Here is a 141,073-nt window from a genome sequence, read left to right as displayed (position 1 = left end):
ATTTCTTATATGTAAAATGATTATTAGTTAATCAGTAAAGTGCTTACTAGATACAGGGAATGGAGCAATGGCCTGGAGTCAAGAAGACCTAAATTCAGATCTGACCTCAAACACTGATTAGCTGTGTGACCCTGGGCAAGTCACTTTAGCTTCTGTCTCCCTCAGTTTCAACTGTTAATAATAGCACCCATCTTGCAGGACTGTTGTGAGAATCAAATGAGGTTATATTTGTAAAGTGCTTAGTATGGTGCCTGGCCCACAGCTGACTCTAAATAAACCCTTGTTTCCTTTCTTCCTACTCTGTGACAAAAACTGAAGATAGAAATACAAATGTAAGACATTCTCTGGTCTTAAATTCTCCTGGAGATACGAATACTTTTTTTAGCTACTTCACAAAATGATTGTGAGGCTCACTTGGGATAATAGAGTATTTAGTTAATAATTAGTCAAGCATTTGTGAAGTGCCTACTGTGTTAAGCACTGGGGATACAAAGAAACAGAGCAAAAGACAGTCCCTGTCTCACAGTCTAATAACCAGCAAACAAATACATACAAACGATGTATAGGATAAGTAGGAAATAATTAATAGAAGGCATTAGAATTAATAGGAATCAGGAAAGACCTCTGTCAATGGTGGGATTTTAGTTGGGACACAGAGGAAGGGAGGAGGCAGAGCTAAGGGGAAACTTGTCAATCATGGGAGCCAGCCAGAGAAAACGCTAATAGGTACTTTTTTAAAGAAATTATTAGCTGATTGTATATATAGGGCAGATTCTAGCTGGGTTTTCCTATCTATCCATATCAAACATCCCAAGTCCTGTGTCAGCTTTTTAGAAGATATTTTAAACTACCTTTTGTAGCTTCTGTATGTCATTGAGATCTGTAACAACAAGCACTCTGGCATACCCAGGATGGCCTGCTAGCACAGATTCTTGGACCTGCTTTTCTTAAAGGAAAGCAACTTTTAAGGAGTCAGCAGTCTTCTTTAATTACATTTACTAGTTCAGGGGAAAAGTCAGAGAATGTCGGAGAAAATACAAGCAGAGAAATTAGCATAAAGACCAACAGATAGGATTCTGACTGCCTGAATCAAAGCAATATTACTATGCACTTTACATATATCACTGGGTCGAGAGAGCCTTTACATCTGAGAGTTGGGGGGTCCTGAATATATGGCTACTCAGAGTCTCAACCAGGAATTCTAACGGTCCTTCTCATAAGCGAACCTCTAAAGCAAAATACCAGCTCAGAGCATATATACACTTCTCAGAGCCAAAAGGCATCACAACCCTTGTGACTCAGTGCCCAATCAGCTTTGTACCAGAAGGTGTGGAAACCTTCCTACAAGTAAACCTCCCCCAAGCAAGCTCCTCCTTAGACAAGTCCCTCCCCTATTGGGCTCCACTTAAGGCCTATTAATGGGCGGGGAAGATCTTATTATCCCATTAACATTACAAGATCATAACTGTGTATTCAACTCTTGAGAATTGGTATTGGCTTGTCAGGTACTCCTGTCATCACTGTGATTGCTTCTGGTATATAGAGGAAGAAGTGAATGTGGTCCATGCCCTCAAAGAATATGTAGTAGTAGTGCACATGTCTGTTGTTCAGTCCTTTACACTTGTGTCCACCTCTCTCTGACTCCATTTGGGGATTTTCTTGGCATAGATATTAGAGTGGTTTGCCATTTCCTTCACCTTTGGACATGAGGAAGCTGAGACAAGGTTAAGTGACTTGACTAGGGTCACACAGCTAGTAAGTGTCTGAGAACAGGTTTGAACTCACAAAGATGAGTCTTCCTGACTTCAAACCCACTACCCTATGCACTATACCACTTAGATACTCCTGTACATGCATAATCTGTTTAAAAGTGCTTGTCTTCTCAAAGAGGGGGGAGGGAAGGGAGTCAGGGAGGAAATTTAGAAAATTATGAAAAACTAATAGAAATTGAATGTTAAAAATTATTTTATGTGTAATTGAGAAAATAAAGTAAAAGAAAGACATGCTTTAAAAAACAATGCATAGTCTCATTGAGGAGACAGGGCACACACTTGAAAGATGTGATTGCTTCTTTGGAAACTAACTTGATAGAAGTTAGACAGAAGACATAGAGTAACAGTGATCATTTGGGTGAAATAATTGGGAAAAGTGTATTGATCATAGATGAGTCTATCTGCATTCTGTAGTCACGAATTTTTTTCTTGTGATCATTTTGGGAGAATGATTTATCCCTTTACAGGGAGGGGTTTGAGACATTTTTCAACACACTCTACCGAAGCAATATTCCCCTTCTCATCTTTTCTGCTGGTATTGGAGACATTTTGGAAGAGATGATCAGGCAGATGAATGTTTTCCACCCCAACATCCGTGTTGTGTCTAATTACATGGACTTTGATGAAAGTGTGAGTTGTGTTTGTTATGCTATGGGAGTGGGGGGACATCTATACTTTACTTACTACATTTTTGTACGGTGGGGAAATGGATAGAGTTCTTTGGGGAGGGAGGAGAGGAAAGTGTGCTGTTTCCCCTTGACCTCCCTACAGGAGTCAAAAATTCCCTCAAAGACAGGTTGATTTAGAGGCTTCCTATTTGTAGTCCTTGATCAACCCCAACTTAGTCTCAGCTAACCAGTCTTTGGATTATCCAGGCTCCTGAATTCTTTTTGGCAGTGTCACCTCCACCAGAAGATTTCCAGGGTCTCAGAAGAGGAAGATAAGTTTTAGTCTATTTTGTTATTTGTTCATATTCTAGATTAGGTGATATTCTTTTAAATGGAGATGATGCTACCCATAGCATGTGCATTTTGAGTTATTTTTCTTTTCCTTTTTTGTCCAAATAGGAAATTTTTATTTAAAAAATTAGTTGGTTGAAACTTCTTTGCTTAAAAAACCCCCCAAAACTCTATCTTCTTTAGCTTAGTGAGAATTGGTATGCTCTTTAGAATATTAGAAAAAATGCTATAACAGAACCAAACATTTCTAAAGGAAGGGGTTACATGATGGAGCCAGATATATAATCTTCACTTTTCATGCTGTTAATTTTTTTCCTTTTCAGGAATTTGATTATTTTGACAAATTAATGTTACTCTTTGAAAAATGCTATCAGTGATAGGGAAGTCAAAACTCAGTCATATATATATCCAAGTATTGCTGAAGGGGACATATTTTTAAATTGCTAATTTAAATTGCTAATGATTTTACCCATTTTCCAAAACCTAAGAGTTTTGGGTTTGATTTTTTTTTTAATTGTGGATCTTCTTCCCTTTATGTTGCTCAACTTTCTAGCCAGTATTATCATAGATTCTCATCCATTTTCTTTGAATTATTTGTGGGAGTTGGTTGCATTGAACATTTGAGATTACCATAATTCATATAATGAGATTTCCTTGCTTGCCTCCTTCCAGTAAAGAGAGGTGGCATACTTCTTCAAGATGGCCAGCTAGCATTAAGTGCATAACCTGTAGCTAATGGAATAGAATGAGTCTAACCGTTAACTTTGGCTCCATTAACCCTTGATTTTATCAAGGTTGGTATTAAGGGTATTAAAATCAGCAACAATTTTTAAGTCTTTTGAATGTATTTTTTAAAACTTCCTTCCATAATCATAGAAAATTGAGAAATGTCTGTATTTGGATTCATAATGAGTCTGTCTGTCTCTTCCTTTGGTTGCTCAGGGCTACCTTCAGGGTTTCAAGGGTAATCTCATCCATACATATAACAAGAATAGTTCAGTCCTGGAGGACTCAAAGTACTTTGAACAGCTCCAGGCTAAGACCAACATTCTCCTGTTGGGTGACTCCATGGGGGACCTGACTATGGCTGATGGGGTGTCCAATGTGGGAAACATCCTTAAGATTGGCTTCTTGAATGACAAGGTAAGTGAGGAGAGGACTGTGTGAGTCTCTTATTCTGTTTCTATTACACATATTTGTAAAATTACCTCTCTCACAGGACTGTTGTGAAAAAAGCAGAATGTAAGCTGCAAAGTGTTACACAGATGTTACATATTAGAAAGTAGTTGGTATAGAGAACTCTGGAACCAGGATGTAGGTTTGTAACCTACAGTATCAAGGGACAAGAAAATACTGAAGATAAGTGTGTCTGAAAACAATGTAGGGGACCTAAACCATAAACTAGACACATAGCGGTCACTGTGTCCTACAATTGAAAAGGGTGCTAAGTCTCTGTCAACAGATTGAGAGCCCATGAAAACATTTGAGTCATAGATTTTTCTTCAGAACTTTCTGTATTGAAATCTGTTAAAAAAAAAAAAAGAAAAAGAAAGAAAGAAATATTAGAGCAGCCCTGTGCAGCATTTGGCCACTCATCTACTGCTTCAACCTCCGCCAGGACTCAAGTGTTATTGAATGATTCAAGGTTTGAGAGGATGCTCTCGAGATGTGTGTCAAAAAGCACCTTCCCAGATATTGGCTGTCTTCAGATATTTCAGACAGAAGAACTAAGGACTGCTGGGTGGAAGTTGCAAGGAAGAATATTTTGGTTCAGTTTGAGGGAGAGCTTTCCAGCTTTCTACCAATAAGAGCTGTCCAGCAGTGGAATGGGCCTCCTCAGAAAGTAGTGACCCCATCACTGGCCATATTTAAGTAAAGGATGGTTGACCGTATGTTAAGTCTGTTGTAGAAGGGATTTCTGAAACTGGTCCTTCCAGCCTTTTAAGATTCTATGAAAACCCCATTCAGTTAAAATGAACTTGGCTAAAGGTAGATATGATTAAGATTTCAGCTGCTGCTGCCTTTTCCCCAAAGGACTGAGTTCCTGTGACTTGAAACTCCCAACTTTATTCTTTGAGCTTTTGGGTGGGAAGTGGATGTACCAGGCAGGATGTTGGTGCTTGAACCAACACTCTGGCCCTTTGAAAGGAAGGAAGTGGGAAAAAAGATGGGCAGGAGGCCTATGGAAACCTTAATTTATCTATTCTCTGTCCTTCTTTCAGGTAGAGGAGCGGAGAGAGCGATATCTGGATTCCTACGACATTGTGTTGGAGAAGGATGAGACACTGGATGTGGTCAATGGGATCCTATCCCACGTCTTGTGTGAGCAGGACCAGGTGGAAATGCAAGAGTTCTGAGTGCAGTTGAACACTCTCAAATACTCTGAACTGCCTCTTCAGAATCTTCTTATACCTCTGTGTACAAAAAGAAGTCTTGTTGTCAAAGCCACTCAGCCCCAGGTACTTTCCTTCTCCTGTTTTGTGGCCTGTTGCTGTTTTTACCAAAAACTTTTGGTAATTGGCCCTGTCTAGTGCTGCCCAGACTTGTTAAAAAGAAAACTGTGGCCATCATGTCCACCTGGCCGAGAAAGCAGTACAGCAGCTCAGATAATCTAGGGGAGAAATGGAGACAAGCTGAATTGGATACCACTCTCTCCTCATCTACCTCCCCTCGCCACTTCCCCCCAAAACACCCACACAATGTAAAGATCTTCACTGAACAAATGGCTGAGGGCTTGTGTCTTCACTGTCAATTCTACGACATTGGGAGGTGTGGGTAGTAGAATGTATCGACTGGATGTCTGGAGACCTGAGTTTTGAGTCCCTGTCTTGCCACTAGTTAGCTCTGTAACCACAGACAAGTCACTTAGCCTTCTTAGGTCTCATTATCCTTTTTAAAATGAAAGATTTGGAATAGACGATACTTCATTGTTCTAAAATTCTGTGATTCCATGACATTCTAAAACTGAATGTTGGATTTGAAATTGTCTGAAATCTGAGATGGTTATACAGCTGTATCTGTAGCCTACTTGGTTTTTCACAGAATAGGAATTTTCTGCTTCACAGATTTCCCTAAGTTACCTTGGGGCCTATTCTCCCTGCCTTTCCTGTTTAGATAATTTTAGCCACTAACAGGACCAAGCATTGTGGGGAGAAGAGGGAGAGAGAGATCAGTTAGGTGAGGAACTAGGAAGCAGTGACTGTGTCTGTATTTTAATGTCAAATAAATGATTTTTGGATTCTGGTTTGTGTTATCTTTTCCTCCTTTTCTAATCTGTTCCCTAACCTGTTCTTCCTTTTGCTCATCTCCCCACCCCCGTATGTATCTTGGATACTCATGAGTTGGCTGTTTTCTATCATAGCAGCCTAACAAAGAAAGATATATGGACTCACCTTCTCCTAAAGAAATCCATGCCTCCTTGATTCTCTGGTGGCCCCAGGTACTGATTATTTATTTGTTTGTAAGGTTGTCTACAGCTGCATCTTTCTATCTAGACCAGGACCAAGCTGTTCTGGTGGGAGATTGAAGATTCCCCTGAATTACCATATTGAGCTGGCCCCTGGCTATGTTTCACATCCCATTCATCCATCTGTCTGCCCACCCCTGGCTTCTACTTGTCTGTCTACTATGTGACCTTCCTCCTTCTCCCAGCTTGCTTTCTTTTGCTTCAGGAACAGCAATCAAATCAGCATCACCACTGCCTTTAGAAATAGTGTGACAAATGTCACATAGCTTCACTTACCATCCCTGTGATTTCCAGATCGAAACTCTCTTCCCTAGCCACCATTACCCAATATGTGTTCTCTTCTACGTTGGAATGTAAACTCCCTGAAGGAAAAGATTATTCTGTATTTATGTCCCCAATGTCTGGAATATAGGTGCTAATAAATTATTTATTCATCTGTTTTATAAATCTCAAGATGGCCCAGTATCCTGTCAGATGAAAAACATTATATGACCAACTCGCTGGGTCTACAACCCCAAAGATGTGGCTCTCAGATAGTAAGAAATATTCACTTCATATTGTCAGGAAGACTTTTCCCTGATGCAGACTTTTTGTGAATGGGGTTAGTTAATTGTAGGGGGGAAGCTTAATGAAAAGTGATGGAGGTACTTAATGAAAGCAAATACTTGCTAGTACCTCACCCTTCCCTTCTTTTTTTTTTTTTTTTGATGCAATTGGGATTAAGTGATTTGCCCACACAGTAAGCATCTGAGACTACATTCAAACTAAGGTCCTCCTGACTCCTGAACCAGTGGTCTATTCACTGAGCCACCTAGCCATTCCTTTCCTCCCAATTCTCAAAGACCTGTTAGGATATTCCCAGAGCTAGGGAACCCTTCTGGGTCACTGAAAGGAAATATTACTGCTCTGAGATCAGCTGATTCTACTTCAGAATGATGGCTTAGTTCCAAATTTACCTCTTCAGGCAGGGGAATGAAGGTATGTCCCAGTGTAAGATAGGATTTGGTGACCTGGAGTTGACTTAACTGGGTCTTCTTCGTCAGTTAATTTGGGAGCTTCCAAAAGGCAGAAACCATCTCTTGTTGCTGAATGGATAGCTCTATAGATAATCCATTGATCTATGTAGATATCTACTGATAGATAAAATGGCTGTTTCCCCTGGACCTTCTTAACTCCCTTTACTTGTGAAATCTGAGTTCTGGACTCTGGCTCAGAACTTCAAGAACTCTTGGGTATGAGAAATCTTCTAGCCAGTCCTGGGGGAAGCAGGAAGTCCCACAGAATGGGAAGAGGGAGAATGAAACACACTGTCTTGGATAGAATGGGAATAGAGGGAGAGGTTTCATTTCATTGTATCCTCCACCCCTGGCCCATATTTACCCTGAATCACCACGTCCATAGGTCCTGGGTTTAAATTTTTATTTGGTGTAAAGAAAAAATACAACTGGCTTTTGATTTCACCCTCTACATCCCCCACCCCATATGACCCCATATTTCAGATTTCTCAAGAACAATTTTTTTTTTTACAGTTATAACAATCATCCAAATAGTTTTTCTTGCTCTTATCTCTTTTTAAATTCTTTTTATTCTCCCTCCTTTCCTCATTTAAAAAAAATGCATTCTAGGGCCTTGGGAATAAGACACACAAAGGTAGCTGGACCAAATCCACATGGAACCCAACCCTGTCCTGCAACATGGGCAGATCTGGGGTCATCTTAGCTCCTCTGAGCCCCAGGCTGAGGGGATAGTACAGAAGTAGGTGAGGTAGGGTAGCCTTCCTGGAATTGCCCCCTCCCCTTGAAGCACCTCTCTTTTCAGTGGAAGGGCAGACCAAGTCAGTTTCCTCGAGGACCAGAAGGAGTCTCCCCATTGCTTTCTGTTTTTGTTTCTGGGTAGCCCTAAATGTAGGCAAGGAGTTTGGGGAGACAGTTGAAGAATGGAAGCAAGTCAAGAAGAGGTTTGGAGAATCTAAAAGAGGTGACTCCCACACCCTAAAATTCCTGTTTATCTGAGGTTAGTGAGTTACATATGAGGGGATAGGGGAGTATCTGCTGCCCCTACTCCACCCTTGCTAAAGGACAGAAACTCAATTACCCTCCCACCCTCTCAAAACTGCTTCCTAGTAGTTCTCATTCTTAAAAAGATTAACTAAAGGGAGGGTAAAGGAAGGAAAAAAATGGAGGTCTGCACCTTGGGTTTAAGTCTGGTGTTGACTGGAAGGCCAGGCAGTAGCTAGCACCTTAAGATAGCTTGGCAGATGAACCCAAAGCTTCCCAGCAGAGAGGAAGAGGGGCTGGTATCAGAGGTCTGTCCCACTGCCAGCTGTAGGTTTTACATTCTAGGCTGGGCCCCTTAATCCTCTAGTGCCTTAGAGTTCTTCGTGAACTCTCTCCTGGTCTTCATCTGCCTTCAGTTTGAGCTCCTCCATAGTGATCTTGCCATCTTGATTTCGGTCCTGGTTCTGGAACATATCACCAATGGTTTTCTCGGGGTCCTGCCCAGGTATAAGTTTCCCTTTTCCTTCTGCTACCTGGGTCTTGATGAAGGTGGAGAACTAGGAGGGAAGGAGAATCAACAGGATAGAGGTAAAGCAAAAGTCAAAGCCCAAAGGGTCAAGCAGGGCCACAGAGGGAGGGTTGGGAAGGATATACATAGGTAGAGATCATCCTTGTTTTGGAGGGGTTAGATCAGGCCAACCTAACTCAGTCATAACTGGGAAAGGAAACTAGACCTGTTAGAGTAACAGTGAACTCAGAAAAGAGCAGGAGTAATGGTGACCCCCAAAGAGGGGACCCCCAAAGAAGGAGAAAAGTAGAGGAAGAGGAAGGGTCAAGGACAAGGGAAGCAGTAGCACTGATGATGGCATGGGGAGGAGCATGAATGGACTTCAGGCAGGGCAAGAACTGGTTAATATTTGAGTTCATTTTGACCACCAGGGATACTTGATATCCTATCTCCTGACCTCATGCCTTTGTATAGGTCACTGTCTCCCATACTTGAAATACCTTCCCTTCTCCCAGAATGCCTCTTAGAATCTTTAGCTTCCTTGAAGGGTTGCTTTAAGTACTGTCTCCCACAGTGGTCTCTTCCAACTCCTCTCCACCCCCTAGTTGTTAGTGTCCTTTCCTCCAAATTATAGTTATCCTTTCCACATCTTGGGGGCTTTGGGTTGTGGCACCCCCATGATCTGGAGAATCTGCTAAAATTTTTTGGCCCTCCGTTTGTACCAGAGAAGACACTGAATTATGATGGTATTAAAAGATAAAATATGTTGATATCATATAATGCTATATATATATATATATGTACATATATATATATGTTTTATGCATTTCTGAGTTTCTAAACTTTTTCTGTGTCTGCTAGTCTTCACGTGGCATCTGTGGCTTCTGCAAAACTCCCCCCAAATTCCTATTTAATTTCTTATGCCAACCCGCGATATATCGACATAATATATCCCAATATAATGTAGGCTCCTTAGGGTCAAGGACTGTATAATTTTTGGCTCTGAATCCCTAGCACAGTGCCTGGCACACATAGGTGCCCAATAAATATTCCTTGAATGCATGGATCACATGGGCCTAAAATGGCGCCCCTGAATTGAGTAATGATTTTCTAGGAACTAGAGCTCTTCCTACCTCCTCAGGCAGAATTTCTCCATCTTTGTTGAGGTCCATGTCTTCATACAGATTAGGCGGGGGATCCCCATGCCACACGAACAAGTAACCCTCAGGCAGCCCCTCCTCTCGAGACACCAGCTCTACCTCAAATAGTAGCACAGCACTGCCTGGGACACCTCGGGCTTGGAAAAACAAAAATGAGGCTTTATTGGAGGTTAAGGTTCCCTGGCCTACCAACATGCCCTCACTATCCCCCATTTCCTGTATTTGAAAAAGTGATAGATGAAGGATTAGGCTGTAGCACCCAAGCTGGAAGGGTCAAGATGGTCTTATTGGAACTTAGAGGGGGAGATGTGTAGAAGAATTAGAAGAACCAGCCAATGCTTCATTACCAAGACTTCCTAAATCCTTGACTGGAAATAGAAGCTTTCTGTGCTTCCTTGCCCCATTTAACTCTTTCACCCAGCATCCACCTTCTCCATTTGGGACAAGGGCAGAGGAATTAGAGAGCACATGACTTCATCTCCCATTTGTCCCCTCACCTCCATTCTCTCCATGTCCCAGGTGGGGAGGAATGATCAGTTGTCTTCTTTCTCCCACACACATGCCCTGAAGACCAGTGTTCAGCCCTTCAATCACCTTGTTGGCCCCCAAAGTGGCTTCCTGGGGCTCTCCATAGTCATGCCTGGAAGAAGAGAATGAGTATTTGGATCTGGGGGAGTATTCCTGGGCTTATGTTTCCTCCTCCATTTACAGTGATCTGTAGGCTGTTGGAAATAGCTAAGAAGCATAGTGCTCTACATATATTATCTCATCTGATCCTCACAACTACCCAGTGAGGTAGACACTAATATTATCCCTACGTTAAAGATGAAGAATCTGGGGGCACTGAAAGTTTAAGGGACTTGGTGGTACAGTGGATAGGGCACCACTGGCCCTGGGTCAGGAAGACCAGAGTTCAAATCTGGCTTCAGACACTTACCAGCTCTGTGACCCTGGCCAAGTCACTTAACCCCGATTACCTCCAAAACCAGAAAAAAAGAGAGTTTCAGGGACTTGTCTAAGGTCACAGAAGTAGTATCTGAAGCAGGACCTGTACTGAGTTCTTTCTAAGTTGAAGCCCAGCACTCTAGCCACCTAATTACCTCTAAATACCCCCTCTCCTTAGTCTCCATTAATTTCCCTAACATCAACTGTTGTCCCCTAGATAAATGTGGAAGACACCTCCCAGCCCACCATCCCCTCCTTGGCATGGTGTAGTGTAAAGAACTCTGGTTTAAGAGTCAGGGGACCTGGGCCCTAGTTCTACCTCTGGTAAATGGGGAACAGAAGGGAAGGAGAAAAGCATTAATTAAACCCTTACTGTGTGCCAGGCACTGTGCTAAGTAATCACTTAATGAATAGTATCTTCTTACATTCTCAAAACCACCTGTAAGGTTGGTGCTATTATGATCCCCATTTTACAGTTGAGTAAATTGAGGTAGAGATGAAGAGACTTGCCCAGGGTCCCAGTCTTCCTGACGCAGTATGATCTCCACTTTCTGCTTTCTCTGCATCTAATTTGTTTAGCCATAAAATGGGAATAATACTTTTACTCTGAGTATCCCAATGTTGTGAGGACACAAAGCAGCACTGAGCCTACGTCCTACTATGGCTGTAAAGAGGCTTTGCTAGGGCCAAGGGCAAATAGATGACAAAAATGTGTCATTTCCTGACCATTATTACTACCCTACTAGCACGATTAAAAAAAAAAGGGAGAGACTTCCAGTGACAAAAATTTCCTTTTCTCTTTTTTTCTCAAATTAAATGACAACTTCTGTTGTCTGCCTTTTCTTTGAGATGGATAAATAGATGGTGTGAGATAGATGGAGTATTGAGTAGAGAGCTGGGCCTGGAGTCAGGAAGACCTGAGTTCAAAACTAGCCTCAGACATTTATTAGCTGTGTGACCTTGAGCATGTCACTTAATCTTTTTCTGCTTCCTCAACTGTAAAACAGAGATCTTAATAACCCCTACCTCCTAAAGCTGTTGTGGGGAGCAAGTGAGACAATAATTGTAAAGCACTTAGCACACAGTACCTGACACATTTTTGTGGTGGTGAAGTCATTTTTCAGTTGTGTCTAACTCTTTAGGACCTTATTTGAAGTTTTCCTGCAAAGATACTGGAGTGGTTTGCCATTTCCTTCTCCAGCTCATTTTGCAGATGAGGAAACTGAGGCAGACAGTGACTTGCTCAGGGTCACACAGCTAGTAAGTGTCTGAGGCCAGATTTGAACTCAGGGAGATGAGTCTAGTCTTCCTGACCCCTGGCTCAGTACTCTATTTACTGCACCACCTACTTGCCTGCCTAGCACATAGTAGACATTCAGTAAATGCTTGTTACCTCCCTCCCTCTCCCCTTTGGATGGAAAATACTTAGGAATGAGAAAATAGCTATAATAGACATGTGGGAATCAGGCAGAAGAAATAAAAGACCCTAAATGAGAGCTCTTGACCTTTTTATGTGTCCTAAACCCCTTTGCTAGGTTATTGGAGCCCCTGGCATCCTCCTCAAAACAGTTGTTAAATACATAAAATAGAATTACCAAGGAAACCAATTATGCTGAAATATAGTGATCAAAATAAAACAAAAATCATAGAACCCCTGAAATCTATCCACAGGTCCCAGATTAAGAACTTCTGCCTTAGATTGCCTGGAAACCAAATAACCAGCCCCCAGATCATCAGAGATGTTTTGGTTTCTATTTTTTCTCCTCTTTGACCACTATAAGGAACAACTGCAGCCTGGTGTGGGGGACTGGTAGGGGGGGAGTTCTCCTATATTCTCTTTCTCTGCCAGTAGAAAGTGGATTTTTGTCTTTGTGTCCCCAGTGCCTCTGCATGGCCCTTGGTCTGTGGCAGGTGCTTAATGGGTGCTCCTTGAATGAATGAATGACTCTCCCCTGCCTAGTACTCACGAAGAGAACAGCTTGGTGCCATCCAGCAAGGAGCAGTTATAGTGATAACGTACAAAATCCCCCAGCCTGGAGGTCTCGTTGCAGCCCTCACTGGGCCTGGAGATGGTCTGAGTTTCCACTGTGTCAGATGGGTTGTGGAAGTCGATGACGTGGACATCAAAGATCAGTACGGCGGAGCCTGGGATCTTGTCTCCTGGAGCCCAGGATGGGCAATACACCATTGCGTAAGTATAGACTTAAACAGAAACTTCAAGGCCAATCTAATCCATCCCCTTGCCTTCATTTTACAGATAAGGAAACAGAGGCCCAGGGAAGTTAAGGAATTTCCTAACCTGTTTTATGTTAGAGGCAATTAGCTATGCAGCACAGTAGCTAGAGCACTGAGCCTAGAGTAAGGAAGACCTGAATTCAAATCTTGATTCAGATGCTTTTGGCTCTGTGACCCTGGGCAAGTCACTTAATCTTTGCCTGCCTCAGTTCCCTCAACTATAAAATGGAGATCACAATAGCACCTACCTCCCAGGGTTGTTGTAAAGGATCAAATGAGATCTTTGTAAAGTGCTCAGCACAGTGCCTGGCATGTGGTAGCAGGCCTTTAATAAATGCTTGTTCCCTTTCCCTTGCCCAAGGTCACCTAGGTAGTAAAGGACAGAGCCAGGATGAATCTTCAGACTTCCATGGCTCGGAGGTGTGGGAGACCCCCTGACTCTAAATACCATTCCTTCTTTCTCTCTCCTGTCTCCACACTCCCTCTCTGTCAGCCTGGACTAGTGATAAGATGGGAAACCAACATCCCATAGTTTTTGAGATCACTTTGCCCTCCCTATGGGGAAAAAAAATGGAAGTAGTCATTGGACTTTCCCAGTAGACAATGATCACATTTAAAAAAAATGATATTTTTCAATCACGTTCCTGAGAACCTATTGGACAATTCAAATAATTTGTATTTGTTGAAGAGGAGAAAGGCCACGCTGGACCTCAAGTTCCTGGCCATTGCCTAGTATCATGGGGGTATATCTAATGGTTTGAAAAAAGCTGTCCTCATTGTAATTGGGAGATAAAGTAAGGGAAGGATCGAGACTAGGGTTTGTAATAGGGTCGGGGGTAGATAAAGGAGAAAATCCTACCAGCTCCATTTTCTCCATAGGCAAGGTGTGGAGGGATGGTGATTCGTCGGAGCTCACCGATGCACACTCCCTGCAGACCCTGGTCCATGCCTGGGATGATGTAACCCTGCCCTATATATGTATTGTATGTGTGGTTTCTGGAGTAGCTGCAATATAAAATAGGGAAGAAATGGGATTGTGTTGTCAGGTAGGGGCAAAAAAAAGACTCCTCCATGCCCTCTCAACGCTGTGACCAATAAGCCTCATGGACGAGATGGGCCCTCTCCTTCTCCTTGATGACTGGACTGTAGCCCAGTCAGTTCTACATCTGATCATGTCTCTCTCTCTAGTCACCTGACCATTTCCCCCATACAGGTCCTCAGCTGGACCGCAGCAGTAGCCTTCTGACTGGTCCCCCTGTCTTTAGTCTCTCACCCTCCACCCAGGTGTCAAAGTGATATTCCTAAAGCATAGTTCTGACTATTTCACTTTCCTATTCAAGAGTCTCCAGGGATTCTGTCTTGTTTCTGGAATAAAATACAGACTGCCTTGTTTGGCTTTTAAAACCTCTCACTATCTGGCTCCACCCTCCTGTTCTTTCTTCTTAAGAAAAGTGTATCCTTTATTTGGCTTTTTAAAAAATCAACAAATGCTTACTGTCTCTCCCTTTTCTGTCCCAAAAAGTTGGGGGGAAAAGGAAGAGAAGAAAAGAAGGAAGGAGGTAAAGAAAGGAGGAAGGAAAAATGAAAGGAAAGAAAGAAAGAAGGGTGGGAAGAAAGGAAGGAGGAAAGGAGAGGAGGGAAGAAAGGAGAGAAGGAAAGAAGGGAGAAAGGAAGAAAGAAAAGGAAGGAAAGAGGGAAGGAAGGGAGAAAAGAGGAAAGAAAAAAAGGAGGGAAAGAAGGAAGGAAAGGAGGAGAGAAGAAAGGGAGGAGGGAAGGAGAGAAGAAAGGAGAGAGGGAAGGAAGACCAAATCCTTGTAACAGTTATGCATAGTCAAGATAAACAAATGTCCTCACTGGCTTTGTCTAAAAATGTATATCTCAAAAGACTTTTTAGTGGAGGGAAAAAGAGGGGAGGTGAGAGAAAAAACATGAAGTTTACTCTCATCATATTCGACTAAAGGAAGGAATAAAATGCACACTCATTTTGGCATGAAAACCTATCTTACAATACAGGAAAATGGGGGAGAAGGGGATAAGCAGGGTGGGGGGGATGATGGAAGGGAGGGCAATGGGAGGAGGGAGCAATTAGAAGTCAACACTCTTGGGGAGGGACAGGGTCAAAGGAGAGAATAGAAGCAATGGGGAGCAGGATAGGATGGAGGGAAATATAGTTCGTCTTACACAACACGACTATCATGGAAGTCATTTGCAAAATTACACAGATATGGCCTATATTGAATTGCTTGCCTTCCCAAAGGGAATGGGTGGGGAGGGAAGGATGAAGGGAAGTTGGAACTCAAAGTTTTAGGAACAACTGTTCTTGCCACTAGGAAATAAGGAATACAGGTAATGGGGTACAGAAAGTTATCTGGCCCTACAGGACAAAAGAGAAGATGGGGACAAGGGAAGGGAGGGATGATAGAAGAGAGGGCAGATTGGCGATAGGGGCAATCAGAATGCTCGGTGTTTTGAGGTGGGGGGAGGGGACAAATGGGGAGAAAATTTGGAACCCAAAATTTTGTGAAAATGAATGTTAAAAGTTAAATAAATAAATTTAAATAAATAAATAAAAATGTATATCTCATTTGACATTTTGAGTCTGTCACCTCACAGTAACCAGACTACCTGTCTAAGATGTAAGGTTTATTATTATCCTTTACACACACAGCAATATAGATAAATTGGCCTGTTTGCCCTTCCTTATACATGATATTCCATCTCCTACCACCATGCTCTTGCATTAGTGGAAACCTGTAACTGGGATGCACTGTCTCTCACTGCAGCCTCATAGAAAAGCTAGCTTCCTTCACAGTTTATGGTCATCTCCTAGAGGAGTCCTTCCTGACCTTCCTAGCTACCAGTACTTTCTCCCTCCATCAAAGATCTTGTATTTTTGGTGTATAGTTTGTATTTAAATTTATATGTATTTGTTGTTTCTCTGAATAGACTACAAACTGAAAAGGAGAGATTATTCAATTTTTGGCTTTTAATCCCAACATACGGTTCTGAAAGGGTAGGTCAAGACACACCAGTGTGACCTAAATTTTGTTAGGTATGCTATGAAATTTTGAATGCTATGATATTGCAGATAAAAGAAAATGTATAAATAATTTTGTTTAGCATAATTGTTACTTTCCCAGAATATATACTATATATTAATATGTTATGTTACATATTAATATAATTAATACGTACTAATACAAGGATAGAGACTTGATCTGTGATTTTTTTTTTTGGTGCAAGATACTCCTGGCAAGGATTTCTTTCTACCACTGCAAGTCTGCAGCTTAGTTTCTTAGGGAGCCACCTAGTGTATTGAGAGATGAGGTGACTTGCCCAGTCACAGAGACAGGATGGGTCTGTGATTCTTCCCCCCAATGTTTCCCCCAGTCTCTTCCCTGTTTCCATTGACTTGTTTCAGCAACTTCTTCAGGTGGCCTACCCCACCTCTTACCTGGAGTCAAAAATGGTGCCATCCATCAGGGAGCCATTATAATGGTATCTCATGAAATCCCCTGCCACAGCTTTCCGCCCACAGCCTGGAGGCAGCAGCAGAGTCTCTAGCTGGACACTGTCCTTGGGATTGTGGACGTCAATTAGAAGGACATGGAAAACGAGGGAAGCCTGAGGAGGGATCACAGTTCCTAGAGGGTAAAGAGAGGAATGCCCAAATTGTCAAGCTCCTAAGGTTGTTCCTCCTCTCCTCTAAGTTTTCTCTGGAATACCAAGCTTGGGGGTGAATAGTTTGCATATCATTACAAAAATTAAACATTTTAATTAACCAATATACTATATCTCTTTCCCTTTCCTCCCACACTGGAGGAAGGAAAAGCAAATGTGGGTCAACCAAAGCATAATTCTGCATTGACCTTGTTTAAACAATCTCAGTCTGCCTCCTGAGTTTATCACTGCTCTGTCAAGGGGTGCATTTGCACATCATTTGTATTTCCTCAAATACTAGTTGTAGGGGCATCTAGGTGACACAGTGGATAGAGCACCAGTACAGGAATCAGGAGGATCTGAGTTCAAATCCAGCCTCAGACACTTGACACTTACTAGTCGTATGACCCTGGGCAAATCATTTAACCCCAATTGCATCAAAAAAAAAAAAAAAAGAGAGGTCCTCTCTTACTCCCTTTCCAAGTACCTTTACTTTCCTCCTAACAGTCATCCACCTCTCCCAACTTGAGCCCACGGTTCTCACCATAGCCTTTCTCTCCATATGCCAGGAAGGGGGGTATGATGATCTTCCTTTTCTCTCCAGGACACATCCCCAGTAGTCCCTGGTCCATGCCCTTGATAAGCCATCCTGAGCCCACATAGGTGTCATAAGTGCTACTCCTGCTGTAGCTATGGAGAATGAGATTGAGGAGGGATTGAGTGGGGAGAAGACTCCCGGCTCCCTCATCTCCCAGGCTTCACATTCCTCAAGTGCCTTCCAGGGTCCCCCAGGATCCCATTACCTGGAGTCAAAAGCTGTTCCATCCAGTAATGTGCCATTGTAGTGGTAGCGGACAAAGTCACTGTCCTGGACCATGCGGGGACAATTTGGTGGTCGAAGGAGAGTGTTCACCTGCACTGAGTCTTCCTTGTTCCATACATCCAAGAGGACGACGTCAAAGTACAGTGTGGAGTCAGGAGGGATCAACCCAGCTGAGGAGAAGAGGTTGATCTGTTAGCCCCAGTGGCAATCAAGGGAAAGTCCTACCCTTCCCTTCAAAGAGATGTCTTTCCTCTCAGGAGCATCCTGGCTTCCACTTCCCCATATAGCCTTCACTCTATGAGGGAGGCTGTGTGATAGGATCGAAAAAATTCTGGACTCATAATTCAATTTGGGTCCATTCAAGGTTCCAACATTTCCTAGGTGTGTGACTGTGGGTGAGTCACTTAAACCTCTCTGAGACTCAGTTTTCCCTTATGTAAAATGGCAATAATAATTATATTTGGACTACCCATTTTGTAAACTTTTAGTATCATATAACATAACATAACATGTAACACAATGTAGTATAACCTAATAATATAGATCATAGTATAAGTATTATATGGGTCCCCAACAATTTTTCATGCATCTGTGTCCCAACCACCCCCTTTCCCCTGCTCACCAACCCCGATGCTGCCGTAGCCAAGGTGGGGAGGCACGATGAGGTGTCGTCGTTCATTGACACACATTCCCATGAGCCCTCGGTCCATGCCAGTGATGAGCCGTCCCACACCCACCACACCTGCTACTGTCACACCACGATCATAGCTGCAGGAAAGGGGATGAAGGCAGGACTAAGTGGCCCAGAATCATTTCAACCATGTGGTAGAGTGGAAGGAACAACGAATTTGGAGTCAACAAACTTGGGCTCAAATCTGGACTAAACTTTGTTAGCTGCATCAACTTTAACAAGTCATTTAAACTTCTTGAGCCTCAGTTTTTTCCTCTGTAAAATGGGAATAATCATGCCTGTACTACCTATCCCCTAAGGAGAAGGTAAAGCACCCTAGAAATGGAGCTATCAAAACATAGATACACCCTGGCAAACCTACACACATGCATACACAAAGTGTATTTCTAGAGGTATATGTGTGCCAGTCTCCTACACAACATACCTCTGAAAAAATGCATATAAAGATAGGCATCTCATACCCATAAATATGATCACCAGTATGCTGTGTGGCACAGCAGACAGAATTGTGAGCCTGGAGTCAAGGAAGACCTGAGTCTAAATCCCATATCAGATGCTTCTGTCTGCCAGTTTCTTCATCTGTTACATGGGGATAACAGGAGCACCTATCTCAGGGTGGTTGTGAGAATCAAGTAAGATAATACTTCTAAAATGCTTTGAAAACCTTAAATCAACATATGAATGCCTGTTCTTGTTTGGTGACTCCTTATGACCCCATTTGAGGTTTTCTTGGCAAAGATATTGGAGTGATTTGCCATTTCCTCCTCCAGCTCACTTGACATATGAAGAGACTGAGCCAAATAGGGTTCAGTGACTTGCCCAAGGTCATACAACTAGTACGTGCCTGAGATCAGATTTGAACTAAGGTCTTCCTGACCTTAGGCCTGGTGCTCTGACCATTCAGCCACCTAGCTGCTTCATAAATGCTAGCTATCGTTATTTATTATAATTATTTTTTTCATTCATGACCTCCTATGCTTGTGTGTATACACACAGGTCTATGCCAGGACCTGTACATCTATGCACATACATACACATAAACAGTGTTCCCTATGCAGGCTTGTACACCTCTGCAAACATGCCTTCTAAGTTTTCCCCTTCTCCAGCTGAATCACCATGTCCTCGAGGATGCCCGTCCCATCAGGATTGGGCCTCTGTTTCAGAAATGGGGACTCCCTTTCATTTGAGGATTGAATATCAAGCTGGGACTTTCCATCTTCCTGGGTCTGGGCCTTGGGGTTGAGGTCCATTCCTGGTTTTGCCCACTTGGGCTAGAAAGTGGCAGTAAGATTTTCTGCCAGGGGCTCTTGGGTCATCTGGAGCAATGGCTGACGCCAAAGGCTGCCCAGCAGAGCTATGTCTCATGCCAACAGGGCTTTGCTCCAGGGCAGTAATATCCAGCAGCATACAGCATATCCTTATATACTTCCTCCTCATGTGGCTACTATCTCCATGCTTTATTGTGAAGTTTTTCACGATGCCTCTCTGGGAGACAGGCTGCTCCAGACATCCTTTATGCTTATGTGAACACATTTCCAGTTATCACTCTCCTACCCAGTGCTGCCCACCCCCTCTGCCCCCTCTGCCACGACTCCCCATAGCATCTGAGCAGATGATTCCAAAGATACATTAGTGGTTTTACAAAGTAGTTATTTTCTGAAGCATGGCAGCATCTGTTGGGGGAACTACCATATTAGTTAGAGTAGAGCAAGGAGGAGACCTAGAATTCTGGGTACATACCCTATCATCTTTGGAAGCCAACCTTAGATCAGTACAGTCTACTCCCTCTCCCCTAACCTCAGGTCTTCTTGGAGAAGATAAGAAGTCAGATTTCAAATCTCTAGGTCAACAAGATGGACAGCCAAGGTTATACAGCCTTTTAAAATGGAAGGAAGCTGAGGGAGGAGGAGAGTTAGAAGGGAGTCAGAGAAAAAGGCCTTGGAGAGTTGGGAAGGAGTCCAGCAATGAGATGTCAGGGGACACAGGAGAGATGTCTGTGATGAGTGACGCTCTGATCTTTTCCCTCACTCCTAGTTTAGTACCACTTCTTGGCACTTACCCTGGGTCTCTGCTTTACAAAATTCTTTCTTAGGCTCTAAATAAACCGTTCCTTCAGATAAGTTTCAGCTCCCTTTCTGACATCAAAGACCCTCAAAACTGGTAGGGTGTGGGGAGGAAGAAAGGGAGCTAGTGTCAAAGTAAGATGGGGGGCAATCTGTTTGAAAGGGGTCCCAGACTGATATTCACCACCCCACACACATATATACTGTTGGTATGCAGATGCAGTGGAGTATACCCCTGTGTACCCACACCCTTCTTCTTTGGAAAATACATTCAGCATATGCAAACAACATGCAGATCACAGGCAAAAAGACGATGAGACCCTTGAGTGTTATCTCAGGCAGTTTGGGGAGGATGGGGGGAGGTGTATGAATGGAGGGATGGGAGGAGAAAGAATGGAGAACAGGATGTCTTTAGGTACAGAGGATTTGTGGGAGACCAAGTATGTTTAAGAGTAAAAGAAAGTGAATCTCTGAGGTCAGCGACAGGTTGTGCTCAGGAGATGGGGGGAGTAGTGTGTTTTGGGGGTCCCCCACCCCATTACCTGGAATCAAACTTCTTGCCATCCTCAAAGGTGCCATTGTAGTGGTAGCGGATGAAGTCCCCCATCTGCACCTCTCGAGGACAGGCTCGGGGGACGTGGTACCTCTCAATGACCACATCTTCTAAGGGCCCCCCACCGGGACTGGCCCGGCCTAGGGCCCTTCCCGAGGCCTGCAGCAGCAGGAGCAGGATGGGGAATAGGGGGAGGAGGCGGTTGAGGGAACCCCAGGGGGACATGGTGCCTGGAGCTGGTCTGGCTGGGAGTGAGAGAGACTAAGGCGCCTTCTCCGCCTCCTCCTCCTCCTCCGACTTCTCCTTCGCCCAGTGCTGGCTCCCCCCCTTCCTGTCAATGCACCCCCCCCTTCCCCCAAAGCAGTCTACGTGGAATGGGGGCTGGGGAAGCTGAGCTGGCTGCGGGGGGAGTTCAGGGGGTGGGAGGGAGGTGGACAAGAGGCCAGACAAAGAATCTCGGAGACCTCAAACTTTCCTAAGGGAGTCTCTCCATCCCTCCTGCCACCCCCCAGGTGATAAAGTTGCGGGGGCAAAATGGGGAGGTGGGGGGAGGGAAGAAGCTTTGGGGAAAGGAAAAAAATTGAAACAACTATTTAGGAAAACTTGCAGCTTCTTTTTCCAGTGACGCCACTGGGTCCTAGCGCCTGGATGACTCCTTCCAACGTGTCCCTCCCTCTTTCCCCAAATTGGGGTGGGAAGGAGTGGGAATCTCTTTTTAATGTGCCCTGGCACTTAAAGAAACTACTAATCTTGAAGCTGATTCTCTGGATCCAGCCTTCCAATCACTCCCCCAACCCATGCTGGAATTCCCACCAGAAGCCAAGAGGGTCTCAGGGTGGGCAAAATCCTCTGAGCATCAATCACACTACCGGCTCAGCCACGGGTCTCTAAGGCTAGACAGCTGGAAGAACTTCCCAGGTTTCCAGGATCCTGAGGCAATGTAATCTGGTGGGGATAGGAATATGGCCTGGGGTGTCTCCTCTCCCTGGAGACTTTCCAGCATACTGGAGACTCTGGTGGAGGTGGGCCAGAGACAGGGATACAGATGGGGAAGCATTGATTAAACGACTATTATGTGCCAAGCACTGTGCTAAGCGAGTTACAAATATTTAATGGGGTGACCTGAAATCACAAGATTAAATAGTATTACCATATTCCCCCGGAAAGTCTGGGCATCTGGGATGTATGGCTAACTGGATGATATGTACGGAGAGACATTCGTCTTCTCCCTCAGTTTCCTGATCGTAAAGTGTGGAGGAGATGGTGGAGGAGATGGAGGTCTCCACGTGTGGATAGCCTGGGCCACTCCCTCTGCAAGCAGACGAGCCAGAGCTGGGGGGTCCTTCCTGAAAGCCAGGCCTGTAGCCACTTAACTTCTCACAGAGGAGTTGAAGATATCGGAAGGGAGTGCTGGGAATTTGGTGGGCCTTAGACCATTGCTTCTTCCTCACTCCCTCACTCCCCAAGGACAAATTCTTGCGTATGTTCCCCATTTCCCCTCATGTACCCCTAGTACCCCCCCACCCTCCTTAGATAGACAGGCACTAAGACCCAGCTAGCTGCCCCTCTGCTCCTCCCTGACCAGTTCCCCAAATCCCCGCCCCTTTCCCCACCTCCCAAACCCTTCTTCAGCATCTGGAGGCCAGGGCCCTCAAGGAGCCCGTGGGATTTTGGGCTTGGGGCATGGGGCAGGCATGGGGGCTGCTTCTTCTTCTGGTGGCCAGTGTCTGGGCACAGTATGAGAAGTACAGTTTTCGGGGCTTCCCCCCTGAGGACCTAATGCCTTTAGGTTCAGCCTATGCCTATGCCCTGGAGCAGTATGAGGGCGAGAGCTGGAAGGAGAGTGCCCGCTACCTGGAGGCATCATTGAGGCTGCACAGGCTACTTCAGGACAGTGAGGCCTTCTGCCATGCCAACTGTAGCAGTACCAGACCTTCTGGGGAGCACTCCCCAGCCTGGGGCACCAAGGAGGAGCTGGAGGAAGAGTGGGGCCGAGAGCTATGGTTTTTTGGGCAGGTGTTAGAACGGGCAGCCTGCCTGAGGCGGTGCAAAAGGACCCTGCCAGCCTTCCAGGTGCCTTACCCTCCTCGACAGCTGCTCAAGGACTTCCAGAGTCGGCTGCCTTATCAGTACCTGCATTATGCCCTATTCAAGGTACAGGTATTCCTCCCTACTTCTCTCCGCCCCTGCTCTCTCTCAGCACCTCGAACTAGAATCGAACTAGAATCCCTAGTTCTTCTCAGTTTTTTGGCCTTCAGCTACCTGTCTTTCCTCAGTATTCTCCAGTCTTTATCCCTTTTTTTTTTTGCTATGCCAGTGCCCAATCCTCTGCCACCAGTATCCCTCCAACTTCTGTCTTTCTCCCTCTGCTTCCCCATCTACAGCTCCTAATACCTCAGTGTTTCACCATCCCTGCATCTCTCCCCCAATGTAGATTCAGTTCAAAACGAGAGAAAGATCAAATTAAAAATATCCAATTGAGCACCAAATTGGAAATCCTGAAAATCAAAGGTGAGATGAATCAGACTGAAAGTAAGAAAACTATTGAATGAATAAATAAATCTCGGAGTTGGTTTTATGGGGAAAAAAACCAGTAAAGTAGATAAGCCATTGGTTAATTTGATTAAAAAGAAGAAAACCAAATTACCAGTATCAAAAATAAAAAGGGCAAAATCACCAGCAATGAAGAAGAAATTAAAACAATAATTAGGAGCTATTTTACCCAGTTACATGCCAATGAATCTGACAATCTGAGTGAAATGGATGAATATTTACAAAAATATAAATTACCCAATATAAATTCAATTCATTCAATAAACATTTATTAAGTGCCTACTGTGTGCCAGCCATGAGGACTCATATCCTCCTCCAGTGTCTCTCAGCCCTTTCTTCTCTTCCCTTAATATCCCCTAGTTCATACTACTCTCTTGAATTGATCCGACTATCCTTGTTTCTCTTCCCTCCCAACCTTTGCCTCTGTTTCCCAACGTTTCCCATCTCTGTCTTCGCCAATGTGCCCTCATCTTTCATTTCCTCTTACCCGTACTATTACAACAGCACTGTTCTCCCTACTTCAGGGATCTCCCCTCTTGAGTGCGCTATCTCTCACACAAGAATCAGAGTAATATTCCTAAAGTTTCTTGTCTGATCCTGTCATCTCCCTTGTTCAAAAAGCCCCAGTGTCTCCCTATGTCCTCTGAAATAAAAATGTCAACTCTTTTGTTTGGCATTGAGAAGCCTTCCTGGTCTGGCCTTCAGCCACCTTGCTAGGCTTATTACACCTTATTTCCCTTGTTGGTTCAGTCAGAACGATCTACTTGTTATTCCTGGTATAAACAACATTCCATCCTGCTTCACTGTGCCTTTTACCCAGACTGATCCCTGTGCCTGGAATTGACTTCCTCCTCATCTCCAATTCTAGACGCACTAGCTCCCTTCTGAGTTGAGCTCTACAGGCCTCCATATGAGGCCTTTTCTTATCCCATAAGCTACTTTGTTATTATTTATAAGTGTGCCTGTTATTTCCCTCTTACCTCTGGGTAAACTTTTGAGGGCAGGGATAATTGTACTTTTGTCTTTCTATCTCCAGGGCTTAACATAGTACCTAACATATAACAGATGCTTATTACATGTGTGTGTGTGAATTGATTGATTTCTTCCCCTACCTTCTTCCCCTCCAGCCCCTATGTTTGGCCTTTAGTACACCCTTTCCCCACTCTGATCCCATCACCATTTTTTCCCCCAGTGTTCCCAGCCTCCATCTCCAGAGCCCAGAAGGACTGGGATGAGATTTATATTCAGGGAATTACAAGAACTTCTTCTTCCTTATTCTTCTCCAAGAATTTGAGTGATTCCTCTATTTTGATGCTCTGTCTCTCCCCCACCCCCTCAACCTCCCCTTTCTATCTAGTCTAACCAGTTAGAGAAAGCAGTGGCAGCTGCCTACACCTTCCTACAAAGAAACCCCAAGCATGAGGTGACTACCAAGTACCTGAACTACTACCGGGGACTCCTGGATGTGGATGAGTACCTCACGGACCTGGAGGCCCACCCTTATGAGGTGGGAGCCTGTGGGGGGAAGTAGGGAGGGGGAGGACAGGAAGGGAATATGGAAAATGGCTGAATCTGGTGGAAAAAAGGGAAGGACTGGGACATGGGCTTGGAGAGGAGTCTCCTCACACCATTCCACAGTTTGTCAGAAGGCTAGGGTTTGACTTCCCCAAATATCTCCATTCTCAGGCAGTGTTCGTCCAGGCTGTGAAACTCTACAATAGTGGTGATTTCCGCAGCAGTGTTGGGGATATGGAGCGAGCTCTTGCTGACTATCTCACTGTCTTTGCCAATTGCCTGGCTGGTTGTGAGGGGACCCATGAGCTCTCAGACTTCAAGGATTTCTACCCAGCTATTGCAGGTACCTTGATACTATCTCATATTATCATTCTGCATGTCCTCAGGTTTTCCCCCATTGAATCACCCTTGTGATTCAATCCAAAACTAGAAAAAGATCAAATTAAAAATCCCCAAATGACCACCAAATTGGAAATCCTGAAAATCAAAGGTGAGATAAATAAGACTGAAACTAAGGAAATTATTGAACTAACAAATAAATCTAGGAGCTGGTTTTATGAAAATGAAACAAAATAATAAAGTAGATAAGCCATTGGTTAATTTGATTAAAAAGAAGAAAGAAGAAAACCAAATTACCAGTGTCAAAAATAAAAAAGAGTGAAATCACCAGCAATGAAGAAGAAATTAAAACAATAATTAGGAACTATTTTATCCAGTTACCTGCCAGTGAATCTGACAATCTGAGGGAAATGCATGAATATTTACAAAAACATAAATTACCCAATGGAGATGCAATTCCATTCAATAAATATTTATTAAGTACCTACTGTGTGCCAGCCATGAGGACTCATGTCCTCCAGCGTTTGTCCCTTCTTTTCTTCCGCAATGCAGGACCCTTCCCCATCTTAGACCCTTGCTAAATCTTATCTCCACAGGAGATTCTCCTCACTAACCTCAGTTTCCTGATTTCAGTTCAGTAAACCTTCAATGACTACCTACTGTATGAAAGATATTTCAGAAGAGGGGAAGGATTTGGGGGAAAGAATGAATTCTATTTTTGTACATAATGAGTTTAAGATGCCTATGGGTCACTCAGAGATTTCCAAAAGGCAACTGGAGATTCAGTACTGGAACTAAGGGAAGAGATAAGGATTGGCTATATAACTCTGGGAATTACCTACATAGATAGAGATGAAAACTGAACCCATGAGACCTGATGAGGTCATCAGTTGATATAATATTGAAGGAGAAGAGAAAAGGGCCCAGAACAGAATACTTAGGGACATCTATGTTTAGTGAGAGAACCGTGACATGGATCAGAGATAGGGGAACCAGGAGAACAGTATCATGAAAATCTAGAGAGGAGAGGCTAGTGAGTAGAATAAGGTGATCAACAGTGTCAGATGCTGCAGAGAGGTCAAGAAATATGGGGATTGAGAAAAGGCTATTAGATTTGGCAATTAAGAGCTCATTGATAACTTGAGAGTAATTTCAGTTGAATCGTAAGGTTGAAAGCAGATGGCAAAGGATTTAGAAATGAGTGAGAAGAGAGGAAATGGAAGCACCTAGTATAGAAGGCTTTTTCACATTTAACTGAGGAGAGGTGAGATACAGGATAGTAGCTGGCAGGGATGGAAGAAACAAGTAGGTTTTTTTTTGTTTTGTTTTTTTAAGGATGGGGAGGCATGGGTGTTTTTGTAGGGGAAGAAGATAGTAGATAGGGAGAGATGGATAATAAAAGAGAGAGTGGGGCCATCTGCTAGAGAAGATGGGATGGAATGATATCAAGGATGAATGTAGAGAGATTGACCTTAGCAAGAAAAAGGGCCACCTTTTCGTCTGAGACAAGAATGAAGGAGGAGGTAGATATGAGGGGAAGATATCTAAGTGATGTGAGATGAGTGGGGAGCTCTTAATGAATGGTCTTAATATTGGAAGTATCAATGGAACACAAATACCCATTATTTCTCCCTCTTACCACATGACCAGCCTCTTTTTTCTTCATCATGCATTTATTCAATGATATCTTTGGTGACTTGGATACAAAATAATATGAAATGTTTTCTAGGGCGAGAGAATGTAGGAAGTGGCGCCTGGGTTCTGCTCAGCTACCCTCCATAATTCCATCTGAGTTTCCTTGAAATTCCCTCAGAGTCCTTGAGCCTCTAGTGCTTTCCCCAGGGCTCTTGTTGCTTCATTCCAAAGGATGAGAGTAATTTGAGACTGGGGAAGGTTAGATGTTGTATCTGTCTTATTTGTCCATCCCCATCCCTTCCACTCCTTAGACCGTTTTGCAGAATCTCTGCAGTGCAAAGTGGACTGTGAAGCTAACTTAACCCCCAATGTGGGTGGCTACTTTGTGGACAAGTTCGTGGCTACGATGTATCACTACCTCCAATTTGCCTACTACAAATGTAAGTCCTTCCATGAGGGAAAGAGGGAAAAAAATGGGAAGGATAGTTGCAAATAACGTTGGAGAATTGGGACCCACAAAGAAGAGAGGAAGGACGGGAAAAGAGTAAGATGCAAGTATTTGAGAATGGGGAATTGGGATCTGCATAGAGATATATAGCAGGTCATAGGGAGGACTGGGAAGGACTTTGGTAGGTACAGGAACAGAGGGGATTTGGGGACAGGAACAGTTTGGGGGACACTTAGGGGAGGACTAAGGCAACCTGAGAAGGGGGAGAGAAGGGAGACTGAGTCTTGCAAGGGCAGGAAGATAGAGTAGAATTGCTGATGAGAGGTGAGAAGAAGGTAAACAAACGAAAATTGCCCCTGGGTGAGGAGAAAACCAGAGAGAGATTTCCTAAGAGGTGGAAGCAAGAAGGGAGGGAGATAACGAGAAGAAAGATGGGATTGGAGGATCTTGCCCTGGAAGAGATGAACAATGAGGAAGGAGAGGAGGGAGAAGATCATTTTCAACTGTGGGTGTGGGCGTGACTCCCCTTACTTGCAACTCTGTTTTCCCAGTGAATGATGTTCGACAGGCAGCCCGGAGTGTAGCCAGCTACATGCTTTTTGACCCAGCAGACAGCATAATGCAGCAGAACTTGGTGTATTACCGATTTCACCGCGAGCGTTGGGGGCTGCAGGAGGAGGATTTCCAGCCCCGGGAGGTAGGGCCCACTTAGGAGTATTCTCATGTTATGTGATTAAATTTTTTTTTTTTAAAGGAACAAATCCTGACTTCAGCGCCCTTCACTCCCATCCCTGCTTGGTCTGAGCCATGCTGCCTTAGCGTCTTGGCACCCTGGAGGTGAAGGAGCTGTGCTAAGGTCAAGATCAGGCTAACTTGCTTGCACTTATCATCCCTACAGTACCTAAGAGCTGAGGCCAAGAATGTTCTTTCCCACCCCCTCTTCTCATGTGGGCCCCAGAATTAGCCTCCTACCTTCCTTCCTGAACCCTCAAGTCTCAGAAGAATCTGACTCACATACTCTCCCCATGGTATAGTAGATAAAGTGAGAGCTTTGAAGTCAGAGAACACTAAGTTAAGATTCTGCCTTAGTTACTTACTGGTAATATGACCTGGAGCAAATCATTTCCCCTCTCTGAGCTTCAGTTACTCCTCTGTAGGATGAGTAGGATGGATCAGATGACCTCTAAGTTCCCCATCTTGCTCTAAATAGGTCAAGGGACTTGAGAGAACATCTGGTCCCTCCCTCCTCTACATTTTACAGATGAAGTTAAGGGACTTGTCCACAGTCACCCCTGTAGTAGAAATCAGAGATGGAATTTGAACTCAGGTGGTTTAGTGGATAAAGTGCTGGGCCTGGAGTCAGGAAGATCTTAGTTCAAATGTGGCCTCAGACATTTACTAGCTGTGTGACCCTGGCCAAGTCACTTAACCCTGCTTGCCTCGGTTTCCTCATCTGTAAAATGAACTGGAGAAAGAAATGGCAGACCATTCTAGTATTTTTACCAAGAAAACCCCAAATGGAGAGTAGGATGAGACTGAAACAGTAATTTCTGACATTGGAGTTAGTACTTTTTCCTATGTACCACACTGCCTTTCTAAGAGAATGATCTCTGGTATGAGGCAGCAATAGGTAACATCCCCCTGAAACATAATAAATGTGGGCTTCATGTAGAAGGTAGCAAGTGGTAGCAAGTGAGGATATTCAGATCCTGCCAGTAGTAAGCTGCAAAGAGGTTGCAAGTGTAAATGAGGTGTAAATCTATGCTCCTTCTTTCTCACTCCAGGAAGCGATGCGCTATCATAACCAGACCACAGAACTCCGGGAGCTGCTAGATTTTGCTCGTTTATATTTGCAATCAGATGATGAGGTGAGTCTTCTGCTTCTTCCTGAGCCTGGGTGGATGAAGCTGTGTGTGTGTGTATGTGTGTGTGTGTTTCCATGGGGGTACTGTCCACAAGTTCTGCCTCATTTTAGAAGAAACTGCCTTTAGAAAGAGATGTATTAATGACTACATAAGATCATAGAATTTAAAGCTGGGAGACACCTTTAGAAGTCAATTAATCCAATTTCCTCATTTCACGTAGGATTTGTGAGAGGCATGATTATTAAATAACCAATTATTGGGGAGATCTAAGTTGTTTTTTTCCCTTCTTAGATCACCATTCTCTACTAGGTCAAGCCAGCATTTATAGGACATTGCTGATAAAGATATTGGGTTAACTTTCTCCTCAATCTTGTTCAGACCCCACCCAAATGGGGAAGCCATTGTGTTCTACTCAGGTTTGGGTGGGAATAGATCCTTTGTCTAGATTGTTCGAAGCTGGGGGTGATTTGGAAGTAAATGACAATCAAAGTCACATCCTTCAGCTGCCATTAGAATAGGTCCACTTCTCATTACAATATTCATTTTCTCATTATTTGTTAGCCAATCAAAGTCGATTGCCACTCTCAGGAACTTCCATTCTTTCAAGGGCATATAAGTATTGAGTGGGTTCCCTGAGCGGGTCTTTGGCATTTGAGAGTGCCACTGACCCCTTTTATTAACAATTGCTAGCATGATTAATAAAATGGTTAATTACTTAGAAGTTTTGTCTCTTGAACTTTTTACACGTCACAATTTGTGAGACAGCATCACATGATGTGGTGTAGGGCAGGTGACTGGGTTTTGAATCGCAGCTTCAATAAGTGACCCGTCAGCCATAGGCAAGTCACTCACTCTCTCTGACTTTTCCTGTATCTTCCTCTACCAACCTAAATCACAGGGTTCTTATGAGAAAGGTGCTTTGTAAGCTATATAAATGTGTTGTTGCTACTTCCCCTGTACTAGGCAAAATCACTTTTGTACACTCCTTCCTCTACAAACCTGCTTGCAGCTTCTCCCCATACCCCATCCTCTCTGCCTTTTCAGACACCCTTTGTTTTCATGTGGTACTAGATTACTTTGTTTAAGAGAAGAGCAGCCTGGGAAACTATTTTCCACAAGTGACCTGACAAATTTATTCATTTGGACTTAACATTTTTTAATTAAATTAATTTTTAATGAACAAAAAATGAATGTTTTCTCCCTCTTACTTCCTTCTCACCTCACCAAGTGGGGAAAGAACTTTTAAGAAATATGTAGAGTTAAGAAAGACAAATTTCCATAGACATCATATTCAAAAAATATATGTCTCATTTTGCACCCTAATTCTATCACCTCTCTGTTTGGAGGAAGGTAGCATGCTTCATTATGAGTTCTCTGGAATTGTGGTTGGTCATTGCCTTAATCAGAAATCTGAAGTCTTCCACAAGCTGCTTATCTTTATAATATTGTTGGAAGAGTATAAATTGTTCTCCTGTTTCTGCTTCCTTTACTCTGCATCAGTTCAGACAAGTCTTCTCATGTTTCTCTGAGAGAGTAAGACTTAAGATATTAGTCCTTGAAGAAAAATGTATAGTTGAAAGAAAAGCCTTTACAGGACAAGGACCATGCTTGATCTCAAGAAGTGGGGCTTCTTTATTGATGATGTTGGGGTTTCAAGTCTCTGTGGGAGTGCTTTTGGAGGTCCTTTTGCCATACTTCATCATCCCAGGAGCCTTGAGGAAGGGAGTCCTGGTCAAATGGTAGTTTATCCGAACAGCAAGCAAACTCCTAACTCTTTCCTAATCCTAGTGATTTGTGGTCTACAATTGCTTAGACAGAAATCTTCTTCCCCCTTACTGCTCCCTCATCTCTCATCTTCATTCACCTCAACCTTGCTACTTCCCTAGCCCCTCTGACCTCTTCTTTTGTTGTACTTTTCATCTTAGACCTTCTCTCACTCTTTCAAGTTTCTTAAATTCACAGAAACCCGACTACCCCAGAAGACACTATGTCCCTAGCCTTCCTTTCCAGTACTGTTTGGATGTACGTTCTCTCATGGCCCTTCCCTTTTCTCCCTCCCAGGGAGCAGGTGGAGAAGTAGGCAATTCTGTCTAGAGATATCACCCTTTCAAGACCCAAGTGCCCATTATCTAATAATCCCCAGGTCATTCTCCTTCTTTTCTTAAGGAATTCAAGACCTGACAGTCTTCCTCTTTACCCCAACCCTTGCTTGTATATTTGGTGACTTCAATATATATTCCATATACATATTGATGTCCGTTCAAATGCCTTGGATTCCCAGTTTATCAGTTCTTTTCATTTTCATGACCTGTGCCTTCAGTCCACCTCAGCCACACTCAGAGTTGGTCATGCTGCTCATTTTGTCATTGCCCAAAATGTTTTTTCTCTATGTTACAGAATTATGAGGTTCTTCTGTCTCACTATACTTTATTTTCCTTTCCTCCAGCTCCTTAACCCTTAGCAATTAGAATTCCAACCTCACCACTTAAGTGAAATTCTCCAAGATTACCAATAATTTCTTTTTAAAAAATTTTTATTTATTTTTAGTTTACAATGTTCAGTTCCATAAGTTTTGAGTTCCAAATTTCCCCCCTCCTCCTACACCCCCCCAAGACAGCACACAATCTGATATAGGCTCTCTATATAAATAATTTCTTTTTCATTCTGTTCTGTGTCTTTATTTTTATGTGTATTTCTTGTATACAGCAAATTGTTGGGGTTTTAAAAAATCCATTCTGACACTGTCATTTTATTGGATTGTTTGATCCATTTTTATTTGAAGTTATGATTGTTTTCCCTCTTTTTGGTATTGTTTTTTTTCCTGTCATCTCTTAAGTAATTTTTTTTGTTTCTATGATTATTTTTGCTTTACAAATCCATCACTTTCTCTTTCAGAGTCTCTTCTTTGGAGAGAATGTTGTCTGCTAAGTTCAGCACTCTGTTTTTCAACCCAACTTCCAATATCTTCTTTTAACAATCTTACTTTTTTGGGGGACCATTATGAAATATCTTGTTATTCCTTGATGTTCTCTAGTAATTTCACCGGATTCTCTTTTTCAATGATTATTTTGGTTCATATTCCTTCAGAATATAGTTGTTTTTCACTGTTTTTTGTTCTCTGAGTTTTTACTCATTTTTCTTTCTATCTTCATGTGCCTCTCTGTTAGTTTAATATGCTTGTGAGCTACATTTTTAATTAGCCTTTCTTTTTTAGACTCCTGGTTTTTCAGTCTTACTTTTGTATTAACAGTCATCACTTGTGTCTGGTGTTCCCCTTCACTTTCTGGTTCCCCCCCTTTCTCTACTACACACATACTGGACATTCATAGCCTCTTCTTGAAGGATATGAGTGCAACCCAGGCCCCACCTGAAGAAAACTCCTGGGAGAGGACTGGACCACTTAGGTTTCCAGTCCCTTCCCTTCAGAAGGGCAGCTCTTTCTCCTCTAGTTGGTTGTGCTGCAAAGTAGCAACACCCACATTTTTTACTTCCTCCCGTTTGCTCTTGTTTTCCTTTGTATGGCAGAGAATGAGTGTCTGCTCCCTCTTGTAGGATGAGAATGAGTGGAGTTGTTCAGGTTGAGTCACTGCTGTGGAGGTCCTGGGAGGGACCCCCACTGCTGAAACACAAGCCTATAAGATTGCCTGTGCTGTCTGAACCCTGTGAATGAAATGGGTTGGAGCAATGGGGATACCCAGTAGAAACTCTAAGTCTTCAAATTCTAATATTATTTCATGGTTTTGGTTTTTGTTTTTTCCTCTGTCTTTTTGCCTTTGGGATTCAGCTGTGCTTACTCTAAATCCATAATTCCTTTTTTATGAGGTTTTTGAATGGCAGAGGTTTGTGGAAAACAACTTCTCCGTCATTTTGCCAATCATGTGATTGCTACCAAGGTTAAGTGCTAAACCTGATGGCTTTTTCTGATTTCTTATCCTTCTCAAACCCTCTAGGCATTTGATACTGAGATGCCTTTTTTCTTCCACATACACTTTCCTCCCTGGGTTTTTGTAACACCATTCCCATCTGGCTCTCTGCCTACCTACTGGACATCTGCTTTTAACACTCCTCTGTCTCTCTCCCAGGAGGAAGTCACCACCTCTGGAGCAGCCTGTTCTACTCTGGGACAGTTCTAATTATTAGGAAACTTTTCATAAATTCTTCTCTTTACAGCTTCCATTGCATACTCCTAGTTTTGTTCTCTGAGGCCAAACAGAACACATCTAATCCTTCTTTGACGTGGGATATAAGAAGCAGACCTTTTATTTCATTAGTATTAGGAAATACCCAATAAGGAAATTCCCTCTTCCAAAGAAGGGTGGCATTGTCTCTCTGCCTTATCTCTCTGGCTCTTAACTCCCTAGTTCCCTCAGTTTATGTGCTATCTCCTAAGGAAAGTTTTTCCAGGTCCCCTTAAATGTCTGTGCTTGCTCCTCACTGCTTCCTCAAATTAGCTGCAATTTACAATTTTAGGAATTGTCTAGAGCACTAAGAGTGACTTACCCAAAGTCCCAGGGCTAGGATATCAGATTTATAACTTGAACCCAAACTGCTTGTACCTCTGTAATGTCTCTTCATAACACTGTACTAAAAGTCTAATTAATTAACCTTTCTCCTTTAGACTTCTGGTCTTTCAGCCTTATTCTTGTATTCATAGTCACTTGTCTCTGGTTCTCCTTTTCCCTGTTTGGTTCCTCCCGCCCCTTTCCCCTACTACACAGATACTCTGACACTGGACATTCATAGCCTCTTGTTGAAGGATATGAGGGCAACCCACCTGGAGGAAACTTCTGGGAGAGAAGACTGGCCCAGCTAGATATCCAGTTTCTTTGTTTCAGAGAAGGGAACTCTTTCTGTACGAAAGATAACTTTCATGCCCCGCCTCTTCTTTTCTAGGTTACACGTGCCCCTTCATCATCTGATTCCAGCCTACTTTTGCCCCCTTATTGCACTTTTACTAACTCAAATTTTGGTCAAATTGGCTTACTTGCTCCTCCTCAAAACTCAACTCTTAGTCCTCTCTCAGAACCCAGAATTATCTCTCCCTTATCTCTCAGCTTCTTAACTCTTTAGCTCCCTCAGTTTATGTGCTATTTCCTAAGGGAAGTCTTTCCAGGTCCCCTTAATTGCTGGTGCTTGCTACCTCCCTCGAATTATCATGCATATACCTATATGTTTGCTTATTGATGTCTCCAAAGATAAAATGTAAGCTCCTTGAAGGTAGGTATTGTTTTTTGTTTTCTTTCTTGTATTTCTGGCACTTGACCAGTGCTTTGAGCATAATAGATGTTTAATGATTGTTGGTTTGGATTGAGTTAGGAACTTTTCTTGAATCATACCAGATGTATCCACCATTAAGCTACTCCTGTCCCCGGATTCTTGGGCTGAGAAGGAACTGGGTGATGTAGTGGTAGTAAAGAGGTGATATGTTGTAGAGAAAAGGACATGGGACTTGATGCCATATCTAGTGATGTGTTGGTAAATGTTTAACAACTGATTCTCTAAAATGTAGGTGCAACATGCTTCTAAATTTAATCTGTTTTATTACCATCTTCTTCATCCCTTTCTTAAGTCTAGACAATCAATAAAATGATAAATTTTGATTTATAGTGTTTGCTCATGCTGAAAATTTAACAATCACCTCTCCAGATAGATCTGGCTCATACGATGATCCCAGACAGTTCCAAAAGACTATCCACATCCAGAGAAAGAACTATGGAGTCTGAATGCAGATTGAAGCATACTATTTTCTCTCTTTTTCCCCCTTTTTTCATGGTATTTCCCTTTTGTTCTGATTCTTCTTTCACAACATGACTAATTTGGAAATATGTTTAAAATGTATGTACATGTATGGTCTTTCACATTCCCTGCCATCTTGGGGAGGAGGGAGAAAAAAAAATTGGAACTCAAAATCTTATAAAAGTGAATGTTGAAAACTATCTTTACATGTAACTGGAAAAAATAAAGTACTGTTAAATGGGGGGAGGGGGAGACAGATCTGGCTCTAGCAAACCCCTGCTATAACACAGATTGAATTTTGTCTTTGCTATTTGTGACTTTGACTCATTTCATGTCTTTGGATTTTAGTTTCCTCATCTGTAAAATTGGGTGGTTAGATTCGAAGGTCCCTTCCAGTTCCAAGGTCTGTGACGCTATGTGGGGGGAATGATGCTACCCTGAGTCCCTTTGACTGGGTAGAGATTTGGGCAAAAGGCCAAGTCATATAGACATAACCATTCTTCTTTCTTTTTCACCTTCCTTTTACCTGGGGGTCAGTGTAGATGGAACTAGAGGAGTCAGAACTGCCACTGGAGGCAGAACCACCACCATCAGATACAGAGTTTGAAGGAGATGGTGACTATGAGGAAGGCATCTATGCAGATTGGTGGCAAGAGCCCAGTGCCAAGGGTGATGACGCAGAAGCTGGTCAGTGCCTGGGAGAGGGTTGGGGTCTGTGTGAGGGAGATGGGTAGGTTGGGATGGGATCTGGATTTTCATGAGGTGTGTGTATACATGTGTGTGTATATGTGTGTGTGTGTGTGTGTATGTGTGTGTGTGTGTGTGTGTGTGTAATAGAGATTAGATACTACAAAGAACTTCCCAAAAGAAGTGGGTGGAACTCAGTGGGATAGGAAGAGGGGAGTGGAGGTGAGGGTGGGGACAAGACAGCTGCCTCCCTGGAGAGTGTCTAGTGTGAGAAAATCTCTTGTCTGGTTTGGGGAGAAGATTGTGCTTATAGACAGAACAATTGAGATGATCGTTTCACCAAATGTTTACTCATTATTCTATGCCTGCCTCGTTTCTGCTTTCCTGGACTGTACTTTGAAACTAATCCTGATGTGGGGGCATTAGTTGGGGCTTTCAGGAGTGGGGAAGACTAACCCTGATGTTTTCTTCTTTCGGTCCAGAACCTGAGCAAGCATGAGATGGCACCCCCTGGGGAGCACTCCAAAATGTTGGGATGATCAGGCCCTCCTACCTCCAAGGAAGCAGCAGCTGCAACAAGTATTTATTAAAAATTCACGAGGAACAGAACTGGCATGACTCCTCCCCCTCCCCACCCCCATACCTCAGGGTCTCCACCTCTCCAGGTCTTCAATTCTGCATTCTTCATCTCTTTTCCTTCTAGTTCCTACGGAGCCAGGGTCACTCGTAGAATTGTCCAAGGGGGAAGGGAAAGAACTTCCCTACTCTGTTTGGCCTCTTGGCTTCCCCAAATCCCTGGACTCAGGAACCCGAGGTTCTTAGCAGTGAAACTTTGGATGGAAGCAGTTGCAACCCTTGGATGCTGCCTTAGACTGGACTTTGGCAAATGTTGGAGATGCGAGGAACAGCCTCCTGTAGTAGAAAAGAGCATTGGAATAAAAGTTGAGAGACCTGAGTTCAAGTCCTGGCTGTGCCACTAATCAGCTCAGTGGATTTTAGACAGTTATTTCCTATCTCTGGAACTCAGTTTCCTTATCTGAAGAGTAAAGGTGTTGGATTGGTCCTTCCTGGACTGACAGTCTATGTCCTATGAGGAGCAGGATTGGTGCAAATAGGCTGGTATAAATTCCCAAGGAAGTGTCTATTTCTTCTTGTCCAGTCTTGGGGATGGGGGTGTGGTGTTACTCATCTTGAGGTGGGGACTGATTTGAGAGTGTCTGGTTTTGAAACAGTATAGCCAGAATTTGGAAATAGCTCCTGCCCAAGCCCTACCTTGCAGAATCCCAGCCCTCTGAATGAAGACAGTGGGAGAGAGCCAAGAGGTCCAAGGGCCATGTCTCGTCCTTGGGATGGGAGCAGGGGAAGAGGAGCCACAGGGAGAAAATTAGGACCTGTCCCCCCGTCCTAATTCTGCTTCAGCCTCAAGATGGAAAAAGAGAGTAGAAGGAGGAATGATGGATAGGAGCGAGGGTGGAGGCTGGTGGCTAGAGCCCAAATTCATGACTCACCTCCCCCAAACTCCATCTCCCCAGCTATTTTGCCTAGAGCCCCCACCTCCAGGGATTGTCTCTCCCCAACTAGCCAGCAGAGGGAGCCTCCAACATGGACATGTCAAGTCCTACTGTGTACAATAGGAGAGTCTTTGGGGATTGTGTGTGGAAGACCAGCTTCACAGTACAGCTGTGACTGTGGAGAAACCAACGAGGCAACCTAGAACAGGTAGTGAAACTGGGTGCGGTGATGCACCCTGGCAATCCTTGCTCCCATGAGACTGAGGCTGGTGGATGACTTGAACTTAGGAGGTCTGAGCTGCGGGTGGGCTAAAGGCAACTGGGTATCTGCAATAAGTCTTGCACCAATATGGTAAACCCCTGGGAGTGGAGGGCCGCCTGGGTCCCCAAGGTGCAGGCTATCATGTTCTTAAACAATGGTATTAGGCCCATGAGTGGCTGCTGTGCTTCCAGCCTGGGTAAGATAAAAAATTCTATCTTAAAAAAAAAAGGAAAAGTTAGGGAAAATTTATTTGTCTTGGGGCAGATAACCAGGCAAATATTTGTTGTATCTAATTCACATGCTGCCCACTCGCAAAAAAAGAGAGGAGAGGAAGGACAAAGGCTACTTCTCCTTCTTAGTCTTAGAAAATGGAATCAAAATCGGAGTGGCTGAGTTCTCATGGTGCCTCAGTGTCCCCAGCCTGGCTGCCAGGTGACCTGAACAAAGTCATCAATTCTTGGCTTCTTCGTTTCTGGAACGGGGAGCCCTCAGCCCTCCACCCAGCTCCACCCTGCTCCTCCAAGGCCCTGGAGCTGAGGGTGATTCTGATTCAGCGTGGTGGGGAGGGAAGGAGTCAGAGACTTAGTCAAAGGCTGGCTAACCCAGGTGATGATGTCCATCCCTTTTACCAGAGCAGGGCAGCGCCTTCTTGTAGGTGGGTCACTTGGTGAAAGAGTTTTAGGTTTCATCTTTATGGCATTTCTTCATTGCAGTCCTAAGGAAGGTGAAGCCACAGCCCCTGCCCCACCTCCTCCAAGTCTAAGGGCTATCGTCCCCTTTTCCAGACAGCTTTTCCCTCTGTTCCCAAGAGGAAATACTGAGACCAGCAAGGGAGGAGCCTTCATGGCACGTTTATATATGATCCTTTAAGGTTTGCAAAGAGCTTTACACATGTTATTATATTTGAGCCTCACAACTACTGTGCCAGGTGGGTGTTGTTATTCTCGTTCTGCAGTAGAGAAAACTGTAGGATTCAAACCCAGGTCTTTCTGATCCACTGTGCTGCTCAGCTGCATCCTAACATCTGAGTGTGTGTGTTTCTTTGTGTCCTTGTCCGTGAGTGTGTTCCATGTTACTGTTTATGTCTTGTGAAGTATCCAAGAGTGTGTATGGATCTATATATTTGCCTTGATGGTTTCGTTCACAGGTGTATGTATTTGTGTGTGTGTGTGCAGGTGTGCCCATGAATAGTTGCTTACGTGACTATATCTACATCTGTCTATGGATCCTGTATGGGAATGGGTGGCTACATACTTGGGGCTGTGAGTACATGTAGAAAGACACAGCTTTCAGGAATAATGAGGCAATGGTCCCTGTGGCCTCTGCCTTGGCCCAGCCACATGTAAGTTCAGTTCAATTTTGGGCGTCACCGTTTAAGAGATATCCATCAACTGGAGAATGTCCAGAGGATGACAGCCGAGTTTAGCTCTCCCCTTCCCCCCAAAAAAAGACTGGGGGAGGAGGAGAGTGGTTATTTGAAGATCAGTCATGCCCTATTTGTCCTCAGTGGGCAGAACCACAATAATGGGTGGAAGCTACAAAGAAGCCAATGTAGAACTGATGTCTGGAAACCGTCCAAAGAATTGTCAGAAAGTGGAATGGGCTGGCCCCAGAAGGGGAGGGATTCTTCCTTATCAGCAGTCTTCAAACAAAGGCTGCTGGATCACTTCTTGGGGGGCGGGGAGGGTGGAGTCAGATACGGACTGCACGAGGTGGTCACTGAAGTGTCTTTCAGTTCTAAAATTCTGTGATTCTGTTTGTATGCTTCATTTCTTTTTGGGGAGGGGAGCACTAGGAGCTGGTGATCTTTTTCTCTCCTAAACTCTCCCCCACTTCTATCAGTCCCTCGCACAGTGGACAGTGAAAACTGGCTGGTGTGGGGAGTAGGGGAGAAAGGGGGGTTGCCATGCTCATGCGGGGAGACATTACCCCAAACTCTATTTTCTGCCTTACTCATCTCCCATTCCAGGGGAGCCAGTCCCTCCTACCCTCTCACTGACGCCTCAGTCTCTCCATTACTTAGCCAGCTCCCCAAACCGGTGAGACGGAGTCCCGTCCCAGCGTGGGCCCTCGGGGTGGCTCCCAGTCTGTCTCCCAACCTTGCCCAGCCCTGGACTTTCTCACCCTATTCATTCCTCCCTGCTTCTCTCCCCCACCCCCATTCTTTGCCACATCTTTCTTTACCCAACCCCTAGGATACTTCCACCTATCTTTCAGGTCCTCAATTTGTCCACCTGTAGCATGAAGGGAAAGCCAGAGAGATGATTCAAAAGTAACTGGAGACCAACCCACAGGGGATCTGCTAGAACAAGAGAGAGTTCCCGTGGGGTAGGGAGTGGTGAAGGAGGGGGAGAGAGCAAGGAGTTTCCTTTCAGTTTATGTCACCATCTGGGATGCTGGGTTTTCTTCTGGGGAAGAGCCAGGGCCTGAGAGAGGATACCAGGTGGACTGACAGGATGTAGAGACAAAGTCCCCTTTGCAGCCAGAGGCAAGGAATTTAGGAAGGAAGGAAGGAAACCAGGGGAGGAGGGACCTCAACCCCTTGCTGCTTCCTCTGCCCTCCTACACAAGGACCCTGGGCTAGACAATAATTTTTTTACTATCAAAGGGCTCTTAGAGAGAGGGATTGAAAAGTCATAGAGAGTCTGAATAACAAAGGGAAACTAGGCTCTTCTAGGTTTAAAACCCTGATTATGTGACCAAAACCTCTCAGTGGAACCCTTTGTGGGGTATTCTGTTCTTCTGTTTTTAATCAGAATGATTTCTGTCTAGATGGCACAGTGGATAGAGCCCTGGACTTGGAGTCAGGAAGACCTGAGTTCAAATTCTTCCTCACTTCCTAGTTCTATGACCCTGGGCAAGTCACTTTACCCCTACTTGCCTCAATTTCCTCCTTTGTAAGATGGACTTGTGAAGAGTTAGATGAAATAATATTTGAGAAGTACTTTGTAAACTTTAAAGTGCTATACAAATGCTAGCTATTATTACTATTTTTTATTATTATTTCTGATAGGGAAGCAGCTTTTAGGGCTGGAAGGGACATTGAAAACAATCTTGCTTAATTTTTTTTGCAAATCGGATTTCAGTCCTTTCCAAGGCTAGCAAGTTAGAGACTCCTTCTGCCCCCAGGGCATTGGGACATGTGCCCCAGGAACAAGGTAGGGGAGAGTTTCAGTAGTTGCTTCTTTCCAGTGGCCAGCAAACTGGCATTGTGGGAGTGTGGCCTAGCTTGGGGGAAGATATCCTGGTCTTTGGTGAAGAGATTATTGGTAGAGCAGGAAATAACAACCTTTCCGAGTGATCCTTCCAGAGGTGGCAATGGAGTAACCAACAAAGGGAAATTTTATTCTGGATTTGATTTTTACTAACCAGGAGAAACTGATTCCTGGGTTGGGAATGAGGGGAACCCTGGGGAAAGTGACCATGGCCTTGTAGAGTTTGTGATCGAGGAGACAAAATCCAGGCAATAGTCATACGTATTCTAGATTTTAGGAAAGCAGATTTCAAAGAGTTCAGGGGAAAGATGGCTAGGGTCCCAGCAGTTCAACATGCTATAAGAGGAGTGGGATGGGAGATGCTCACGAATGGAATTCTGAAAACGCCAAAGGAAACAGTTCCAGTGAGGAAGAAAAATGAGATTTATCTGCAAAGACTGATGTGGACACATGAGGAACTCCACCAATTGACTACATTTTTAGCAAAAAGAGATGGAATATGAAAAAAAGATCAGTTCACAGATAAATCTGAGTGTGTCTCAGTCTAGTAAAAAATAGCACCAGGAATACTGAAGTTTAGAATGAGTAGAGGCTGGTAAAGGAACCTCAGGACAACAAAAGGTTTTTAGTTTTTTTTAGGCTGTAGAAGGAAAAAACGAGGATTATAGAGGGGAAAGACCTTTGCTTAGGGTGGATGGGATGCTGATAACTGACAGGAGAGAGAAGCCAGAGCTTCCTCTGCCAAAGTAAATAGAAATCACAACAGAGATGACTGAGAGGGAATTGATACCCTGAATAACAAGAGATAATAAGAAAACATTCAGCTGCCCTTGATGATTTTGAGTCATGTGGGACAGAAGAACAATCATCCCAGGATACTGAAAGGACTGGTTGTATAACCCTGAGCAAGTCACTTAAACTCTGTGTCAGTTTCCTTATGTGTAAAATGGAAGTCATAATAGTACCTACCTCCTAGGGTTGTTCCAAGGATAAAATGAAATCACTTTTATAATGTGCTATATAAAGGCTTGCATCTTCTATTTCTTCTTCTCCTTCTCCTCTTCTTATTCCTCCTTTTCCTCTTCCTCCTTATCTTAAAGAAGGATAGATATCCTGATTTTCAAAAAAAGGAAGTCTGCAAACTATTGTCCAGTGAGCCAGACTTCACTTCCTGGTTTAGATAACTTGGAAATCAAATTAAATTTGCGTATGCCAAAAAACTGGGAGGGATAGACAGGTGACAAAGTTGGAATCCAAAAGGATCTAAACAGCCCAAGAACACTGGGCTGAATCTAGTAAGATAATATTCAGTAGGGATAAATGTAAAGTTTTACACTTGGGTACAAAAAAATCAACCTCTCAAGTTTAAGATAGACTTAAATGAATGAATGAAAGAATGAATGAATGAAGCATTTATTAAGCACTTAATAGGGGGGTACAAACAGGAAAGTAAGGTAGTCTCTGCTCTCGAGGAACTCACATTTGAATGGAGAAGACAACACATGAAGAATGTCAGTCAGATGAAAAAGTCTCATTGTCCTTAGGGTGCAGTAACAAAGCAGATGATAAGCCTCTTCTTTAAGGTCATTTTCACTGATAAAATCATATCCTTTTCTGATGTTGGACCATTTGACAGTGCCAAAGAGTGGTGATAAGAACTTTCCTTTCTGGTCTTCAATAAATGGGGTTGTGGCAACTAGGCGATATAGTAGATAGAGCACCAGCCCTACAACCAGGAGGACCTCAATTCAAATCCTGCCTCAGACACTTACTAGCTGTGTGACCCTGGGCAAGTCACTTCACCCCAATGGCCTCTCAAAACAGTTTGCAGCAGCAGTTGTCAGGCTGCATCTCTGCAGGGGTTACTTCCCAGGATGCTTCCCAGGATGATGGCTGAGGGCATGGACTGATTGGTGTGGCCATTCCCAAGAGTCTCAGGTTCAGCTGTTGGGCTATCTCTATTAGGGATGGAGGGGAAATGATGGTGGTGGTGGTGGTATCCTTCCCTACCCTTCTCATGGTGTCTCCTGTCTTTACCCAGGGAAATGGAGATTGTGGTAGATTAGACATGATTAGAGAGTAGAGTTGGTCTGAAAAAGAACTAGAGTTATTAGTAGAAAGCAAGTTTAATTTGAATGTGATAGGCTGTTTTAAGAGGCACAGTTTCCAGGAATAGGGAGGTGATAATCTCATTGTACTTTGCCCTGATCAGACCTTCTCTAAACTATTATATTCAGTTTTGAATGTTACAATATGAGAGGCATTGTTAAGAATAACATTAGCTAGTCCTTATAAAACACTTTCTAAACATGATCTCATAGGGGCAGCTAGGTGGCAGAGTTGATAGCACACTGGCTCTGAAATCAGGAGGACCTGAGCTCAAATCCAGCCTCCCTGTGTGACCCTGGGCAAGTCACTTGACCCCAATTGCCGCCAAAAGAAAAATAAGTAAATATGATCTCATTTTATCCTTACAACAGCCCTGGGAAGATAGGTGCTATTATTATCCCAATTTTACACATAAGGAAACTGAGGCAAACAGGTTAAGTAGCTTCTTCAGAGTTGTACAACTAGTAAGTCTATGGGGCAAGACTTGAACTCAGATCTTCTTGACTCCAGGTCCAGCCCTCTAACCACAGCATGACCAGTCTGGAGTGTCTAGAAGACAAGAATAAGGATGGTATAAAGGGGTCTTGAGTTCATGGTCATATGAAGATGGATCAAAGCAACTGGTTATTTTTAGCCTCAGAAGACACTTGGGAAAAATGATAGTTATATTTAAGTATTTGAAGAAATGTCCTGTGGAAGAGAGATTAAATTTGTTCTATTTGGCAGAACCAGGAGCCATGGGTAGAAGTGGCAAAGAGGCCAATGCTGATTCCCACTGATATCTGACTGCCTAACAATTTGCGCTGTCAAAAGTGGAAAAGGCTGCCTTGAGAGGTGCTGGGTTTCCTCTTCTGGGAGGCCAGTTGACTACTTGTTGGGTATGTTAAAGTGAGGATTCCTATTGAGTGTGAATTGGACTAGGTCACTGAGGTTCCTATCAAATAATTCTAAAATCTATGATTCCATCTGGGGCGGATCTAGGGTCCAAGCTAACTGGGTCTCTTTCCTTTTATGCAGCTCTCCACTGTACCAACCTCCTACTCCTTTCATAGCCATTCTTCCCTGGAGAAATGGAATAGGAATGATCTCATCAACACTCCCAGAAAGCCCCTGAGGGCCAGGGAAGAGGTGATTGCCCCATTTTGAGAACATAGAAACCTGAGGCCCAGAAAAGGGATGGGGATGGACCCACAGGACCAGGTTCCCATTAGCCATCCATCTTAGACAGCCTCACCCTACCCAGTGATCAGGCTCCTTGATGGCACAGGGATTGGTGTGTCTTGGGAGCCAGGGAAAATCTGGGCACTGACCCCATCCCCAACATGAACCCCTGGCTCTTCTTGCTGGTTAAGTCACCCCATAATCACTGCCTTGCCTAGATTACAGCTGGCGCCTTGGTCTCATATCTTATCTTCTCTGATCCACAAGCAGCCCTGAGGAGTGGGGATGGCTTCTAATTCCCATTACTCAGGTAGGGAAATTGAGGTAGGGGGCAAATACATATCTCCTTAATCACCTCCTTCTCATCTCTTTTTGTCCCCCAACACTTATTTTCTCTTTTTCTTATTTGACCTAAGCCCCAAAGAGAAATCATTATTTTTTTCTACCCAAATTCTTCCCTTTGCCTAACTTCCTTCTTTCTATTGACGGTATCATTATTCTTTTGATTACTCAGATTCACAACTTTAAAATCATTCTCCATTCTTCTCTCTCCCTCACATTTCAGACCCCAATCAGTTGCCAAGTCTTGTTCATTTTACCATCATAATATGTCTCAAATTGGTTCCCTTCTCTCCATTCACGTCTAGCAGCTATAGTTCAGACTCTCATCACCTTTTACCTGGACTATTGCAACAGCCTTCTAATTGGTCTCCTTGCCTCAAGTCATTCCCCTCTCCAATCCAACCTCCACACAGTGGCCAAAGCAATCTTCCTAAAATATGAGTCTGATGATGTCTGTCCCCTACTCAAGAAGGCCTCTGTCTCTGTAGGATAAAAATACAGTCTTTGACTTTTGAAACCTTTTACAAGCTGGCTCCAGCCTGCCTGTTCAGGCTTAATGAACATTACTCTTCTTCATGCAATCTATGTTCTGACCAAACTGGTCTGCTTGCTATTTCATCTCCCATCTCCATGTCTTTGTACAGGATATCTCCCGTGGCTGGAATGCCCTCCCTTTTCACCTCTGCCTCTTAGAATCCCAGGATTCCTTCAAAGCTCAGCTCAAGGACCACCTCCTATCTTGAGACCTATCCTGAGACCTTCAGTTGTGAGTGCCCTCAGCCCAGAATTGACTTTGCCAATATTTTCTATTTAATGTTCGTTGTGCTTGTTGTTTCCCCCCAATAGAAAAGTGTGCTACTCAAGGGCAGCAACTGTTTATGTTTTATTTTTATCTTTTCACCTTCAGCCTCCAGGTACTCATAAATCCTTGTTGAATTTAATTGGTTTAATCAGTACGAATTTGCAGCACTTAGTTTGTCCCTCAAAGGTGGCTAGCTAAGGAGATGAAGTGGACACGTAGGCATATTTCTTCTACTCATTTTAGTAAAAATGTGGATTATTATGTTGTGAGAACGGGTAGCAAAATTTGGGGGAACACTTCCATTGATTCATGGAGGCCTTCGTGGAGGAGGTAGCTGGGAAGGACCTATGTATGAAGAAAAAAAGGAGTGGTACTGGTGGTGTCCAGTCTGTCCTCCAATCCCTGGATCACCCTGGTACCCCACCCTCCTCTACCAAGCCCTTGCCTCAGCTCTCTCCCTAGCATTCACATTAATCAAAACCCTGAACCTCCCTGACCCCCCTCCATTTCCTCTCCCCTCACACATTCTAGTTACTAGTAGTCAGTTGGAACGATAAATTATCCATGAGTTGTAGGCTGTTCCTTTAACTGGAGGCTAATGTGCTGATGAAATATTCAGGGAGTTTAGTTCCTGATTCCCACTGCTCCTTTGATGGGGGTGGTGGGCATTGCTTTTCAAGGCTAAGAACCACCAAGTTCCAAAACTGGAGTCCTTGCCCCAGGGAATTATCTACAGGAAGGGAGTTTGTACTAAAGGAAAAGAAGGCAGAGGTCCTGAGGACAAGACTGAGACCCAGGAGAGTAAAGGGGGGTGGTGGTGGTGGTTTAGATGTCTTGTTGCTTCACTGATCTCTCCAGCCTGGGGTAGAGTCATCTGTGCTGATTACAGAGAGCATAGGATGGAAGTGGTTATTGATTTACAATGGAGTCCCTGGAGGAAGCAGAAAAAGGCAGGAAAAGTCTCCATAGCCTCCCTTCCCCCCAACTCTGGCTTTTCTTCAAAGAGCAAATTTTTTCAGAGGTCTCAACTAAGTCACCTCACTGCAATGACAACAGCAGCCTGAATTGATTTTAGGCTTTATCGTTTGCAAAGTAATCTTCTCACAACAATACTATGAGCTGGTATTATTAGCGTTTATTGTGACCAAGTATAATTAGCTCTGTTTTACACATAAGGAAACTGAGGCTGTGCATTACCATAATCATGGGGCTCATCTGTAGCAGAGCCTGAACCCAGAATTTTGGCTTCAAGTCTAAAACTCTTTCCACTTTTCTGCACAGACGCTTAGATCTCATATCAGCACTGAAATAATTTTCCACACCTTAGCTTGAATCTTGTAGTCAGAATCATGAGCAGGCTATTCTGACATGGGGGAGTGTCAAGACCACTGGGAGAGAAAGAGGCCCGAGTTCTAATCCTTGTTCCATGTCTGATGAGCTTAAATAGATCCCATCTTGTCGGTAGACCATTTTTCCTGTACTTTATATTTCTTTGTATCCCCAGCACTTAGCATAGTACCTAGGAGGTGATTAATAAGTGTCTGCTGACTGACTGTAAAATGAAGAGAATTAGCTGATGCTGTGATTCTTCCTTGAGAGTCTCTGGAAGCCCCTGACTTTGGGGTTGGAGGATAGGGGTGGAATGCTGAATCTCCTCCCCACTTGGAACATCAATGTATATATGGAGGGATGTGGGGAGGCAAGCAAATGGATGTCAACTGGTAGTATGGGTGCATGTTAGGACAGGCCTCTTCCCTTGCCTTGCCCAGCTCTGGGTTCTGGTGGGAAGGTGGGGCAGGTGGGATGGGTGGGGCAACTGCTGTGTCAGCTAGAAGAGTCAGAGAAGAAGCAAGTTTAAGAAGCTTGTGTTGTCTCCTCCAGCTCCCCGCTACATTTCCCTTCCCCCTCCCACTATGAGAACCACCTAGGTGTGTCAAAGGATTTCCAGAAACTTCGGGGGGGGGGGGGGGGGGGGAGATCCTAGGATAACAAAGCTTTACATATTGAAGCAGCCTTGGGGGAGAGAAATTTGGTCCTGAACTCCTGAGTGAGTTTTCCCCAACAAGAGACTTCTGGGGATTTTGTGTTAAAAATATAACGAGAACAGCTCAGGCTACCTGGGATGTGTGTTGAGCACAAACATTCTCTGGGATTTCATAACCGTATTCATGAACCTTCCAGATCCATCCCCTCCCCTGAGCCTGTATCTTCCTTTTCTCCCTCCCTTCCCCCTTCCTTCTTTGTCTCTGTTTCTGTGTCTTTCTGCTTTCCCTCTGACATTCCATTTCCACCTACATTTTTCACAGTGAAGTGTTTCTGGAGCCACATCAGTAATTAAGTACCCTCCCCAGTATGGGTCAGACACACCTCACCTACAGTGTCAAGCCACTGGGCAGTGAGACCTAGAGCTTCTCTCACACCTCCCCCCATCCACCCCATCTCTTCAGGCTACTGAGCACAAATCTCTTCTGGCTCTAAACAAGAGGGCTTGGTTGCTTAGGAAATCATCTCTCCCCACTTCTGCATCATATATCCCCCTTCCTAGCCCATAATGGTATCTCTGCTGAGGTATAAACCCTTACAGAAGCTTCAGGTTTCTCTCACTTACCCCTTATTCTGGTATCTTTCACCATGACCATCTGGGAAGTCCTTAGTTATCTAACCCTGTTTCTTGTGATAGACATTTACTATGTGGTTAATCAGGAACTAGCCTGATTCAACAATCCAAGGTCAGGGGTCACCAGACTAATCTCCCCTGGATACTTTTTTATTCTGACCACTCTTTAAGCCTGACCTGAGTTAGAGGGAAATGAAGTGTGTGTGTGTGTGTGTGTGTGTGCGTGCGTGCGTGCGTGTATGTGAATATACATATGCCTGTCTGTGAGTATCTTTCCTTGAGTCTGTGTATGGTATAGAGCTTCATGTCTATCCATATGTTTCCCAGTGTGGGTCTTGACTATTGATTTCTGTGCAGATGGGAATGTGAGTATAACTGTGTATGGGTCTCTATGCCTATGAATGTACAAGGTATGTGTGTATTTAAGTGTGGGTGGGTGGAGTGGAGAGGGGGTTCAAATAGCAAGAGAAAGCTTCAGCACCTTATATGGCCAGAGGCCTCAAATGAAGAGGAGGGGAAGGGGGAAGATAAGAATGAGAAGGGGAGCCTATTCCTTTTCTGGTATAATGGCTGCTAGTCAGGAGATCTCCCTCTCTTACTTCCACAGAAGCTCACTGTCTCCAGACAGTACCTCTACCTGCTCCCCTTCCCCCATACTACTTCCAGTCACTCTTTGGGCACCTCCATTTTCCAGTTACTTTTGTCCCCTGGGGGGCTGACTCCTTTTTATGAGTTAGAGTGAGATGGGAAACCCTTTCCCCCACTAAAAGTTGTAGCCCTAGAAAGCTGAAGTGAGCAGGGGAAGTGAATCCATCCTTTGAAGGCTAATGTCTCAGCAGCCACAGAAGTCTGGACAAGAGGAAATGGATTTAAACCACAGCGAGTGAATTTAGGTTCAAAACAAAACAAAACAAAGCAAAAACTTTCCACATGTTACTAGCACAATTGCACTTTTTCCGAAAGGACTTTGAGAATTTTTTTTCCTCAGAAGGAAAATTCCCTGACTGCTTGGTTTAGAAGCACAGAAATGGATGGCTTGACTGTCTCATCTTTCCCAAGCTCAGTTTGTGTCAAGAGAGAAAGAGAAAAAAAATGTCACTCTTGAAAATCGTTTAACTTCACCATGTTGACAGAAAAATAATCATGATCTCCAAGCTTCTAACAACAACACAAAACAATAAAAGAAATGTGACTTGGGGGATGTAGGAGAGGGGCAAGGTTTCTATAGGAGGAATAGGGAAAAGAGGTCCCTCTTAGTCCAGCTTCTGGGTCTTCTCTTGGCAATCTTTGCTTCTATTTCCATCCATAGTAACACCCTATACTTTTTAGTAAGGAACTGACAAGCTGGGACATGATGTTGGGTGAGACACCCTTGATTTATTGTTGGGGAGAAAGGCACACAATACTGTGTTCTATTCACTCCATTCAGAGATGTTATGTTTTTCTCTCTTGTTCCTGATACCTTTCACCTTCCCCTGCTCCCCACTCTCTGACCAAGTCTGTCCAGTCCTCTCCTTCTTATTGGGTGGGTCATATGAAACAGAGGTAGCCCAAGTAGGAGTGTGGGTGAAAACCAGGACACAGAGTGGGTGTTGGCCTTCAGGAAGGGAAACCCAAGCAACAATGGGGAAAAAAGCCCTTGTCCCCAACCAGAAAAAGTTTATAATTTGGCTGAAGTGCAGAGAGACTGGGTGGGTGAAAGCAATGTAGAGATGAAAATACCCAGAGAGGGAGCCACACAGGCTGAGGGGGAGGGTCCAGGACAGCAGGGCAAAGAGCATTTGGAAGGCTGAAGTGCTTGGCACTGTTGCAAAATCTTTCCTGCCTTCACCCACCTATTATCTCCTCCAGGAAGGGGGTAGGATGTTTGGTTATCAGCTGTTGGGCTGGGTTGGAAGGGACCACTGTGCCTGACATAGGATGCTGAACCCATTGTGAGCCCTTCTAAAAACATCCATTCAATAAATGGCCAGAAAAGAAAAGGCCATGTTTTACTCTCCGGGATCTTAGGATCACCGTGGCGTTCTCTCTCTCTCTCTCTCTCTCTCTCTCTCTCTCTCTCTCTCTCTCTCTCTCTCTCGCCTGCTGCCTGGTTTTCTTTAGCTTCGTAGACTTGTTTCTTCAAAGTCTTCTTTCCACCTTCACCCCATAGGTGGCTTTTCTTGGACTGTTGAGTTTGCATTCAAATCCTCTTTTCACTCAGTCCGAGGTCTTTGCCACCTGATGCTTACTTTTTTGGCCGCGGTGAATAATCCCCTTAAGGGAATTATTTCTTGATGCTGAGTTGGTTAGGCGTCTACACAGACGCGCTGCTTTCCTTCCCTACAGCCTCTCCCCTGACTCACCTGGTAGGACAGGTATGGGGGGAAAGGTGGGAGTAGGTTCTACCTGGTGGAGAGCGTGGGTGGGGCAAGACACACCCCAACCACTCCATTGGTTTCTCCCCGAGGCTTACTGACAGCACCTCACCCATTCACGAGGCAGTATTCCTTCTCTATCCAATAGACGCGGAATTGGGATCGGACCTCGGGCTGGGGTCTGGCCCTAGAGCCGACTGGCAGGGCACGAGGCCAATGGAGAGGCGGTAAACATAGGCAGTCGGGGCGGGGCGGATTCGCAGCTGGGCCCCGCCCCCCAGGGAGACGGGCAGGCCTCGGGACCAGTGACAACGCGGCAGCGGGTGGGCGTCGCCCCGGGGGCGGGGCTCCGAAGGGGAGCCCGAGGCGTGGCTTGGCTGTCAGGTCTCTTCGCCTTTTGTTCGTTTAGGGAGTTGCAGCCGCGGCCAGAGTCCGTAGCAGCCACCGCCCGAGCGGAGCAGATCCTCCGATCCAAACCCAGCCCAGCCCTAGTCCTGCCCGCTGCCCCGAGCCCAAGCCCCAGCCCGGACCCTGGCTACGAGCTCAGGTGAGGGACGCGTGTGGCTGGGACTGGGGCTGGGGGCGACCGTGACTCCGCGCGCGCTCGGGTGCGTGGGGTGGGGGCACCTTGAGGGGCGGGTCCGTGCAGGTGACATTTAGAGGAGGAGAGGAAGGGGGCGCCAATGGGAGGGGGGTTGAGGGAGCTTTGCCCGACTGGGCGGTGGGAGCAAGCGCCTACTTAGAGGGAGTGGAGAGGACGGTCGCTTTTGGAGCATTTGAGGTCTGGGATTGGTGGGTGAGTGGGTAGGGGACAGAAAGGCAATCGGGGTCGCGAGATTTTGCTTGGGGCGGGGGTGTGTGGTGGGTCAGGCTGGCCACTCCGAAGGGGGAGTGGGTTAGTGGAGGACTGAACTGGGTGGGGCTGGAAATGTGGAGCAAGAGATTGAGAGGAGGGTGAGTTTGGAGAGGGTGGATCTCTGTGGTCCTTTTTAAGGAGGGGTGGTGGGCAGCGGGGGCTTGGGAAGGGCTTTGGCTTCGTCCTGGAAAAGTCTGCTGGAGGGAGTGGGAATTGAAGGAGGGGTACGGTGGAGGGGAGGGTCAGGTACGGATACAGCACTGACCTCCCTGGCAGTGGCCTTAGTGGACTGGGATTGAGGGGGAGACTTTGACCTCATTTCGCGTGGTGAGTACATAGAGCATTTTCTCTCCCTCTGTCCAGCTGGGAATTTATAGTTAAGGAAACTTGCAGCTGGGCTGCACTCCCCGTCACCCCCTCAGTCTGCCTCCCCACCAAGCGTCATTCCTGCCCTCCTCTTCCACCCCCACCTCCCCAGGCCTGGGTGGGGCCCTATTGTCTGGGTCCAGTTTTCCGAGCTGTGGGGTCAGTATTCTTGCATTGGAGGCGGGATCTCCCCATTCCTGGTTTGCTGAGCAGGTGAATTTGGTGTTAGGCATAAATTTGGCACTGGGCATTAAACGGATCCCGGGTCCCAGGGAGTTAACATCAAAGTCCTAGATTTTCTTCTCTCTAATATGTGTTCAGGTTGCCGGGAGAAGAGGGTAGCTTATCTTGTTTTAGGGTATCTGACTTATTGTTGAGACTTGGAGAGGGCTTCAGAGAGGAGATGGTTTAATGAAAGGTCAGAAAGCTGCGGGATGGGGAATGGGGACCAGGAGAGCAGGAAGTTACTGCTAGTGTGTTCTTGCTGTGCTGTCATCTGACATGTATAGCTTAGAGACTCTGAGGACCATTTAGAGAACACCTGGTTCAAATACCTCATTTCACAGACTCTTATAACTAGTTATGGAAGGTTTATATGGGCCTCTGTTTGCCTTAGTTTCCTTAAATGTATATTGGGAATAGCACTTGCCTCGAATGGTTGTGAGGAATAAATGAAATATTTGCCAAGTGCCTAGCACAATGGTTGGCACACAGTAGGTGCTATATACATGTTTATTCCAACCCTCACCTGTCTTGCCCTTTGTCCTTTTTTTCCTTCCCTCCTGACCTTCGTCCCATCTTTTGGAAAGTTCATCTAGCAAGAAACTTTCTTGCTGTTCAGTCCTGTCTGACTCTTTCATGATCCCATTTGGGGTTTTCTTGGCAAAGATACTGCAGTGATTTGTCATTTAATTGTCCAGCTCATTTTACAAATTAGGAATATGAGGCAAACAAGATTAAGTGACTTGCCCAGGGTCACACAGCTAGTAAATGTCAGAGACTGAATTTGGGCTCAGCCTTTTGAGTCCAGATCCAGGGCTTCATCCATTGTGCCACCTAGCTTGCCCAATAAACTTTCTAGGGGGAATCACAGAGTCATAGATCTAGAGCCAAAGGACCTTCTGGGCCATGAAGTTCAGCTCCCTCCTCCTCAAGACCATCTTAACTCTGGACAGACCTCAGAATAGAGAGCTCAGAGTTGATCCTTTCTGATCTTATCCTTTCTCCTCCCCACTTCCATTCTGTTTACTAATCCCGTGGAGATAGAGGGAGCCCACTTGCACTTTTTTTCCATATCTAGGGGCGCCCCTGGTACCCCTCACCTCTCTTTCTTCCCTATTTCAGGCAAAGCCTTTGTAACCTTCTCCTGCAGCCACTACCCTCAGCCCAGAGTAGGAGATTGAGCTAGGAAAAAAATCCATGTGGGAGATGCCAATTATCTTATATTCTTACCCTGCCTTTTACCCTTTCTCATTCCCTGGTTTAATTATCTACCTCTTAATTGAGGAGGAAGCTAGCAGCAAGCAATAGGACTTGATTTCCACTTGATTACCAAATTATGAAGTTTGCTGAGGCGTGACTACTGCAGATCAGGTTGGGATCCGGGTCTTTTGAGGTACTCCTTGAACAAATCATAGGGTCAGAGGATTTTTACAGCTGGAAGGGCTTTCATCTAGCGTGGGTAGGGTTGGGTAGTCTGGTCCACGCTGGAGAAATGGTTGAAAGTTTCATGACTCCTTGGGTCTTGACCAAGAAATATAGCTCACATTTATATATTGTTTTCAGGTTGACAAAGCACTCTTCTCAATATGACCCTGCCAAGCAGGTAATGAGTGCCAATACTATTATCCCCATTTTAGAGATGAGAAAATGGAGGCTGGGACACGTAAAAGTGGCTGGCCCAGGGTCACATAGCTAGAAGGCAGTTCTGGAGGAGGAGAAAGAGGGTTGGATTTGGGTGTGCCTGAGTCTGAATCCCAGCTCTGCTGCCTATTATATACTTGGTTCACTGTTTGGCAGATCGTTTCAATTCCCCTAGTCTCAGTTTCCTCACCTAGGAAAAAAAAAGAGGATTTTGGACTAGAAGATTTCTAAGATACCTTCTAACCCTAAATACTCATAATCCTTTGTCAGAGATGAGATTTGGACTGAGGTCTTCTGACTACATATATCAGCACTTGTCTACCATATTGCCTCTGAGATTTTGTTTCCTCTTTTCCCTTCCCATACCTCCCTTTATTCTTGTGTTGTTTTTCAGTCATGTCCAAACTCTTCACTACTTGGGGTTTTCTTGGCAGAGATACTAGAGTGGTTCGCCATTTCCTTCTCCTGCTCATTTTACAGATGAGGAAACTGAGGCGAACAGTGTTAAGTGACTTGGCCAGGGTCACACAGCTAGGAAGTATCTGGGGCCAGATTTGAACTCAGGAAAATAGGTCTTCTTGACTCGAGGCCTGGTCCTCTATCCACTTTACCATCTAGCTACATGCCCTCTCTCCCTTTCACCCCCAGTCTCTTAGCAGGTTGAATTGAGGGGATTTATCAGTCAGACCTAATTTTCTATTAGCTTGGGCCTTTCCAAGACCTGTCTCATTAGGGTTCAGACTTGGCCCTAGGGGTGAAAAGCTTGGAAGCATAGTAGAAGTCCTCTGAATTTAATTCCTTTGCTGTTGTTGCTGCTGCTGGTGTGAAGGTGGGGGCAGGGGAGGAATAGTACTGTATGCTTTGTACCAGAGCCAAGGAGGAGGGGAAAAGGCATGGTAATTGCATTAACTCAATGATTAGTTTAGCTAATCTGGTTTGTGGCTGAGTTGAAAAGATTATATGGAGGAAGAATTGCTCTGTACTTGTCTGAGAAAACTAGTTTTTGCTGGAGGAGGAAGGTGAGTATATTAAAGAAGAAAAAATATTTGGATTTGATCTATTTGTTCTGCCTGAGGTCTGTTCCAGTTAAGGTAAAAGGGGATCCTGGTCCTTCTAACTTTCTTCTTTACCCCACTGAGCGCTCATCCCCAGCTTACCCCCGCAAACTTAGTATTTGTCATCATCAATGCCTTACATTCTGAGTAGGAAAGGGAGATAAAAGAATGAGGAAGACCAGAGTTGGAGACCTCCCAGCAAGACAGACCCCCTTTTTGTCTCAGCACTGGGAGATTGGAGGTTGGGGGCCAGACAAGACTTCTGTGGAGCACTGAAAAGGGTTGGGGAGAAGTCAGTCTTCACTAAGAAGCTTCCCCCCCAAATCCCTGGAAGTTCCCTTCTTTTCCCCTCCCTAAACTTGCAGAGACTCCTATCTATTTGGGTCGCGAGAAGGAAAGTTGATAGGGGACCATAAAAAGGGACTGGACTGGCAGGTGGGGGAGCAGGGTTTCTTTGAAGCCTGGATAGACTCACTTTCACATTCTCTGCCCTCTGGAGAAAGATGCTCACCCTTGTGGCTCTGTATTCTGATTGTGGGGGTGGGGCTAACAGGGTCTCTCCCTGACCTGTAGATCCTGGGAATATAATGGGGGGTGGGGTGGGAGTGGCAGCAGGTCAGACTTCCAGATATGGAGGCCTCTGGAAGGAGGGGGTTGTGGGTAAAGTTATTAAGTACTGGGGAATGCCTGGCTTCAGCTGGTTGGAGCTTCTTGGACTGATCAAGTCTTAGAGATGGTACAAAGTGAAATGCTCTGTTTTGACCAGTGGATAAAATGAAAGGACCTTCCTTTTTAGGAATGTGATAGGATCAAGCTAGAAGGAAAGAGGATACATAAAAACGGGAAAAAAAATCAGCTGGTAAAAGTTGCCCCCATCTTAAATCTTTGGACCTTTCTTCTTAGGTGGTGGGGAGAATATCTGTAGGTCCAAACTGGAGCGACTTTAATTATCTGCGTCCAACTTTTGATTGTGAGAAATCTGGAGGTTAACCTATCCATTTCCCTGTCTTTGGGGGTCAAGGCCCCTCCTTCAGATCAGTGGAAAAGATTCTTTGTTCTTTCTGTCCAAGGTGAGAGAACTGAGGCAGTTAAGAGGAACAGGGATCCAAGAGTCATAGTAGCCAGTCTAGCACTCTGAGAACAGAAGCTACCTTTTATTAGTGGGATCAGAGAGGCCCTCAGCTCTGATACTGCTCGACCTTGGACTCAGTTTGGACTAGATGACCTCCGAGGTACCTTCTAGTCACTAAACTGTATTGCTGTCATTTAGAGGGCCTGGAAATGGGGGAGGGAATCCAAAGGTTTGCTGTATAGATATCTGAACTTGTGTGGTATGTGGGAAGGCAGGAAAGGTCACTTAAGAGTGCTGGTCACTAAGTCTGGGGTCAAACCTGTCTTTTGTCATCCTTTCTCCAATTCCTCAACAGCTCTTGTAAAAAAAAAAAAAAAAAGAATTGGGCCCTTGGTGTTAGGATGGGGGAGGCAGCTTCTATTAGGCAACCTGGGGAATGAGCCTTTGACTAAGCAAGTTTCTGTATTACAGTGTTAAGGTCTTTTGCTTGCTGTTTAGGGGAAACTGCCTGTTGTCATCCTTCATCCTCTCTTTTCCTCTGACTCCACTGATTTTTAAAAAAGGAGACTATTCTTATTTCTTCCTGACCTATCCCAGGGCTAAAATAAGCTGGGGAATGTTAGGGTACTCCTAATACCTAATCCTGGAGAGGAGACTTGACAAGATGGGAAGACAATGGGGTTGAAATTTAGCAAGCATATGAATGGTTATCATACAGATAGTATATAACCCTCTGTCACCACCCTCTGTCATCACTGAGGATATAAGAAGAGGGAAAATGGGCTGGAACCATTGAACGATTTGTTAGATAGCAAGAACTGCTACCAAGATTGGATCTTGATTAGACCAGATCAAGATCTCTTCTTATCTCCTTTGCCCTCCCTAGTTTCTTTTAAGACCTAAATAAAATCCTATTTTCTACAGGAAGTCTTTTGTGTCTTCTCTTAATTCTAGTGCCTTTACTCTCTTAACAACGAATAAGGAGGTTTAGGGCTGACTTTCCTCCTGAACCTGATTTTGGTCAACCTGTCCATATTAGTAGGGAGAAGGGTTTTCCTTCCAGTGTGAGGGAAGAAAGAAGACAGCTAAAACTCCTCCCCTAGAGATAGTGTTTGAGTCTGAACCATAAGGACTCTTGAGAGCCTTTTGGTGACTTCAATCAACCAATATTTATTGACTGCGTACTTTATGCTAGGCAGAAAGGTCCTAGTCCTGGGCATATAAAGATTTGTCCTAAAGTGGGGAAGGTGTGGCAGCAGTATAGGGATGAGTTTTTGGGAGGGTTTGAGATCAAGTCATGTCCACTTTTGTTGGGGATGGAGCTGATGGCACCATTCTCTGGTAGTTCTCTAGGGCAGGTCCTGATGAGGGGGGGTGAGGAAATTGCTGTTATTGGTTTTGTCCAGTTCGACAATTCTGAACTTTGGGTTCCTTGGTTTGAGAGGGAAGTGTGACTTGAGATTTTTCTGTAGCTTAGATTAAAGCCTTCTGCTTCTTCCACCACAGGTTCAACTAAGTGTTGAGTCCTCATGGTTAGCAGATTTAAACAAACATGGAAAATCTGTCAATATAATTTTTTTTGTGACTTTTATATACTAAACTTTTCTTGTCTCAACCAGCTTGCCCAGTTTCAGAAGCAATAATAGCTCATGTTTTCCTACTTTGTTCTGTTTATTCCTCCGTTCTTACTCCAAGGAATGAACCCTAAGGGGCCACCACTAGACTGAGACTGGATGATTGAATCAGTAGTCCTGAATAAACCACATCCTATATGGAAACAAAGATGACATTTCTGCATTTTATAAAGAGACATAAAGCAGTTTCTTCACAACAAGTATAAAGGGTTTTGGATTACCCATGTGGATCATCCCCAGTTAGTATGGAAAACTGGTAGTAAATATGATTTTATCAGTGGAGTGCCTTCAGTGGAGTAGACAGATTTCCCTGGGGGATAGACTAGTTTAGCAATGGGCATTTCCGTCTCTCTTGAATCCCCTTCATTTTTTCCCTCCTGGTTTATTTGCTTTGGGAGCAAGCCAAGAGGGAAAAAAAAAAACCCAACAACAACAAATAGGCAGCTGTGTCCGGCTTGGAACTGTGACCATCCCATAGTCCTCAGCCTGTCCCTGGACACCATCTTGGGCCAGACATCTTTCACTATTGAAGCAGGATGTGAAGAGGGTTTTTCCTTTGAAGATTCAAGATGTGCCTTCATCCCATCCAAAAACTGGGAGCTCTCATTGTGCAGGAGGATGGAGATGCCAAGGAAGGAGGAGACAGTTTCTCCACCCTTTGGGGAGCTCCCAGTCTGAGCAGGAAGATAGGATATACAAAGGAAGCAGATATATTTTGGACTGGGCCCCTGGCTAAGTACAGGAAGGGTTAGAGACTAAAGGCTAACTCCTAAGGGGAAGAGTTAGTCGACATCCCTGTAGAATACAAATCTCCCTTAAGGTGATAGGGGTGCTATGTAGGGAATGTCCATCCAGCTGGGGAATGTCCAGTTATCTCTCTGGCTCTAGAATGGCATGGCTTCAGGAGGCGACCCAGTAGCGCATGCAACTAGAGAGCTTGGGTAGCAGAAAAGACTAGATCCCAGCTGCCTGGTGATGGGGAATCCCATGGGCAAAGCCTAGATGCTGAACACTAACATAACCTGACAGTACCAGCTGCCCCTCAGGGTCTCAAATTCCTGGCACTAAGGCAGCTCTTTACGATGTGATCAATATGGAGAAAGAAGTGAAATGAGAGTGATAGGAGATAGAATTGGCAGATGCCTGACAGGGCATTTCCACTTCAGTCTCAGCACATCTGTCTCTATCAGGTTTTGTATAATTCTGTTTCTTGCAGAAATTGTACCCTCTTCATCCAGCCTCTTCCAGATGCCTTGTGAAGACTATCACCTTAAGAAAAAATTGTATTTCTTTTTAGAATATATAAAAATAGCTTTTATTTTTTGTCATCGTCATTTCCAAATATGTCCCTCCTCTAGCAAAGAATATGAAAAAAGCGAGAGAAAAGAAGAAAGCAATTTCATACCACCTGAGTCTGAAGGTCTATGCAATGTTCCACACTCGTAGTTCCCACCCCAACCTCCTCAAGAAGGGAGGAAAGTGCATTTTCTCCTCTCTTCTGGGCCCAGCTTGGTCATTATAATTACACAGCATTTCCACTTATTTTTTTTTTTCCACTTATGTATTTTTTCCTGGTTCTGCTTTGCTTTGAATTTCTATGTTCTTGTTTCATTGTTTTTTACAGCCTAGTAATAATTCCATCACATCCATGCATAGAATTTGTTTAACTGTTGGCCAATGCATGGGCATCTACTAAAGAGTCTACTTTCAGCAAAAGTCCCAAACCTGCCCAATTCCTGAAATGATTCCTTAGTTTTGAGATTTCAAGCCCTCTCCCATGTGCAAATAATGCCAACATTTTAAGCCATCTTGAATTTAAGCAAGAGCATAGATTTCCTTAACAAAGGAATCTAAAAATTATACGTTGTAAAAAATATTTGAAGTGAAGGGTTGAAACTACTGAACCAGGAGCAATGGATAGAAATTGTAGATACAGCTGTCTCAAGTGACACTCTCAACATGAGAAAAAAACCCTTCTTGACAATTTTGTCCTAAAGAGGATATGCTGCCTCTTCCTCCTCCTCCTCTTTCCTACCCCTGGCAGGTAGAGGCTAGGAGGTCAGCTTTTAGGGGTGTAATGGAGTAGATTTCTATTCGGTTTGGGTTAAATGACTGACCTTCAGGAGTCTGTGATTGAAAAGGATGTATAGAAGATTTCTGCCCAGTCCAGACAGTATGGGACCTGTTCTTCTAAATTATCAGAAACAAATGAAAAGTTTCCTGTTGAATTCTCAGCCCCTGGAGTGTCACCAGAGTTAGCGTGGTCTAGTGGAACAGTAGAGAAAGACTAGGACTTGAAAGTGGGGGACCTGGAGTGTTGAGATCTACGTTCAAGGTTTAGCTTCTGGACAAGCGGCTATTTATTTATTTATTTTGCCTTTCTGAGCATCAGTTTCCTCATCTGTAAGATATGGTCTATCTCCCTGGGTTGCTGTGAGATAAGTAAATACTACGTAAAAATGCACTGCTGTGTATTAATCATTTTACCAATGATTTTATTGTTCTTTTCAATGGGACAGCCCACAAGATCAAATCTTTTTACTCACTAACTTGCTAACTTCTTCTAGCCAAGGGAAAGAATGGGACCTGTTTTTTTAGGAGAGTACTCTCCAAATTGGGACAGATAAGAGTACCTGGCCTGAAGTCAAGAAGATTCATCTTCCGGAGTTCAAAAATGTGGCCCCAGACACATACTAGCTATGTGACCCTGGGCAAGTCACTTAACCTTGTTTGACTCAGTTTCCTCATCTGTCAGATGAGCTGGAGAAGAAAATGGCAAACCATTCCAGTATCTCTGCCAAGAAAACCCCCAGTGGGATCATGAAGTCAACATGGCTGGAATGATTGAACCACAAAGTCTCCAAAATCCATGTTTTTGAGCATCCAATCAAATGATGGGAAGATGGGTTGCATCCTACTCTCCTAGTGATTTCCTCTTTCCTGCTTTTCTCTAACACAACCCCACCTACTCTTAATCCTTTGCATATCTGCCCACCCCCGCAGCCCCCACCCTCTGCTATGCTAGATCTCCATTTCTTCCGGTCCTGGAGGCATTGGTCTCTCAGGATAATTATAACCCCAGCTCAGGTACTTTTTGGAAAATTTCTTTCCTTTTCTTTTCCTGAAGCCTACTCACTCCCTGCCCTTTAGATCACTTAGTCGCTGGGGCAGGGACTTGAAGGAACCTCCATAACTCAAGTTCAGGGGCAATGACCTAAGTAAGAGGCTCACTTGCTCCCTTTATGAATGCAATGAAGTGAGTTGACAAGGCTGCACTGGCCAGTCTGAACTGGAATCCATATCCAGACCCACCTTCTCTCTCGATTTCCTCCCTACCAACCCACTTTGATTCATACCTTAATAAGAGCAATTGCAAGTATTGACCTAGTGCTTTAAGGTTGGCAAAGTGCTACAGATTATCTCATTTGATTCTCACCATAACCCTGTGTAGCTGGTCCTCTTCTCATCCCCATTTCACAGATAGGAAAGAAACCCCAGGCTTAGGGAGGCTAAGTGACCTGCTGTGTTAGGGTCACCGCTAGTACTGCCTGAGGCAGTATCTGGATCCAGTTTTTCCCTATTACTGTCAAAGAAAGACTCTACTATCCTAGTCACTCAGGCTGGGCAACCTTATATCATCTTCATCCCACATATCCAGGCAGCTCCCAAATCTTGTCATTTCTCCCTTCACAACATCTCTTCTATCTGATCCCTTCTCTACTCACACAGCCACCATCCTACTTCAGGTCCTCATCCCTTGCCTGGACCATTTTGATAACCAATTAAAAAAAAAAAGCAGCTAGGTGTCACAGTGAATAAAGTGCTGGGCCTACAATCAAGAAGACTCATCTTCCTGAGTTCAAAGCGGGTCTCAGAAACTTACTAGCTGTGAGACTCTGGCCAAGTCACTTAACTTTGTTTGCCTCAGTTTCCTCATCTGTCAATGAGCTGGAGAAGGAAATGACTAACCGCTCTAGTATATTTATTTGCCAAGAAAACCTTAAATGGAGTCACAAAGAGTCAAACAGGACTGAAAATGAATGAACAAAAACAAGATTAAGGGAAGAATTAATCCTAATTGCAACAAACTAAAGTATGTACCAAAAAACCCAATAAAATTTTGTCAATTGGTCTCTCTGCCTTAATTTCCTCCCCTGTCCAGTCCATCCTCCACACAACTGCCATAGTGATCTCACCATAGCTTGAACCTGACCCTATCCCTCCCCTACTCAATGAATTCCAGTGTCTCCCTATCTCGTTCTATCTGTTTCTATTCTTGTGTACGTTTCATAAAGTATATAATTATTAGTATAGCACTACCTGTATATAGTTTGTAAATGAGCAAAATAAACATTGGACCTACTCCAAGTGTTTACTCAATAGTGTTGGATGAACCAAATTTGGAAATCAATGACATCCCCTCAGAAATAGAAGACAACATTAGAAAGTAAGTACACAGAGGCAACCAAGCCTTTTCCTCTCACCCTAGCTCATTATCACTGAGGACATAGCAAACTTAGTCCAGGCTGAGAGCCTGGCTGTACTGCTCTGTCCAAGGCTATTTTTAATTACCCTCCTCTGCCCTCCTCTCCTCCCACCTTGGGTCACACTCTTTGCTGGGTAGATGGGTCCTCCCTCTGTCTGGCTGCACTCAGATTTAGGATGCATGGGTAATATCCGGCTGGAATTACTGCTGTTACTGCAAAGAGGGCTCTAAAGTTATGGAGAAGAGAGCCGGGAGGGAGGGGAGAATCGTGCCTCACACCAGTCACTCTTGGGAGTTTGATGGCCCATGTGATCATGTGAACACACTGAAATCCACTCACACATATCTCTGGTGCACATACCACTGGACAGTTAGCCTATCTTTTCCCCTACCCTGAGCCAGAAGTTACCCCAGGAGAGACGGCTCCTTCCGTTCTTAGTGCCAACAATAGAACTTGTACTAAACAAAGACTTCCCTATTCAATTTTTAAAAGCCTTTTTCTGTCTCTGTTTCTGGGGCTAGAGGTATAGGTAGGACTCGGTTTCTTTACAGGAAGTAGGGAAGGGCTGATATGAAGACTGGACCAAACCCAATGACTTCTTATGTTGTTTTCCCTATTCCCATGGTACGTGAAGCCCTCCTAGGCTGAGCATTTGGGTAGCAAGGTGTTTACTGCTTAGAATGGACTGCCTGAATATCCTGCCAGGTGATAATGATGATAAAAGATGATGATAGTAATAGTAATAACCTCTGAAATTTATACAAAATATGCAACTTGGTATACTGGATTAAGTGTTGGATATGGTATCAGGAAAACTTGGGTTTAGATCCTCCCTAGGACACTAGATATTTGGCTCTCAGTGGACTGCTAGGTGCTGCAATGGATAGAGTATTGGATCTGGAATCAGGAAGACTCATCTCTCTGAATTCAAGTCTGGCTTCAGACACTTATTAGCTGTGTGACCCCCAGACAAGTCATTTTACCCTATTTGCCTCAGTTTCCTCATCTGTAAAATGAGCTGGAGAAGAAAATGGCAAACTACTCCATTATCTTTGCCAAGAAAACTTCACGTGGGGTCATAAAGATTCAGACACAACTGAACAACATTTGGCTGTCAGCAAGTCAGTTAATTTCCCTCAGCCTCAGTTTCCTTATCAGAACCTACCTTAAGGGGTGAAATAAAGTATTATGTGTAAATGGCTTTGCAAGCAATGTTCTGGAGCAACAAGACTGGGAAATAGTAAAGGTGTCATTATTCCCATTTTGCAGAGAAGAAAGAGGGATTTGCCAAGATCACAGACTAAGTGACAGGACGGAGGTTCATACATTCCTGACTCAGTCATCCTGGGCTCTTTACATGGTGCTGCTCTATCTTGCCTCTCTCTAACCTATAGCTTGCTTAAACTTAGCCTCATCCTCTGAACCTGTCCTCAGAGAGGAGAGACATTGCATTCCTCTTCCACTGAAGACATTCATTTCTCTAACCCTCAAATTTTTCTCCAGTCAACCTTTCTCCCCTCCTCCCACCCACACACTTCTCACAGTTACCCAATCTACAGGGTGAGGAGGCCTTGGAGATGTTGCTCCCCTAGTGAATGTTTTGATCATCCAGACACATTTGAAGATAGTCACAAACTTGGGGTGACCCTCAGTGACTAGATCCTCTCCTTCTGGAGCTGCTGCCCTGTAATCTCCTTCCCTTTATCTCACCAACCTAAATTGGATGGATGGGAAAGTGTGGTCAGTGCTCACTTCCCTCTGGCCCTACTGTCAGCATCCTCTTTCCTTCCCTTCTGACTGTCCCAAGCTGCTTACAGGTGGTAAAAAAACCACCTGTGTCACCAGACTTACCCCCTTGGGGTTCCCTGAGTTTATCACAGCTTTCCTTAACCTTTGTTGGAAATCAGAGGAGAAACAATAACCTCTGACTCCTGGGGTAATTGATTCTGCAGCTGGTGTACGATAAAGAATTAATCCCCTCTCTGTTGCTGCTTCAGCTTGGCTCAAGGCCTTGGAGACAGATGGCTTCCATATAACCCTCTGTTTCTGTTGCTGGCCTTGACCTTGTTGACTTTGATTTGGAAGCAGAGCAAATTGATTTGGATGGAGTCAGGGGGTAGGGGCTTAAATAGAAACTTCTCTGTGGCCATAATTAATGGGACTGGGCTAATGGAAGAGCCAGAGCCTTTCTGTCCCTGTTGACCTCAAAGTTAATGTCAGGAGGTGAGCCCTGCTCCCTGCCCGGATGGACAGAGCTAAATGTTACTGAGGGGGTTAAGGTGACCTTGTTTCCTGCCATAGTTAGCTGTCCCTGCCTCTTCCTACGCTGGTTTTCTTCCACACTGGAGGAGAAAATGAGAACCAGAATTCATGTGACAGGTTTGAACTGTGTAAGATGGCATTACTTTTACCCCTTACTTCTGACCTTAAGGGCTCTGGTCTGGAGGATGGAGTAAGAGTCTTCAGGGACCTGTATTACTGGATCCAAAGAATTTCATCTAAGCCTCCTGTCGCCTTGTCCCCTCCTCTCTTTTGGTCTCCTGGAGGCCCTGGGGAAGAGTGTGGGAGCCGGGGCAGGGAGCTGAGGGCTTGCTCCTGAAATAGCCAGAGACAGCCCTGTCTTTTCCTGTGGAGAATGCCAGGAAAGCAGCTGGGCGCATCTGGCTGGAGCCTGTGCCTGTCCTCTCTGTCTTTCTGGGCCTCTCTGCCACATTCCACTTATCAGCCCTGAAACTCTGAGTCATTCAGGGAAGGAGGGAAGAAGCTGATCTCTGTCCTGGCCCTGCCTGTCTCAGGTGGTGTGCTAGCAGGAGCTGGGCGGAGCTGGCCTTATCTGGCCATGAAAGGCAGCAAGCAAAAAGAATTAGAGCTTCCTGTATGGGGATGACCTACTGTAGGTGGGACGGGCACTCTGAATTGTTTATTCTACTGGTGGGAATGAGCTAGGTTTCTGTCACCCTGTCCTTCCCTTGTAACAAATGGCATGTTTTCTGGCTAGAATTAAGTGCCCAATCTGTTGGGAAAACTGAGTTTTTCCTTTGTGTGGCCTTTACTGGGCCTTGGGGGGATTGAACCTGTGATGATGGCTTCGTTAACATAGCGCTCTAGCCCCTTGAATTAATCATTTCTGGAATAGGGGAGAAGGAAGCGTTCTCTATTGGTGTCCAGAGAAGCCAAACTTTTAGCTCTTAAGAATCTGCAGCTTGAAGTTAAAGACAGCTGTTGTCACTGGCCATCTCAGGGTCTTACTTGACTAACCTAGGTTCTATGGGATCAGGGGAAGGAGGTGTCAGGGCAGCAGACCCAGAAGGAGAGGCTATTTCTATAAGGAAATCTAGGGACTGGTCCTCTGGGAATTATCCCATGTTAGCTGTTACTTCACCTAGGAAGGGAGAGTGACTATGTGATTGTCTCCAAGTATGACTGTGACAAAGTGTTCATAACATTTTCCCTGTTTTCTGGATAGTTGGTCCCTGGAGAAACCCGTTTGACCTGTTCCCCTAAGCCCTGCCCATTGTTCCTTGCTGCTACTGAATTCTTCTTGGGGTAGGACTATCAGAAATAGCCCCCTAGAATCCCACCTGAAGTGGTCAGATAAATGGGATGGCCACCCCAGAGATCTGTCTTTCTGATTTTGGGGGAATGGTGGAAGGCTAGTCTAGTTTTGGAGAGGAAGCTCTTTGCTGCCCCTACCCAGTCACATATATACCTATGATGTCATACACCCTCCCCTCCCAAACTCCTTTCACTGGAATGGACAGTTCAGTGAAGATAAATGGAGGGCATGTACACCCTGGTGTCCACCCACCCAGTTCTAGGCACCTTGTAACTCCACCTTCCCCTTGAGACTGTGCGTCATTTCTCTGCCGCTCCCTCTGTGCGCTCACTCCTTTCTCTACCTGTTCAGACAACGCTGGGACATTGAACTGGGAGAGATAGCTCTGTGCCCCTTCTGGGTAAGCTTCCCGGATCTTCAGCTTAATTTCTACGGCTGAGCCTGGTGGGGAGAGTGGGTGAAGGAGATGGGAAGCAGCCGTGTCTGTGGGCTAGGGCAGCCTGTCTAGGCTGGTGGGATGGTCCAGGAAAAAGTTCCTCTTAGCTTTCAGCAATAGGAGGAAATGCTGGCATTGGATTAGGAAGGGGGGTGGAAGGGAAGAATAAACAGGCTAGAAGAGACTGCTAGATGCAGCTGAAGTGGGGAAAGAGCTAGAAAGAATCCTAGGGAGTGGTAGGGGGGTACCTTTTCTGGATCTGTCTGACCCTTTTGTCCCTTCTGTGTATCAGCAGCAACTGCCATGGAGGTGATCAACCTGGTTGAGCAGCCCATCAAGGTGACGGAGTGGCAGCAGACATACACCTACGACTCGGGCATCCACTCTGGGGCCAACACCTGTGTGCCGTCAGTCAGTGGCAAAGGTATTGTCAAGGACGAGGCCTGTGGCCACCAATACACACTCAAGAAAACCACCACCTACTCCCAGGGGGCTCCCCAAGGCCAAGGTTAGTTCAGTCACATGATTGCCTGTGTTGGCACCAGAGAAGGAGCCAGTCTGATGGTAGAGGAAAGACCCATGCCCATACAAAATGCCCAGGGACCAACTGGGTACAATGCTAAGGGACCACGGAGTGGTAAGAGTGGGGTGGTGGGAAGACTTGGTGGGAGACATGAGGTGAGATTGTGCTGCTTTGACCAGGCAAAGAGGAGTACTAAGTGTATGTAGGCTCATATGTCTGGGTATATACCAGGATCATTACTGGTCCATTGATTATTTATCCTTCAATTGTCCCTGAGCTCCTTGGCCTTCCTGGAGGGCCAGGACCAGGTCTTAGTTAAACTTTTGTCTCTCTCATCGCCCACCACAGTGCTTTACGTATAGAAGGCCTTTAAGAATGATTGCTGTTATTGTTTTCTCTGGATTGTAGATTATCTGTGTCTTTTGGCTGTTGAAAACTAGTAACAGGCTGTCAGTGTTCATGGATGGGTGAGGCTGCATGTGTTTGTGTGAGCTGGTAATAGTAAAGGTGAGGTCCGTGAAAGGGCTCTGAGGTCACTAAGGACCTTAGCAATCAGGGCATCCATCTGTGGGCATCGAGCCCTAATGTTTGGCATTGTCAGGTATTGCTTTGGTAGCTGAAAGCCTGGAATCACTGCAGGCAGGTAGGGAGGGAGCAGAGACTGTCTCCTCCTTCCTGTCTAATTAGAGGGTGGGGCTGTTCCAACTCCCTCTGCCAAGGGGCATTTGGGCAATTGCCAGGGTGGGGCTGCTCTGGGAAGCCTCTGGATCTACCACTCCCAGACTGGGGGAGGTGTTTGTGGGGGGTGGGGCTGAGAGAGAGTGACCCATGTGGCTAAATCCTATTCTATACCTGGGGAAACTGCCTTAGATGGGAGACAAGGCATGCTCTTCTCAGTTTCCAGAATGGGGAGAAAATGCCAACTCCATTGCCAAAGTAAGGCAGTGGAGTTCCACTGTCCCATCTGTTTATCTGTTGAATAGATCTCTGGACTGAAAGGCAAGACTCTTAATTTCCAGTCCTAGCTCTTTCCTGGACAGGATGGTGTTGGGGGATCACTGACCTCTTGGTTTCCCTGTCAGGTCAACCCATCATACAGTTGGGTATACGATGGAATGTCATTTTGACTGCTCTCTCTCCCATGTCTAATCCTGTCTTATCTCTTGAATCTGTTCCCTCCTTCATACTTCACTGCCACCACCCTAGTATAGACCATTATTACCTCTCACTTGGCTGATTGCAATAGCCTCCTGACTTGTCTTCCCGCCTCTAATATCTCCTATACCCTGTTGCAAGATTAATCTAATTTATACATAGTAGTTTCAATTATGATGTGCTCTCCTCAAAACTTTCTTGGGCCCTTATGACTTACAGGATAGTCTCAAATCCTTAGCCTGACGTTCAGGGCCTTCCACAGTCTGGCTTCAGCTTACTCCCCTTCAGGTTTTCTATGCTTTAGCTAAGTTGTACTGCTCACTTACATGTCCCACAGTTTCCCGCTGATGTTCTTTGCTCATGAAATTCCCTCTGCCTGGAATGCTCACTTTTTCACTTTTCTTTTTAGAGGCAGTGGGGTTAAATGACTTACCTAGGGTCACTTAGCTAGTAAGTGTCTGAGGCTACATTGGACCTCAGGTCCTCCTAACTCCAGGGTCAGTGCTCTATTCACTGCTCATCCAGCTGCCTCTACATTTTCAAAATTTATACTTCAAGACCCTGTTCAAACACTAACTTCTTTATGAATCCTTGCCAGACAGTGACTAGAGCGTTCAGGAGGACCTGAGTTTAAGTCTGGCCTCAGAAACTTGACAGGTAGCCGTGTACCCTTGGGCAAGTCCCTTAACTTCAATTACTTCTCCTTCCCCCTTCCAAAAAAAAAAGACAAAAAAAAGGATTAATAAATTCTTGTCAGAAATGATCTTTTCTTCTTCTGAACCTTTGCCCATTTCCCTCTTAAAGCATTTATCAAGTTCCATTTTGAATTGAACTTACCTTATTTTGGGCAGGGACCCACGTTTTATGTTTCTTATTACCACAGTGCCCTACACATTATGTGTACTTAATAAATCTTTGTGTAGTTATATGGGGAAATTATAATCTTATATTTGTATAGTGCCTGTGTGGTAGGTAGATTAGTTGCTCTTATGTATAGGGAAAGGAGTTAAGTGATTTAACCATGATCTTCTGGCAAGTTACTAGAATTCTTATCTCCTGACCAATGAGACTTCTGCTCTTTCCATTAGAACACATTGCCGCAATGAGATAGACAGGATGTTAAGGAAAGGGGCTGAGGAAGCCCTAGAGAAATTGGGAGGTGGGGCCAGGGTGGTGGTTAGGTCCATTCCACCCACATGGCACCATTCTCCATATGCGTGGGACCATTTCTTTCAAACCTGCCTTTCCTTTGCTTCCAGGTGATCTAGAATGCCAGATGACAATGACAAGGGCCCAGCGGGTGAGGGCAGCCATGTACCCTGAGACAACTGAGGACCGTTCTCTCCTATTGACCACCCAAATAGATGGACAGGCCACCAATGTGCAACGATTAGCCGAGCCCTCACAGCTGTTAAAGTCGGCCATTGTCCATCTCATCAACTATCAGGATGATGCTGAGCTGGCAACACGAGCCTTGCCTGAACTCACCAAGCTGCTCAATGATGAGGACCCGGTTAGTGGCAGGGGGTTGAGGGGAAATGGAAAAACCTGAATATAAGGAATTTGCTAATACTGCTTGGGGATATGGGAGGGAATCCTAAGAAATCAGCATCAAGGCCATTGGTTGTGGGATTATCATGGGAGGGTCCAGTGTCTCTGCTTCCAGGGTAGGGCAGCCCCTTGATGGTCTTTCAGCATTAATGCTAAACTTTTTCAATCTTCCCCTTCCACGCCACTATCCTGCAGGTGGTGGTGAGTAAGGCAGCCATGATTGTGAATCAGCTGTCAAAGAAGGAGGCGTCCCGGCGGGCACTGATGGGCTCACCCCAGCTTGTGGCCGCTGTTGTGCGCACCATGCAGAACACCAGTGATCTGGACACTGCCCGCTGTACCACCAGCATCCTGCACAATCTCTCTCATCACCGTGAGGGGCTGCTTGCCATCTTCAAGTCAGGGGGCATCCCTGCTCTGGTCCGCATGCTTAGGTATCAGTGGAGCAGCAAATATTTATCAAGTACCAATATAGAAAGAAGCACAAGACAGGATCCCTGTCCCTGAGAAGCTTATGGTCAAGTTGAAATGAGTCTTAGCACACCTGAAATGAGGGAGCAAAAAAATGATAGTAAAGGGGGTACAGTATGGAATGTTAAGTGTACAGTGCAAAAATGGGAGAGAACTGTGAGGAGTTGGGAGCAGTTTGGGAGGAGACGGGGCCCGACGATGGGATGCCAGGAATCCTCTGCCTTATGACCCACTGCTGTAGCTTAAGCTAACTCATACCCTAGGTTCTCCCTGCTGTGTTACTCCTGGCTACCATCTTTGCTTTCCCAACTGGGAGTTCCTTTGAACCTCATTTTCTGATGACGTGGAGTACGAGGCTCTGGGTGCATTGAAGGGGGTGCCTCTTCCATGCCTCCCCCAACCCCCATGACTCTATCTTCCCCTCACAGTTCTCCAGTGGAATCAGTCCTGTTCTATGCCATCACAACATTGCATAACCTGCTGCTGTATCAAGAAGGTGCCAAGATGGCTGTCCGCCTGGCTGATGGGCTACAGAAGATGGTGCCCCTCCTCAACAAGAACAACCCCAAATTCCTGGCCATTACCACTGACTGCCTGCAGCTACTTGCCTATGGCAACCAGGAGAGCAAGGTGAGGTCATCATCTGGGTACCTCAAGTTTCTCCCTACTCCTGCTGTCAAAGAATTTTCCTAAAGCATTCATCTTGACCATATCAACCCTCACTCAGCAAATTCCAATGGCTTTCTTTTGCCCTCACTAGGATCAAATATGGAATCCTCTGCTTAGCAGTTAAAGCCTTTGCCACTTGTCCTCTTTCTACTTTCCTACTCTCTTCTCATGTTTTCTTCTCTTCTTTCCTTACAACCTTAGCCTCTTTGGCTTCCGTGTTGTTTCTTGAACACTATACTCCGTCTTCCAGCATGGTGCCTTCTCACTGGCTTTCCCCAAGCCTGTAATGTTCTCCCTCCTTATCACTATTTCCTTCTTTTCCTGGCTTTCTTCAAGATCCCATCTTCTGTAGGAAGCCTTTCTTGTTCTGGTACCCACCCCTTTGCTGTTCCTCTGAGACCTGAGATTACTTTCCCTCTATTCTGTATATCTTTGTATATAAAGAAATATGAGATGCACAGATTTAGAGACCTTGCCATTCCCCATGTCCATATGGACTATTTGTGCCCAACACAAATCGTAGCCAATTCTGAGCTCCTGTTGGTCTGATCAGCCACAGTCAGCCACACTGTACCTTGACCCTGACATGGTCATGTCATTTTGGTGCTCTTCGAGTGTGAAGGACAACTACCAACCGTATCTTTATGTACATGTTTGCTTGTTGTTTCCCCAGCTAAAGGGTGGTCTTCTTGGGGACAGAAACCGCGTTTTTGCCTTTCTCAGTATCTCCAGCATTTAGCACAATTCCTAGCACATCTTAAGCACTTAATAAATATTTGTTGACTATTAACTGACTTTGGGTCAAGAAGCCTCTTCTGCTGGCTGACTTCTCTGCCTCTGGCCTCTCCAGTTTTGAGTTGAAACCACATAGACCCATGGTGCCACCAGCCCTGCCTAAGCTCAGCCTCCATCTCTCACTCTGCTCCCTCTCTAGCTCATTATCTTGGCCAATGGAGGCCCACAGGCCCTGGTGCAGATCATGCGTAACTATAGTTACGAGAAGCTGCTGTGGACGACAAGCCGTGTGCTCAAGGTGCTATCTGTGTGTCCCAGTAACAAGCCCGCCATCGTGGAGGCTGGTGAGGCAACTGTTGGATGGGACTTGGGTAGGTGGGGTTCTGCATCCATCTGTATGAAGGCTGCGTCCATCCCTCATAATGCTATTTTTTCTCCACATCTAGGTGGTATGCAGGCCCTGGGCAAACACTTGACAAGCAACAGCCCTCGGCTTGTGCAAAACTGTCTGTGGACCCTGCGCAACCTCTCAGATGTAGCCACCAAGCAGGTAAGGGCCTGGGAACTGATTCATCCCTCCTTACTCTCTCGTATCCCCCCATTCCTCTCCTAGAGTGGCCTCCTTAATCCCACCCCCCTCAACATCTGCTCCCCAGCTTTCTGCCTAGGGATCTAATACCTCTTCCTTTATGTGATATGATCATAGTAGCCAGGAATGACAGATATTATGAAATCTTCTCCTACCTGGAAGCTGATGCCTGAAATTCCACCTTCAGAGCTTCATCCCTTTGATTTAAAGCTTTAATCCTTGGAAGGGATAATTTACATATTAATGTGAAGGAAGGACCCAAGATTAGGTTTTGTTAGGAAAAATGGGTAGAATAGAGACTTTGAAGGTGCTAGGGACTGAGCTGAAAGAGCATGGTGGGAAATGAGGAGGAGATAGGACAGCTTACTTCAAAATATCGTGTAGCACTAGCCCAAACTTCCACATCTCCCCCCATCATGCCAATGTCTTACTGAATCTGCTGCCCTTAAGAGCTGTATGCCCTACCATAACACATTCTGTTCAGGTGATAGGGACAGAGTTGGAGTGGCAGACCAGTGGAGGAAAATACTCCAGACACTGGTTCAGTCTGGAGGATGAGTTAGGATTTCAGAGTCTGTGTTGTTGCGCAGGAGGGTGGGGGCGATGGGGAGGCAAGGGAGAGTTGGTGGGACCCTGATAAATCAGCTCAGTTGACTGCATGGCATAAGGTCAAGAATACTGGAAAGTTGAAAGGTGGGAGGATTTCAGAAAGAGCACCTTGTTCAATCAATCGATAAATAAGCATTTCCCATGGGCTAGACACTGTACTAAATACTGTATATATACAGAAAAGGCAGAAGAGCTCCTGTTCTCAAGAAATTTGTGTTCTTTTCTCTTCCCCAGGAGGGTCTGGATAGTGTGTTGAAGGTCCTGGTCAACCAGTTGAGTGTGGACGATGTGAATGTGCTGACCTGTGCCACGGGCACCCTTTCCAACCTGACCTGTAACAATAGCAAGAACAAGACGCTGGTGACTCAGAACAGTGGCGTGGAGGCGCTGATCCACGCCATCCTGCGTGCAGGTGACAAAGATGATATCACCGAGCCTGCTATCTGCGCACTGCGGCATCTCACCAGCCGCCACCCAGAGGCTGAGATGGCCCAGAATTCTGTGCGCCTCAACTATGGCATCCCTGCCATTGTCAAGCTGCTCAATCAGCCCAACCAGTGGCCTCTGGTTAAGGTATTGCCTGCTAGTGGGAAGTGGAAGGAATACTGAGGCACTATACAAGGGGAGCTGGCAGAACAGCCTGATTGGCAGAATTTTCTGGGTACAATTTGGTCACAACTGAAGCCAGTTAGACTAGAACAAGTCTAACTTCTCAATGGCTGGAGTTAAGAGAGAGGATGACAAAGAATAATCTCTTTCCTGAAGACTTCTTCATGTAGCAAATATTTATTGAGCACCTACTGAATGCGAGGCACTGTATTAAGCCCTCTAGGGACATAAATCTGAAGAAGGTAGAACTTTCAGTCTAGGACTATCCATTTTCACATCATGATCTGCTGAAGGGACATCTACAAGTGGATGTCTCATAAGCATCTCAAACTCAGTATGCTCTAAACAGAACTCATCATCTTTCTCCCAAAACATTCCCCTTTTCCTGATTTCTCTATTTCCAGTGATGGTACCATCATATTTTTGGTACCTAGCTTCCCAACCCCAGAGTCACCTTTCATTATTTCTTCTCCCAAACCATTCACATCCAATTAGTTGCTAAGTCTTGTCCATTCTTCCTCCATAATGTGTCATGAATCTTTCCCCTTCTGTCCACTCACACAGTCAGTTCAGGCCCTCATCATTTCTTGCCTGGACGATTGTTTCTTAACTGGTCTCCCTGTATCTAATACCTCCCCTCTCCAGTCCACCCACATGGTTCCTGAAGTAATAGTCTTAAAATGTAGGCCTGACCCCATTACTCTGTGATCAAGAACCTCTAGTGGCACCTTTTGTTGCTATGATAAAAATACAATCTTCTCTATTTGGTTTAAGGTCACTCTCCTTCATCCATTCTGTCTTTCAGTCAAACTGGCCACTAAGATCCTTGAGGGCAGGGGCTGTTTCATTTTTCCTTGCATTTCCTTGTGCCTAGCACAATGCCCTGCATGGAGTAGGCTTTCAAGAAATATTTACTGAACTGAACAGCAGAGGGAATAAGACAAGAACATAAATATAATCACAATATAATATGATGAGATGTACAAGAGAAGCCCAAAGAGTTATGAGGTACACACCTTAGCATGAGAAGTATGTCTGTCTTTGATTGACATGGGACAACAGAGGTCAGAGTGGGAGAAAGTCTAGAGAGCCATGATGCTAGGGGATGAGGTTGAGGGTGAAGGTGACAGGACCTTTCAGAGCAGCTCAATTGGCAGCATCGGATAAGATCAAAGCACTGGTACATGCATATGTACATCCTTGTCTTTTTACCCACATGGCCCCTTCCCTAGTTCAGGCCTTCATCACCTCTCACCTGGATTTATGAAATAGCTCCCTAATTGGTTTCCCAGAATCCAGTCTTCTCTAATCCATTGTCTACGCAGCTGCCAAAGTGATATTCCTAGAGCAGTAAGTTGATTATATCAGTCCCTTGCTCTCAAAACTCTGGAGGCCACCTCTTGCCTCTGGGGATCAAATGCAAAACTTATGTTTGGCATTTAAAGTCTTTCACTGTCTGGCTCCTGTTTATCTTTCCTGGCTGTTTCCACGTTATTCTGCACCACCTTCTCTGTTCTTGCCAAACAGGAATGCTCTCTCCCCTCACTTCCACCTCTAGGAGCCCCTCTCCCTTGGAGGCTCAAATCAAGCCCCACCTTCTACAAGAAGCCTTCCTTGATTACCTAAGTTAATGTTCTCCCTGCCTCCCCCTACCCATTCTGATTTTTGTTTTGTATTTACTGCTCTTTGGACCAGTTATTGCCCATAAATAGAGTCTAAGCAAGGGATGTTTCACTTTTGTTTTTGTATCCCTAGTGCGTGCCTAACACATAGTAAATGCAGCATATATTTTTAAAAGCAATTATTTTATTTTTCCCCCCCAATGACATATAAATGCAATTTTTAACATTTGTGGGTTTTTTTTTTAAAGTTTCAAGTTCCAAATTCTGTCCTTTCCTCCCTCCCCTCCTTCTTCCCTGAGATAGTAAGCAGTCTCATAGAGCTTATAGAGCTACATACATTCCTGTTAAACTGAGTTGAATTACAAGCATGCCCTGGTGTCCTCCATCAGTTGACATTTTTATCCCTTTGAAGTCTCATCCTGTGTCTCCTCTCCCTCTCACAGCCAGACTCTTTAGCAAAGATTGTCTCTACCGCCTGCCTCCATTGCCTCACTTCTCAATCCCATGGGCTTTCACTCCGAAGACTTGGCTGAGACTTTTCTCTCCAAAGTTACCCATGATCTCTTAGCTGCTAAATACACTGAAATGTTCTCAGCCCCTACTTTACTTGACCTCTCTTCACTTTTTGATGTTATCAATCATCCCCTTCCCTACCCTCTGCCCTCCTGGAGACATGTTCTCCTTCACTGGCCCTTGGAAAGCTCCAGCCTTGGTGGTCCTCCTCCTTTTCTGACCGCCCCTTTGTTGTGTCATCATCTTCCTCCTGCCCATGAATGTGGAAATCCTCTGAGGCTCTTCCTGGACCCCCTTCTTCACTTTCTGCACTCTCCTTGATCTCATCTGCTCCTATGGGTTTATTTACCTGATGACTCATATGTCTGTACATCCAGCCCTAATCTCTCTTGAATTCCAGTTCTGCTTTTCTTCTTCTTGCTGGACATTTCCACTGGGATGTTTGTAGGCATAGGGATCTTGGATTCAACATGTCTGAAACAATCCCTGACATGTTTACCCCCAATCCTCCCCCACCCCATGTTTTTGTTGAAGTTTTTATCATTCTTTCAGTCATCCAGGTTCACAACCTTGAGGTCATCCTTGATTCTCACTCTTTTTTATCTCCCTGCCCCCATCATATCATCAATCAGCTGCCAAGTCCTGTCAGTCCTTCCCCCGCCCCCAACATTTCTTATAGTCATTGGCTCTCCTCTCTATCTATACAGCCTCTCCCTTAGTTCAAGCCTTTATCGTCTCTCATCGGAGCTATTGCAATAGAACTCCTAACTGGTCTTTCTGCCTCCATTCTCTTCTTTCACACATCTGCCAAACTGATATCCCAGGTCTGACACCCTACCTCTTACTTGAAAATCTTAGAATCAAGTACAAACTCTTCAGTCTGGCATTTGAAACCCGGATTAGCACTCGCCTTTCCAGTGTGATTTCATATCACTCCTCTTCCTAGACCTCTTCATTCTTTTCAGACTGGCTAGTTCACTGTCCTTCACAGCCACATTTGGGCCTCCATGTAATATACTTCCTTCTCACCTCCCTCTCTTTGAAATGTTGTCATCTTTCACAGCACAGCTGGGGTGCTACCTCCTGCATGAGGCCTTTCCTGCCAGTTTTTAACATTCTCTCCCTCTCAGAATTACTTTGTATGCGCTTGTCTTTACTTATTTGGGTACATGTTGTGTCCTATAGAAGAATGAAAATGCCTTCAAGGCAGACACTTTATTTTTGTTTCATTTTTTTTTTTTATTCCTAGCACCATGCAAGGACACATAGTATGTATTTAATGTTTGTTGAATTTAACTGACTCTGGTCAGTGGTTGGTCAGGAAGGTGGTTGGTCAGGAGGAGGAGAGAAACAGATCTGGTGATGTGGGTATCTGAGTCACTGCAAATATTTTATCGTGTTCCTGTGTTAAAGTTAAGGGATTCGATCCCATGGTGTTGGGAAGCTGACCAATTCTCTGGGTGTTCAGAAAATGCTCGTATTCACTGTTCTTCCCCTTTCCCTTTTTTTATCAGGCAACTATTGGACTAATCAGGAACCTGGCCTTGTGTCCTGCCAACCATGCTCCCCTGCAGGAGGCAGCGGTCATTCCCCGCCTTGTCCAGTTGTTGGTCAAGGCCCATCAGGATGCCCAGCGCCATGTGGCTGCAGGCATACAGCAGCCCTACACGGTATGTGTACTTGGATGGTACCCCCTCTTCCCCCCCTTCCCCATGCTCTGCTACTGTCTGTAAACACCTAGGACAGAGGAGGGATTTGGTACCCCCTCATCCTCAGGGAGGGGTGCCTGCTCCTCGGTTTGGCTGTGGACTATGGGTCTGTGACTGTAGTGCCTGTTCTCCACGGGAGCTCTGAGGATTGCTCTGTCACCTCCCTATCCTAATGCCAGTTCATGTTTGCAGGATGGTGTAAAGATGGAGGAAATTGTAGAAGGCTGTACTGGTGCCCTGCACATCCTTGCCCGGGATCCCATGAACCGCATGGAGATCTTCCGGCTGAACACCATCCCTCTGTTTGTACAGGTGAGTTCAGTGTGGGTGGGCAGAAGGATAGGCACAGACAAGCCTTTTTTCTACTCTTATGTTGTGCTTATGGGAAATATAGAGAATGGGAAAAGTCCAGTTTTCTTAGTCTCTGACCTCAGAAGCTCCCTGACAAGGCACTTTTCTTAACCACCTGCTCCAATTCTAGAGCCACAGGCTTTTCTGTGCTCGGCCAGAGATGTCTGTGCCTTGGGATTCTTACTCCTTAAGAAATGCTCCCTCCCAGTGTGGCTTTAAATGCGAAAACAGAAAGTTGATAATATTGAGGAGCCCTTTGGAAGGCTGGATGGCAGAGGGGTGGGGCTGGGATGGGGCCAGCAGCCTTTTGCCCCTGTCAAGTCTAGTCTCTGTCCTTCCCCAGCTTCTGTACTCATCGGTGGAGAACATTCAGCGGGTGGCAGCTGGGGTGCTGTGTGAGCTGGCCCAGGACAAAGAGGCTGCCGACTCCATCGATGCTGAGGGGGCCTCAGCCCCTCTCATGGAGCTCTTGCACTGCCGCAATGAGGGCACTGGTGAGGAAGGGGCTGCAGGAGTGAGGAGGAGGGATTGAAACCCTGCAGATCTCCCATGGCCATGGTGGCAATGAGGCTCGCTTTGTTCTAACTTGGTCCTCTCCCCTTCTCTTCTAATGCCCTGCATTCCCACCTCCCTACCACCAGCAACCTACGCCGCTGCTGTTCTGTTCCGTATCTCTGAGGACAAGAACCCAGATTATCGCAAACGTGTTTCTGTGGAACTCACAAATTCACTCTTCAAACATGACCCAGCTGCCTGGGAAGCTGTGAGTATCAGTATCATGGGCCTTAGCCCAGGCATCCCCTTCTCTCTTCTCCAGTATCATCAACCCACCCTGGTCGCTTCCATTTTCTCCCTTCCTTGTCTTTGTAATGGGGCCACCAGAGCATAAGTAGAGTTACTGTTTAACCCTGAGGTGTGAACTTGAGGAGTGAATTTGTGGTGGGAAGAGGGCCATGAACTTATTGCTGCATTTCCCCACTTTCCTCCAAGGAAACCTCACCTGTCTACCTGCCCAGTATTTCTAGAGACAGCTGTTTCTGCCCTTAGTTTGTCTTTTTCCCTCTGCCAACCTTCCCCAGACCTTACATTTCCTTCTTTCTCTTTCTCTAGGCCCAGAGCATGATCCCCATTAATGAGCCTTACCAAGAGGGTGAGTATATGGCAGAGAAGAGCAGGAGAATGTTTCTGTGTCGGTGTGTCTGTACGTCTGTGTCCTATCTCCAAAGCTAGCTGATAAATAACTATAAAAATCCCTGGGGCCCCTGATATCTCAAGTAGTAACTGTGGGGCACAAAAGAATGTGGGTAGGGGATATGGAGTGGAAGGAGATTTGAGAAACTGCCTGGACCCTTTTCTGGTGACCTTGAAGGTTCCTAAACTGAATCCTCTCCTCAGACCTGGATGCCACATACCGTTCCATGTACCCAAATGATGGACCTCTGGACCCTATGGAGATGCACATGGACATGGATGGGGACTACCCCATCGACACCTACAGTGATGGTCTCCGGCCCCCTTACCCCACTGCTGACCATATGCTAGCCTAGCCCAGCCCCTCACTCATGGTATGGCCCCAAGACTTCTTATTCCAACTTTCTATGCTCGCCTAGCCCAGTACACTTCTCTCCCTCCTGGGGTTCCCTTCTCTTCCCTGGAGGTTGTTCCTTTATCTTATTGCAATAGCAGCATGGAGTTGGTGGGAGAGAGTCTCTTCTGTGCAGAGATCTCACAAAAAAGTAGTGATCTGAGGTCCCCTTATTCCTATGATTTAAAAACCCCCCCACCACTTTGAAAGAATGCATAGAGTACCCGCTGTGAGCACATCACTATTGTAATTGCCCTGGGAAAGACAAAGAACATTCATTCTCTTTCCCACTTTTGGAATGTCCTTCCTGAGAGCTAATCTTTCTTATCTCCACCTTAATGGAGCTGGCAGAAAGAGAAGCAATTCTGCCCAGGACAGAGGGAAGAGGGGAGAAGAAGAAGTGATGGAGGGCTCATGTGGGGACTCTTGTGGAGAAGAAAGGGTCTGGTCAGTGACTGTTTCATCTTTTCTTTTCCCCTCCAGGTATCATTCTTGATCCCTAAGTGGCTAACTCCAGGTGAGGGACTGAGACAGAAAGTGCCTGAGGACCATGCTGGGTGGCCGGGACTTCACTCGCCCACGCCCATAAGAGGTTCTCCTCTTTAGGGTTTTTATTAATTTTGAGTTCTCTTTCCATGTGTGCGTGCATGTGTGTGTGTGTGTGTGTGTGTGTGTGTGTGTGTGTGTGTGTATGAGTGCTGTGGGGTGTAGGGCCTGATACCCTCCCCCTCCCCCCCAGCCCCTCCCCCTCAGCCCTGTGCCAGCGGGGCTTTATCTCCCTTCCCTGGCTCCTGAAGCTTTAATATATATATATATATATATGCCACCTCTCCATTACTCTGCCTCGATGGCCTGCCCCTGGTTCAATCACTCAGGCACCTTTTCCCCTTTCCAAACTCTCAGTGCAGGTAGTCTGGAGCCTGGGGAAGCTTTGGTTTGTGCTGACTTCTGAATTTGCTTTTTCCAGTTCCCTCCTGACCCCCAGCCCAGAGTGTAGGACTCAAACTTCAGAAACTCAAAGTTTCTCAATTCCAAAGGACTCTGAAAAATAAAAGGACAGACCACATGAAATGTGCCCAGATAGAAAGAGTCATCTCCATCTGGGTGACTTTCTGCTTCACTCTCCAAGATGCTGAATTGGCTTCTTATCTGATAAAGAAATTTCAGTGCACAGCCCCTTCTCTCCTCCCACCTCCCCATGTAACCACTCTGACCCTGGAGAAGCAACTCATACTCTTGACTGACCCTCTCTGGTGTGTGGTGTGGGTTTCTTTCCTCTTCCTGTTTCATTCTCCCCACTGCCCTGCTTGAGTGGTAGGGGAAGCTGAGGAGAGCAAGAACTGAGAGTTTGATTATAATCTCTGTAAGTTTTTGGTTATTGGTTTTTTTTTTTGTATAGACCAAAGCAAAGAATAAAAATAAAAAACATGCCAAGGCTCTGAAAAGCAGCTGCTTTTGGAGAGTTGAGATTGAGGGTTGGGGTGGGGAGGGAAACAAGGGAAGGTCAGGGTTCCCTAACTCTCTTAATACCTCCAAACCTAACTTACGTGGGATGGGAGATCACAACCACAAATGAAAAAAACGTCCTAGAAAGTTTATTTTGTCCTTCAGTGAATGAATTCCTTATACTGAATGATCCTTGGGTAGAATACTTAGGGTTCATGGGTTCTCCAGAGGATGGAGGAAAATTTATCTGTCCCCTGAAGGTCCTTTCCCTTGGTAAGGAGAGCTCTTGGTTTAATGCAGGAGACAGGACACACACAGTGATGTAAGAATATTTACATAGCAATATACAGACAAGGAAAGGAGCAGAGAAGGGAGAGAACCAGTAGGTAAATTCAGTAAGAACCCATTGTGTTTAGATCAGACACAGTCACTGCGGTCATGCATGCTCTAGTAATTTTGGGGATACCTTCTCCACTGAAGCTGATCTGAAGCCCTTAGTAACTTGTCTCTGAAAATTGTGGCTAAAAGACCCACCACCTTGCTGCCATATTATCTCTTCAAACTTAACTAGACTAGTCCTCAGTGGAGAAGACACACAGTTATCACCAAGGCTGAACCTAGAGCCTTTCCTGCCAGAGCTTATGCCTATTCCAGTGACATAGCCTTCAAGAATTCAGTCTCCAGGGCAGCGAGGTATAGCAGTGAATAGAGCACCATCCCTGGAGTCAGGAGGACCTCAGTTCAAATCCGACCTCAGTTCAAATCCATCCTCAGACACAACACTTACTAGCTGTGTGACCTTGGGCAAGTCACTTAACCTCAATGCTCTGCCTTCTCCCTTCCAAAAAAAGAATTCAGTCTCATAAATATGATAATGAAGATTGGAGTAGGGGTTTAGTGTAGGCTAATAACAACACACTGTTACATAATGGCATTAGTCTTAAGTGTGGGCTCTAAAGGGAAAGATGGTTTTCAACTTTGCAGGGTATTTAGGTCAGAAGACTTCATGGAAGAGGTGACATTTGAATTGTGATTTAAAGGAGGAATAATGAAATGAAAATTCAATAGGCAAAGAGGAGATGGAGGACCCAGCAGGCCCAGGGAGCAGTGTGAGCCAAGCCACAGAGGCATGTGAGTGCAGTCCAAGGTCAGAGAGGAGAGGGATGTGCAGTTTGGATGACCCAGTGCGTGATGGGGAGCAATATGAGATAAGCCTGGATAGGTTGGGGGGGTGCCACATTGTGGAGGAGGAGGTGGAAAAGGGCCATGGGAGATTTGGGGACAGAAGTCACAAGATCAGATAAGTGTATAATAGATGATTCTGATGGTGAAATGATCTATTGGAGGTGGAAGAAATAAGAGGAAAACTTGTTAGGGGAGGATATTGCAGCAGTTCAGGCATGACAGCAGTGCAATTAAAGCAGAGGGAATGGTTTTGAAAGGTAGAGGTGGAGCCACCAGGATTTCATAGCTGCTTCTGAGGGAAAGAAAAGGAAACACTGTTAAAGGTGTGAATATGGAGCCATGGGTAACATTATTAACAGAAATAGTGAGGTCAGGAGAAACAAGTGAAAGGGGGAAAGATGAGGACTTCCAGGGATATCCAGGTAGAAATGCCCTTCAGGCAGTTGGAGATGAGGACCTGGAATTTCAAAGAGAAGTCAGGATTGAGGTACGGAAGACTGCACAGAAGTGTTAATTGAAGCCGTGGAAGCAAATGACATTTTTGAAAAACTTATTTTTGGGGGAAAAACATTTTCTTTAGTTTGTAGCTTTTAATTAATTAATTTTTAGTTTTCAACATTCACTTTGATAAGATTTTGAGTTCTAAATTTTTCCCTCTCCCTGCCCTTCCCCCTCCCCAAGATAGCATAAAATACGATATAGGCTATACACGTACAATCATATTAAACATATTTCCACATTAGTCATCTTGTGAAAGAAGAATCAGAACAAAAAAGGAAAAACCAAAAGAAAGAAAAAAAAGAGAAAACAGTATGGAAAACAGTTTTTTTGAAGTTTGTTGTTCAGTTTTCAGTCATATCCCCATTTGGGGTTTTCTTGGGAAAGACACTGGAGTGGTTTGCCTTTTCCTTGTCCAGCTCATTTTACATATGAGGAAACTGAGCCAAATGGTGAAGTGGGTTGCTCAGGGGTCATATATCTAGTAGGTGCCCGAGGTCAGATATGAACTCTGGTCTTCCTGACTCCAAAACCAGCCTTATCCACTGCATCCCCAGTTACCCATGGCAATGTTTGTAGGTAGATGGGAAAGAGGCAGTGAGTGATAAATAAGAGATTGAAGAGAGGTGAAAGAAAAAATTACTATTGCCTTGGGCTTCTGGAGGAGACAGGAAGTTATGGGATCAATGCCTTTAGTTAAGTGACCAGAGGGAAAGCAAGAGAGGGTGATGATGCTAAAGAGTTTTGAAGTTGGATAGCTTCTATTTTCCCAGTGGAAATAGGTTAGGTTATCTTGCTCTGAGTGTGGGAGCCATGATGTAATTGGGGGTAAGAGAAAGTTTGGAATAGTCTTTTGGGGAAATGAGATAGCTGCGAGAAGAACCTGGCTGAGATTTTGTATCATGAATTTGAGTGAGTGGAATTGTTGACCTTACAGGCTGCTCAGAATCCCAGAAGTGAAGGAATCAGATGGTAAGAATTACACAAGGCTGAAGATTTCGTTATTGGGAATGGGAGAATGTCAACGGGGCAAGACATTCTTGGCTAATAGTTAGAAAAAGGTTAAAGTGCCACACCATCTGTAAAATGAAGGCATTGGAATAGATGGACTCTGAGGTTCTGTGTGTGTGTGTGTGTGTGGGCAAAGGAAGTGAGGAAAGATTAATGGAGAGAATAGATTTGCCTCAAGGGGCTAGTGATGAGGGCAAAGAGTAGATTTTAGTGTCAAGGAGAATTGGAAGGATAGACAGTTATGGTTGGAAAGAGGAATTTCAAAATTCTAGATCTTGGAGGTGATACAATAAAAACCTAGTTTCTATTCTCAAGAAACTTAGAATCTGGTAGATAGACAATGTGAGGACACAAGTATGTTAACAGTTGAGTCTGTAAGAGAAGTAGAAAGTAATTTGGGAGTCTTGTCTGGGATAATCAGGCAAAACTTTATAGAGATGAAATTTAAACTTGACTTTGAAGAATAAATAGAATTCCAACAGGCAAAGGCTGAGGGTGGGAAGGGTATTCTAGGTAATGGAAACCTGAGCAAAGGTAGGAATTCAGGAAAGTACAAAGTGTGCCTGTTAAACTGTTAAGTAATTACAGTTGGGAGGACCACAATGTGTGTGTGTGTGTGTGTGTGTGTGTGTGTGTGTGTGTGTGTGTGTGTATGTGTGTATCTTTAGTGGGTGATAGATTTGGGACTAGTCAAGGAAGGTTCTGAATACTAAATCTGATGTCAGGAGGGGACAGATGGGAGAAAGAGTGGCATAGGTAGTAAATGACAAAGATGGAAGGTACAAGAGAAGGAGCAAAAGTTTTTGAGCCTGAGGAACTTTGAGAATGGTAACTAGGAGGTCATTGCTGACCTTTGAAAGAATAATTTCAATAGAGAATGTGTTTATTGTTGAATGAATGAGTCATGGGAAAGAAAGTCAGATTGTCAGGAAATCAGATTGTAAGTGGGTGATGAATCAGAGCCATTGAGTATAAAGCCCTCTTTTGAGAAGATGAAAGAAAGGAGAGAAAAGATAGTATTGGTAGGATTGAGGGCAGGTTTTTGTTTTGGAGAGTAATGGATAGAAAGTCTGCCTTGAAATCAGGGAGGGCTACATTCAAGGCCTGCTTCTTGCAAAATATGGATTGCGTAATTTTAGGCAAATCACTTAATCTCTCATTGTTCTAGGCCACTCTCTAAGATTATAAATTTCTGACAATGTGTCATCTTACATTGGTAGAGGGAATTTGCTTATGGCCTGGGTGGGGGAAGTTCTCTACCAATGAAATCACAGGTTCAGTCCACATCCTTGTCCCTAATGTAGGGAACACTTGGGTACATCTATAGGCAGAAGGGAAGGGGCTAGAAGCAAAGAAAAGATTAAAGGTTCAGTGAAGACAAAGGATAATTGATGGGACTAGATCCTGGAGAATTCACAAAAGTTTGGAATTCACTGCACAGATAAAAGGGTTTACCTTGAAGAGGTAAAGGAACAGTCCATCTTCTTAGATGGGAGGGAAGGGGAAAATAAGTAAAAATACTGAGAAATTTTAGGGTGGAAAAGAGAGAAATTGAAGGTACTCCAGCTTGATGACTTTTCTCAAATGAGATAATACCTGTAAAACAGTGCTTGGCACATAGTAGGTGCTTGATAAGTGCTCTTCTCTTCCTTTTCCTGCCTAATAGCAGAAATTGAGGTCATCTCCTGGGAGTAAAGAGGGTTGGGCTGGGCTTCAGAGTTTAAAGGGTGCATGCAAAATATTTTGAGTAGTTAAAAAGTCAACAAGAATTTTTTTTTTAAGCTTCACTTGCAGCAAAGAAGGTCAAGCTAGAGTTAGATAGTATGGATCTGTAATAGACAAAGGAAGTACAAGTTCTCAGTTTTAGCAACGTTTGGCAGCCAAAGAGGAGAAGTAGAAAGGAAAATAGTAGTGGGGGGGATTACTCAGGCTTGGAAATTAGCAAAGCATAAAGGTGGCAGGTTAAGATGGGAAGGATTTCTAGCACAAACATGATGAAATGACTGATTACATGGTGCAGTTTGGATACAAAGCCAATTGATACTTTATCGTTGTTCAGTTTTTTCACTTGTATCCAACTCTTCCGTGACCCAGTTTGGGGTTTTCTTGGCAAAGATACTGGTGTGCTTTGCCATTTCCATTTTCAGCTCATTTTACAGATGAGGAAACTGAGGCAAATGGGGTTAAGTAACTTGCCCAGGGTCACACAACTAAGTGTCTGAGGCCAGGTTTGAACTCTGGTCTTCCTGACTCTAGGCCTTATTCTCTGTCCACTGAGCCATGTAGCTGCACAAGAGGACTAAAGAATAGGGAAGATTTGAGGGATTTGAAGATCACAATGAGGGTGAAGAACAAATTCAGTAAGGATGAGAGTGGGGTGAGAGAGATGAAAGTTATAAAGGTTTTAAGTCAGAGAATGAGATTTCAGAAGGCAGAGCTGATCCTTGTGAGGCCAAAGTCCAGTATGTGGCTATGCCTGGGGGTGGTTGAAAGCTGAGGAAAAGGAGCTGTTCCAGATGATAGAATTGGATATTGGAAACACCCTTTGAAGTCATCTGGCCTAACCCATATCTGATGCAAGAATCTTCTCTGCAAGTGCTCATCCAGCCTCTGCCTGAAGATATCCAGGGGTTGGGAATTCATTGCTTCTTGAGGGAGCCCTACCCTCTTTAGGACAACTGAAATTGTTTAGTCAATTAAATTCAGCCAACATCGACTATGTCATGTGTGAGGCATTGTACTAGGTTTTGGGGAACAAAAAGATGTAATACAGACCCTGTTCTCAAGAAGCTTACAAACTGATGGTGGAAGGGACACACACACACACACGCATATACACACACACAACTAAGAGTAATGCAAGATAATTATGTAGTATTTTTTTAAATTTGTTTTCAGTTTTCTACAGTCTCTTCTGTAAGTCTTAGATTTTCTCCCCCTCCCTCTTCCCTCTCTCCCTGAGACAGCATGTAATCTTATATGGGTTCTACACATACTTTCTTAGTAAATACATTTTCACATTAGTCATGTTGCATAGAAGAATTAAAATGAATGGGAGAAACCATGAAAAAAACCCAGACAAAACAAAGCGTAACACAAGAAAAAATATTCTGCTTCATTCTGTGTTCCAATTCCATAGTTCTTTCTCTGGATGTGGATGGCATTTTCCCTCAAGTCCGTTGGGAATGTTTTAGGTCCTTGCATTGTTGTGATGGGCTAAGTCTACCAGAAAAATTCCTCTCACACTGTGGTTGTTACTGTGTACAATGATCTCCTGGTTCTGCTCCTTTCACTCAGAATCAGTTCATATATGTCCTTCCAGGCCCCTCTGAAGTTTTCCTGTTCATCTCTTCTTATAGTACAATAATATTACATCCTTATACCACAACTTGTTCAGCCATTCCCAATTATGTAGTGTTATGAGGAACTTGAGGAGGGAAAGATTACTTTCATCCAGGAGGTTCAGGGTCAGGGTTAGGATGTGGGTTCAAGTGGGCCTTGGAGAAAGTTCAACTGATGGAGGTGGTCAGAAAGAGGAGTCCATGCTAGGTATGGCAGACAACTTGAGCCAAAGCACAAAGGTAGAAAGGGGCCCTAGATGAGTGTAATCTGGTTTAATTTGAGCAAGATGACATGAAGGGGAAAAAGGTGAAATAAAGATGGGAAGGTAGGCTTGAACCAAATTGTATAGGGCCTTAAATGTCAGGATTTTGAGAAAGGAGAATAAATATTTTTATAATACCTACTATGTACCAGGCACTGTGTTAAGTGCTTTACAAATATCTCATTTGATCCTCACAACAACCCTGTGAGGTAGATTGTAGTTGAGGAAACAAAGGTTAAGTGACTTGCTCAGGGTCACACAGCAAATAAGTGTCTAGAGCAGGATTCCAACTCAGTTCTCCCTCACTCCAGGCCTGGGCCTCTCTCCTGCTGTATAAACCTGGTTGCTAGCTGATGAGGATTTTTGTATTTAATTTCAATTCAGTTCAATTTTATTCAATAAATATTTACCAAGTACTTAACCCTAAATGTGCCAGGTACTGTACTAAGCACTAGGGATACAAAAAGAGGCAAAAGACAGTCCCTGTCCTCCAGGAGCTTAAAATCTAATGGGGAAGAAAGCATGGAAACAAATACAAAGCAAGCTATATAGTTAATAAGAGGGAAGGCACTAGAATTAAGAGGGGCTGGAGAAGGCTTCTTGTAGGAGATGGGATTTTAGTTGGGAGTTAGAGGAAGCCAGGGTCAGTAGTTGGGGTGGAGGAGGGAGAGCATTCTAGGCATGGGAGATAGCCAGAGAGAATGTCTGGAGCTGAGAGATTGTGTGTCTTGTTCAGTATCACTGGACTGAAGAGTATGTGTTGAGGAGTGAGGTGTAAGAAGACTGGAAAGGTAGGCAATGTATTTGGGAGGCAACGGGAGCCACTGAATGTATGGAGTAGAGGAACAATTAGATCAAAGGGATCCATGAGGCATATTGCTTGGGAAATGCTGTGAAGAAATGAATTGAAGAGGGGAGAAACTTTGGGCCAAAAGATCGGACTATGGTATGGAGAGATGAGACCCTAACTTAAAATGATTTCATGAGAATGGAAAGGGATCAGGGAAGTAGAATCATTCAACAGAAGATTAAAATTTGAAGGAATCTTAGCAATAATTTAGTCCTACCTTATTTTACAGATAAACAAACTGAAATAACTTGTTCAAGTTCACACAGATGATGGAAATCAACACCAATTATCTTTCCACTCCAACATAACTACTCAGCAAGACTTGACAATGGATTGGATTGGGGGGTATGGTGGTAAGGGAGAGGGAACAATGATTTTGAGGTCAGTCTTGGATTTCAAGGGCTGTGAAAGAAGTGGGGAGTAGATACAGGGTTTTTGGGGAGGCTCATTAGTTTAGTTTTAGACATGTTGGACTTAAGATACAAGTAGGTCTTCCAAGGGGAAACCAGTAGACAGTTGGAAATGTCTGAAAGACTGAAAGTTGAAGCACTTCTGTTGAATATAAGGTTTGGGAATCATCTGTAGAGATGATAATTGAAGCTAACTGATTGTAGAAGATCACTAAGGGGGAGTGAATAGAAAGAGAAGAAGGAGGGACTTCTGGTTAAGCTAGTAAAGTCATTCCAGCAAACATCATAAAAGGATCCCAAAAGAACCAGTGGTAAAGAAATCTGAGAAATTTTTTTTTTTAAAAAGCAGAAATAGTTTTCTCCATCCAGTCCAGAACTGCACAAAAAAATGACTGGGATCCTTGGGAAGCCAGTAAAGGTAGATGTCTATGGATATCAGTATGAGTGCATGTAAACACCAAAGTCCAAAGTGTCTAAAGTGAGCTTGGGAAATCTATGAGAGCTGCTGTAGTGGTGAAAAGTGTCAATGGACCTGAAGCCAGATGAGCAGAGGTATTGTACACCAGTACCAATGACAATAATAATCCAGTGCCTGAAGCCAGATCCTGGTCCTGACCTGTCACTACATAAATGGGGGATAGAAGAGACTTGCCTAGGAAGCAACAGACTAGCCAGTTCTGTCTGTGGGTGTCAACTCCAGAAAGAATGACTCCTTAGGCAGCTTACTCTTTTATTTTGTCATTCATAAAATAAGGAAAAAGTAAACTTCCTCAAGTTATGGTGGAAAAATGAGCTATAACATTATTTTTAGGGATTGAAATACAATCATCATCATAGCTAGCATTTATATAGCTTTGCAAATTTATAGGTTTGCAAAAACTTTATAGACATCGCATCTGATCCTAACAATTCCCATTTTAAAGCTGAGAAAACTGAGACAGACAAAGGTAAAGTGACTTGCCCAGGATCACGCAGCTAGGAGGAGTCAAGATTTAAACTCAGGTCATCCTAACTCCAGATCCAGTGTTCTATCCTTTGCACCCTCTACCTGCTGGGAAATGTATGACTGGAAAAAAGGGTCAGTCATACAGCAAGAATAAGGACCAGCAGATGGTCACTATGAGTGCTTCACTGTTTCTCATATAATATTAAAATACCCAGAGGAAGGCCTCTAGCATATTGGATAGACATCTTCATGGCAGATTTATGGGAGAACTGTTATTTGTCCTTCATTCTCAAAGAGGACCATAAAAGGAAGGTGATGCCGTGACTTGCAAGTGAATTGGATTTAAGTGAGAGAAGACTGTACAAAGTCAGCAGCCTTATTCTCTCCATGGAAGTCATCTGCGTCCAGTGACAAGACAGAAATTAAGACAATGGAGATGGTCCCTATGGGAGAATATACAAGAGTCAAACAGGATGAGAAGATATGGATGGGTAGTAACCTGTACTTTTGGAAAGTGAACCCTCATCAATGTGATCATGGAGTCATTGAAATTTCATTATTCTCAAAACTTTTTGGATCCTGCTGATGTTGTATAATACACTTTTAGTTATCCCTCCAAGCTGGGCACCATCTAAAAATTGCTGAGCATGTCATTTCTGACTCTATCTAAGTCATTGATAAATATGTGGAATATCATATATCCAAGGACAAAACCCTGAGAAACTCCACTAGAGACTTCCCTCCAGGCTGACATTGATTTATGAATCAACACTTTTTGGCTCTAGTCACTCATTCAGCCAGTTCTAAAGCCCCCAGTCCGTGCACTCTCATCTCTTCCACATTTCCCCATCCTCAGTGGTATCATGGGAGACTTTGTCAAATGCCTTGCTGAATGACAATCTCTGAGTTTCCTTCTAAATCAATTATTCCTTTGATCCCAGGGTAGTATTTCTACCCCATTCTCTTTGAATTAGCACTCAGTAGTTGGATACTTAGTAGGATACACTCAGGTTCTAGGGTTAACTTGACTGTAGATTCCCATGGACATTCTTTCTTGAATCTATGGTCAGCTCTCTTCTTTGCTACCAAAAGTCTTGTTCCTTGAGGCTCCTTGCTGCTTGTCTATGTCAGTGTCTGCCTAAAGAGGCTTTATTTCCTCTTCCTGTTGGATTTGGTGTCTCTTACTAGTAAAGTATCTCTACTTCAAAACTCCATAGCCTATGGAGGGGAAGAAATAGAAAATCCTTTCCTCTTGCCCCTTTGCTCCCCTCCTCCTCCAGAGGTGAAGAGTGATTTCCTCTCAAGGACTAGATTGAGGCAGGTAGTGGTGAAGTAGTGTTGAAAACCTGCATTCAAATCCAGCCTCAGACACTGGTTATGTGAATCTGGGCAAGTCGTTTAGCCTGTTTGCCTCAGTTTCCTTATGCAAGTCATGTCATCATTTCTCTGATGGCATGGTCTTCGGCAATGAAGGATGAATGCAACAAGGGATAAAGGGTATAGACACATCTTTACATTTAGTTTAACATCTCATTACTGCTCCTTACTTTCTATTTTATATCTTTAGCTGGGGAGCTTGTCAGAAACCAATCACACTACATAAGTAAAGAGTCTCTATTGGTCTTTTCACTCTTAAAGATTATTGAGGGTCCCTCTGAGACCTTTTTTTTCGTGGGTTATATCTATTGATATGTATTATATTAGAAACTAAAACATCTTAATACTATTATAAAACTAGTTTTGCAAGGACTCCTTAAATAAGCATCTTGGACAGAGGTATTCTGGAGTCAGCTTGATGGGTAAATTTTCATTTCAAGTATTTACATCTTGGAAACTGTCAAATGCAGAAATCAAGGCTTGACTTGTTCTGTTGATTGTCTAGACTTAAGAAGGTGATGGAGGAAATGTGAATAATAAAGATTAAACCTAAAAGTATATCTTGCACACTTTTTTCGGGGGTAGGGGGAGAGCTGGTTGTTAAATATTTACCAGTACACCTCTGGTCTTAAGGAAACCCAAGGATTATGAGACCACACTTTGAGAACTGCTGGTCTATAGCATACTTCCATTATGTTGTTATTCAGTCATTTCAGCTGCGTCTGACTCTGATCCCATTTGGGGTTTTCTTGGCAAAGATACTGGAATGGTTTACCATTTCCTTCTCCAGAGGATCCTTTTTGTCAATCAGAGGTTAAGTGACTTGCCCAAGGTCACACAGAAGGAAGTGTCTGAGACTGGTTTTGAACTCAGATCTTCCTGACTCCAGGCCCAGTGATCTATCCACTGGGACACCAGCTATCTCCTCTCCAATTTAGTAATCCTCTAAAAAAGAAAATGAGTTTAGTTTGACATACCTTCTGGCATGAACCTCTTCTAGCTCCTAGCGATCACCCTTTATTTTTCTAAGACTTAATGAACGGTCTCTGAATTATCTCTTTTAGGACCAGCTAAATATTCATGTCAGTTTTACTGGCTCATCTGGTGAAGAATTCACTCTCTTCCCTGCTTTTGAAAATTATAGCAAATGGTCATCTCCAGTCCCCCAAAACTCCCATTCTTCCAAGTTCTTCAATGACGATCAACAACAGTTCAGGATGCACATCTTTTTTTCAGTCCTATCCTCTACTCCCCTAGACATCACTCACCTAGGTCTGGAGGACAACTACATCCATCTCCAAAGAGATATCCAAAGACAGGTCTATATCCAAAGAGTGACTCTCCCTTTCTTCAGTTACTTAAATTTCAATTACTTGTTTAACGTTTGTCTCCTGCCTTTTCAATCTGAGGATCATTATCCTTGGTAAGAACAGAAGCAAATGGGATCTCTTTATCATCAATTGTTCTCTGACCCACACTAATCCAATGGTTCAATTCCATCTTTATTTCTTTTCTTTCTCTTCCTCTCCCTTCCCTCTCCCTCTCTCCTCTCTTCCTCTCCTCTCCCCTCCCCTCCATTCTCCTCCCCTCCTTTCCCCTCTCCTCTTCTCCATTCTTCTCTCCTTTCCTCCCTTTTTTCCTCTCCTCCCCTCCACTCCTCTCATCTCTCCTCCCCTCCTTTCTTCTCTTTTCTCCAACATAGCTTCTCTCAGTCACGTACAAACTCAACTAGTTCTGATTCAATTCTGACAGGACTGTACCTGTATGCAACTGTAGCTATTTGACTATTTTTCCATACTCTGTATACTTATTTGGGGCCTCTAGGTGGCACAGTGGATAGAGTATTTATTAGCTCTTGACCCTGGGCAAGTCACTTAACCCTGTTCGCCTCAGTTCCTCACTGTAAAGTGAGCTGGAGAAGGAAATGGTGAACTGCTCCAGTATCCCTGCCAAGAAAACCTCAGATGAGGTCATGGAGAGTTGGACACGACTCGGAGCAATGGAGCAACAGTAACAAGTGTTCTTATTCTTAAAATCTGGATTCATTGATGAGTATTTTGTGCAACCATATGTTATCTCTTTAGATACATTTTCCTGGAAGCTAGGTAGCTTAGCAGGTAAAAGCACTGTGCTCAGAGTTAAGAAGAATCCTGCCTTACACAGATACCAGACAAACCATGTAGGGGCAGCTAGGTGGTGCAGTGGATGGAGTACCTCTGGAGTCAGGAAGACCTGAGTTCAAATCTCACTTAGACACTAACTATGAGATCCTGGGTAAATCACTTGACCCTTTTGGCCTCAGTTTCCTCATCTGTAAAATGAATTGGAGAGGAAAATGGCAAATCACTCCATTATCTTTGCCAAGAAAACCCCAAATGGGGTCACAAAGGGTCAGACATAACTGAAAACAGAACAACAAAAAGACAACTCATGTAACCTTTTGTGCTGCACCTCAGTTTCCTCATTTGAAAAATTAGCATCTACCTAAATAATAACAACAACCTCAGGGTTGTTGTGAAGATCAAATGAGATAATGTTTCTAAAGCACTTTGTATACCTTAAGGTGCAATATAAATGTTAGCTATTATTATTTCTCCTTCAGAGCCTTCGATCCCTCATCAACAAATTTAACTTTGAAAGTTTCAGCCAATGGATTCCTATTTTTCCTCTGAATTTTTTGAAATTCATTCCCCAAGGTCTACTGTACTTATCATAATATATCATAATACTTATCTGTTATGAACTCTGAACTTCTTTGTCACCTGATTTGTCCCTTGTCATTACCACACAAAAACATTTTCCTTTATTGGTCATCAACACATATGTTAGCATCGAAAAGGGATAAAGACAATTATGAGTCAGGTGCTAAAGCTATTACAAAAAATGGCAGAATGTTCTCTAGTTCATAGGTCATATTATATTTAGAGCTGGGAGACACCTTAAAGATTATCTTTGTGTGCTATGCTATATCCATAGCACTCTTACAATGAACACTGGAATAGCCATTTAGACTTCCAGAAAGGAGAATACTGCTTTTCCTTTCAGGGTTTTAAGGGGTAACTCTAGGGATTTGGGGATTTCTGGTACTGTCACTCATGGGTCCCCCACCCGATGTGCTACCCAATATCAATCAAACAATGGATACAAATTAGTTCCTCCAAAAGAGATATTTACTGAAAAGATATAGCAAAGACAAAAATTGTGAAGTATTCCTCAAACTGAGGGTGCACTCCCCCCTCCACACACATAAAGTTTAAATTTAAAGCATAAAGGCACACACATATAGGGAGCATGTTGGGGCAAGACAAGGTTTACTTCATGATGCCTGGCTCTGGGAGTCCTTTTTTTCCTTTTGTGATGTTCTCATCAATGTGCTTTGGGGCAATGGAAAAGTCATTCCCTTGCTCAGCAGAGAAGACTCTTTTCAGGGCTTAGTGTCTTGGCTTGTGGATCAATTCATTGCTGGGTTGGGTCAGGCTGGTCTCTTGACTGCTCCCCTGACTCACTGGACTCAGCTGCTACTGCTCATAATTTAGATTGCTGATTATACCTGGTATGGCTTTGGATGGTCTTAATTACCCGGCCACTCCTCTCTTGGAATTCTTCTTCATCCAAGATTGGGAAAGAGAATCACAAAAGTAAACAGTGTCCATGTATTCATGGACAAATGGGTGGCTAGTGGGTATGCCTTATCTCCTACCTAGCAGCTCATTTCAGTTTTTGTATTTCTCATTGTGCCTCAAAAAAGGTCAATCCAAAGAGTCCTAATAATTATATAGCATCAACCCTTTAGTTACTCATGGCCAGAAGAAGTCGCACCAAGCCTCCATGTATTGGATTGGAACTAGGCAAGGAATGTTACATATGTTCCATGTATCTCACCAGGAAGGACAAATTGAAGAAGGATTGGGCCTTCATTGGCCCTCCCTGTCCATGACTTATATAAAGGAAGGACCCCTTCCCTTTAGTTGATATACTCAAAGGATCTAATCATAAGATGAGGTGTCCCTATTATTCCTTTCTGAAGTACAAACACTTTGACCAAATTGGAAGGCTTACCTCCATTGTCTAGAAGTCTAGTTGGCCTCTGAAGGATTTTAAGTAGCTAAGCCCTGGAGTTAGTCAGGAAGCTGTGATACATTGAGTGAGTCCAAGGGAAAGTCAGCCTTTGGAGAAGAGCCCAACTTTTCATCTTTGCAGGTTGCGAGGAGAAGCAAGAGAGGATGTTCTCCAACTTCTGTGTCTCTCTTCTACTGCCTCAGGTTCTCACCATTGCTTGATACAGTTAAGGAAATTGAGACCCCAAGGTCACACAGGTAATAAGCAGTAGAACTTGATTTGAGCTGAGGTCCTCTGACCCCAAATTCTGCACTCTTTCTGCTATATGTGAGGTTCTTACCCCTCCTGGGGTCCATGAACTTAAACAAAAGTCAGGATGATTGTAGTATTATTGGTTTCCTTTGTAACCCTTTATAATTGTCTTTTTCCATTTAAAAACATTATTTTTAGAGGAAGTCCATAAGTTGTGAACTGATTCAATCATTATGTAGAAAAATTTGGAATTATACCAAAAGATTTACAAAACCACGCATACACTTTGACCTAGCAATACCCCTACTAGGTCTGCATCCCAAAAGGGATAAAAAGCAAAGAGGAAAAAGACCTATTTGTACAAAAATACTTATAGTAGCTCTTTTCTGGTGGCAAAGAATTGGAAATTGAGGGGATTCCCATCAATTGGGGAGTGGCACATGAACAATTTGTGGCAGAAGGTTGTGATGGAATATTATTGTGCTATAAGAAATGATGAGCTAGACGCTTTCAGAAAAACCTAGAACTAGTGGGTGTTGCAGAGGTCCCTACTAATTTTGGCTTCATTTGGGAGATCAGTGACCCTTCTAAGACATATGGGGGAGGGGAGTCTGGGCCCTGTTTGCTTGAGGCAGGATATTGGAGTATCTTCACCAGCTGTCATCACGTAGCTTCTTTGCCTAGGTCTGGTTAATCATTGTAGAAAGGGAGTGAAAGGGAGGGGAGAGGTGGAAAGAGGAAGGCTGGACTGAGCTGGGCGAGGCTTCAGGGAGGGTTATAGTGGGGATCAGCAGGCTAGAACAGGATCTGGAAGCAAGACTGGAGCCAGAGCGAGTGAGTGTCTGGAATGACCTTTCCACTTTCCCTCTCAATCCTCAGGGCAGTCTCGGGGGGCTGAAGGAGTTGAAGTTGTTGTTGGTTGCTCCTTAGTTAGCTGGGCAGGTGTCTGGGTTTCCTGAAAGGGTAGCTGGGACTCTGACCCAAGGAAAGAAGGGATTGGAGGAGTAGGAGAAAGGGGTCCTGGGGAAGGTCAGGGTTGCTTTTCTCTTTGGGGTTCCAGGGAGATCTCTCTTTCCAGCCCCTCTTGGGTGTAAGGAGTCTTGAAATTACGGCAAATTTTTTAGGATGATTTCCCCTGGCTTGTGTTTGGGGTGGGGGAGGTAGCTCTGCTGTTTGGTTTAGGGGTAGAGGATGAGTGGGCTGAGCTGGGACTCATTTCCCTTTGGGAAGTCAAAAAATCTCAGGGAGGTCAAATAGGTATGTCTCTGTCTCTTGTCCTAGTCCCGAAGTGCTTTTCCTAAGTCACCTGGAAGGAGTGACTGGTGATAGCTCTCCAGCCCCAGGTGTCCTAGAGAACTGTTTTCAGGGTAGTTCGGTTTAAGAGAGTTGGACTGGGCAGTGGTCTTGGGTTCTAATCCTGTCTCTGCCATTTAACGGCTGTGTAATTTCAGGCAATCACTTAACTTCTCAGCCTCAGTTTCCCCATTTGAAAAATGAGGATATCAGTACTTACCTGCCTCCTTGCCCTGGGCACAGTTGGCCTCTCTGGCCTCCCTCTTCTCTCCTGCCTCTCTGAGGTCGGCCTAATGGGGGGACTGCCCTAGGCTCTCCTCTTACCCCTTCTTTTCCCACACTCTTCTCCACCCCACCCCACCCTGTGGCCTCTGCGCCCACAACCCTGGCATTTTAGTTTTCTGCTGATCTCAGGTAGAAGAACAGTATCCCCCAGGCAAAGGGTTCTGCTGCTCGTCTCAGCCTGTCTGGGCTCTTCTCCCTCCCTCTTTCCCTCCCTCCCTCCCTTCCTGCTTGAGGTTTCCTGAACATCCTTTGTCTGAGGAAGTTGAGGAGGGCAGACAGAAGGAGGGAATGAGGGCAGGAAGCGGGAGCAGTAAAAGTCTAGCATGATATAGGAGGAATTTGTCCTGTTTGCCTTATTCCAGACAAGGGTCCTTGACCAATGCATCCTAACAGGGGTTAGGAGTGGGGGTGGGGTCATCCATCACTGAGAATGAAGAGTTCTACTCGTGGAAATAGAGGCAAATAGGTGCTGCAGGGGGTAGGCTGCCAGATTTGGAGTCAGGTAGGATGAAGTTCAAATCTTGTCTCAGACACTTATAATCTATGTGTGAGCCTGGTCAGCAAGTCACTTCACGTCTTAGCCTCAGTTTCCTCAATTGTAAGCTGGGGATCGTGAAGTAATAGCACCTACCTCCCAGACTTGTTGTGAGGATCAAATGAGATAGCATATATAAAGCATTGTGCAAAAAGCATTGTGCATCCTATGGAAATGCTAGCTATTATTATTATTGTTAATGCTGCTTTTGGAGTCAGGTGGCTTGGGTGAGAATTCTGCCTCCACCACTCACTAGCTGCGTTTTTGTCATTTGTCCTTGGTTCTCGAAGAGGACCATGACCTCTGGAAGGGGATGCCATGACTTGCAAGTGAACTGGATTTCAGTGAGGCAGGGCTGTACAAAATCACCAGCCTCCTTCCCTCCTCCTGCCTCCCCGGGCCATCCGGGTCCAGTGACAAGATATAGATCAGGATGATTGGAGATGGCCGGGAACTAGCTGTGTGACCTTTGGCAAAGCACTTGACTCTTCTGGGTCTGCTTTTTTTGGTTTCATTTTCTTCCTTTGTAAAATATGAACATGGAGCAAATGGCCTCCTAAGTCCTTGCCATCTCTGACATTCCTATTCAATGGTTCTATCCCTTATTCTCCTACTTCCTTCTGAATTACCTGGCTTCCTCTCCTCTCCAGTATTATTACTCAAACCAGAGAATCTAAATAGTTAATTACTCTCCAGGTGCCTAGTCATCTGTAAAAATGATGGCATTGGACTATTCCATGTTTTATATATATATTCTATTTGTGTTCCTACTCCATAGCATAGGAACTCCATAGTTCCTACCCTCAATCCCTCCTGCTAGGTCCTAGGTCCCATGGTCCTGTGGCGGTCTGTTCTATAGCTAAATATACTCCCAATTCTCCCCTGCTCCTCTTGGACTTTTCAGAGAGTAGGGGGAGAGGGGGAGGGGAGAGTAAAGTTAGCAGATTGTGTATCAGATTTCCTCCCTCTAAAATCCTTTGCTACATTGCTATATATCTGTGCCGCTAACTTCCTGTGTGACATCCATCATACCATTGATTTCTTAGTGGACTCAGTTTCTTCATCTGTAAATCAAGGGAGGTTGAATTAGATGATCTCTAAGAGGCTCCTTTTCTTTCTTTTAAAAAAAATAGTATCTTTTCCAATTTTATATAAAGATAATTTTTAGCATTCATTTTAACAAAATTTTGAGTTCCAAATTTTTCTGCCTCCTTCCCCTTCCCTCTTCCTAAAATGGTAAGCAATTTGATATAGGTTCTATATGTCCAATGCCCCTTTTCAATTATAACATCAAGATTCTGTGAATCTATTTCTTGTTACCCTGTAGGGATTCCCTTTTGGATGACTTTTATCCCTCTCCTTTTACCATACTTTTTTTCTCATTTCTTCCCTCTGGGAACCCTCTTTGTCCCCTCACCCCTCAGCTTCCTTACACCCAGATCCAGAGAAACCCAAGGAGTTAATCTCTCTGAAGAAGTGTGGCCAAAACACCCTCCCCTCTATCCTATCCACATGAAGAATGCTGACTCACACAGTCCTCTCCTCCTTCTCCTATCCCCAGACACAGCTGGGAATGAGTGGCAGGAAGGAGCCTGGCCTGGCTACCTGAGCAGCAGGAAGAAGCTTGTAGTTTGACTAGACCTAGGTGCCCCAGGCAAGGGCAAAAGCAGAGTCAAGGGTTGTGGTGCTTGATTATGATGTCCCTGCCTGTAGCTGACCCCCTTTAGATCTGAGCCCATTGTGCCAGGAGTTGGGGGCAGGGAGAGAGCCTTAAGAGACAGGGATGAGGAGGAGGAAGAACCCAGCAGAAGACATCTGAAAGCTACTGCCATCCTGTATTGAGAGCTGCCTGAGGGTGGGACAGAGGGAGGGGTGTCTTGGGGAATCTTGCAGAAGAGTTAGGGGGCCGATCAGCAGCAGCATCTCTGGCTGGTAAGAGTGTGGAGGGGAGTTGGGGGGGGTTCCTAAGTTGGGGGTAGAGGAGTGTTCCCCAACAAGCGAAACCCAGGGAGGCATGGGGATCAAAGGATGGGGAGAGGAGAGCCTTCCAACTTCAAATTCTCTTATAGGATCAGGGTTCCTGGTCTTGGCACTGTCTAGTTCCAAGCCTCAGAGAGCAATGAGACTTTTCCTAAGGGAAAACTGCTTCTGTTTTCCTTTTTTTGAGATGGGGAGGGGTTTGCAGCAGTGACCTGTAACCTGGACACTTTACAGTGTTCTATGGCTTTGCATTGTGATGGGGGTGTGCCCAGCTGCTTCTGGCAAGGGTCAAATCAATCAGCCTTGACAGTAGGCAGTGTTTATGAGCCCTGCTGACTTTGGGTGTGTCAGGCTGTACCAGCAGAATCTTTATGGCCTGGCCTGAAGCCCAGGGACATGTAGAATGCTTCCTGGGAGAGGGTACTCTCTCTCCTGGTCCTCTCCTGGGATTTTTCCTATCCACTTCCCCCCAGGAGGGAATATGGGCAGAAACATAAAACGCATGGAAAGATGGGGACATGTAGGCAGGCATGGAATGGAGTCTTCCTCCTTTCATAAGTCAGAAGAATAGTCCTAAATATAGAACAGAGAGGAGAGATATAGGGAGCTCCCTGACTGAAAGACCTCCCAGAGGGACTTCTGTTTCTCTAAGGCAGGACAGGAGAATATTCAGAGCACTCCTGGAATTCACTATTGGGCATGAGCTGGCACTGCCCTCTGGTGGGCACAGAGAGGTGAGTGGAGTGTCCTAGCCCAACAGAAGAGACTGACAGAAGTTTTGAAAATCCTTGGATACTTCTCCCATCCTCCCCAGCCCCCTACTCCTTGCCCCCAAGATCTGGCATCCTCTATCTCCCAACTTCCCCCGTGCTTTAAAAATATTTTTATTATCAACTTAATATCTCAACAAATACCAAAGATAAAATATACTCACGTACTCTCTTCTCCAATGGCACTTTGATACCATCAACGTGGGTACTCCCTCTAATGGACAGAGCTCTTAGCCCATCCATGTCCGTCCATCCTGTATGAATCTTATTCATGACCTCCTGTATGTTCGCCACAGGAGACCTGTTCAATGTGCTAGAAACCTTCCTCAAATTCTTCTTTATTTTGGAATTTTATTCCTCATTTTGTTTATTTTCTCTTGTAAATAATTATTTCATGGCGGGGAGGATGGGGAAGAGAGTAAAAGGAGAAGGAAGAGGGCAGCGTTCCCAAACAGCTAATATTTATACATTATTTCATGGGAAACAAGTAGGTAAGACGAGCAAGAACTCCCCCAAAATTAAACTCAAAGAAAGCCTTAAACTTCAAACTATTTACGTTACAAAAACAATACTCACATAAACATTGGCAAAGTCACAACTACAGAAATGCATTTTCTCTATATCCACCTCTGATCTCTTTCCTTTTTTTAAATGCAGCTTTGTTATCAACACTTTTTGCCTTTATCTCAACTTCATTTGAATATATTCTTCCCTCTTTCTCTACCCCATTGAAATATATTGTAATATAGAAAAAGAAAAAAGCAACCTATCAAGACCAAGTCTGTGACAGCAGCAAATGTGGTGTTCCCTACCCATAGCCTATCTCTGCAAGTGGTCAAAGGCACGTTTGCTTGTTTCTTCTTCGGAGCTAAGCTTGCTTTGTTTTCCTGACTATTAGGTGTTTATAAAATTTGGTTTCCCCTATTCTTAGTTAGTGTGTCAATCCTTATCCCCATCTAAATCCTTATTTTCTTTGCTTTTCTTTACTTGATAAGGTAGATCTCTATTTCTTTGTATTTTTCATGCTTCTCATTCTCAGGAGTTTAATAATATCCATTGCATTGATTTACAGACACTGGTCAGTGACACAATAGATTGAACTCTGGAGTCAAGAAGATCTGGCCTCAAATCTGCCCTTGTACACTTCCTAGCTAAACGATCTTGGGTAACTTATTTACACGTTTTCAGCCTCAGTTTCCTCAACTGTAAAATGGGTATAATAATAGTTCCTACCTCCCAGAGCTGTTTTAAGATTCAAAGAGGTGATATTTTTGTAAAGTGTTTAGCACAGTGTCTGACATGCAGTAGTAGATGCTTACTAAAAATTTTATTTCCTTTCCCACCTTCCTACCTCGGTTTGCTCAAATTGTTGATTTTTATATATTGTTTGAAGGTTGGTAAAACACTTTACATACATTAGCTTCGTTAATTAATGGACATAGATGATAGCTAGCATTTATATAGCCCTTGAAGGTTTTATAAAGCCCTGTACAAATATTATTTCATATTATCTATACAACAGTCCTGCCAAGAGGTAGGTGCTATTATTCAGTTTTATAGATAAGGAAAGTAAGATTAAGAGCCTTTAAGTGATTTGTCCAGTCACCCAGCTAGTATGTATTTGAGGCAGGATTGGAGCTCAGGTTTTCGTGACTACAGGCATTGTGCTCCCCTGCACTGTCCAGCTGCCTAGTACCTGTTATTAGCTTTGTGACCTGGCTCAAGTCACTGGACCTTTCTAAGCCTCAATGTCCTTATCTGTCAAAAGAGAAGGCTATACCATATTATCTCTTAAGTCTCTTCCAGATAGAAATCTATGATTCTGTAATTCTTTTTTTTCCTGTTACAAATAAAGTTGCTAAGAATATTTTTATAGGAGCAGTTCATAAGATGATAGATTATAGGATTATTATGTAGATTATAAAATATTATATAAATTGTTATTATAATATAGATTTGGAGCAGGAAGGGAGCTCAGAGGCAGGTCATGGAGTCCAAACCTCTTGTTTTAACAGATGAGGAGAGAGATTAAGTGATCTGCTCAGGGTCACCCAAGAAGTAAGTGTCCAAGGTGGGATGTGAACACAGGTCTACCAGTCTCCAAGTCCAATGTCCTATTCACCTTTTTTTCTTTTTAAAATAACATTATTATGCTATGGTTTTAGTAATGAGATCTCTGGGCCATAGGATCCTAAACTTAGAGCTAACTTGGCAGAGCTAAGATTCAAATTCTTACCTCAGACTGAATGCTCATTCTATAATATTATGGTTTTCTAATTCAGCCAGCCAATTTATTAAGCACCTATTATGTATGTAAGCATTGTGCTAAATGCTGGGGATCTAAAGAAAAGTTTTTTTAAAAAAAAGAAGACAGTTCCTGCCCTTCAGTCTAATGGGAGACAACATAACTACGTACAAACAAGATATAGACAAAGACAAATTAGAGATAATCAGCTGTGGAAAGGTGCTAGCATTAAAAGCTATTGAGAAAGGCTTCTTGTAGTAACTGAGATTTTTACTGAGGCTTGATTGAAACCAGGGAAGCCAGGAGGGAGAGAATTCCAGGCACAGGGCTAACCAGAGAAAATGCCAGGAGGGAGATGGGAGGAGGAATGTCTTCTTTTTTTTTTGATTTTATTTTTATTTTTATTTTTTTATTTAACTTTTAACATTCATTTTCACAAAATTTTGGGTTACAAATTTTCTCCCCTTTTATCCCCTCCCCCCCCAAACCCAAGCATTCTAATTGCCCCTATGACCAATCTGCTCTCTCTTCTATCATCCCTCTTTGCCCTTGTCTCCGTCTTCTCTTTTGTCCTATGGGGGAATGTCTTCTTTGAGGAATAGCTAGAGGCTAGTGTCACGGGACTGCATTGACCTGGCACAGGAGGGACTGAGGGAGAGTGAGAAAGAGACAGAGACAAAGAGAGAGACAGACAGAGAGACACACAGAGAGAAAGAGAGACAGAGAAACAGAGAGAGACAGAAAGACAAATAGAGAGAGAGACAGAAACAGAGAGATTGTGTGTGTGTGTGTGTATGCATGCGTGCGTATGTGGAGTATATGTGTGGGTGTAAAGTGTAAGAAAACTGGAAAGACAAGAGGGGACCAGTTATGAAAGGTTTTAAAAGCCAGACAGAACCTTCTATATTTGATCCTGAAAGTAACTGAGCCATTTATTGAGAAGAGGGAAGTGATATGGTCAAATCTACACTTTAAAATTGAAAAGAAGGGATAGCTAGGTAATGAAGTGGATAGAGCACTGACTCTGGAGTATGGAGGTCCTGAATTCAAACGTGACCTCAGACACTTGATACTTACTAGCTGGGTGACTCTAGGCAAGTCACTTAACCCCAACCGCCTGGCAAGACAACAACAGCTAGGCAGACCTGGGGTAGGGACTAGCAGGTTATTTCAATTGTCCAGACATGAGATATATTGCCAGACTGTCTTCCCCACAAGACTGTAGCAATTCACAGCTCTGCCACAGATGTAATATCATGCCTGTTTTTCAACAGACCCAATGATATCGATCTGCTTTGTTTTTATAACAAATTATTCCTTCTTTTCCCTCAGATTTCCTACTTGGCAGCAGGGAAACAAATGAGAACAGGGCTGTTTCTTCTCCTGTAGGGACAGTGGGAAAGCAAACTTCCCTTTTCCAAATCTCCCATCCCACAGGAAGGAAACTAAGTAGAGAACCTTGCCATAGCATGACAGTACAGAGGCTAGAACCCTACTGTAGAACAAAGACAGGGACAATGGGAAGGGACCCTATACCTACTCTGATGCCAATCATCCTTCTTCTCTCACTTTTACCCTGGTAGCCGCCCTGCACTCCTTACCTGTCTCTAGGTGCCATTGCCCTCTACCCATGGATGCAGGCCTTTCCCTCTGATTCTGACCAAACTGGATGACCAGGGCCCCCCAAAAGAACACCTGGATGTGCCTGAGGCAGTTGCCTTCCGTGATGCCACCACTCTTACTGGTGATTGGGGGATATATGGATGTGTTGGGGGTGGTTTATTGGACAGATTTCAAAGGTGGATTCTGGAGTGTATTTCCCCATTATGAGGTGCCATGACAGAGGTACAGGGAGGACAGTGATGGTCCTTGGGGGATATCTTTTGGGGACCCTAGTGAGATGTAGTATGTGGAAAACTGCCTTTCTCAGGTATACTGTAGAATAATAATAATAAATGTCTATAATAATAACTATTAAATAATAATTACATTTCTGTAACATTTTAAGATTTCAAAGTGCTTTTCTCAGAACAACGCTATGAGAAAGGCAGTGCAGATATTATCACAATTTTACAGATGAATAAACCAAGGCACAGAGAGGTGAAGAAATATTTATCAAGTACCTTTAATAAACATAGAGGAGAGGCAGACAGGGGTAGAGACAGGCAGAGATGGTGAGTTCGATTTTGGATATTTTGAGTTTGAAATGCTGATGAGACATCCAGTTGGATATCTTGGATGGGGAGGGAATAGGGTTCAGGAGACAGACGAGGGCTGGAGACACAGATCTGGGATCTGGGAGTCATCTACAGAGAGGCGATAATTGAATGGGAACAGATGAGAAAGTATATAGAGAGGACTGAGGACAGAACCCTATGGGATATTTATGCTTTAGGGTGGGAATCTGAGAAAGGAAGTGAGAAGGAAACTCTAGATAGGTAGAAGGAGAACCAGGAGGGAATAGGATTGTAGAAGCCAAGGGGGCAGTGTCCAGGAGGTGGTCAACAGTATCAAAGGCAATGGATATTGTCAGATGAAAACTTGAATTTTTGTATCTTGACTCTAGATCAGACTAGGAGTCAGGATATATTCTAGTTCTGCCGCTATCATCAACTCATTGTGTTGCCTTATGCAAGTCATTTAATTGTCTCTGTGCCTCAGTTTCCTCATCTGCAAAATAAGGATCATATCTGCAAATATATTACCTACCTCCTAGGGTTTGTTGTGAAGATTAAATGAAATAAAAGATGTAAAAAGTACTTTGAAAATTTGAAAAGAACTTGTTTGTAATTAGTAATAACTAGAGGGAGGTGGGGGAGGTCTAAATGACACCAAGGAATCAGGATGAGGGAAGAGAGTAAGTAGCAATCCAGTGGGTTAAAAATCTGGGGTTCTGTAAGCACCCCTCTCTGCCAACCTGCACCTCACCTTCCTGAGTCCCTTCTCCATGCCTGGCAGAACTCTGTAATGATGTGCCTGAGGTGGAGATCATCACCCTCCTTGGGGAGCAGCTGCCTCATTACAAGCTTCGAGCTGACTCTGTCTTCGGCTATGAACATCATGATTGGATTCAGACTCCAATGATACCCCCTGATGTCTGCCAACACCTGACATCCACCCAGATCCAGGAAACCCTGCAATATTTCTGTAAGTACCTGTTGGCCAGACTTGAATCTAGGTACTTGTTTTGGCTCAAATTAATAATCGATCAATTGATAGGCATTTATTAAGCACCTATTATGTGCCAGGCACTGTATTAGATGCTGGGGATGTGAAAAATAAAAATGAAACTTCCTTCAAGGATTTTCCATTCTACAGGACTATATTATGGTGAGAATCTCTATTTGTTCGCTTTGAGTGGGTGGGACTTGGTTCTGGATTGATAGAGCCTGGGAAGCTATTTGCAAGTCTGCTTTACAAATCTTGGTTTTATGTATGATTTTATGAGTTTCTTGGGGAGAGAACCAGGCTGGATTCTGGGGAAGAGAGAGCGGAGAGTTAGAGATGGGCATGGAGTTGAGACCGACATTAATGGAAGAGGGAGAGGGTCTGGTGTAATGGTCAGACTGAACAGAAGGAGAGGCTAGTTAATCTCCTTTGCTAAGGCTTCCTTCCAGGTCAGGGGAGCAGGCATAACTGGATCTCCTTTATTTTCCTCCTCCCCCTCTCAAGTCCTGAGAAGAAACTTAAGGCTCTTAGTAATAGCCTGGGGACTGTCTGATCCCCAGCTCTTCCCACTTGGGGCCACCAGGACTTCTGCCATGTACATTAAGCCAGGACCCCCCAGTCTATTCAGGGAGCCCAGAGAACACCTCCAGAACCTTCAGAATTCTTGGAAGGTATGAAAAAGGGAAGCTGCTGTACCCTAAACTCTGTTTATCTCCAGAGCAAACTCTTCTTTACTTATGGATGCAACTGGACATCCCCACCTCTTTATTGCCAGTGTTCTAGATTTGTAAGTTGGACTACGTCAGGTCCTCCTGCTCCTGAGCTCCAATGGCTGACACATTTCCTTCAGGATCAAACAGAAATTCCTTTATCTGGTATTTAAAATCTTCATAACCTGACTTCTTTCTGTTGTTCCTTTCCACACACTATACGTTGAAGCAACATCAGCCCAGCTGTAGGTATCAATCCATCTCAAACCTCTGCAGCTTTGTAGTAGTGATCCTCCAAGCCAGGAATGCATTATAAACAAAATACAGGCTATAAATGGAGTGCACAGGGCTGGGGACTGCAGGGTGGGCTTCCTGGGAGCTGAGGGTCCCAGCTCAGTGCATCTCTCTGTCAGTGCAGTCCTCACCCCTTCTCTATCCCTTCACCTATGCCTATTCATTTTCCAGATTGCCTTTCAATCAGTCAATCAATCAATATAAATTAAGCACCCACTATGTGTCAGGCACTGTACTAAGGTCTAGGAATACAAAAACAAAAAAGAAAGAAAGACCATAATTCTCAAGGAGCTAACCATCTAATGGGGGAAAGATAATACACAAAAGAAAGTGTGTATGTGTGTGTGTGTGTGTGTGTGTGTGTGTGTGTATGTACTGGTGTTGGTGCTGGTGGTGGTAGTGGTAGTAGCAGTGATGGCAGTGGTGGCAGTGGTGGCAGTGGTGGTTGTGATGTTGGTGATCGTGGTGGGTGAGTGGGTGGGGGAAGGTAGAGAAGTCAGTCAGAGAAGTCCCAAAGCAGGGCAGCCAGGTAAGGAATTCTTAAACATATATGAGTTTCTTTAGCTTCCTGTAAGACTCTGATCAAATTCCACCACTCCAAAGCCCTTTCCTAGTTCCTTGAGAACTTCTATCTGCTCTGCATGTATCTTATCACTACCCAGTTGTTTATGTATCTTCCTCCTAAGAATGTGAAGTTCTCAGGGGCAGACTGTTTTTGCCTTTCCTTGTTTCCCTGGTACTTTACTGACTGACTGTTGGCCAAATGCTCAAGCCACTGACGCTTCAGATCCCCTTACCCTGATTCTGAGCCCTAGATACGGGCCTCACAGCCTTTTGGGGTGGAGCACAGGGACTCCTTAGGGATGTCTTGGGTATGCTGTTCAGCCGTTCCAGTTACTCCATGTCAGCTGAAAAGTTTTCCATCCCTTAAGCTGATTGCAAGAAGTCAAGTGCAGCCACAAATCCCATTTGGGAGAATTAGAGCTAGAGAGAGGCCTGCTTGTCCTTGGCCCCAGTGCCCTCCTGAGTCTGGCAGGATCTGGGACTAAGGAAAAACATTGTCAACACTGTCCCCCCCAGTATTTTAATATAGGCTGGATCAGTTTACATACAATAAACAGCAAGGGCAGTCTTAAAGGGGAAAAGATTCAGGCAGGACGTTCCCCAGTTCCCTTGATGATATAGGAGTTTGTAGGTATATGAGCCTAGGGTTTGTGTGTGTGTGTGTGTGTGTGTGTGTGTGTGTGTGTGTGTGTGTGTTTTGTTTTTAGTAGAAGTTGAGTTCTCCAAGGCCACACTCCATTGATACCTCCTGCTCCTCTTCCTTACACCCCTGCTTCCTTACCTCCATTCTCCTTTGAACCCAGTTGGTCTTACAAAAAGAAGCAATGTTAGCTGTATATCTTCGACCACTTAACACCAAAATGTCCTTAGATCCTTGTTTCTCCTCCCCAGCTCAGTTGTGTGATCATCGCTGAAAGGAGTTCCCTCATTTTACAGAGAAGGAAAGTGAGACCTAGAGAGGTTGGAGTAATAATCATAAAAATGATTAAAAATAACTAACACACATATTGGTTACCATGCTAAGTACTTTACAATTTATCTGATTTAATCCAAAAACAACCCTGGGAGGTAGGTATTATGGCTATACGCATTTTTCAGATGAGAAAAATGAAGCAAGTCAGAGGTTAAGTGACTTGCCCAAGGTCATACAGCTAGTGTCCAAGGCCACATTTCTTAATCCAGACCCAGTTCTATTCACCTAGCTGTAATGTTGTGTTTCAAAGCCACCAGGTCTTCTCATTCTGATGCCAGTACTCTTTTCCACTATACGTGTCCCCAAACCTGGCCCTGTATTTCAGGTCGGTTTAGGGGGGACCTAAGGAAAGGCAAGGCATATAGAAGGCAGCACAGTACAACGGAGAGAGTGCTAACTCTGAGATGGGTTCAAGTCATGCCTCTGATTTTTCTTTGGATAGGTCACAGCATCCTTGGGGATCTTGGTTTCCTGATCTGTAAAATAAGGGCATTGGGACTAGGACCGAAACTTCACAGAACGAATCCCCTTAATAAAAGGGTTTGTTCTGCAAAACTTGGACTCGGTCAAAAGGTTGCACCCAAGGACCTAGAAGGCCTCATGTGACCTCTAGGCTAAAGGTTCCCCACCTCTGAACTATATGGCTTCTGAGGTTCTTTCCAGCTCTTAATCTGTGATCTGATGATGGGTCGCACCTTCGTGTGTGTGTGTGTGTGTGTGTGTGTGTGTACGTGGGTGTGTGTGTGTGGGTGTGGGTGTGCATGTGGAGAGGAGACTTGTAAGGAAAGGACCCAGGCGTCCTCTTCACCTGCAAACCCAGACTGTGCTGCTATGGGCTGAACCACTCTGGCGAGAGAGTTGTAGGGAGACCAATGCGAAGGGAGGGGCTAAGCAGCATCTGCTTTAAATCCCGCAGAAATCTCAAGCCCTTCACCCTGCCCCTTCTATCTCGCTTCCCCCCCCCCCCCCCCCGGTCGCATCCCCCCATACGGAGGATCCCGTCCCTGCTAAAGCCAGGTCTGCCTCTCTTGGCGCATCTCCCTCCTCCCAATCCCCTCCCCGTCACGTGGTATGGCTCCACCAGGTGCTATAAACAAGGCGCAGGTTATAAATAGAGTGCGCAGGGCTGCGGGCTGCAGAGTCCAGGCTAGGGGAGTGTAGGGAGGGGCGACTGGGTAGGAAGGGGGTCCCTGTTAAGCGCTTCTGGTCTGTTAGTACAGCCTTCGCCCTTCTCTCGGCTGCCCCATCCCGGTCCTTCTCGGGGACGTGACTCCGGTCTTCTTTGGCCCGCGTGGCCGCGGACATGGAGGGTCCGGTGACGGTACAAATTTGGAGCAGTCGGGCTGCGTATTGTGCCGGGGGGACCGGCCCGGAGAGAGCCTCTGAACTGCTCATCCGAGAGCTCGAGGAAGGTAACGGGGGCCCAGGAGTCTCAAGCAGGGAGACCGGGTTGGGGTGGGGTAAGGATGCCCAAGGAATGCGCATCCTTGACTGGCATCAGTCCCTTCCCATTCGAGGTCCGCAGTGTCGGGCATCTTGAGTTCCTTAGGGTTAGAGTTGTTGGGTGGATCGAATGAGGTCATATTTGTAAAGTGCTTAGTACAATGCCTGGCACACAGTAGGCGCTTAATACGTGCTTATTTCCCTACCTCTTTTCTGTGACCTCTAGTCATCTGTCCCCTATCCCTAACTGGGGTTCTTTTAAATTGTATTCGAGTTCTCCCCGGACTGTCTGCCCCTTTTTGTCTTCTGTTGGGACTCTTTGTCTCTCCCCATCCCGCACCTCCCCCCCACCCCCAGCAGCAGATCTATGCACTTCTCTAGCTTTTCCCCTTCCCTCCCTTCCTTCTCCTCCCCACCCCCACCCCCAAATCCTGAGTAAAGCAGGCGCAGTGTCTAGGCTGGGGAACGTGCTTTCACTGTGAGTCCTTCTGAGCTGAACACTTAGAAAACCAAAATCCGCTGCTTAGCCATTTTCACTGTATGCTGTTTTCTTTATAATTACTAAAGAGGGAAGGAGGGAGGAGAGGGGTCTTCTATCTAGGTCAGGTTGGCTTTTCTCACTACCCCTCCCCCACTTCATAGCATAGATGGGGAGGGGACTTTTGCCTTGAGCCTAGGTCGTGGTTGGGGCTCAGAGAATCACTGTCTTCTTTCTTTCTCCATGTAGTTGGGGAGCAAAGCTGAGAAATGGGGCGAGGGAGAGAATAGCCAGATCCCAGTGGAGGTCTCTAGTAGCATAAGGGATGGCACAGAACCCTCTTTTCCTCACTACTCCAATGGACACTCCTCCCTAATTTTAGGAAGGGGGATGAGAAGACAGGCTGTGCTTAGGTCAAGGGGCTCCTAATTAATGAGGCTTACGTGGCAATTAGTACCAATTAGAGGCTGATGAGCTTGACAGGGGACCTGTAAGGCTCTAATTCTTGGAGTCTGAGAAGGAAGGTTGTCTCACCCAAGCGGACGTGCAGGTCTACACATCCCCCAGCCCCAGTCTAATCTCCTGACTCATCTGTTCTTTTGGGCAACTGGAGACCCAGACAAACTGAAGCACCTTGGGATATCCTTCCTCTTCCAAAAATGTTTAAGCCTAAAAGAGCAATAAAGGATTCGGGGGGAGAGGGCCACTCATTTATACTTTTGTGGGGGAAGGGCCAGCAATTGACTCATTCTTCTAGCAGATCAACACTGTCTTCTTCCCTCTCTTTTCACCCGTCCCCCAGAGAAACTGGGTCAAATCAGATCTCCCTTGGAGGTGGGGAGGGGGTTTCATCTCTGCCACACAGATGTAGAATGCTTGTTTGGAAGGAATTTGGCCATTTTATGGGGATAGTGGGAAGGCGCATGTCTGATCTCTTTCTTCATTCTAACTCCTTTAGGGGGATGTGGGAATAGGGTAGTAAAGGTGAAAGTGGATAGTTATCCCCTGGAATCTTTCCTCTTTCCCTCCCCATGTGTCTCTTCCTAACCCCTGCAGTGCTCTGCTCCGAGAGAGTCAGCCAAGTTACCAAGACCTATCATGATATTGATGCCGTGAACAGCCTACTGGAAGAGGTGAATATCCCCTAGGATAGTAGAGGGAATAGGCTTATGGAATGTTAGATCTGTAAAGATCCTCAGCAGTTCTTAAGTCCAACCTTACTTAACTGGAGAGAAAACTGGACCAGAGAAGCAATTTGCCCCAAGGGCACATAACAAGTTTGGGGCAGAGCTAGGTGGATCAGGTGTCTTGGCTCTTAACCTCTGGAACTTTCTATTAGACCTGTGGTTCTCAGACTTTATGGTCTCAGAACCCCCTTTACACTTGTAAAAATTATTGAGGACTCTACAGAGTTTTTGTTAGTGTGGTCCGTATACATCAATATTTACTGTATTAAAAATTAAAACAGATAAAATATTTCATGTTTATTCATTAAAATTTAAAAAAACCCATTACATGTTGACATAATATTTTTATGAAAAATAATTATATTTTCCCCCATAAAAATAATTATGAGAAGAGTGGCATTCTTTTTCCTGTTTTTCAAATAATTTTAATGTCTGGCTTCATAAAAGACAGCTGGATTCTTTTATCTGCTGCTGCATTCAGTTCTATCCAAATGTTGTTTTCGTTGAAGTATATGAAGGAAAATATAGTCTCACACACTTTTTCGTTGGAAAAAGGAATATTTTAATAAACAAATAACATTGTAGTATTATTATGAAAATAGTTTTGACCTCAGAATTATGAAAAGGTCTTGAGGGGGCCCTTGGGGAGTTGGAGTTCCCCACTTTGAGAACCTCTGTATTAGATCAGACTGCCTTCCCCAGTAAGTCTGAAACAGGAGGGCCCTCACAGGCATCTTCTCAGGTGATATTTGGTATTATGGGCAGCATTCCTCACCTCTCTAACTCCCCTGGACTACCCTCATGGCTAGTTGAACCCATAAACACCTTTTTTCCCCCCTTTCCTTTTCCTTGGCCTGCAGAAAGAACGAGACTTGGAACTTGCAGCTCGGATTGGCCAATCTCTGCTCAAACAGAATTGCTCCTTGTCTACGCAGAATGAGTTACTGGAAGAGCAGCTGGAGTTAGCCAGGGAGGAGGTAAAATGCCCAGGGGCTGGGCCCTTCCCAGCAGGCTCTCTGTGCCCCCTTCTCCTTGGGGCAGGAGACCTTTCAGGAAGAGAGGTCTACTAGTCTCTGTCACTATCTTTTTTCCCTGGTTTATAACCCATCCCCAAATCTTTGGGGTCCTCCCTTGCCTCCCAGCCCAAAGTTTTGGGTTATCCCCCATGTTATCCTCATACTTTTTCTCTTCCACCACCCCCCCCCCCCAGATTGCCCAGCTTCGGCATGAAGTGTCTATGCGTGACAATCTCCTCCACCTCTATACAGACATTGTCGAGGAAAGTGAGCCCTCCAGCACTGCCCCTACTCCGTGAGTTCCTTGACCCTGGACCCTTCTCTTCCATACCCATGCTGCTTTCATCTTGTTAGGTTCAGAGAATCCAGGAGGGGCTTATGGGATGTCTGAGAGTTGAAATCACTGGGATCCCTTCTCTCCACTCTACCCTGAACTAAAATCATTTGAGCAGAAAATATCTGACCTGGCAGGGACCCTAGAGACCAATCTCGCCCAATTCTCATTTTATTGTTCATTCGAGTCAGACTCTTTTTGACCTCATGCGCTTGTCCATGGGGTTTTCTTGGCAAAGATACCAGAATGGTTTACTATTTCCTTCTCCAGTGTGTCCCCATTTTACATATAAGGAACTGAGGCAAATAGGGGTTAAGTGACTTGCTGATGGTCACACAGTTAGTAAATAAATTCTCATTTTACCAATGAGGAGATGAAGGCCCACAGAGGGAAGTGATTTGTTCAAGATCTCACTGCGAGTTAATGGCAGAATTGGTACCAGATCTTATGTCTTCCAACATCTAGTCCGGGATGAGAGGGCATTGGTTGAAGTCCCGCCTCTGATGCTTACTACCTATGTGACTTGGGGAAGGTTCTGGATTTTTTATGTCCTTATCTATGAAAGGAAGAAATTGAACTAGCTAGCTTTTTTTCTTCTTTTGTGGCTACTCAGACTTTTCTAAATATGCCATAGGGACAGGTACTTGATATAGAAGGTTCTCCGATGAGGAAGCTAAGTGGGCCAGTGGATAGAATGCTAGGCCTAGAGTTAGGAGGATCTGAGTTAAAATTTGTCCTCAGACACTTACTAATTGTATGACCCTGGGCAAGTCACTTAACTCTGCTTTTGCTCACTTTCCTTATGTGTAAAGTGAGTTGGAGAAGAAAATGGCAAACCACTTAAGTATCTTTGCCAAGAAAACCCCAAATGGGGACATGAAGAGTCAGACTCTACTGATAATAACTGAACAGCAACAAATGAGGAAACTTCCCTTCAACGCAGACTGAGACTTGAAGTTAGCTAGATTTTGAGGCCTGTCCTATCCACTATATTGAGGGTAGTCATAAATAGTTAGCGTATCTCTAACCCTGAGGCTTTCTACCATCAAAAGGCTAGATCTCTATCTTCTGAGAGAGAGAGAGAGAGTGAGTGTGTGTGTGTCTGTGTGTGAGTTTGTGTGTTCGTGTCTATGTGTATGAGTGTCTGTCTGTGTGTGTGTATGGGAGAGCATGTGTGTGTGTGTGAATGTGTGTGTGTGAGAGCATGTGTGTGTGTGAGAGCATGTGTGTGTGTGTGTGGTACCGAAGGCCCCTGCCCATCACGTTCCCCTCTGATCTCCCTCCCTATCTCCCCCATGAAGCAGACTCCGCCACTGTGATTCCTCAGTGTCTCTTCAGCACTATATCCAGTTAGACACCCTACAACAGAAACTGAGGGGCTTGGAGGAGGAGAACCAGCAGCTCCGGCTGGAGGTGGGCAAAGGGGCTTGATGGAAGGATTGCTTTGCTTCTGCTGGGGAGGGCTGGAGGGCAGTTAGCTCCTTCTGAGGGTTTTTTTCCCCTATTGTTGCTGCCCAGACTTCCCTAAACAAGCACGCCCTAGGGACAGGGCCTTGATAAAGGAGACTCTTAGATCAGGAAACTAGGCAGTGCGGTGGCGGCAGCAGATGGTGATGGTAGCGATGATGGCAACGATAGTTCATGCTCTTCTCCTACCTCCTGTTTCTTCCAGGCCACCAGCATTGTCTCAGAGACCTGCCAGTATGAGGACCAAGAGCAGCAATTGATGCTGGATTGCGTGGAGCAGTTCTGTATGTTGCATGGGGGCTAGGTGGGAGGTGACCCAGCTGCCCCTGGGTTATAGTACACTCCTCTTGACCATTATTTGGCAGCTAAGTAGAATGCTGGACTTGGAGTTGGGAAAACTTGAATTCTGATCTGCCTCAGACACTTAGTTCACCTCTTTTGGCCTCAGTTTCCCCATCTGTAAAGTGATAGTAACAGTGCCTATCTCACAGGGTGGTTGTGAAGATCAAATGAGATAGCACATGTAAATGCTTTGCAAATTGAGAGGAGCTGTATAAATGCTAGCTATTATTATATTACTGTGGTTGTTTAGTCATTCTTAGTCGTTTCCAACTCTTTGTGAGTCCATCTGGGGTTTTCTTGACAAAGATACTGGAGTGCTTTGCCATTTCCTTCTCCAGATCATTTTGCAGATGAGGAAACTGAGGAAAACAGGGTTATGTGACTGGCCCAGGGTCACACAGCTCGTAAGTGCCTGAGGTCAGATGTGACGTCATGTCTTGCTGACTCCAGGCCTGGCACTCTATCCACTGTGCCAACGAGCTACCATGTACTATTGTCTTATAGCTGTCATTACATCATCATCACTATAATTGGTGATAGCTCGCATATTCAGAGGGCTTGATAGTTTATAAAAAGATTTCGTAGACTTCTCATTTGATCTTTGAAACTAGCCTTCAAGGTAGGTTGCGAAAGTATCATCCCCATTTTACAGGTGAGGACATTGAGGCTTAGAATTTAAAGACCTTGTCTCAAATTAGGCAGTTGGTAAGTGGTGATGTCAGCATGCAGTCAGGTCCTCTGACTCTAGGTTCACTCTCTTTCTAATTGTCCTGTTGTCCCCTCCTATTTTCTCCCAGAAATAAGGGGAGGAGCTTTACCTCAGATCTCAAACTTTGCTTCTCTTTAAAAATTAAAAAAAATTTTTTTCTATTAACAAAAATCTCTTTCCTTTCTACCTCTTCCTTTTCTCTCTCCCTGCCCCCAATTTGGGGGAAAAAAAAGAAAAACAGAACTCTCATAACACATGTACACAAGTCAAGCAGAAGCAAATTCCTGTATTGGCCTTGTCCAAAATCATATATGTTCCCTTTGGTACCCTGAATCCATCATCTCTCTCTCAGGAGGTGGATAGCGTACTTCATCGTAGGTCCTCAGGAAAAGTGGTTAGTGATTGCGTCAATCTCTTAAGTCCCATGGAGTTTTTTATCTTTACAATGGGATTGTTGTGGTTGTACAAGTTGTTCTCCTGGTTCTGCTCACCTCACGCTTCATCAGTTCATAGCATGAGTCTTTCCAAATTTCTCTGAAACCATCCCCTTCATTATTTTTTTTTTTTTATGGCAGCATAGTATCCTTTACATTCATATATTATAATTTGTGCAGGAATTCCCCAGTTAATGGGCACTCCTTTCATTTTCACTTTTTTTGCACCCACAGAAAGAGTTGCTGTGAATATTTTTGTACACATAGGGTCCTTTTTCCTCTTTCTTTGATCTCTTTGAGTCTTTTTATGAGGGTGGAGCTGACTGTGAGAGTGAGATCTAATCAGACAGCAAGGATGTTTTGAAAACAGACTATACCCCTAGTGCCATAAGCCCCTTCCGTTTTTTGTGGGTTTTTTTTTTAGCTGAAAAAACAAAACTACTATACACAGAACAGAGAGAGGGCTCAATGCCAAATGATGCTTTGTTAAGGGTTTCAGTGAGAATTTGGGAGAAAATCTGCCTCCTGGCTTCTTTCAGATCTCAGCTAACATCTTAGCTTCTACAAGAAGCCTTTTCCAGTCCTTAATCTTCCTACTGAGATTATCTCCATTTGACCCAGTATATTTCCTGTTTGTATTTAGTATGGTGCTGCCTCCATTCCCCTATGAGCTCTTTGAGGTGGCGACTGGTGGTTTTTGACCTTTCTGTGTATCTCGAGCAATTAGCATGGTTCCTGACATATAGTAGGTTATGCCCAATACATTTGTTGATTGATGACTGACTGACAGCAGGGGCTGGCATGTTCATGGAGGATGTAAGACTTGAATTTGAAAAGACAGGGTTGAAAGACAACCTCCAGTGTCTTCTCGTACAAACCCTCAAACTTTTATTTAAAAAACATGTGTATTTCTATGTATATGCAAGGTTTTAGGTGCTGATGATATAACAACAAAAATGAAAAAATATCTGACCTCAAGGATTTTTCATCCTACCAGGCAGATTATGGCATGAATACAGATAAATAAAATACAGGGCAGGGAACAATAGGGATGAAGAGAAATTTGATGGAGATAAAGGGAGAGTTCTAGAAATCTGTGTCCAAACCCTGTTTCTGACTTTTTCTAGTTACTTCATTTTTGAGCCTTAGGTTGTTGTTTTTCAGTCATATCCAACTCTGTGTGAACCCCATTTGGGGTTTTCTTGGCAAAGATATTGGAGCAGTTGAGGAAACTGAGGCAAGCAGAGTTAAGTGACTTGCCCAAGTTTATATAGCTAGTGGTTCACCATTTCCTTTACCAGCTCATTTTACAGATGAGGAAAATGAGGCAGACAGGTTAAGGGTCAGACAGCTGAAGAAGTATCTGAGGCCAGATTTGAATGCAGGGAGATAAGTCTTCCTGTCTCTAGGTCCAGCACTCCATCTGCTCTGCCACCTAACTGCCTATCTCTCAGGGTTGTGAGGCTGGAATGAGTATTTATGAATATTCATAGAATGTTTTACAAACCTTAAATATGTCAGCTGGGGTTTGGGAGTTAGGACTTTATTTAAGTGGAAGATGGGAGAGACATCTTCCCATTTCCCCCTTACCTACAGCGGAGGTGAGCCAGCAGGTAGCTCTGTTGACAGAGGAACTGGCCCGAAAGACAGAAGACCAGGCTCGTCAGCAGGAGGAGATCAGCGTGCTCCTGGCCCAGATTGTGGGACTTCAGCAGCGGTGCCGGGCAGTGAGTGGTGCTCCCTATCTCTCCTTGGAGGACTAGCCTTTACCCTTGCTTCAAAGAGCCTTTCAGGGGGAGATTGAATTCCAAGGAGGGAGCTTTGTAATCTGTTTAGATAGGGCGATGGGTACCCAGAGACTCAGGGACCTTGGGGATAAGGTGATGGTTCTTATGCACAGGGACTATGGTGGTCTTAGGACACCTTAGTGGTTGTAGGTGAGGATGGTAGCTGTTGGCTCCAGGTGGTGACAACTTGTCATTGCTTTCCAGTATGGGATAGAGATGGAAGAGCTACAGCAGCACCTGGCATCAGCCAAAGAGGTCCAGAGGAAACTTCGGACAGAGGTGAGGCCCACTTGATCTCATCTACTTCTTATTTCTGACCCTTCAGATTCAAAGAGTAGTTGACCTGGAAGAGGAGGGAGCATCTAATCCAGATCTCCTCATTTTATTAACTTTTTTTCCTAAACTTTGCAGCCTTCAACAAAAACATTCAAACAAATCTTTAAAAAATGTACAAAACTCTACACTGATTTAACACGTTAATACTCAATACTGTTTACTGTCCTATTTACTTCAACAATGTCATCCTCTGATCTTTATCTTCTGGGCATTTCTCTTAAATTTTGTCCCTGTGTTAAAAAAAAACAAACCCACAATAAACTGTTTTAACTGTTATCAGTATGACTTATCAAATAAAGGAAGCAATGTTGGCGTGGGTTGAGAACTAGTCTTGGAGTCAGGAAGTCTTGCCTGTGACATATAGTAGATTGTGTTTGACCTTGGTTCCTGACCTTCTCAGGCAACTTTCTAAGTCTAAGTTACAGATGAGTGTCTAGTCTGCATTGACTGAGGGACTTTCCTCACCAGGAATTCCCCCCCATACCAATGAAATCAGAGATCTGATGCCTCCATTTTGTGGCAGCTACTCCCTGCTCCAATCCCCGTCCACCAAGGAAAATCACAAGTATTTAAATATGAACAAGAAGAGATAAAAATAAAGAAAGCTTAAACCCAATTGATTATGAATGATTGCATATATAATCCTGATTTTTTAATTATTTAGAAGTTTTTATATTCTTTGCTTTGATACATCACTTCTCAGATTTCTGTTTCCCTAACTGCAACATAGTACCTTCCAACAGAGAGATAGTTAAATAAAACAATTAAATACGTGCAACAGACAGCACATTTAACTTTCCATTTTTGTTGATAGAAAGGATGTGCTTTAACTAATTTGTTCTTTGGAACTGGGGAAACAAAGTAGTTTCATAGAGAAGGTGTTGCGCTTGGAGTCCCACAACCTTAGTTCAACTCTCCCCTCTGACACTTGCCTTGTGACCATGACCCTCTGAGCCTCAGACTACAAATTTTATGAATGAATTGATTTAATTTGGAATCAGTTTGTCCCTGGTATTTGACCTGCATTATCTCTTCGTGTTTTTCTCACGATTGTCATGGTGGTTCATTCAGTTTTCTTCACCCTGGCACATAGTAGGTACTTAGCATTTATTAAACTAAATGCATGTTGAATGAATGTGTCGGTTCTTACAAGACTTCCTATATTTTTTTTGAATTATCCATGTCCGTTGGTCTTTGTGGTGCTAACCCTGGCTTTTAAAAACTTAGTTGTGGTCTGTTGTGGGTATCAGCCTCATCATTTTACAGATGAAATCTGAGACCCAGAGAGGATGAAGTGACTGGTCAAGGGCATAGAGCAATTTAGATCTAGTGCTTCTCCGTCCAGCCTTCAATTTCCCTGTCCTTTTTCTTTGCCTTTTGTGGTCATATCCCAAGCCTTGAAAGCCAAACCCTTTGGAGTGAAAAGGTCTTCAACAGTGGCAAATAAATACACCAGCTTACTCAGATGTCTAAGGGGAGGATGGGAAGGTGGAGGTGGGGCAGGGTCCTGACAGTGCCTGTGGTATCCACAGGTGCAAGACCTGCAAGAGAAATATGCTGAGTGTGATGGGCTGCTGAATGAAGCCCAGGAAGAACTTAAAAAACTCCGTCTCCAAAGCCTGCCCACTGGCACGATCAGCCACCATAACAGCATATATAGCCTGCCACTGGTAAGCACATAGCACATACATCTCGCTCCTCCTCCTTCCAGGGTCACATCTAGTAGGGAAAATGTTGATACCCAGTATTTTTTAAAATTAAATTAGCAACTTTTAATAATAACTAATTTTTTCAATGATGAATCATTTCTTTTTCTCCCCCCACCCCCACTGGAAACCAAAATAAAACCCTTGAAACAAACATAGTTAAGCAAGAGAAATTTCCATATGCTTGCTTTTCCTCTGATCTCTGAGAGGTGTATTTCTCACATCTTCAGGATTCCCTGGCTGCAGAGATCAAAGGGACGATGAGAAAGGGAACTGAGAGTCCTTCGACTTCTGATTACAGGTAACCTGAGGAGCTGGGATGAGTTCTTGTCTCCAGCTTTCCAATTATGCTCTTCTCCCCTCCCTTTCCTTCCGGTACACTATTCTTTCTCTCTTTCCCTCAACGTCTGGGAAATGAACTGAGATCTTCCATGCATTTGAGGAGCCAACATTTCAAAGTTCTGATCTTTCTCCAATACTTTGCACAGTTCTTGGCACACTGTAAGCATTTAACTTACTATTTGTTGACCAACTAGTGCTTCCTCTGCTGACAGAGTGCTTGGTCCATTGTAAGCTGTAGCAGAAGGTCTTCATTTTATTGTGTCCAGTCTTTCAGTTGAGTCTGACTCTTCATGACCTCAGTTGGGGTTTTCTTGAAAAAGATACTGGAGTGGTTTGCCATTTTCTTCTCCAGCTCATTTTACAGTTGAGGAAGCTGAAGCAAATAGGGTTAAGTGACTTGCCCAGGGTCACACTGTAAATATCTGAGGCCAAATTTGAATCGGGTCTTCCTGACTCCAAGCCTGGTGCTCTATTCACTGTGTCACCTAGTTGCCTAGATTGAGAGCTAGAAGGGCCAGAGAGGTCATCTCGTCCAAGTCATGAGTTGTTCTGGTGGAGGAAAAAAATTTTTTACCCAGCAGTCAATTTACTGTTCAAGAGCTGTAAGCAAGGCTGAGGTTCAAATGGTGAACAGTCTCTTGTGAGATCTGTTTAAGAAGTGTGGCCCAATGTTTGTGTTCTACTAACAATCACCCAACTGCAAGAACCCAGGGGTACCACCTGACTATGATGAGACATTAGAGAAAGACTTAGAAGGAATCCTTTTTACCTTATCATGAGCTGGACCCTGTTTCCCTTTCTCAACAATATTTGTATTCTTAACTTCCACTGGTGATGATGGCTTTGTTACTTGGTAAAGAAATTTCAGGCATGGGTCTGTAGGTGGCAGGGTCAGGAGGATTATGGAGGGAAGTGGTTCTTTTAAATAACCCCAAAAACATGCAAAATAAAACCTGCTCCTCCCCAGAGAAAGTTATTGTGAGTAGACGTTATAATCATAGTAATCTGTGTAATGCTTTACAATTCTTCCCAAATGGGCTGGCTACTCCATTTCCCATCTCTCCAACTTTTGTACTGGCTGTTTCTCATGCCTGGAATGATCTCGCTCTTCACCTCTGCCTCCTGGCTTCCCTGACTTTCTTCACGATTCAATTCAAATCCCACCTTAATGCTAGCGCCTTCCCTCTGTGAATGCCTTCCGTCTAGATCTTGTATGTATGTAGTTCTTTGCATATTGTCTCCCCACTGCGAGGACAGGGTTGTGCATTTTTGGTTTTCTTTGTATCCCTAGCACTTAGCGTAGTGCCTGGCACACAGTAAGCACTTAGTAAATGCCTGTTGATGGTTGACTGACTTTGACTTTTGCAAGTGCTCATTTCATTGCTATGAAGTGGGCAGTACAAATAATTGTTAGTGTTGTTCAGTTGTGTCTGACTTCTTCGGACACCGTGGACTACGTAGGGTTTTCTTGGCAAAGATTCTGGAGTGATTTGCCATTTCCTTCTCCAGTGAATTAAGGCAAACAGAAATTAAGTGACCTGCCCAGGGTCACACAGCTGGTCAATATCTGTGGCTGTATTTGAAAGCAGGTCTTCCTGACTCCAGGCCTTGTGCTGTATTTATTCACTGAGCTACCTCTATACAAGTAGTAGTAGGATCCTGAGGAAACTGAGGATCAGGAGATTGTGACTTGCTGGTGAGGAAAGGAATAAACATTGTACTGAGTCCTTTTTACAACTATTATCTCATTTGATCCTCATACCAAACCTGAGAGGTAAGAGCTGTTGTTATAGCAGCTGAGGAAAAGGAAGCTGGAAGAGGTTAACTGACTTGCCCAAGGTCACACAACTAGCAAGTGTCTGAGGCTAGATTTGAACTGTTTTCTTGACTCTTAACTTCAGTCCTCTTTCCTCTATATCCCAGGCAGCCAACCAGCATTTATTTATGAAGTGATTACTCTGTTCCAGACCCTGCAACATAGTTGTGCTGGAAAGAAAAAGAAATTAAAAGTTAACAAAGCAGCCAAGAAAAAAAACCCCACAGCCCTGTTCTCAAGTTGCTGAGGAGGTCTAACGGGGGAGACAAAGTAACATGTAAATAGCTACACCCAAGATGTATACAGAGCAGTTAGAAGGTGATCTCAGAGGGAAGGTCCCAGGAGTGGCATGGATGGACTCAGAAGGGTCTCCTGTACAAGGTAGGATTTGAAACCAGGAAGTCAAGAAGCAGAGGTGAGGGGCCTGAGCATTGCAGGCAGAGGGGACATTTAGCAAGGATAGTTTCAGCCCTTTCTCTTTCGTGTCAGCAGAAAAGGCATTGATTGATCATTGATTTCCTTGTCATGTCCAACTCTGCCTTTCTCTTCTTGGCATAGAAGGTATTTACTAAGGTGATCTCGTAACTTTGCATCCCTTTTCCTCCAGGAACCTGCGCCGGGTGTTTGAGACAGTGAAGACTGTGAACCAGGGTAGTAGGTCTTGGTCAGGCTCACTCCATCGCCTCCCTGGTTCTCCCCCACCCTCTGTGGCTGGCAGTCCATCTGGCAGTCCCACTCCAAACTACCACCGCTTGGACGGCTCTGATGATTCTCTCCTGTAAGTACCTGAAGGTGGGAGATGCTGAAGGGAGAGACTGATGGGGAAATTAAAATAGTTTGGTTAAAGCAGGGCTTGAGGACCCTGGAACCAGGGTAGAAAGGACAGTGGTAATGATGGGAATGGCCTGAGGAGCAGGTAGAAAGTGGAGGGGGACAAAAAGGCTTCTTGATAGAGCAATGGTTGGCATGGTCCTGTCCACAATAAAGGAATTCCTAGAAGGAGCCTTAAAGAAAATGACTAATATGGAAATATTTTACATGATTACACATGGGCAACCTATATAGGATTGCTTACCATTTCAAGGAAGGGGACAGGGCAGGGAGGAAGATATATATGAAATATATATGATATGTAATATAATCATTGGAGAAAGATATATGATATATAATATTTATTATATGTAATATATATTTATATATAATATAATAATATGTAATGTAATAATATTTTATATCTATCTATCTATGAAAAATGACTGGAGCTCACTGACTGATGTCTGCCATCCTTCTTGGGCAGCACTAGTGACTCTTGATGTGAGTGTCCCCTTAGGGCCTGGCATGGTGCAGTAGGTGGGGAAAGAGGTGTAGGTGAGCTTACCTGGCTCCTGGTTCTTTTAGGTTGGAGGAGGCCTCTGGGGGAGAAGAGAAGAAGGTGGGTTGCCCAGGCACCCCTGGGAGCCAGGACCTGGTGTTGGCCTTGCAGCGGCTGGCAGCTTGGCAGGAGGCCCAGGCAGCTGAGCCAATCCTGGAGAAGCTGGATAGGGATGCTGAGAGTTCCAGTGGGGTCCTGACTCCCAGTGGGAGCCTTCTATCAGGCAGCTCAGATCCCCCTGGGGGCTCTATCTTCTCCATGGGCTCCCTCGCCTACCTGCCTGAAAAACTGCAGATTGTTAAGCCGCTGGAAGGTAACAATTGGTGAAAAGGGAAGGGGGTTGGGGAGGCTGAAGACAGTAGAAGAGGAAGGACCCTAGCCCTAATCCTATCCCTTCCATTCTGGGACAGTGAGACCTCCCACTGCCATTGCCTTGGAATCTCTGCAGGAGCACCAATGGTTCTCCACTCACCCATCTTCAGTGCTTTATTGGTGTATATGTTTGCACACTATTTGTTACTTTGTGCATTATCGTGCCTCCTGAGTCTTATCTGTGATCCAAAGCACTAATCTGAGTGTGACTTACATGTCGTTTGGGCCACCTTTTGTCCTGTGTTGCCAGGGGAGGATTGGAGGAGGGCTGGATTAGGGTGGGAGAGCCAGAATCCTGTAACTTGTCTATACATTGCTTATTTTCCCATCCCCTTCCAAGGCTCGGTGACTCTGCACCACTGGCAGCAGCTGGCTCAGCCCCACCTGGCAGGGATCCTGGATCCTCGACCTGGTGTGCTAACCAAGGATTTCCATCAGCTCGAGGTGGATGTGGAGAAGGTATATAGTCTTCAGGACCCTGAAGAAGATGAGGAAGAAGAGGAGAAGGTGGCGGCATCCAAAGCTCCTCTGACCCAGAATAAGGCCCATCCCCTATGTGAGTCAGACCTCTTTTCTCTCTCCTACCACTTTCCCAAATAAAATCTAAACCAGGAACAACTGTGGGGAAGAGGAGGTGAAAGAAGCATATTAGGTGGAGACAGGGAAAGTAAAACCATCATTTCCCGCTATTCTTCTAAAACAATAAAGCTATTTTTGTACATCTGGCCAGGGGTTTTAGAGCTCTTTCCTATAATGCCTTATAATAGGATAACAGCTGATATTTATGTAGAAAGAACTTTTCAAGTCTGTAACCTTGTTTGATCCTGACAACACCGCTGTGACGTAGGTGTCTTTGATATTATGCCCAATTTACAGCTGAGGAAACTGAGGATCTGAAGATTGGTTGCTTAAAGTCACCCTATTGAAAATGCAGCATTCTCTAATGCTTGGTCCAGGGCTCTCCCTGCCCCTCCCTGTCCAATACACTACAATACCTCTCCTTTCTGACACGCACTGTACTGTCTGTCTTATTGTCTGCCTGATCCTACGTCTGTGTGATTCTACTTCATGTACCATCTCTCCCGTGAAATCAGTCCTGGCATGGCTTGTTCTTTCATTCTATAAGCATCTGCTGAGTTCTTTCATTCTATAAGCATCTCCCTGTGCTGGATGCTGGAGGTGGGGGTGGGGGATGGAGAATGAGTAGAAAGCCCTGTTCTTGCCCAACTTATAGAATCTAGTTGGGGAGGCAGAGTATAGGCACCATGACTCGGGGAATCAGGGCAAAGCTAATAATTGAAAGCACGAGAGAATGTGTTGTAGATTGAATATACTGATGCCAAAATGGTGCTGAGGAGTTGGGTAGTCAGGGCTGAGATTAAATTAAGCCAAGTCTTGAAGAAAGAAGCCCCATTTGGATCCTGTCCTGTCTGATCTTTGCCTATGGCTGTTCTCTACCCCTTCATTTCCTCTCATTCCCTGATCTTTTCATCAGTAGGCTGGCTCAGTGAGAATCTGCCCAGGAGTGGGGGTGGGGGTGGGGGTGGGATAGGGACATCTTTGCTCATGGGGAAAGGAGTGTGAATGTCACCCCTCCCCACCTGGTGTGTCCTTCCTCCTTCCTTGAACCTACCCCTCCCCGTGTGTGTTAATCCCACATTTCCTGTCCCCCTTCCAGTGTTGCACTCTGTTAACAATCTCCCCCAGACCCCAGCCACCTACACAATCACTACCTGCCGCCTGGCCTGCCCCTCCTCTGATGTCACCTTCGTCACCCCCAGGTAAGGCAACTGGTGCCTCCAAAACCTCATTTCTCCATCCTGGAGACCAACCCCTTCCAGACACCACCAATGGGGGCTCTCCTGTCTCTTCCCCTAAACCTACCCCAGAAGGGCTTTTTTGTTATTTCAACTTATGGGTTCTTCTCCCTTCTTTTCTCTTTCTTTTCCAGCCTTTGCCATTCTGCCATCCCCTGCTGCAGTCCCACAGAGAGCATAAGTCCTATCCATCCACCGCCTCCCCAGGCCCTGCTCTCTCTTCTGAAGGAACAGGGCATCTCCGCCATCACTGAGCCCACATTGTTTCCATCCCTGGTTCCACGCTGGAGAGGCTGGCCTCTAGGAAGCTTTGGTCTAGCCAGAGAGCGGCATCAAGATGGGTGGGGGATATCAAGATGGGGTGGGAGGTGGGTTGGTCAGGAGAGGACCAACGGCTTCAGCGTTAATTTGGTACAGAAGCTACGGCAGCTGGGACTGGACTGTGTGGTGGCCAGAGGGGCTTCAAAGGGATGGCAAGTGGGGGCTCAAGAGCCCCCTGACCCTGGCCCAGCCCCCAGACAGGGAACAGGTTGACTGGTGGTCAGAAAGTATCCCTTGAGTGTGTTTTTGTTGGGGAGGTAGGGTGAGTCTCTTGCCTTGCCCCTTGCTATCGCCTTCATCCTGTTGCTGAGAGGCAGCTGAAGTTGAGTTTGGACTCCCTTCCTCCCTCTCTCCAAGTACCCCCACCCCACTCCCACATCCTGAGTGCCACATCATATCTCCACTTGCCACATGCACTTTCAAGGAAATGGCACTTAATTTTCCTGTATACCCTTCCTCCTTCCCCCTGCCAGTTTACTCTTGGTTGTAAATAGAGGTTAATATATTATTGTGGTGAGGAGTTCTTTGTCCCAAGTCTTCTTACCTGTGAATAATGTAAGACAGTATGAGTCTAAGTTCCTGCCCCTGGATTCCCTACCCACTACCCTATTTTTTTTAAAGCTTTCTGCTCTAAAAGCCACCACTTTTTTTACATCTACACTGCTGGGGAGAGGTAGCTAAGATCTCCCACCCCTTGCAATTACTGTGTGAATGCTTATTAAACTCATCTGAGTTCCTCCTGGTGGAGTGCGGCTCAGGGCCATGCAATAAATCATATGATCTTGGTGACTGCCTGAGTTCTGCGTCTCTAGGGAGTGAACGGTTTGGGGAGGGGGCAGGAAGGAAGGAGCTCTTTCTAGAGTTCTAGAACCTTGAAGCGAGGAGGGACCTTAAATAGATGAGAACAATGTCAGAAACATTGGCTGGAGGAGGAAACTGAGGCTCAGGTCACAAAGAGAGAATTGGCAGCATAGTTAGAACCAAAGTCCCCGAATCCCTAATCTAGTGTGGTTTTCGCTAACCTACCTCTTGTAGATTTCTGCTTCTTTAGAGAGGAAAGTGTGGCTTTTTATGGTGGTGGGGAGTGGAATGGGGAAAGGGGGAGAAGGGTTGGGGGAGTGCATGGTGTAGTGCAGGGATGAGGACCCTGTGTCATGGAGGCCACAAGTGGCCCTGTAGGTCCTCAAGTGCAGCCCTTTGACTGAATCCAAACTTCACAGAACAAATTTGTTCCGCACTCCTGGATGATAGTGTAATGAATGCTAGAGTGGAGTCAGAAGGCCTCGGATCAAATCCTAATTTTGTCACTCTGTGCATGACCTTTTGGAGGATTGCTTCACCTCTCTAAACCTCTATTTTCTTATCTATAAAATGGGGGTATCACCTACAATAGCTGCCTCTTTACTGGCTTGGGATGAAGAAAACTTCTCCTCATCTCCCTTTGTTCTCTCCAGAAGGGAGTAAAAGTGCATTTAGCACCTGTGCTCTTGGCAGCTGTCTCCAGACTGGCTTCCATGTTCTTTGTTCTCCATTCTTTCACATTCCCCAACTGCCACGCAAGCCAGGAGGCTGACAATGCTGTAGAGTGAGAAAATGTTTATTCTGAATTGGCACCGAACTGAGGGTAGGATGGAGAAGAGGTAGGGGGTGGGGCAGGGGGTTGCATTCTAGGGGAGCTGGTCCCTTTCCTCTGCACTGCGGCGTCCAAAGTCCATCCAGCCATACGCCGCATCCTCTTCCTGCCATGGTCCTTTCTTCTTGGACAGATCTGGTAGTAAGAAAGAAGGGATATGTTGAGAATAAGAGAGCCAAGGATGGAGGGGATGAATTGAGGGATTATAGAGAGGAGGCGCCTGTGTTCTTAGGCCTTAGACCTGAATTCTCAGACCAACTTACTAGACTTGAGGTTGGAAAGACCTGGGTTCAAAGGAGCTTACTACCTGTGGAACCCTGGGCAAGTCCATCTCTCCAGGCCTCCATTTCCTCATGTGTTGAATGAAGGGTTGGACTCGGTCTCTTCCAGTTCTAAGTTGATGATTCTAAAACCTGGTGTTTGTTTCCCCATCCTTACCCAGGTAGTTGGGGAGTTTTTGGCAATTCCTACCTGTCATGAGGTGAGGAAGGTCCTGAGGGCGGAGTTGTCTCCGGTGGTGGGAAGGAGAGCCCAGAGCCGTTGGCCATCTCAGTCCCAGGCTCTTACTGGCTTCAGGGCCTGGAGGAGTGTCCTGGAGCATGGCGTTGGGCTTTGGAGAGGCTTCAGAAAAGGTGGCCAGAGCCAGGGCAGAGATCAGCACGCACCCCCACAGCTGCCGCATCGTGTCTGCAAAGGGTGTGAGTCAGTGTGGCAAGAAAGGCAGGCCCATTGGAGATCTCCCATACCCCTCTCCCCCACGTGGAGCTCCTCTTCTCATAGACTTTAGAACTTAGAGAAGGAGCATCACATTCAATCCCCACATTTCAAAGAGGAAGAAACTGAGGACTATAGGGGGAGAGGGTGAATTCAACATAATAAATAAGCAGCAGAGGTAGCATTTGAAACACAAGAATTCCCCAAATCCAGGGCTCTTCCTGCTATACCAAAAAGGACATGGATTGGTGGGAACAACTTGCGTTTTTTCTAGTCCTACCCTTCGTCCCCAACTTTTACTTTTCTTATAGAAAGTGAACCAGGCAGAACGCCCTGGGAGAAGAAATCTTTGGGATTTTTGCCTTGAGACTTCTGGATTTTATAGTACTCCCAGCCCCCCCACTAATTGCTACCTTGAACCTCAGTTTCCTTGTCTAGAGTGGAAGGAGATTACAGTCCTCCTTCTTCTCCCTATCTGCCAGGATTTATGGGAATGTACAAGACAGAACTGAGGGTTCTTGAAGGAGTGATGGAGCCTAAAAAGTCTTGAAGCAATGACTGAGGCTCCAGTTCACCCCCACCTTTGGAACTCTAGCCACTACTCTGATGTAAAGAGGCATAGGATGACGGTGGTGGGATCCTTCCCTGTTTGTTCCTCTTTGGAGGGGAGTGAACAGAGGTGTCCTGAGCTACCTGGGCCTTTCAGCTTGGTTTAGCATCACGAGTGTGTGCCAGGCTACCTATCCAGAGGATGTTCCTCCCTCCCTCCCAACTCTCTCCCTTCCCAGTGTTTCTCACCTGTAGAGCTCCTGAGGAGGGTCTTAGATGGTGGTGGTGATTCTTCAGAGTGTCCTCTGGGTGTGTTCTGCTCTGTAGGAGAATGCTCTCCCTTTTATAGTCCTGAGGCCCCTCCCTTTACCTCTCTGCACCCCCCCCTGAACCTCCCACCATGAGGTCAGAGGAAGGAAAGTAGGAGAGGAGGTGTATATGGAAGTGGAGGAGGAGGAGAGGAAGGGGAGGGAGGTGGAGACACAGATGGAAAGCACACCAACGCCTTCCTTTGATGATTCTGGCTACGAATTACAGCCAAGGGTTGCTGTGGATATCAGGGGCAGACCACTCAATAAGCCTTATTGAGTACCCATTATATGCCAGACACTCCACTAGGCACTGGAGATGTAAAGAGTCTTTGACTTTAAGGAACTTAGGTTTTTATCATAACCTGGGTGTACTACTTCTGAGTACCCCAAAGCAGAGAGTGAGGGGTCAGGGAGACAGGGGTGTCCCAATTGTTAAGGATGAAGGAAAGGAGATTCCTTAGGGACCAGAGGTGGTCTCCCCTTCTCACTTTTCCTTAGAATAAGCTAGTTAGAGTAGGTGGGGTTCCTCTTCTCTAGGCCAGACCTCCTCCCACCCATGAAGGCAGAGATATGGACCAGATGACCTTGGAACTAGAAGAAGAAGGTTTCCAAAGCACATAGTGGTGAGGCTGGTGGTGATGGAGAGGGCAGATATGTATTGATCTTTCCTTGCTCTTAGGTTTGGCAAACAGAACACGCATGATTATCAGGGGGCAATGGGCCATGTAATGATAACGCACTTCCTTACTTGTTCTGTTTACTAGCCCAGTGGTGCCTACTGGACAGCTGCTTAGCACCTCTGTCCAAGCTCCAACCCCCAGGTAGTACATCTCTCTGCCAGCTGTCCCTCTGTGTGGGACCCTTAAACTCTTCTTTTCCATTCAAAGCTTCTTCCCTTCTTGCTCTTTTGAATTATTCTGATTCTATTGGCAAAACCCTCCACCATAAGGTGTGTGCGTTCTTATTGCCAGTTCCTAGGTTCAGCATTTCTGGGTGGGATGTGGCCATGGGTTCTCCCCTATTCACCTTTGAAGGAGCTATACTGGGTAACCTATGACATCTAACATTCTGTGACCTATGATCTATTATTGTCTTCTATACTATTCCTGGTGGCCATTGTCTTCAGTGATTCTTAACAGTAAGGCCTTGCTAATTTAGATCATGGCAATTTAGGAATTTGTGATGGCTTAGTCCGCTTTGATTCTTATTGGGCCATTGGTTTAGAACAATTCCTTCTGACCTTTCCTTCTGGAGCCTGGGAGGAAAATTTTCACAGGGCAGAGCAAATCCAATGGATTTTCCTTAGTCTTTGTTCTTCTTGACCTTTCTGCACTGTTGACTTTGTCTTCTTACCTCACCATCTTATTCTTCTGGATACTCTTTTCTCCTTTGCCTCCTGCACTATTGCTCTCTGGCTCTGGCTTCCCCTCTTACCTACTAGACTTTCCTTCTTAGTCTTCTTGAATCTGATTAGTAAATTATTCTAGGCAAAAACTCAAGAAGTTAAGGATTCCTTCACTGTACTTTTGACTGAGGATATGATCCTATCTCTGAAATATCTTTCTCAACCATCTTTTTGTTCACATTACTCCAACCTGAGTGGGTTAGGCTCTTGTTAGCTCAAACGTGAACTGCCATAATAGCTTTCTACTAGGTCTTCCTGTCTAAACTCTTTCCTCACTCACCACCATTCTTGGTAGTGATGAATTCATCCTTCATCTGATCAACGTTACTTCTCTGATCAAAAATCTTCATGTGACTCTTCCCCTTTATTCTACTTCCTGACTGGCTTCCTCTTATGCTTATGTTGCTTCTGACTCCTGAAATGCCATTCACTGTCTTTGCCTGTTATATTTCTTCTCTTTTTAAAGCTCATATCAGAAATCACCTCTTTCAGGAAAACTTTCTTGACCCCATTTTTATAAGGACCTTTCACACCCTCTCAGATTTCAAATAGAACTTGGACCTTTTCTAATGCACTTATCATGTGTGATTACTATTAAATATCTGTGTTTGTCTTTTAGGTCCTTAGTAGGTTATAAGCTCTCTGAAGGAAGGTTCATATCTTACCTAGACTTTGTGTCTAGAGCCTGAAACTTGGTAGATGATTAATAAATGTTTGTTGAATCAAATTGAACAGTGAAATCTTGTCTGAAATTATTATGGAAAGAAGGTCTATTTGGAACTGGCATTTCTGCATGAATTTTCCATGATTCTTCATTTTTTTTTTTTTTTGGATGAGGGTCCCAGAAGAGAATCACCTCCCCAAACCGAACTGTTGGCTCCTGGAGGGTGGGGAATGTTTTTGTCTTTGTATCTCCAGCACATGGCACCCCACGTATCTTTTTTAGGGGGAAGGGGTAAGACTTGTGATTTCACTGGTATGTGGAACTCCCAATGAAGTAACTCCTTGTACCAATGCAGTTCTGCTATTTATAGTCTTACCAAGTTGTCTGGGGACACTGAGAGATTAAGTCACTTGCCCTGGATGACGTAGCCATTAAATGTCAGAAGTGGGGCTAGAACCTAGGTCTTCCTAGCTCCAAGGTCAGCTCTCTATTTGCTGTACCATACAGCCCATGATAGGCTCTTTTAAAAAAAAAAACCAAAAACTTATTTTTTAAAATTTATTTTTATTATTTTATTTGTTTTCAGTGTTCTATAATCACTTCCATGTATCTTAGATTTTTCCCCTCCTTTCCTCCTGTTCCCCACTACCACCCCATTCCCTCCCTGATACGGCATACGGTTTTATATAGGTTCTACACATACGTTCTTATTAAATACATTTTCACTTTAGTCATGTTGCATAGAAGAATTAAAATGAATGGGAGAAATCATAAAACAAACCAAAACATAATACTAAAGAAAATAATCTGCTACATTCTGCAATTGAACTCCATAGTTCTTTCTCTGGATGTGGAAGGCATTCTGCCTTAAGGGACCATTGGGAATTATTTAAGTCCTTGCATTGCAATGAAGTACTAAGTCTACTAGAAAAATTCCTCACATACTGTGGTTGTTGCTGTGTACAAAACTCTCCTGGTTCTGCTCCTTTTGCTCAGCATCAGATCATATAAGTCCTTCCAGGCCTCTCTGAAGTCTTCCTGTTCATCATGTCTTATAGCACAATAGTATTCCATTACATTCATATACCACAATTTATTTAGCCATTCTTCAATTGATGGACATTCCCTTGATTTCCAGTTTTTGGCCACCACAAAGAGTGCTGCTATAAATATTTTTCCCATTTTTATGATCTCTTGGGGATACAGTCCTAGAAGCAATACTGCTGGGTCAAAGGGTATGCACATTTTTGCAGCCCTTTGGGCATAGTTCCAGATTGCTCTCCAGAATGGTTGGATCAGCTCACAGCTCCACCAACAGTGAATTAGTGTTCCAACTCTCCCACATCTTCTCCAGCATTTATCTTCTTCCTGTTTTTCCATGTTTGTCAATCTGATAGGTGTAATGTGGTATCTCAGAGTTGTTTTGATTTGCATATCTCTAATCAATAGTGATTTAGAACATTTTTTTCATATGACTATAGATATCTTTAATTTCTTCCTCTGAAAACTGCCTATTCATATCCTTTGACCATTTATCAGTTGGCGACCATGATAGGCTCTTAATAAAATACTTGCTGAATGAGTGTTGACTATATCACCATCTTCTTTCCCATTCTTACCCTCATGTGACTCAAGGTTATCATTGACTTTGCAGAATGTGTCACAAAGTATGGGAACTAAGGTGTGGCAATGGGGAGGAAAAAGAAGAGAGAAGGAAAGTGGAAGGAGAAGAATGGGTTGGCTACCAATCAGAATATAGGGAGGAAATGCTACCCAGAGAAGAAGTAAGGCACTTAGATGTGGTTCTGAGACACCAAGTCCTGAAAATGTTTTTTAGATTAGAAGGTATATGATAGAATCTCAGCATTAGAAGGAACCTTAGAGGTCATCTTGTCCTACCTTACCCAAAGTATGAATTTTCTCTACAAGATCTCAGAAACATAACTTTTTAATATTTATTCATTTTTACAGTCATTTACTATATCTTCCTCCTACTGTACTCCCTAAATTGAATAAAAAATGAAATCTAAAACTATAAAAATGAGCATTCATAGTTCAGCAAAATAAATTCCACATTTCTATGTCCAAAAATGTATCTCTTTCAGTGGATGGATTTAAGTCCATCACCTCTCTAGCCAGAAGTGGGATGCACACTTCATCTTCAGTTTTCTAGACTTGTGATTATTGCACTGATCAAGGATCTAAAGTCTTCCAAAGTTGTTTTTCTTTATAATGGTATTTATATCATATCAGTTGTTCTCCTAGTTCTTCTCCCTTCACTCTGCAGAATATCAGTTTGCAGAGATCTTCCCTGGTTCCTCCAAAATTGTCCACTTTGTCATTTATTTGATTCATCATAATATTTCATTTCATTCATATACCATAATTTGTTCCCTGATAGTTGAGCATGTCCTTAGTTTAATTATACATTAATGTAGACTAGCTCTATTCCTCTCCATCTAGTATTTCAAATGAACAGTTTAAGTCTCTAACCTGCCATTAACTTGCTGTGCAATCTTAATAAAGACTTTAAATAGATGCTTTATTGATTTTTTTATATTGTTGTCACTTCTCAATAATCCCTTCTCCCACTCCAACTTACCCCTCCATTGTAACAAATAACCATAGTTAAGTAAAACAAAATGATACATTGGCCATAACTGACAATACAGGTCTCATTTCGTATGTAGGGTCTGTTAACATCCCTGGAGGGAGGTGTGTTTCACAGGCAGTATCCTGCATTGAACCATCAAACTTCCAGTATCTGGTGCTATTGTTTTCCTTTGTATTACTACAGTCATTATGCAAAGTCTTCTTCTCCGTAAGACTCTTTATCTTGAGTTTTCATGTCCTCATCTATAAATTGACAGGGTTGAACTACAGAACCTCTAAGATTTCTTTTAACTGTGATATTTTATGGTTCCATGACTTGACAGTATTTCATTTATAATTTATAATTCCATGATTTATTTCATTTTATTCATTCATAATTTATCCACTTCATCCATCTGTTCATCCATCCATCCATCCATCCATCCATCCATCCATCTGTTCATCCATCCATTCATCATCTATCCATTCCTAAAATTTAACTTGGCATAGAGGGAAAACCAATGAATTTTGAATCAGATGGCCTAGCTTGGAATGCTAGCTCCACCAGTTCCCAACTGGGTGATCCTGGACAAATTATTTCATTTTTGAGCTTCAATTTTCTAAACTGAAAAATGTTGATAACAGTGACTAATGCCACTGACTTTGTAGGGTGGTTGTTAAGATCAAATGAGATAATATCTGTAAAATGCTTTGGAAACATTATTTGTTATTGTTTTTACTTTCAGTCATGTCTGACCCTTTGTGAGCCTATTTGAGGTTTTCTTGACAAAGACACAGGAGTGGTTTGCCATTTCCTTCTCCAACTCACTTTACAAATGAAGAAACTGAGGCAAATGTCTCTATCCATTGCACCACCTAGCTGTCTTGTAAATATTATAGTGCTATACAAACATCAGCTATCATTAGTATAATATTTAGAACTGGAAGGGATCTTAGAGATCCCTCTTCATTTGAAAGAGGTAGAAGTGAAGGCAGCAGAAATGAGAATGACTAAATAAGAACAAAAGAAATGATGGTCTAGAAGGGGGAGTAACTTGGTCAAGGTCACTCAGTTTAAGGAGCAGAGACTGTATTTGAACCCAGGTCTTCTGGGTTTTCTTTTCTATATACTATGATATAACTTAAAAAAATTACGAACTACATATGTAGTTGGTGTGGTCAGGTAAACTCCTTATAGCAATTATCAAATGCAAATACCATCCAAGGTACATTTCTATTCTGTCCTGGCCTTCATTTTCCCTTTATCACTAAATAATTTCCAGTTCTTCTGATTAATTTTGCTTTATACTTTGTTTTTATCCTTTCTGATCTATGCTCCTGCCCTGGCATGTGACAGTCACTCTGTGACTTGATCTTGGTTAGATGACACATTTCCTTCATTGTCTCCTCTCCTCTCTCTCTCTCCTCTGTCTGTCTCTCTCCTCTCTATCTCTGTCTCTCTCTGTCTTTTTCTCTCTCTGTCTCCTCTCTATGTGTCTCTCTCCTCTCTGTCTGTCTGTCTGTCTCTCTCTTTGTCTCTCAATGTTTCTCTCTCTCCTCTGTCACTCTCCTCTCTATCTCTGTCTCTCTCTGTCTTTTTCTCTCTCTGTCTCCTCTCTATGTGTCTCTCTCCTCTCTGTCTGTCTCTCTCTCTCTCTCTTTGTTTCTCAATGTTTCTCTCTCTCTCTCCTCTGTCTGTCTCTCTCCTCTCTGTCTTTCTCTGTCTTTCCCTCTCTCTGTCTCTACCTGGTCTTCTTTCTTGTTGGTGACTTCATGGAGTGTAGAAGAAAGATCACTGAATTTGAAAACAGAAAGTCTGGATTAAAGTTCCTGGGACCAGCCATGTGATCTTGACCTGGGATTCAGATTGAACAAAGGGATAGCTTTGTTGTACTCCTGCCCTGGTCAGATTCCATCCTGGGTATTGAGTTTAGTTCTGAGAATCAGGGCAACCAGGATGGTGAGAGGTCAGGAGTCTATGCTGCTATCAGGATTGATGGAAGGAACTGGGAATGCTTATCATGGAAAAGAGAATACCTGGAGCTGAGGAAAGGATATCAGTCAATCAACAAGCACCTCTCAGTGTCTCCTATATGCATGTGTATGGAGATACAAAAGAAAAATTGATCCTGTCCTCAAGGAACTTACATTCTATAAAGGGAGACAGATACCTATATTCAAGTATTTTTTTCTCTTTTTATTGTGCACTTGACAGACACACACATGAAATGATGACTCTCCACTATCTCTAGTTGTTTTAACAGTATATTTCAGTTTTAACATGGTGGTTCCAAAACTGTCTGTCTTCTCTGCATCCCCTTTGGGTTTCCTTTTGCCCTCTTTTATGTACTTTTTAAATGATTCACTGACACTTTTAATTTTTTAATTTAGTATGTTGCATTATTTTTTCCCTCTTCCCAAAAAAGCCCAGCCTTGTAAGTGATTAAATATACTTATAGAATACAAACCCACACATTGGCTGTGTGTGAAAATGTAGGTCTTGTCTCTATTAAGAAGTGGGAAACCCAGAACTGATGCTGAGTGAAATGAGCAGAACCAGGAGAACATTGTACACAGTAATAGCAACATTGTGAGACGACCAGCTTTGATAGACTTAGCTCTTCTCAGCAATACAGTGATCTAAGACAATTCCAAAAGACTTATGATGGAAAATGCTATCCACATCCAGAGAAAGAGCTATGGAGTCTGAATGCAGATCGAAACATACTATTTTCACTTTTTTTCTGTTTTTTTTCTTGTGGTGTTTTCCTTTTGTTCTGATTCTTTTTTTCACAACATGACTAATGTGGAAATATGTTTAACATGATTGTACACCCATAACCTATATCAGATTGCTTGCTGTCTTGGGGAGGAGAGAAGGAAGAGAGGGAAGGAGAAAACTGAAACTCAAAATCTTACAAAAAATGAATGTTAAAAACTATCTTGACATGTAATTTGAAAAAAAAATTACTGTTAAATAAAGGAATAAAAAGAAGTGAGAAACCCAAAATTCATCATTAATCTTCTGGAGAATTGATGGGTCTTTGCATTGAGCAAAATTCTTAATTCTTTCACAGCAATTTTCCTTTTCAATGCTGTAGTCATTGTATAAATTGTTCTTCTGCTTCTACTCATTTCACTTTACAATAGTTCATATGAGTCTTCCCAGGTTTTTCTGAATCGTTGTTTCTTATGGTATAAACATTCCCTTGCTTTCATATACCATAATTTCTTTCAGCTATTCATTCCCCAGCTGATGGACACACACTTTGTTTTGGTACAACAAAAAAGTTGTTATAAATATTCTTACACATATGGATACTTTCCCTCTTTCTTTGATCTCCGAAGGATATGAACCTAGTGGTCTCCTTGGATCAAAGGACATGCACAATTTAGATACTTTTTGGGGGGATTTAGTTCAGAAATGTTTTCTAGAGGGATTCGATCACTTCCCAGCTCCACCTGCCCTCACACATCACCTAGCAACAGTTGCCATTTTCTTTTCTGTCACCTTTGCCAATATGATTGGTACAGGGTGGAACCTCAGAGTGGTTTCAATTTGCATTTCTCTTTATTAGTGACCTGGTACATTTTCTCCTCTTATGGTTGTTGGTTGTTTGCCTTTCTTCTTTGAGAACTACCTGCCCATATCCTTTGACCATTTATCTAGTGAGGAATGGCTTTTGTTCTAAAATATTTATATCAACTCCTTATTTATCTTGGATGGCAGATCTTTACTAGACAAACTTGTCCCAATTGTGTTTCCTTTTTAATTTTAACTACATGAATTTTGTTTGCATAAACATATTTCAATTTTGTGTGATCAAAATTATTTATTTTATCTTCAGGGATGTTCTTTCTACCTTGATAGGTCAAGAATTCTTTTCCTATTCATAGTTGTGAAAAACATCTCCTCTAATTCTTTTATGATATAACATTTACATGTCTAGGTCATACCTCTCTTTGGAGCTTATTATGATATGTACTGTGAGATATAGTTCCATGCTCATTTATTTATTTATTTGGCCATATTTCTTTCTACTATTCTCAATAGTTTTGCAAATAATGAACCTTTTTTCTCAGTAGCTGGAGTTTTTGAACATCAGATTACTATGTTTGCTCACTTCTGGATCTTGTTCTCCTAATCTTCTGAATTGATCAGCTTTTCTATTTTTTAACCATTACTAAATAGTTTTGATGATTGCTGTTTGATAGTAGAGCTTAAACTGTGATACTGATGTGGGGTCATCATCTTTTCTATTTCCCTTGAGATTCTTGACCTTTTTCCCCTCTCAAGATGTAGTTTGTTATTATTTTTTGGTAACTGCCCTTTGATGGTTTGATTGATAAGACACTGTAATTATTTTGTTATAATAAATTTGTAATTATTATGTTCTATTATGTTATATCTTCAAACATTATTTTTATTATATTTGAAGGGCCTAATCATGGGCAATTAATATCTCACTATTATTTAGGTCTGTATTTCTGAAAAGTGCTTTGTATTTGTATCATATGATTCCTCTTTATGTCTAATATCATACATTTTATACTTTCTGAAGTTTTTGTATGGAATTTCTATTTCTTCCTGGTGGCTTATGCTGATAATTTATAGAAAGGCTCATATTTTTGAGGTTTATTTTATATTCCATTTCTTCATTTAAATTATTAATGGCTTCAATTTATTTTAGTTAAATCTCTGTTGTTGTGTTTGTCCTTCATTCTCAAAGAGGACCATGACATCAAGATGATGACATGACTTGCAGTTGACTTTGATTTGAGTGAGGGAGGGCTGTGCAAGGTCACCAACCTCACTTTCTCCTCCTGAGCCATCTGGATCCAGTGACCTGATATTCATCAGGATGACTGGAGATGGCCCAGGATGCACTGGGAGACTCTGGCCCTTTCAGGTTAAGGTCTGTATGTATAGGTATGGCTGTTAATGAAAGATCAAGCAATGGCTTTTGCATACCAACCAGGTTTCTGACTCAGGCTGGCTGTGGATTATAGAAAACCTTCTTCCTTCATTGTAGGTGCTTAATGAACACTGGAATTGAACAGAATTGGGAGAGGAGCTTTGCCATTTCCAAAGCTCCCTGGAGGCTGGTTCCTGATGCTTTGCAGTATTTTAGAGATAAATTCCTAGTATGATCATTAAGATCATGGCGTGTTACTTAAAGTCATGCATCAGTATATCCTTAAAACATTATTTCTGCCTTCTTTACTCAAATTCTACAGGGCACAGGGCCACTAGGCTGGGAAAGGCAAATTAGCACAACTGGCTGCCTCAAACAGAAAAATGTCAGACAGGCTATGTGAAAACTGCTGGTGGAGCTTTTCAGAAGAGTAATTGGGAACTAGGCCCAACAAATTACCTACACAAGTACCTTTTGATACAGCTATACTGCTAGTACGCCTATACCCCCCAAAAAATCAAAGAAAGAAGAAAAGGTTCTAAATGTACAAAAATATTTATAATAGCTCTTTTGTACTAGTCAAAAAATTGGAGATTAAGAGAGTATACTACTGGAGAATGGCTAAACAAATTATGGAATATGAATGTAATAGAATATTATTTTACTGAAAAAGTGTGTGGAAAATTTTTTTGGAGGAAATTCAGAACACATCTCTGAACTGATGCTAAATGAAGTGAGCAAAACTAGAATACTTCACACAATGATAAATAAGTGTATACAGAGGAAAAACTTAGAAAGAATTCTGAATGACACAATGAAAAACCATTTCAATGGCAAGGAAATGGCAAACCACTCCACCATTTTAAAAGAATGAAGATAAAATACTCCAGTCACCTTATGAGACAGAAGGGATGAACTTGCCATGTGAAAGGAATCTTACGTTTTCAGACACAGTCAATATGGAAATCTGTTTTACAGGCCTATATAGATATGTATTAAGGGATTTATTTGGGATTGGATTTTTTAAAAAAAATTGCTCAGTGGGGGTTGATGGGTAGGTGGGGAAGGAGAGATAATGGAAAAAATACATGCTACTAAAAAAATTATTTTTAAAAGACTGTAATCTTAATAATGTATATATATATACATATATATATATATATATTCTCTTCATTGGTACAAGAATCTTCCCTTCTTATCCTTAGATATATGTTCTCATTTCTTTCATGGACCTCACTTAGAAAATTTATCTAGAGTGCTGAAGGCTACTCTTTAGGCCTTTTTAAAAAAGTGTTTCACAGGTACACCCTCAGCACTGAGAATGTCTATTATCCCTGCTTTTTGACACAACTGACCTACCCCTTCTTCTGATCATCAATTGCCTTAAAAATAATATCTCTTATACCACTTTCTGAGCACCGATCATTATTAGAAATAGGCTACAAATTGTTCAGGTCCAGCAAGCTTCTCTCCATTGTCTTTTGGATCACCTGCAACTTTGATTCCTTGAAAACTGTGGTGTTCCAAGATTCGTAACCATACCTCAGAGTAAGGACTCTAGGATCTACAAATAAAACATCGTGTGTTCTACAAAAATCAATAACTTTCTCCCTCTTTGCCTATGATCATTCCCTCAGTTTCTTTTTCTTGTCTTATTGCTATAGTTAGAATTTCTAGATCTAAATAGAATAATAGTGATGATGATAGAGATCCTTGATTTTCCTCTGATGTTACTGGGAAGTCCTCTCACATTTCTTCATTACAGCTAATACTAGTTCTTGGTTTTGTTGTTTAAAATGCATTCATGAACTCATTTGGGGTTTTCTTGGCAAAGATACTGTAGTGCTTTGCCATTTCTTTCTCCAGTTCCTTTTACATATGAGGAAACTGAGGCAAACAGGGTTAAATGTCTTGTTCAGGGTCACACAGCCAGCAAGTGTCTGAGGTCAAATTTGAACTTAGGAAGATGAGTCTTCCTGATTCCAGTCCTGACTCTCTAATCCACTGCTCCATCTACCTGCCCCAGTTTTTAATTATAGCTAGATGCTTTTTAATGATTCTCACATGAAATGGTATTGTATTTTGTCAAAAGCTTTTTCTGCATCTATTGATATAATCATGTGATTTGAAATTTTTAAATTATTATTGATGTGACCTATTACGTGTTTATAGTTTTTCTAATATTGAACCAACCCTACATTCCTGGTATAAATCCAACCTGGTCATAGTGTATAATTTTTTTCAACATGTTGTTATTGTCTCTGATTCAATACTTTTGCATCAATACTCATTAGGAATTATTGGTAGTTTTATAGTTTTCTTTCTCTGATTTTTCTCTCCCTGGTTTGGTATCAGGACCATTATTATCTCATAAAAGGAATTAAGAGGATCCCTTCTTTTCTTCTTTTTGAAAACAAGTTTATATATATATGTATATATATATACACACATATTTATATGTACATACACATATATAAAATATAAATTATATATTGTAATTAATTCTTCTTTGAAAGTTTCTTGGAATTTACTTGTAAATACATCTTTTTTTAACTTCTTTGGGAGCTCCTTTATAATATGCATAATTTCCTTTTCTGAGATGGTTATTTAAAATCTCTGTTTTCTTTTTCTGTTAATCTGAGTATCTTATGTTTTTGTCAATATTCATCACATTTCAATTACATCATCAATTTTATTGACATATAATTAGGCAAAATAATGTCTAGTAATTTACTTTATTTTCTTTTCATTTGTTGTGAATTCTCCTTTTCTATTTTTTGACCTTGGCAATTTGGTTTTCCTCTCTTTTTCTCTTAAGATTTGTTAGTAGCTCATGAATTTTATTAAAAACAAAACAGTGCCTAGTATAATTTGTCAGTTCAGCGTTTTTATTTTAATTTTGTTTTAACTTTTATTTTCAGAATTTCTATTTCTGTTTTGGGCTTAACATTTTTTGCTTTTAAAACTTCTGGAGTGCACACTCCAACTTATTGACTTCCTCTTTCTCTTTCTTGTTGATGAAAATGTTTAGAGAAATACATTTTCTCCTAAAGGATTGCTTTGTCTCTATTCCCAACAGGTCTATTATATTGTCTCATTACTGTAATTTTCTTTTGTTAAATCATCTGTTGTTTATATTTTTTGCTCTGGCCCAGCTATTCTTAAAGATTAAATTATGTAGTCTTCATTTAAGTTGGAATTTTTTCTTCAAAGATACTTTATTGATTATAATTTTTATTGTGGTGAGATCAGTAAAGAATTTTGAAAAAATTCTGATCTTTTGCCTTTATGAGGTTTTTATGCATTAGGATAGAACATGGCCAATTTTTGCAAAGATAACATGCACAGTTGAGGAATACATATATTTCTTTCTTTTATTAATCATGAAAAATCTGTCATATCTAACTTTTCTAAAGTTTATTTTAGGTCCTTAACTTTTTTCTTGTTTATGTTAGATTTCTTTAGCTCTGAGAGGGGAACACTAAGACTCCCAATTACTTTATTTTTTTGTCTATTTCTCTGAGTGATTTGATGATTTTTTCCATCATGTATTTGATTATCTATGATGACTTCAATCATAATATGATTTCCCTGTTCTCTTTTAACTTTATTTTTCACTGTTGTCTTGATATCATGATTGCTAGTTACTCTTGCCTTTTTTTTAGTAAGCCTAAAAAACACATTAATGTTTGCTTCAGCATTTAATTTTAGCTCCATGTAAATCTTTGCTTCAAATGTGATTATAAGGGGAAGTATTGTTGTATTTTTTAAAAGTCCATCCTACTACCTTCTTCTGTCTTATGGATAAGTCCATCCCATTTTTGTTTAAGTATGGAAGAGGGTTAAGATTTATTCTGTTTGGTCGCAAAGAGCAGAACTAGGAGTAATGGATGTAAAAAGGCAGCTTTTGGATTCATGTAAAGAAAAAAAAATCCCAACAATACATTTGATCACAAATGGAATGAGTGGCAATTAATGAGGTAATGATTTCTTCATCACTCATTGAGTGTCTTAAAGTGGTAGCTGGAGGACCATTTTTGAGAGATGTTGAGGTTGGTTCCAACTCTGAGATTTTGTGATTCTGGGATCTCTGAAAACACTATCCAGATTCCCCATCTAAACGGTACTTAAAATCCTTTCTTTAACTCATGCAGGGTTCTAGGTATAAAACCATACAATGAGAAATAGGAATTTACCTACCTTTATATTATGTTCCAAGCTCTGTGCTCTGGAGATACAAAATCAAACAGTCCCTCCCTCAAGGAGCTTCTATTCTAGGGTGATAGAAGACCAGTACAAAGATAAGCAAAAACAAAACATATGCAATATGCAAGGAAATTGTAGGGGAAAGGCATTAGAAGCTGAGAGCCAGGGGATTAGGAAGATTACATTTGTACTGATTTTTGAGAGAAACTAGGGATTTTAAGGGGTGGAGGTGAAGAGGGAGTACTTTTTCAAGTAGTGAGGACATCCTGAGAAAGATGGAATGTTGTAAAAGTTGGAGCATGAAGGATAAGTTTGGCTGGATCATACAATGCATGAAAGTAATGTGT

At 43.8% G+C, this 141,073-nt stretch overlaps 6 protein-coding genes across 18 annotated transcripts in view; 4 read left to right on the top strand and 2 right to left on the bottom strand.

Moving 5' to 3' along the window:
* Positions 1 to 5,974, top strand: part of NT5C3B (5'-nucleotidase, cytosolic IIIB) — a 33,185-nt gene extending 27,211 nt beyond the window's left edge. For all 7 annotated transcript variants that reach the window (XM_072646458.1, XM_072646460.1, XM_072646457.1 and 4 more), the window contains 3 exons: positions 2,240 to 2,402; positions 3,674 to 3,874; positions 4,954 to 5,974. In XM_072646458.1, coding sequence (XP_072502559.1) covers positions 2,240 to 2,402; positions 3,674 to 3,874; positions 4,954 to 5,088 — 499 coding nt within the window. In that variant the 3' untranslated portion in view covers positions 5,089 to 5,974. The remainder of the gene's footprint in view (positions 1 to 2,239; positions 2,403 to 3,673; positions 3,875 to 4,953) is intronic.
* Positions 5,975 to 7,599: 1,625 nt separating this feature from the next.
* FKBP10 (FKBP prolyl isomerase 10) lies at positions 7,600 to 21,415 on the bottom strand. Of its 2 annotated transcripts, XM_072646451.1 has the most exons (10): positions 20,822 to 21,415; positions 18,148 to 18,293; positions 17,506 to 17,695; positions 17,247 to 17,392; positions 16,497 to 16,686; positions 13,902 to 14,047; positions 12,775 to 12,967; positions 10,360 to 10,502; positions 9,836 to 9,999; positions 7,600 to 8,751 (listed from the first exon to the last, which is right to left on the bottom strand). In XM_072646451.1, exons 1-10 carry the CDS (start codon positions 21,055 to 21,057, stop codon positions 8,566 to 8,568), a joined length of 1,740 nt encoding a protein of 579 aa, XP_072502552.1. In that variant the 5' UTR covers positions 21,058 to 21,415; the 3' UTR covers positions 7,600 to 8,565. The 2 variants fall into 2 exon arrangements, with proteins under 2 accessions (XP_072502552.1, XP_072502553.1); XM_072646452.1 differs by lacking the exons at positions 12,775 to 12,967; positions 13,902 to 14,047 and having other exon boundaries at positions 20,822 to 21,208.
* A 1,021-nt stretch (positions 21,416 to 22,436) lies between these two features.
* Positions 22,437 to 36,673, top strand: P3H4 (prolyl 3-hydroxylase family member 4 (inactive)). The gene is made up of 8 exons (XM_072646453.1): positions 22,437 to 22,986; positions 24,743 to 24,892; positions 25,072 to 25,243; positions 27,186 to 27,314; positions 27,874 to 28,019; positions 29,107 to 29,190; positions 35,466 to 35,610; positions 36,093 to 36,673. The coding sequence occupies exons 1-8, from the start codon at positions 22,516 to 22,518 to the stop codon at positions 36,107 to 36,109; spliced, it is 1,314 nt and encodes a 437-aa protein (XP_072502554.1). The 5' UTR covers positions 22,437 to 22,515; the 3' UTR covers positions 36,110 to 36,673.
* A 13,697-nt stretch (positions 36,674 to 50,370) lies between these two features.
* JUP (junction plakoglobin) lies at positions 50,371 to 79,432 on the top strand. 4 transcript variants are annotated; one of them, XM_072646444.1, is made up of 15 exons: positions 50,371 to 50,533; positions 65,604 to 65,735; positions 68,249 to 68,502; positions 68,736 to 68,974; positions 69,440 to 69,641; positions 70,615 to 70,759; positions 70,862 to 70,965; positions 71,848 to 72,186; positions 75,872 to 76,027; positions 76,259 to 76,378; positions 76,761 to 76,911; positions 77,059 to 77,180; positions 77,528 to 77,567; positions 77,813 to 77,982; positions 78,486 to 79,432. In XM_072646444.1, exons 2-14 carry the CDS (start codon positions 65,615 to 65,617, stop codon positions 77,962 to 77,964), a joined length of 2,145 nt encoding a protein of 714 aa, XP_072502545.1. In that variant the 5' UTR covers positions 50,371 to 50,533; positions 65,604 to 65,614; the 3' UTR covers positions 77,965 to 77,982; positions 78,486 to 79,432. The 4 variants fall into 4 exon arrangements, with proteins under 4 accessions (XP_072502545.1, XP_072502544.1, XP_072502546.1 ...); XM_072646443.1 differs by having other exon boundaries at positions 50,373 to 50,533; positions 65,607 to 65,735; XM_072646445.1 differs by lacking the exon at positions 50,371 to 50,533 and adding an exon at positions 65,150 to 65,275 and having other exon boundaries at positions 65,607 to 65,735.
* Positions 79,433 to 94,332: 14,900 nt separating this feature from the next.
* Positions 94,333 to 124,522, top strand: HAP1 (huntingtin associated protein 1). Of its 3 annotated transcripts, XM_072646441.1 has the most exons (18): positions 94,333 to 94,474; positions 99,576 to 99,668; positions 102,332 to 102,492; positions 103,707 to 103,895; positions 109,435 to 109,511; positions 110,426 to 110,542; positions 110,776 to 110,876; positions 112,220 to 112,328; positions 112,588 to 112,666; positions 115,464 to 115,594; positions 115,859 to 115,933; positions 117,523 to 117,660; positions 117,927 to 117,997; positions 120,462 to 120,632; positions 121,253 to 121,539; positions 121,939 to 122,154; positions 123,277 to 123,379; positions 123,550 to 124,522. In XM_072646441.1, exons 4-18 carry the CDS (start codon positions 103,829 to 103,831, stop codon positions 123,947 to 123,949), a joined length of 2,142 nt encoding a protein of 713 aa, XP_072502542.1. In that variant the 5' UTR covers positions 94,333 to 94,474; positions 99,576 to 99,668; positions 102,332 to 102,492; positions 103,707 to 103,828; the 3' UTR covers positions 123,950 to 124,522. The 3 variants fall into 3 exon arrangements, with proteins under 3 accessions (XP_072502542.1, XP_072502543.1, XP_072502541.1); XM_072646442.1 differs by lacking the exon at positions 99,576 to 99,668 and having other exon boundaries at positions 94,386 to 94,474; XM_072646440.1 differs by lacking the exons at positions 94,333 to 94,474; positions 99,576 to 99,668; positions 102,332 to 102,492 and adding an exon at positions 107,678 to 107,869 and having other exon boundaries at positions 103,771 to 103,895.
* Positions 124,523 to 125,317: 795 nt separating this feature from the next.
* On the bottom strand, positions 125,318 to 126,956 carry GAST (gastrin). The gene is made up of 3 exons (XM_072646447.1): positions 126,882 to 126,956; positions 125,841 to 126,056; positions 125,318 to 125,504 (listed from the first exon to the last, which is right to left on the bottom strand). The coding sequence occupies exons 2-3, from the start codon at positions 126,049 to 126,051 to the stop codon at positions 125,404 to 125,406; spliced, it is 312 nt and encodes a 103-aa protein (XP_072502548.1). The 5' UTR covers positions 126,052 to 126,056; positions 126,882 to 126,956; the 3' UTR covers positions 125,318 to 125,403.
* Positions 126,957 to 141,073: the final 14,117 nt, after the last annotated feature.

Source organism: Notamacropus eugenii, chromosome 2 (genome assembly GCF_028372415.1).
Source record: "Notamacropus eugenii isolate mMacEug1 chromosome 2, mMacEug1.pri_v2, whole genome shotgun sequence".
In the NCBI taxonomy this organism is placed as follows: Eukaryota; Metazoa; Chordata; class Mammalia; order Diprotodontia; family Macropodidae; genus Notamacropus; species Notamacropus eugenii.
This window is presented reverse-complemented; position numbering and strand designations above follow the sequence as displayed.

Coding starts and splice junctions, on each gene's coding strand:
- FKBP10 (XM_072646451.1), bottom strand. CDS start 21,057: ATGTCCCCCTGGGGTTCCCTCAACCGCCTCCTCCCCCTATTCCCCATC. Junction 18,294..20,821: donor GGCAAGAAGTTTGATTCCAG/GTAATGGGGTGG, acceptor CCTTTCCTGCAG/CTATGATCGTGGTGTGACAG. Junction 17,696..18,147: donor CTACGGCAGCATCGGGGTTG/GTGAGCAGGGGA, acceptor TCTTCTCCTCAG/CTGGGTTGATCCCTCCTGAC.
- P3H4 (XM_072646453.1), top strand. CDS start 22,516: ATGGGGCAGGCATGGGGGCTGCTTCTTCTTCTGGTGGCCAGTGTCTGG. Junction 28,020..29,106: donor AGGATTTCCAGCCCCGGGAG/GTAGGGCCCACT, acceptor TTCTCACTCCAG/GAAGCGATGCGCTATCATAA. Junction 29,191..35,465: donor ATTTGCAATCAGATGATGAG/GTGAGTCTTCTG, acceptor GGGTCAGTGTAG/ATGGAACTAGAGGAGTCAGA.
- JUP (XM_072646444.1), top strand. CDS start 65,615: ATGGAGGTGATCAACCTGGTTGAGCAGCCCATCAAGGTGACGGAGTGG. Junction 68,503..68,735: donor TGCTCAATGATGAGGACCCG/GTTAGTGGCAGG, acceptor ACTATCCTGCAG/GTGGTGGTGAGTAAGGCAGC. Junction 76,379..76,760: donor CCATCCCTCTGTTTGTACAG/GTGAGTTCAGTG, acceptor GTCCTTCCCCAG/CTTCTGTACTCATCGGTGGA.
- HAP1 (XM_072646440.1), top strand. CDS start 107,761: ATGGAGGGTCCGGTGACGGTACAAATTTGGAGCAGTCGGGCTGCGTAT. Junction 110,543..110,775: donor TGGAGTTAGCCAGGGAGGAG/GTAAAATGCCCA, acceptor CCCCCCCCCCAG/ATTGCCCAGCTTCGGCATGA. Junction 117,998..120,461: donor CCTTCGACTTCTGATTACAG/GTAACCTGAGGA, acceptor CTTTTCCTCCAG/GAACCTGCGCCGGGTGTTTG.
- GAST (XM_072646447.1), bottom strand. CDS start 126,051: ATGCGGCAGCTGTGGGGGTGCGTGCTGATCTCTGCCCTGGCTCTGGCC. Junction 125,505..125,840: donor CCTTCCTCACCTCATGACAG/GTAGGAATTGCC, acceptor TCTTACTACCAG/ATCTGTCCAAGAAGAAAGGA.